This window comes from Haliotis rubra, unplaced genomic scaffold (assembly GCF_003918875.1).
Source record: "Haliotis rubra isolate DU_JTF1 unplaced genomic scaffold, ASM391887v1 Scf1699, whole genome shotgun sequence".
Classification (NCBI taxonomy): domain Eukaryota; kingdom Metazoa; phylum Mollusca; class Gastropoda; order Lepetellida; family Haliotidae; genus Haliotis; species Haliotis rubra.
This window is the reverse complement of record NW_025765668.1, coordinates 1-125,809: the sequence shown is the minus strand read 5'-3', so window position 1 is coordinate 125,809 and position 125,809 is coordinate 1. Positions and strand designations below refer to the sequence as shown.

General features: G+C 41.0%; 3 protein-coding genes across 3 annotated transcripts; 2 read left to right on the top strand and 1 right to left on the bottom strand.

Moving 5' to 3' along the window:
* The first annotated feature begins 9,174 nt into the window (after window positions 1–9,174).
* Window positions 9,175–17,038, top strand: LOC124272394. The gene is made up of 6 exons (XM_046707561.1): window positions 9,175–9,189; window positions 9,317–9,380; window positions 11,951–12,027; window positions 14,220–14,291; window positions 16,539–16,698; window positions 16,995–17,038. The coding sequence occupies exons 1-6, from the start codon at window positions 9,187–9,189 to the stop codon at window positions 17,036–17,038; spliced, it is 420 nt and encodes a 139-aa protein (XP_046563517.1). The 5' UTR covers window positions 9,175–9,186.
* Window positions 17,039–17,559: 521 nt separating this feature from the next.
* LOC124272391 lies at window positions 17,560–18,424 on the top strand. The gene is made up of 2 exons (XM_046707559.1): window positions 17,560–17,692; window positions 18,153–18,424. Exons 1-2 carry the CDS (start codon window positions 17,614–17,616, stop codon window positions 18,389–18,391), a joined length of 318 nt encoding a protein of 105 aa, XP_046563515.1. The 5' UTR covers window positions 17,560–17,613; the 3' UTR covers window positions 18,392–18,424.
* An 18,467-nt stretch (window positions 18,425–36,891) lies between these two features.
* Window positions 36,892–67,050, bottom strand: LOC124272393 (sodium-coupled monocarboxylate transporter 1-like; the record flags this gene model as incomplete). The annotated part of the gene is made up of 14 exons (XM_046707560.1): window positions 66,706–67,050; window positions 60,842–60,893; window positions 59,115–59,182; window positions 57,880–57,960; window positions 57,610–57,683; window positions 56,893–57,033; window positions 56,237–56,372; window positions 50,727–50,812; window positions 49,513–49,628; window positions 49,221–49,291; window positions 47,149–47,235; window positions 43,791–43,978; window positions 40,516–40,616; window positions 36,892–36,971 (listed from the first exon to the last, which is right to left on the bottom strand). Coding segments are annotated over exons 1-14 (1,626 nt in total), but the record flags the coding sequence as incomplete, so codon positions are not given.
* Between the last annotated feature and the right edge of the window lie 58,759 nt (window positions 67,051–125,809).

Below are 125,809 nucleotides of genomic sequence, written 5' to 3'. Positions count from 1 at the left end.
GTGCATGGATATGTGCGCTACCTAAATATCCAATAATAATAAAAAATAATAGTTGGAAAAATGAGCAGGGTAGATTGCGACTAATGTTCATGGTGAAGTATACTAGGTAAACTGAAAAGGTTCAATTAAATTCAAATGATTTAGGTTTGGCCGTTTGTCCCCCAAGCGTTTACCTTTACAGGCATATTGGGCTTTGAATTCCAAATAGAGTCTTATGCCAGAAGGCGGTGGCTCATGGACGAATCAGGTGGTGCTGACCTCCGAAAATGTATGTTTCCAATTTCTGTCATAGGGCCGAGCCAATGTGGTATTGAATTGGTAGATAAATACAGTTATTTGCGTCAGTAGAACTCTCTGGAGTAGAACACCCTTGTATCCCTGCTGTCGCATATCGGATATCCAGTGCTTATTGACACTGTCCTTGCTGACATGCCTTGGTGATGGGGACCTGGGTGCCGAATTAATCCTTCCATCATGCATCCAAAGCAATCTGGTTTATCTCTTTATGAACCATCTTCTTATTCCTGGTCACCGAAGGTAAAGATCAACTGTCTATTAAACATAATCCATTTGCCAATAGCAAAGCTTCTTTTGATGGGCATTTAAAATTTGATTTGATGAAAATGATGATGACAATTTCTATGGATATACAACTTCTTTTATTGTGAAAGGCGACGTTTCGACATAGATTCTAATGTTTCTGTCAAACAAGCCAGTTTTTCGTCACCTGAATCTTATGCATAGATCTAAACATGAAACAGTTGCGGCAGTATCACTTGTCGCCTGAATTTCTCCGGCTTTGAAGTGGCTTTGACGTCGCCTGTTACAACAAAGAGAATTTGAATATCCATAAAAATTGTCATCATTCTTCAATAGCAAAACTATTTCTGGAATTTGTGGGGAACCCGTCTTCGTAGTGGCTCGCTTCGATCGAGTGTGCACCGAATCGTCAATTTTTGAACATGTTGTCAATCAAAGCGTTTGCAAAATATTGAGGTTGGTGTGTTGTAGACAGGACATTACATTCCTGTCGCGACATCGTTCGTGACAGAGCTCGATGCCCGTCTGACATGACTGAAGAGGGCATTGCTACAGGGCTAAAAGAACATTCTGTTACAGCAGTAAAACATTTTACCATCAAGAGAGAGGGTGTCAACATTAAAACCAATACTCTTGACGTTTGCTCGTTCAATGATTCCACCGTCAATTAAAGCAGGATATTTCAACATCGGAGTGGAGGTGTATGTCCATAGTCCGGTGTTATACATTTTACAAGTGCGGGAGTAGAATTCGTTCTGGAGATACAGCAACTGGGGTACATCTATTTTGGTACGGCAGGGTATTATACATAGCAGTATCTCTTAATACCAATCTTCAAACTGTAGCTGTTCGTTTTACTTCGCACATTGTTATGACACGGAGAAGTTTGTATATCCCTCCTTCTTCAATTATTTGACAATCAGATCATCAAAATCTCTATGATCAGCTTCCGAGCCCATGTATTATCATGAGCGATGTGAACGGACACAACCCACTTTGGCGAAAGTACTAATGATAAAGGTAAAATTTTGAGGAGTCCTGGGAGATCCACAGATGTTGTTGGTGACGTGTGTGCACATGCTCATTTTGGTTGAGAAGCACGGCATATTAAAGGATTTTACATGATTTTGGTTTGAGAGATCGTTTACCCTGTTTTATCTCACACATTTTAGCAGACAGGCAATTTCAAGTCTTTGGCCAACCTTGTCTTATCATTACAATCTGGCCAGCTTTTATACTGTGTATTGTCCGTACACTGGTATTATTGTAACACAAACCATATAGCTGGAATATTGCTGAGTGTGGCCTAAATTAAATAATTTAATATCTTTACTGTTGTAGTTGTTATTACTGCCCCTTTTTACACTGTGCATTTATTCCTTATCCATCTCAAATTGGTTATCGTCTCGATATGGCTTGAATATAGCCGATATATATATATCCACTGTACCTGTCTTGTTGAGTGATATGAGTAGCAAGCTGTTGCCACAGATTGCTCGTTTTGAACACGTGGCTGCCAAGGGCACTGCCTGGCGATCAGATACTTGACACATTCAATTTTAATATATTTGCTTAGCATTATCACACATGGTACATATTACAACCACTGACATGTACCTGGAATATTGCTGGGGCGGCGTTCAACAACAAACAAGGGGGCACCTGATATGCTGCGGATCTGTGTGAACATCGTGATCACACCACGTGGCTATAGACCTAGGATCACATTCATTTTCAACTTATTAGGGCAAACATGTCTTATCTTTCCATGAATATCACTGACACGTGCCATCGTTGCCCCTCGCTGACCCTGACACAATTTGAGGACGCTAAACTTCCATGTAATCACGTGAATATCGACAGAAACGGAGACGGTAGGAGTGATGTTAACGTATTCCTGCTGATGAAGCAGCTTCCCTGGGACTACAGAATTGTGTCCACTGATATGTAAAGGCAGGTTATCCAAAGAAAGATGGGAAAAGCATTTACTTTCACTAAATTATATTTTTTTCATGGGTTTAGAATCACCAACTTTCAAAATCTACAACCCGTGAAGGTCCGGGTTAGAATGAACCTTCAGTAACCCATGCTTGTCGTAAGAGGCGACTAACGGGATCGGGTGGTCAGGCTCGCTGGCTTGGTTGACATATGTCAGCGGTTCCCGATTGCACAGATCGATGCTCATGATGTTGATCATTGGATTGTCTGGTCCAGACTCGATTATTTACAGACCGCCGCCATATAGCTAGAATATTGCTGAGTGCGTCGTAAAACTAAACTCACTCGCTCACTCAAAATCTACAAAGTGAGTGAGTTTAAATTTACGCCGCTTATTCCAGCAATATCGAGGCAGGGGACACCAGAAATTGGCTTCACACAGTGTGCCCATGTGGGAAGGCTAAAGAGGAACACTTGTTATGGATAACAACTTCTTGTTTATTGCATAGATGAGTGTTGGGTGTAGATTCTTACACCTTTTCATAATAAAATTTAAACCGAAACGCCGCTCTATGCAATCAACAAGAAGTTGTTATCAAACAATTATGAAAGTGTGCTTGACGGTGAGGTGGAATTACAATTCATCTGACCGTGGAGGGGGGGTGTTATTTTATGTTGGCAGTTGGGTGCAGTTCTGCCACTTATTGGTCTCAAACCAGAAATTGTCCGTGTTATTACTGTTGCAGTTCGGTGTCGATTCCGCAGTCTTTTTACTGTTAACTTACGTCCGGTAGCAGGTCACACTATCCACAACGTGATGATATTGTGATTAGATAAACTTTAAACTGTCTGGCAGCTTCTTCGTTTCTCCTACATAACACTGTTACACTCAGTAACAACAAAACACATTCATGATCAACATTGGGACACGCTGCTAGGTGTGCACGGCCGAGTTTATTTCCATGTCACATTCAAATTCAGTTTACACTGACAAATATTTCACCCAGACTAGGTACAATACATGTTAAACTTAGCAGTCCGTTGCTGAAGCCCGACACGTAAAACCAGAGATAAACCTTCATGAAGAAAAACTCTGGAACCGTGTTCCCTCAACGTATGCAACAGCAACCTGTACTGGAGGGTCTACAGCAGACTATGTTCACCTTTAGATATAAGGTACCTTACATGTGTTGGAATAAACCTTACAAAACATTCATATTTTGATAATGTAAATAAACAGGGCAATGTGATAACATCACCATTACTTATAAATAGAGTCCGTGTTTAATAAATACTCCTCTCTGTTACAGCAGTATAATGACTCTTCAACCAACAGTAAAACACCAATCTTTAAAGTAACTGTATTATAATGGCTCTTCAGCCTCAAAGGGATATACAAATAGAGATGAATATATCGGTCATTATATCTGACGTCAGTTATTATAAAGGCTCTTCAGCCAGCAACATATATAAAACACCATACGCTTAGATGCATGAATAGAAGTATTATAACGGCTCTTCAGCCTAACAATATATACAAACATTGTATTTGCTTCATTTCAATATATGAATAGAAGTATTACGACGGCTCTTCGGCCAACGAATAGACACATATAATGTAATTCCTCCATTTCAGTATATGAATAGAAGTATTATAACGGCTCTTCAGCCTAACATATATACAAATATATTGTAACTCCGTCATTTCAAATTATGAATAGAGGTATTATAACGGCTCCTCAGCCCAACAATTCTACACTACATCAATGTACAAATCAGTTCATTCCAATATACAAACTTGTGAGTATTATCATGGCTCTCCAGCCGGGATACAGCCATATAACATGCACACCTAATATGTCTCCTGACAGTAACCAACACCTGCAACATATGAACATAGTTTCATTATGAATACATAACTATTGGGAAAAAAAAAATAAACAAAACCTATATATATATCTTTACAGTAAGCTTTACGTTAGCGTCCATCATAAAGCGGCCGTGGTGTACTTTCAGCGAGAATGACCAATTCAAATTAAGTAACCCTTATATATCCTTAACAGCGCCACCCCACGGGCAAGTAACTCTCGTTACACACCGCTAGGAGAAAACAATTTCCTACTAATTCATCCTTCAAACGTAGGAAATATAATTTCTCCTACATAACACTGTTACACTCGGTAACAACAAAACACATTCATGATCAACATTGGGACACGCTGCTAGGTGTGCACGGCGAGATTACAAAGAAAATCAGAGACCGAGCGACAGAGACACCTTGATCCTGTTTTCCAGTTTATCTTTAACATAACCGTCCTTAGCCTTTTCACTGCGCCATCGACCATGGCGTTTGAACATACGATCTGGTATACCGTTATTAGCTGCAGCAGTAGCGCCTCCACTACGAAGACTGTGCAAACCATACCGTTTAATGTCACTAACAAACGGTGTCAAAGCCTCCAAAAATATGTCTCGCAACCTAGTATAAGACATAGGTTTGTTGCTTCTCCTCAGCTCATACTGTCCCGCATACTTTGTAACATTTCTAAAGATGTACACATCTGACTGAGGATTAATTGAAGCAGCCTGTAAATACCTCTCCAAACATTCAACCGGACAAAGTTTTGTACCTGTTCTCCCAATCACAAGCCAAGCACCATCTCGGTAAACATCAGTTTTGGACTTTTCAATAAACAATAACATATGAGAATTGTAAAACACAATATCTGAACGTGTTGTATTTAGTAGTTCCTCGGATCTCAGGAATCCTGCGTAAGCTAGTAAACACATACTTATTGTCCGTAAATTGTACAAAGATGGATCTACAATTTTGAATCGAATAAAGAATTCAAAATTTCAACAGTTACCGGCTCTTTTTCACAACTGACCTAGCTAACTTCCTCTTAGCTGCCTCCAAAACATTTTTCACTAGCATACTGTCTGTCGGACTTACCAGCCCAATAACCGTATGAGCATGCCTTAAGCTATAAAAGCATTTACAACTGGCGAAATAGATTCACTTCGCTGCACAATCGACAACAGGTATATGGCACAATGCAACGGTGCAATAGGCCATACATCAGGCATGCTACTACTCTTCGCCCACCTTTTTCCATGCAGCATAACCATAACGGTACTTGCTCACAGTTGACTGAGCTCTGGACTGACAATAACAGGTCCGGTAACCCAGCAACAAGTTCAGCCACCTCATCAGGCAAAGAGGACAGATCATTTTGGTAAGCATCATGAAATGCATCTGCAAAACACAATTATACAGAATCAACGAAAATCAATCAACTGTGCAATCATATTAAAATGCAAATCTTGTTCACCAAATAATCCTCCCTTAATCCTGCTGGGTACATATGATTCTTTCAACGTAGGTAGATACACGTAAGACTTAACCTCTGGCATGAAGACAGCCTTTTTCCAAAGTAAAGGCTAAAACAAGCCGATTTCCACTCTGGAACGACTAAAGTTCCCATTGCATGACATTCTGCCATGTGTTTCAAAACTCGAGGTATAAGACAAATCGGGGTACTATCCAACTCATGGTCTCTCTCCATGTGACTGTGAATGCATCTACAGCAGCACATCCTGGGTTACTGTAGCGGGAGTTAAACTGTTCCAGCTTAGCATTATAGTAAGATGCAAACCTATCCACATGATGTGGACCCAATAACTTGTCAATACTCCCTAACACAACGCTTGCAATACCCCAGTCATCATAGTCCACAAGTCGACTGAGGTAATCTGCCTGCAAATTACCATTACGAGGAAGCCACTGAATACTCAGATCTATATTATGCTTAAGACATACGTCAAAGATCTCCATAGCTATGGACTGCAAGTGAGATTTCATTCTGCCTTTGTCTACAATGCTGACGACATTTTGATTGTCTGTAAACCATTTAACCTTTTACGGCGATCGAGAGAAGAAACCAAACTCGCGAGCACTATATACACCGCCTTCAGTTCTCTCCACGTAGAACTCTGTATTGCTTCTTCCTGATGCCACTGCCCATGGGAAATTACACAATCAACGTCAACACTGAATCCACCAAAACCACTGTCACTGGCGTCTGAGTAAACAATCCTCTTAACCAAGCTCGTCTCAATAAGAGATCTAGACACATATATATCTATTTTGTTCAGCCAAAATTTCAGCTGGGCAACACTTCCAGGAGATAAAGAGATATTATTCTCCCAAGACCACGTTTTAGCTACATCGATACTCAACGACCTAGTCATTAGCTGAGCTACTGGTCCGATAACTGGTTTCATAGATACTACCTGACCCACCACACTCGCAACAGATCTCACAGCAATACGTCTAGGATGCAGCCTTAATATATGCAAGATAGTATGTTTCAACTTATCTATCTTCCTCCGAGGAATGCTCATAGTTAAACATGTAGTGTCCAGTCCAAACCTTAACCATTCAATGGATTGAGGTGGATGCCAGAGTGACTTCTCTACTTTGGGGACAAACCCTGAAGATACGAGATCGGTTTTAATGACTGCACCTTGTGATAAAGCTAAATCCTCTGAAGCACCGGACATAATTCCATCGTCCAAAACGTAACAATTTTGTGTCCATCAGCACGCCACTTCTTCACTAGCTGACGTGTAACCTTAGTGAATACGTAAGGAGCTGAAGTCAGACCAAACGGTAAAACTAAGAATTTGTAATAGCATATATCACCACCAGTATCACGCCATGTAAATCCAAAATAATCAGTATGAGGGTAGAATATATCGATGTGGTGGTATGCAGAATGTATGTCAAATTTAATTAACCAATCACCCTTGCTCACATATGTTAAGAATGTGGTCCAATCCTCGTACTTCACGCTAGACTTGTAAACAAACTTGTTAACCCAGGAGAGATCAAGGATCAATCGTTTCTTCCCTGAAGACTGTATGGACACAGACAGTGGACTGACTACTCTGGGGCCGTAACACACTTGCTGATGAGATTTTTCTTGAGAAGCTCGTCAATGGCCTTCGTAACAAAAGTAGAATGCGTAAGGGGCTGATTTATTGTTTTCCTAAAACATATGAGGCGGTTTGAATACAAATGGAATGTTATAACCATTTGATATAATGTCAAGAACAAATTCAGATGCACCAATATCTCTCCAAAACTGAATGTTCGTTTTGAGACGACCCCTAACTCTGATTTCAAAAAGTACCTTGCTCATATTCAAAGTAATCGTCCGTTAAGTTAGAATCAACAGAATGACATAAATACTTAACTGCCAAGTCCTTGTCTACTGCTTTACTGGGTTGTGGTTGAACTCCCAACTCCACCTCCCGACGTGGCTCCAGTTCCGCTGGCGGTGTATGGACAGTCTCTTCTAAAGTGTGTAAATTCTCCACACGCAAACATGCTCCGCTTCTCTGGCTTCTGCCACGAAAAAAGATGTGAGGGCGTGGACTGGACAGGATGCACAGAAGAAGCAGAATGAGCACTAGAAGCAGGCTGCACGGGCCGGAGAAACGTAGATGATCTCCGTAAGGACCTACTGGCCGAGTAAGGAGCTTGCCTAGCACGCTTTTGTCTGAGTTTCTTGACGGCTTTATTGTCTGCGCGCATGATTTTCTTATCATCGTCAGAATCGTCTGCCAACTCATTGCTGACGTACTGCCGGACGGTTTCCCAACCCCCGTCTGAAGAATCCGCTATCTTAATAAGTTTATTTCTTCTCGTCAACCTGTCGAGCTCTTCAGACAGTAACGTCTCAGCGTCTTCCAAACGTGATGAACTCAACGCAGTGAGCACCTTTTCAGAGAAGTAATGGATTCTTCGTTGAAGTTATACTGAATTTTTATACCCTCACGAGACCAGGCGTAGTCTTTGTCAGCTTTCAGCTTCTTAAGATCAAGTGTAGTTTGAACGAATTCATCTCTTAATGCGCCAATCCTACTATCAATGGAGGACTGTAGCGCTTCTTGTTGTTTCAAGATGGCGTCAAGTTTAGCATTAGCGTCCATCATAAAGCAGCCGTGGTGTACTTTCAGCGAGAATGACCAATTCAAAATAAGTAACCCTTATATATCCTTAACAGCGCCACCCCACGGGCAAGTAACTCTCGTTACACACCGCTAGAGAAACAATTTCCTACTAATTCATCCTTCAAACGTAGGAAATATAATTTTTTCTGTTGAAGTTCATTTTCAACAAGTTGTGTCGTTAAATACGTGTTTTATTAAACACTGACGTATAAACACGAAACATGCGCTGTCATATTAAACACAGCTGTGGCCATCATGCTCCTAACAAACATCCAAGCTCTGTTCCCTGCATGAATGAGTGAGTGGTTATAGTTTTTAAGCCGCTTTTAGCAATATTCCAGCAATATCACGGCGGGGTACACCAGAAATGGGCTTCACACATTGCATCCATGTGGGCAATCGAGGCCCGGGTCTTCGGCATGACGAGCAAACGCTTTAACCACTTTCCTAGGCTACCTCACCACCCCTCCCTGCATTAACACTGGGAAATTGTGAATCCTGACAAATACAATAGAAAATTTCAGGAAACATGTATCCGTTCTGAACATTTCAAAGATTACCTACTATTTTCCGTCAGTATATGTATATCTGTGACTATCTCTAAAGGGCCACCTGATAAGATAAGAAAAATTATAGGACGCTGTTTTATGCCAACACACGGGTAGCGAACACATGTGTATCAACAACATCATGGTAAGTGTGTACTTTCAGGTATTGTGAGGTTTAGATTTCATCAAGCCGTATATGTCCTTTTCATGCATTCATTCAGCATTTTCGCTACTGACTAACATTTTGATGACTGATTGTCCTTCTTATCAAGATGAATCAACTGATATCGTTATTGGTGATCCTGCTTCGGGCAACTTCAATTATAGAATCAAAAGGTACGTGGAATGTTGTTTCTCGTATGTTTGTTAATTGTTTGATCGGCATTCATTCATTTGTTTGTTTGTTGATCAAAGAGGAACCAATGGTTAAAGCGTTCGTTCGTCACGGCGAAGAGCTGTGTTCGATTTCACACATGGGTTCAGTGTATGAAACCCATTTCCTGGTGTCTCACCGTGATATTCTCTGAATATTGCTACACGTGGTGTAAAACATACCCACTCTCTTATTGTTCAACTTGGCCCTCATTATGCTCTACAATCTAAGCCTGTAGGTATTCTATATTACACTTATGTTACGGTTTAGAAATTGCTGTGATAAGAGACTTGTGAGTCCCCTTCGAACCAGCAAAGTATAGTATGACCAGAAATTATTGAGAATTTTAGGAATATGTTTAATTGGATTTTAGTATAAACAACCTTGACCAGCTATCAATTGATTGGTTTCATTCAAGAGAGAAACTCCGTTAATCCTGTTTCATTAGTTTGTGAAGAGTTATCCCCCTTTGTTTACTTGCTAGCAGACGGCATTTTCAGTGATCCTCAGTATGGATGATTTAGAGAAGAGGAGGTTTATTTTAGAGTATTATAACAAGGATATCAGATCGGCTAAAGTGATTTCAAGTAGAACAGGCATCCCTTTGTCCACTGTTTATCGTGTTTTGAAAAATATTGCAAATGGATATGGCATTGAGCACCAGGGAGGCGCAAGTAGGCCCAGAAAATTGACTGTCGGTGACAGGAGGCGGCTTGGTATTCTTGTTTCTAAAAACAAACGAAGGAGTTTAGAAAACTTAAGGCTGGATATGATTGATAGAGGAACTGTGGCTGTCTGTAAGGAGACAATTAGAACTGAGCTGCATGAAATGGGTTGGCAGAAAAGTCGAGGAATTCCATCACCGATCATGAAACCTGAACAAAAGGAGCGAAGGTTGAACTGGTGCTTACAGCATAGAAATTGTAACTGGGACAATGTGATTTTCTCAGATGAAAGTTCTGTGTGGCTGTTTCCTAATACACTGAAATTCTGGACAAAACAAACTGAAAACCTTTGTATCAGCGCCCAAAGTACAGTCCGAAATTTAACGTGTGGGGTGACATATCTGTGTTAGGGGCAACGCACCTCTGTGTATTTGCAGGAAATATGAACAGTGAGCGGTACACAGATATTCTCGAGAGACATTTACTTCCATCTGCTCACGTGTTCTATGGAAATGTTTGGATTTTCCAGCAGGACAACGACCCAAAACATCGTCCAAAGCATTCACAGGCCTGGTTTCGGACCCAAAATATGACATTATTAGATTGGCCAAGCTATAGCCCTGACTTAAATCCAATAGAAAATGTTTGGGGACTTATGAAGGAAAGTGTCAATAAGGAAAATCTGACAAATATTGCTGAAATGAAAGAAGAGATGGTCCGATTTTGGGACAGCATGGACCACGACTTTCTAACGTCTTTGATCAGTAGTATGCCCCCGCCGCATTGAAGCCTGCATTGCTGCCCATGGTGACTTGACAAAATACTAACTGTTCACCTGTCTTTGAATCTGGAGTTATGTTCTGCTAATATTCACATTTAATACTTGAGTAATGAGTGAAAAATTGTAAAACATTACAATCTTAAATTCTCAAAAGTTCTGGTTGTACTGTAAAACACAGGCGAGTCTATAATATTCAAATGTATATTGAATAATACTATCTTTTGGATCACAATATAAAATATGAACTCACCAAAGTATTGATATTTCCAGTAAAAAAAACAGATGTTCAATGTAGACAACCTCAACAGCCATCCCTTACATACCTATTATACAAATCGAGACCTTTCTAACCAAAACCATGCCCAAACCATGACCATCTAGAAATAACTCACAGCTGACAGCATCGTACCAAAACCGGAAGCAAAAGAAAGGGGAGGTAACTCCCGACCCCACTCTTAAATGGTGAAAATACACAGCCTAAGATCAGGGTGTGCGTTCAAATTTGAAGTCAGAGCTGTAAACTTTTGTGGCCCATAATAACTAAAAGTTAATTATGTGACAAAATTAACAAAAACACATCCTCATAAAACTTGATTACTGACTGATTGACATTATGATCATTGTAACACACTGGATCACACTGATCAGCAAGTTCTACTTACCTCGAGGGGCGGTGGGGTAGCAGAATGGTTAAAGCGTCCGCCCATGCTAAAGAACTGGGCTCGATTCCCCATATTGGTACAATGTTTAAGCCCATGTCTGGTGTCATCCGCTGTAATATTACTAAAAGCGATGTAAAAATCACTCTCACTCACTCACTCACTCACTCACTCACACACACACACACACACACACACACACACACACACACACACACACACACTCACTCACTCACTCACTCACTCACTCACCTTGTCCCACCCACCCACCTACTCACTTGTCCCACCTAGTCCATTAGTGATAATTCTGTGGCTGGGCAAATTACTGTTGTAACCCACGGGTCGATATGCTGGGCATGTCCGATGTATACTGACATGAGACACCTGAACTTACTGAAAACTTGTATGTACGTCCGTATATTCCTCAGATTTACAGTGTCATAACTGTTTTGACGTCGCATCTCCCGAAGACTGCCTACAATTTGTTACCTGCGGACAAGATGAGGTAAGTACATCAGTGAATATCACCTTGTCCGGAAACAATTTCTAAATATACCTTTATCTTTATACTGGTTAGCGTGCATGCTTCGTGTTGCAAAACTGTAACATGTATGCTGAACTATTTCATTTCATTCATCATGTGTCGTGAAGACTCAGGTTACAATTGGTCTTCATAGATCCATGCGATTACCGGTTGACAGAGTAATGTCATGGTGTTCCATTTGCGTAAATCGATGTTAAAGATGTTGATAAATAGATTGGCCGGTCCATACGCGATTTCTAACAGGGCTGCAATACTGCCGAGTGAGGCAGTAAACAGACAAAAACAGTGAGTGAATGAGTTAAAATTTATAGTCACATCGGCAATATTTCAGCCATATCGTGACTAAAGAGTTAATATGATAACAATAGATAATATAATATAAAATCTGTCGACAAAGGACAGTAAAACATCTAGGTTATCACCATTTGAGGTTATTAAAACTAGCATTTAGCTAAAACAAAATTTACTATTAAGGGCAATACAAAATAATAATGGGCTATAGATCGCCAACAACTAAAGCTAGATCACCATACTAGGGACCATGGGGACTAAAAAGTACACCTAAAACAGTTATCATGTTTCGATATCATAGCAATTACAAGTGATATGTGTCTACATGGGCTGTGTCCATGAGTAAAATGACCACATGTTGCTTTACATAACGACCCATGACTGGAATATTACTGGAGTGCGGCGTCAAACACTAAGCACCATACCTTCGTTATGCTCTCATGTGAATATTCTAAGATACTGATCGATACAATTGAACGTGGCTATCTCACGCAATAGTTGATGTTCAAGAACATATTTATCCCTGTCTAGCTTGAAGGTTCGTTTCAAATGAAAGTAGCATCAGGCTTTCCTTCAAATGCGGCCTGGGGTTGCCATTCGCACATCACGACGAAGACTCGGGTTCTATTCCCCACATGGGTACAATGTGTGAATCCCATTTCTGGTGTTTCCCGCCCTGATATTCCTGGAGTGAGTGAGTGAGTTAGTATTTAACGTCATATCGACAATATCTCAGCCATATCGTTACAAAACAATTTATACAATGAACATGAAAACATTCTGAAGAGTAAAACCTGTCGACATTGGACAGTAACGATACTAAGAGCAACACAGATATGACTATAAAACTAGCATGTAAAACTAAACATTATAATTAAAAGGGACAATACGGTATAAAACACGGGCTATAGATCGCCAGCAACTGAAGGTAGAACACTATACTACGGACTATAGTGATATTGCTTTAATGTTGCTCAAGCGGCAAAAACCTAAAGTCACTCTGTTAGTTGACGCGTATTTTGAATAAATATTCCAAATAACACTGTAGATAACTACTCCGAGTAAATGCCTTGAATAAATGTACGATGACGTGACGAGCATGCTGTGGTTTAGTTCCGATCCCTCAGTCGGCCCAGTCATTAAGTGTTTTCTTTGTTTGTTTGTTTGTATAACGCCGCACTCAGCAATATTCCAACTATGTGGCGGCGGTCTGTAAATAATCGAGTCTGGACTAGACAATCCATTGATCAACAGCATGAGCATCGATCTACGCGTTAGGGATACCATCATAACATGTGTCAGCGAGCCTGACCACACACTCACGACTGGGTTCAACATGGGTTGATGATCTTCTCGGGTCAGTCATTAAGAGGCAAATTCATTATGATATGACGTTTTAATCTGCATGTTTAATATATGTTTTAGTTGTGCTGAAACAGTCAGCACAAACTGTATATCTGCGTGGTACACGAATGGTGTTAAAGACTCTTACAATTGTGATATGCTGGGTTGGCTACAATTAGCGATAATTGGACATATAATTCGATATGAAAATTGTGATGTCGACAACATCGTACATTTACTTTTGCGATGGAAAAATGTTAATTTTCTCACATAATATACACATTTAGGTCTCTGATCATGGTCTGCTTCTAAATTATATTCACGACTGAACACTGTTTCGTTATAATCCATGCAAAATTCACCGGTGATGTGAAATATGTTTATTTCTTTCAGACAAGTTACGTCAATAATCGATTTATATTTAGCTAACGATAATTGATCCCTATGATATATATCAACAGCCAGTCCTAGTGATATGTACAATCTTTGTGTGACTCTGTTACATGTGTGTCTGGCAGCTGTGTTACACCAGAGAGTACACCGACCACAACGGCAAGACCGGATACCACCTTGGCTGTGAGAGTGCAGGGGTAAATACATCACCATCCAGTGTATCATGTAATCATCTGGACAATTAATTACCTCTTTGTCATTACTATAATCAGTCAGTGTCTTTACCTCCTTGCGGTTGGGTAGCCTAGTGGTTAAAGCGTTCGCTCGTCACGCGGAAGACTTGGATTCTGGTGTCCCTCGCCGTGATATTGCTGAAATATTGCTAAAAGCGGCGTAAAACCAAACTCACTCACTCACATTACTTCCTTGCCCACCCGGCCGGTGGGGTATCCTCATGGTTAAAGCGTTCACTCTTCACGTCGAAAACCTAGGTTCCATTTCCCACATGGGAACAATGTGTGAAGCCCATCTCTGGTGTCCCCCGCCGTGATATTGCTGGAATATTCCTAAAAGCGTCGTAAAGCCATACTCACAGACACACTCCTTGCCCTCCCCTCTGTCCAGTACCTATTCAGTGTCCATCCGTAGATTTCCTTCGACCTTCTGTTTGTCCATTGCCATCACTTTCAGCGCAAATAAATAGTGTCCACATTTGTTATCTGATCACTGTTGTTGTTTCCACACTTTGCTGAGGATCAAATCATGGATTCAACAGAAAACTATGATGTGGGGTCTAATTTGGTTTAAATATCTAAGCTTATTGTAAGCATGGATTCTAGGTTTCAGTATGTCATTGCATCTTGTGGATCCCATACCTGCTATTGACGTGTGTTGTGTACTTGTCAATGACTCGTTTCATGATTTGCGAAATGGTTGATTGGTGCCATGAAAACCATTTTTATGGTTACTCATGTATCAAGTGCATAAGGTCAGACTAAAATGGCTGTTTGGCTAAAGAGGCGTTACCTAACATTATTTATCTAGTTTTAAATGGATACAATTTCAAATTATAAATCTATGTATAAGTAAAGTTGGGAATTTCTGTGATCCTTAGCAAAGTGTGAGTAGTATATATGGCTATGTTATTCCTAGCATTTGTTCACCTGAAGAATGATTAGTACATAAACCTACTGTGTTGGAAAATCAGATGCACATAACGACATAAATAGCTCTAAATTTGATTTAACACCGAACGCGTAACCAGTCACAATCCAGTATTTACTGAAGTCATGATAGAATTAAGAATATATTTGCGAGACGTTGTGTTTCTCCTGTTAAGTTGACATCCATGCATTTCCCCCTTTTACCAGTATCCATATTGCCGAATACTAGGTCTCTCATACTAAAGGAAAGTTTCCCTTTCAACGAACATACAGAAATCTTCTCATATCACTTCTGTATTTCAACTTTGTCGTGTGTAATATTGTTTACATACAATGCTGAAGATCAAAATGTTGTTTCGTACTATATTTGGAAAAAAAGGTACGATACCTCGTACATTATGATGTGACGTTTCAGTGTAGATTCTTATACAGTGTCAAACAAGTGTGAAATAATACAGTACAGAACCGACTTATATACAGCTAACAAGGATTAAGTAAAACAACTATGCAGGTTAGAATCAGCAATCGCAGACATCATTAAGTTACTGTCCTCATCACGACGTCGAGTGGGATAATGTAGTAATATTATCAAAAAAAAACCTCCAAGACTTCACCAAAAGAAAACTGACAGAAGCAGTTCAAATCCACCGACACAAGCAAACAAATCAACAGAGATCAAGGGATGTCTCATCCTTTCTGCATACAATGAACTGATGAAAACAAAAGAGCAGAGTACTCCAGCCATCACTGCTGATTGATTCTAACTGATCTGTATATTATGATCTGTTCCGCCCCCAACATACCTCTATTGATTCACCTATATATTTATAAGATACTTGAATTGAAATGTTCCGTTACTTGTAAGAAATACTGTTCTAATAGCCTATGGTTAATGGGAACGTCAAAGTATACCACACGTCCAGACGGTAAACTCAACCACTAATTCAACTAATGTCTGGATGCTATACATTAGTGTTCCATAAGCTCTAATGTCTTCATGGCAACAACCGAGACTGTTCATATCTGACTGTACGATCATTGTTTAGTTAGCACTGGGTATTTTTAAAAAATGGTGATATTTTAAATGATGGCATCAGTTTGGCGGATTATCGCTGCTTCGTCAAAATATAAACGGTGTTTAGAAAGGGTGAATATTTTGGAGGTTTTCTATTTTTTCTTTATTTTTTTTCTGGACTCAAAGTTAATATAGGGTAAAGATACAATTGTCCAGACACATATCATTTTGTATATTAATTGTTCTTTTAATTTGTTATGTAACAGATTTGTAATATTTTGAAAAACGCACAAGATCTGCTCGGCAAGAGGTCCGTCGGAAGCATAGACTCTGAAGATCCCTCTCAAATGTGCTACAAATGTTGTGACAAGACCCTCTGTAACCTGAAGGTCTGTGACCCAGTTGGGCCGACCACTACGGGAGGCGGTGAGTACAATATTGGTCACCCACACATTCACGTGGACATTGCAGTATGTATCATGATTTCCAGTAATGTGAGTGAATATACACCAGCAGTTTCAGAAACTTCAATACACGTAAACCATAAATGTGTGCCTTGCCTGGAAATGGTAAAATGTAACACAACTTATGTTTTGAAGTTGGCCAGGGGAGGTACACAGAGTATGTGAATATGTTAAAATTGCTCCTCTTCTAATTTATGGCTCAGTGAGTTGGGTCGTTGAATACGTGCTTTCACTGAGACTGTTTGGTCCAAATCATAGGTGGACCTCCACCTCAAATGGGACTAGAATTTGCAGACCCGTGAAGGTCCGGGTTAGAATGACCCATGCCTGTCGTAAAAGGCGACTAAAGGGATTGGGTGGTCAGGCTCGCTGCCTTGGTTGACATATGTCATCGGTTCCCAATTGCGCAGATCGATGCCCATGCTGTTTGATCACTGGATTGTCTGGTCAGACTCGATTACTTACAGACCGCCACCATATAGCTGGAATATTGCTGAGTGCGTCGTAAACTAAACTCACCCACTCACTCACTAGAATTTGCAATGGACTGACGAGGTTTAATTGGACAGTTGTGCCTGTAGTGTTTGGTGATGTTGGCATACACGTCTATCTACTTCAACCAAAGGGATCTGGAGGACCATGACATTAAACTGGGGTTCTAAGTCAACAGCGACACGAGGTGTGTGTGAGTGTAGTACTGACAATATATCTTGATTCCCTTGAACCACCACCAAGTCATTCCTCCGTGTTGTGAAGCCAATTTAATCGCACGGTGGTGGCTTGTTCTGTTCTATAAGGTTGTCCCCGTAACTTTGTGAAGTCTCCACGAGATGTTACCATTTCACTGTGAAAAACCTGACGTGGCACGACGCTAGTGATGCATGCCAGAAGATGTCGGCAGAATCTTGTGTCTTTCAACACCCCTGAGGAATACCAGTTTCTTCAAAAGCACGCTCGTAAGTAGACATGGCGTTTTATACCAGTGGTGATCCTCAACCTAGCGAGTAAGCAAATTAAAGTTTGTAGGTCTATCGAAGGTATAGCAAGATGTGTTTTGAGTATTTTGGAAAGCTTGAAATCCTTAATTTTTCAAACTGACAATTTCAGTCAATATACCATTTCGGGGTATTTTATAACATTTTAAAACAGTGGCATTGTTTCATTCTCTATCATCTTGAAAAATATTGATTTTGTTTGTGGAAAACGTTATCAGACCCGTGAAGATCCAGGTTAGAAGTGATCTTCAGTAACCCACATGCTTATCGTAAGAGGCGAATTACAGACCGCCGTCATATAGCTGGAATATTGCTGAGTGCGGCGTAAAACTAAACACACACCTCATGATATCAGAGTTTTCAAACAACATGACGGGTATGTTTTGCCACTGTTGACCGCTGTCATTTTGCCCTCCTTCAGCTGCTGATACAATACCGTGGTTCTGGGCGGGCGGCTACTATCACAACACCTGGCGGTGGGTGGACGGGACTACTGCCACCAATATACAATGGTATACAGGCTTTCCGAAGCACGCTCCCAACGACACCGACTACCGCTTGGCTATTAACAACAAGACGCCGGAGAGGTTCACCTTATACGAAGCTCTCAGAACCAGCGAGAAACCGTTCATCTGTGAAAGGCCACATCTCTCTGCCTAATATGTTCACAACAATAAAAGTACATTTCATCAAGGTTGTTTCTCGTTTCTACGACACAAGAATATCGGTATCGGGTGGTCAGGCTCGCTGACTTGGTTGACCACATGTCATCGTATCCCAGTTGCCTGGATCGATGCTCATACTGTTGATCACTGGATTGTCTGGTCCAGACTGGATTATTTACAATCCGCTGCCATATAGCTGGAATATTGCTGAGCGCGGCGTAAACTCACTTACTCACTCACTTCTACGACACAATGTCTAATTAATGTTATTGTTATTCTTACCGTAACTATAGCCTCAGGTGATTGTTATTGCTGTGGACGCTCCAATGATAGAAGGAAGTCTTCTTTGGGTAAAGCAAACGTCCCGTGACACTCACTATCCACTTTTATAAACCCATACAAATGTGCACTTAAAACAAATAGTTTCTGTTTTTTCAATTCGGTTCACGAGTAGGTAATCGGATTGCGATTCCATTGTATTACATGGGATTACATTATAATCGAACTGACGTAAATCGATCTTATAGTACTAAATAAAATGCATCCCGAAGTTACATCACTTCATGAATACAACTATACATCATATTAACTTACGTTTATTTGTAGATGAACGAAATATATCTTTCATGGGATATACCAATATGTCTTTACAAAGGATGTATTTGCAATAGGGATTAAAAGCACTGTAAAATCATTGTCCTCCTGAGAGGATACGTAAGTCCCAAGACATTCAAAGTAAATTTAATCTTACCACTTTTTTAATCGTAGAACATGCCCATATGTAATGTATGGCTAGCAGCTGAAGGGATGGTTTAAATCAACTTACAGTCCATACAGGAAGCAGATGTACTGTAAGTCCCCATGGACCCTTATACTCCGTGACCCGGTCGACAAACAACACAATAAAATGTTAATTCTAACAGACTCATTCAGCGGGCTAAAAGCAATAGATAACAATAACATAAAAAATAACCTCAATTAATCATAGAAATACTAAAAAGCACCAATAATATAAACAACGTAGGCAGTAGAGTTCCAAACTGGCAAAATAAGTAGCATGATTCAAATTCTAAACTAAAAAATCTACTTAAAAAAACCTCAAATGCTACAAGTTTATCATAAATAAAAATATATATATTGACAAGGCGATAACCAAATTACAAAGAAGGCCAGGTAAAATGAAATTCCCGTCAACATGAAATAAAAAAAACCCACCACACGGGCATATGTACACGCTGCAACGAAACAGAAACATCCGAACACGCCCTACTACACTGCAGCTTACACTACCAACAACACAGAATGGTGCTCCAGAGTTCGGTGAAAACTAACGTCCACCTAACACTACAAATACCTTTAAGCCCATTAACAACCAAACATCAGCCTTAGGTATATTTCTAGTCAAAACTTACCTCCTAGATCGCATATAACCCCACATAACCTACTAGTACCAATATACAAAAAATCCAAGCTACATAACCCGAGCAGCAAAAAGAAACACACTAAAAACCATAGAAACAAATACCAACCACACCACTCTGTAGTTCAGCTCTCCTTTCCACTTCTGGCAAATTTCCAAATTGAAAAATATTCATCCGAGATCAATGGAAATCGTTGTTACTAAGTGTAACCGGGTTAGTGTTTGGATGTCATTAAGTCAAGGACACTGGTTACGGGGATGAGAACTTTATTCCTGATAATAGCAACACCCTGAAACAAAACATGATTCAATAAATGCAAAGTCATTATATGTACATAAAATTTAAACCCGTCACTACATCTTTCAGATGAAATGCTATAGTCATACACATTCTAGGTAAACAGACTACAAGGGGAGATCACTCCTTGATTTACTGCTTACACATAAATGACATAAATATTGTTAAGGTCGAGGCATATAGAATTCTATAAACAATACCCAGATAGAATATATGGATGACACAATACTACATAAACATTTATAACAAGCACAAAGGTAGTGCCTACCCGGTGTATGGCATTAGGATGCAGAGTACAGTGCCTACAAACCAACCAAGCCAGTCAAGCGTACGTATAATCTGTGTAAACAATAATCAACGTAAAGGGTACGATAACTCAAGCTCTATATATCTTCTATCGTTTCAAAACCTAGGATATAATGTAACCAGTTCAAGCTAATAGCACATTCATACTTACATTCACATATAGACTATCCTTTCTCTCATTTATAACATGAATCAATCAAACGTCCAAATATGCAACCATTCACACATAAGAAACTGCCAACACTTTAATGAACTAGATGACTTATTTGGATATTTTTATATTTTATATTATACACTAAAGCATTATTGGGTTATAATTTAGCTAAGTGACTGGTTGCATCTAACTTGTACACTGACATACATGTACAGTTGATATTTTACATAACTACATCTTATATTTACACACAAACATTAACAATATAGCATTTAAAGGTATATAAACTGATTGATTGATATAAAGATTTAACTGACATGTGGTGATTTTTATAGAGCGAATTGACCCCAACACAGGATACAGCGTCTTATGTTGGAGCAAGCAGTGACAGTGAAGTGAAGATTTAAATTATTAAAAGGGCACGAGTTTGAATAATCCAATCAGATTGAATCAATAAAGGTCACATAATAATGTAGTGACCCTACCTAACTACCCTTAAGTTCAACCTTTCTAAAAAACCATTACCTTTAGTTTTGTCGAAATTAATATCTAACCCGTACTCTATGCAAAGCCGTTCCAATGCATTGGTACGCTTTTGTAGACCTTCAAATACCATCTGAGATAAGAATAATGTCGTCAGTAAATAATAGAAGAAACAGTTGTGTGATATCTGGGGAAGTTGTACTCTTGTTCAATCTTAATAGCCAACTCACTAATGAAAATTGAGAACAACATCCACGCGGCAAGGTAACATTTCTGAGAGCATATGATTATATATGATTCCCATGCATGCACCCAGGGAACAAACACACTGACCCACGAGAACACGTGCACACTCATTGCCTCACGCGCTCGCTCCACAGCAATAACGTGTACAGCCCAGGTGGTTCGACCGTGAATGCGAACAGGCTAAAAGAACAAGTATGTTTTACTAAATAGATTCAGAAAATCAAATAACTCACTTTCCACATTGTAAACATTATCTAAGGGGCAAAGAAGTATTTTAAAAACACTTTGTGATAGAAAGAAATCAGGATTATGAAAAAGGCATTTTAAACCAGAAATTGTTCATGCTGCAAAGAAACAAGACTGTCGACATTTCTGGAAATCTATAAAGAAATAATGTTTTTGTAGGGAAAATATATCTGAAAATATATCAGTTGACGAATGGTTTAACTATTTCAAAAATCTGCTCGCTGGAGATAATGAATAACATTGATAATTCCTTTGGGGAACATGTTCTTAGCTATATAAGTAATCACAACTTTAATGACTGTGAGGAGTTGTTATTACTTCTGATGAATACCTTGGTAATCGTATAACTGATAACGAGATATTGTGTGCAGTAAAAAGTCTGAAATGTGGAAAATCACCCAGGGTAGATGGTATTCAAGTTGAAGTTTTTAAAGAATGTATTTTTTATTGCTTCCTTTTATGAATAGTCTGTTTTAATCGAGATCTAGACAGCGGCGTTTTTTTCCAGATTCCTGGAATGTAGGATTGATTGTACCTCTGCATAAATCGGGTGAAAGGGGTGATCCAAACAATTATAGAGGTATTGCATTATTGAATACACTAAACAAAAATATTTACCACTATATTAGATAATCGCATTAAGGCTTGGATTTCAACTCGTGAACTTTTATCTGAGTGCCAAGCGGGATTTCGAGAAGAGTATTCAACTACGGACCATATATTTACTCTCAACAGTATTATCCATAAATATCTGCGGGAAGAAAGGGGAAGTTTTATGGTCTTTTCGTAGAATTCAAAAAGCGTTTGATTCTGTTAATAGGTCAAAACTGTTATATGTACTTCTACAGTCAGGTATACATGGCAAACTCCAACGTCTTTTACGTAATATGTACACCAATGTGAGAGCATCTGTTAGAACCAGTAAATTTCAAATGAGTGATATATTTGATACATATGCCGGAGTGAGGCAAAGTTGCATTCTATCACCTGTACTTTTCCTGTTATATGTTGAAGAACTTGTTAAGGAAATGTTATTAAATGATACGAGAGGTGTATTTATTAACGAACACATCAGAGATCTTGCAATAATGCTATTTGCAGATGATGTCGTGATTCTTGCCGATTCTGTTGTCCAGTTACAATGCAAGATAGATACTCTAAATGAATATTGTTTGAAATGGGGTCTTCAGATAAATATTAGTAAAACTAAAGTAATGTTTTTTTAAAAATGGGGGTAAAATCTCTAAAAGTGGTTCCTTAATGGCCAAAAATTGGAGGTGGTGTCATATTACAAATATTTAGGCATTATATTTTCGTGTAGAAATATATTCTCCAGAGCCTGTGAAACATTATCTATGCAAGCTGAACGAGCCCTACATGTCATAAAGAAATTCATATGCAAATATAAAGAATTACCGATCCATGCATCATTTAAACTGTTTGATGGAAAAATTCAACCAATTTTGTTGTACGGCTCTGAAATATGGGGCATTAACATAAACAAGAATATTGAAAAGGTACACTAAAGTTCTGTAAGTTCTTGTTGCGTGTTGGCTACAGAACTGCGAACAAGGTTATTTTAGCTGAATGTGGACGTTTTCCACTGTTTATTAACGCCCGATGTCGGGTTATTTCATATTGGCTAAGATTGATGAGACAACCAATTTCACGATATTCAAGATGTAGTTATGAAATGCTTAAAACACTAGATGATACCGGAGATATTAATTGGGTTTCATTCGTTAGAACTATTCTTTTTAGTCATGGCTTTGGAAATGTATGGATCGCCCAAAATGTAAGTAATACACAATATTTCATCAAATTATTCAAGCAGAGATGCAAAGACAGTTATCAGCAGGACTGGTATAATGAAATAACGTCATCAACCTGTGTCAACTTTTTTTTCAGGATATAAATATTGTATTAATACAGAAATTTACCTTTCAAAGATTAAATCACCACCACTTAAGCGTACGCTTACTAAATTTAGATGTTACGCTTACAACTTCAAAGTCCAAGCGGCGCGATTTGCCAAAACTTCAAATGCAATAGATATCAATGTCCATTCTGCAATTTATCGCAAGAAGATGAGTACCATGTATTACTTGTATGCCCGAAATATTTAGAAATAAGAGAAACATATTTGCCTTATTTTTTCTATAACCAACCGTCGCGACATCAATTCTGTATGCTACTTCGCACAGAAAACATTGACTTGTTGTTTAAGCTAGCCCTTGTGTTGTACCACATACTTATGTTGAGAGAAAAAATGTAAATTGTGAATGGGTGTTTATGGATTTATTGATGTTACTATAACTCGCGTATTTACAGGTTGCGCATAAATGCACTGCTATTATTGTACACATGTACTATTGACCTCAGGGCCACATATACAAATAAATATGTCTGTCTGTCTGTCTGTCTATTTAACGCTAGCCGTCACCGCTGTATAGATATATTGTATGGGGCTAACCAAAACTTTGGGAGATACGTCTCTTTTTCTTTCGCACTGACCATAATTTCTGCAACAACTGGTCCCCGGAAGCAACGTCAACTTCATCCGACACCAGATAGCCAGCATCCTTACTAACGACAGACCCTAGAAACACAACCTTACCCATCAGGAAAAGAAATCCCTTCACAGCCTAGAACCTGACAAAACCATCACCCCAACCCCAGCAGACTACGGCAAGGCCAAGGGTCATCATGGACACAGTCCACTCCAACAGCCTGACCGACACCATCCTCCAAGCCCAGACAACGTACAAGCAACAAAGAAGTACCCAACACACTACAAAAGGACACAAGGCATTACTCAAGAAACTCTTCAACAACAATAAAATCGGCCCGACTCTCCACAAGCCACCATATGCCCGTGTAATTTTAACATCCACAAGGTTTCTGTGATTGTTTGGTCTGTATAAAGCTATGGTGCGGCTATCTGTGCGCTTACGTTGTACAAGCGGTAAATGCTGTGCATCACAGGGCCATTCAGCTTGTTCATGGGGCGCATTTTAAGTGTGATTTTTATTACAGAAAAATTATATTGTCCATCATATGCCAAGACAGTATAGATCGGCTTTGTCAAAGTTTCGATGTGGTGTTGCTCCGATTAGAGTACAACTGGCCACTATGAAAATAGTTTACTAGAACATAGTTAATGTTTTAATTATAATAATGATGTTGAGAGATCAATTACTTATTATGTTTCACTGTGTGTTATATGATGATCTGAGAGAGACCCTTTTAACCAGTGCATTATTTTATGTCCTGATTATTGTAGATAAATGTTATATTGATAGAATGTATTCAGCGATCCTTTTACATGTTTGAATACAGCCAAAATATCCTTCCTTATTCCAAATCGTATTATCTAAATGGGCATCATTCTCATAGTTCAGAAGAATATCAAGATCAGAAGATATATATTTTTATAAAATCTTATTAATTGATTTGCTGACATAATTCCTATTTTCTAAGTGACAGAAATATTGTGTTGGTTTGTCCCCTTCTTCATACCATACAATTCTGTTTCTGGAGCTGAATTCCTCTTATCTCTTCTCCCGTAAATTGCTGTAGTTCTGATTTAAATTTGGAAAGTTCAGATAGTAAGCCTTCATCTGCGTTTTGAAAATCTCCTCATATAGTACCTTGACAGTCTCTTATTTTAGTTTCCAATTCATTAGTTTTATACTATGTCTTCATTTTCAGATAAGATGAAAAAGATATTGATTTACCTCAGACATTCATCAGAAATGTTTCTAAGAATAAGCTGTTATCTACCGTAAATTTGATATCTGAGTCATTCACATTCTCATCGTCAGATTCAGTATCTGGGTATTCTTCAGTTGTCCCTCTAAAGATTGATCTGACTAAATCAGCATATTCAGGATGTAAGAGTAAAGAAGCATTGAGTTTCCAATAAACCCTCCTTCCTTTTTGATTAATAGTGTCTGAGAAACTAAAGCTAATAGCTAAGTGATAGCTGAGTGAGGTATAAAATGTCAGAGTCCAGTTAAAGGTTATAAATAGGTCCTCCTGATATCGATCTAATCGAAATAAATCCAGCATTGCTTGCTGTCTATGGGGTTTTCCACCAGGTTATTTTTTAGTTAAATCAGGCTTTTCTCTGAAATACATTAATTTCCTCCTGATATCAATGCGAGATCTAAGGATTGAATTTTGTCTAAAACAATATCTTTGGCCTACATGTGCCATTATATAATTATATAAGCTGGATGTCCGCCTGCTGTGAGTGAGTAACGTCTCATGTAGTTTCCACGACTTCATTCAATATCGCCTTCAACGAAACACTCAGGTGTGGTTGGTGTTGCTGGTACAACAGGGCATTTCACCCTGCCCGTGAATACCCGGTGTCCTACTTGACATTCAGTGATGCAATCGTATACTTCTTGTCACAATATCACATTTTCTTCCGTGTAGAATCCTTTTGCATATTATCGATTTCCCTACCGCAGAAGTTATGAATATGTATTACGTATGAAGATTACAGATGCAACCATAAATTATCCGCCGGCTCACAGAATGTATTAACCATGACATGAACGTGATATTCCAGTGTTTTAATGAAGCTTGAAATGTTGACTTGTGACACACGCAACCAAGTATATGTCACATGTTCGCAAATACAAAGAATTTTTTTCGATGAAGTATGTTTGAGCTTCTTGCCGAGGTTGGATTTATATTACAGTAGTTTGAATGTGTTTTGTTGTTTGTTATTCCTTCAGATCAATCATATACATATCTTTTGCATTCGTTTACCTTCATATCACATTAGTCGCAGACAAGCAAAGAGGGTAGGTCACAGTGTGGTGGAAGTTAGCGATAGTTTCGTAACAGTTTCATAGGTGAGAAAATATGAAAAATCGACACCAATAAAAAGGTAAGAAAAAGGTAATGACACATATCATCGTATCCCATTTGCGTAGATCGATGCTGATGCTGTTGATCACTGGATTGTCTGTTCCAGACTCGATATTATTTGCAGACCGCAGACATATAGCTAGAATATTGCTGAGTGCGGCGTTAACAAGAAACCAACCAACCAAATCAGACCAGGTTGGCTCGCCATGATACAATCACGATAAGAACCTACCGGTCCAGGTGGTCTTTACGCTGATCATAACTCCTATATAATAACATTATTAGTTACACAGTGTTTTGAAAGGGTGTAAGGGACTTTATTACCCTTCAGATACATTTGTTGAATTCTGATTGATTAATAGCCATGCATAGGAAACCATGTAGGCGGATTTGCCAGGGTGTACCATCCGTACACCCGTCAAATATGTCATGTGACACATTACACGGGTTGTACGAATGACCTTGACCTTACATGGAATGTGGCTGCCTCAAACGGCTGAGGGTTAAGATAGGGTTAGCCTTTGCTATGATAGAGTTACTCCGCCCACTATCGTGGTCTGCAGTGACTACAGTATGCAGCATCAGCAACATCGTGTACGGCTCACATATCCTGAAGCTGGGGTCTTCTCCTTGTCATCAGGGCCAGATCCTACAAACAGGTCGTCAAAGAATTCTTAATGATGATGAAATCATGGCAGTTTCAGAATATTTAGCTAAATATACAACTTTAATAATACCAATATTATCAAATGACTAATATTTTATCAGATCGGTTGGGGGGGGGAGGGAGTTGCATAAACTCCGTTACATCACTGTGTGGAGGAAAATAATACAGATGGCCGTTTCACTGAAATATTTCCCTTTGGTAACGAAAACAGTCGGAAGAAGTGTTAATCTGTAAGGCATGCTTCAACACTGACAACGCGGTTCAGTGAGTCTGATGCGGTGGGGTAACCTAGTGGTTAAAGCGTCCGCTCGTTATGATGAAGGCCCGGGGTCGATTCCCCACATGGATACAATGTGTGAAGTCCGTTAATATCGACCGCGTGTGCCCCGTGACACCGTGATATTGCTAGAATATTGCAAAAAGCGGCATAAAACCTCACTCACTCACTCACTCACACCTCGGTGAGTCTAATAAGTCAGTATCCCAGTGACATCACAGGTCATCTACGAAACAGAGGTCAACGCAGTACACTGTAGGTAATAATAATGAATAAAAAAATCTGACCATTACTGAAACGGCGTGGATGAACGGCGGTATTAACATTCTGTAGTGGTCGCGTCTGCCTTATCTTCAAACCAATGTATACATGAACACTGGATGATACATGTCATGGCATTGAGTAGATTGGTGCTCTTGATGTCAATCACTGGATTGGTGCGAATACACTCGATTATGATCCCTGCCAGCTGGACTATTGCTGAGTGCTGTGTAAAGCAGCACACTAAACATGCACGTCAAGTAATGTACAACTGGTAGTGGAGCCATCCTAACATAACAGCTTCCTGTAGACAGGCGTATCAGGTATTCTGAGATGCTTCGGTGAAAGATCAACCTTTAGGCGTCCACAGTACTTATCAGGCGATAATGAACACTTTTTGCATTACGTCACAATGTATTGGCGTCAGTGCGCCATTTCAGTCTGTCCACTCGTAATCGAACGTATCCTTGGTAACCGACGTCACGATGCATGTCAGTTGTCATCGCCTCGTACAGCTTCCTACAGTAAACTACTTCAAACACCCCGTTTCATGGTTTACAGTTGATTCACTCGGCTAACATCACTGGTGGAAACATTACGTTTATATTTTTTCGATGTATTTTATGTCTAAGTTCGACTCCCAATTAAACAAAGACATGGCCACATTCGCAGTGTTCTCATTCTCACATCCGTGGAAAGTTGCGTGACAAGTCAGCGTAATCTGGATGTACTGATTTTAAACTTATGTTGGTAGGACAATGTGGCGTTCATATTGCCCGATAGGGCTTACGTTAATCACAGGTGTAATTAAAACCATTATAGAAGATGTTTAAACCCGAGCGTAAACCGTTATCAAACTGTTCATCATTTGTTTTACTTGTAAAGTGCGCCTTAAAGTAGTTGGCAGACTCGTCAACAGAACAGCGAGTAGTACAGAGGATAGCGGTACGAAATCACTCTCCCCTACAGCCATATTTTTGCGAACTACTGCCCTGTCCAAGTAAATAAATATAGGTGAATGATGAGAGACCACCATTCGACGTCTGTAAAAAATATAAGTGGAAAAGTATTAGAGATAGGATATTGTTCACATGAAAATATAAGGTATACCGTAGGTACATGCAAACTGTCATGAATGACGTTTTCATTAAGGCGAGGGTCGTTCAAGCGAAAGGCTGACGATCCCATGTATAGGCGACCAGGTCTACTCCCATTTGTGAGAACTCCCAATTGTGAGACTCCCAGTTATGAGACAGTGGAGTAGGTAATTAACAAAGAAAACACGACATACTCCCTGTCTGATAGAATGGATTAACCCTAGCTAATTACTGATTTGCTATGTAACTGAATCTTTTGGAGGTAACTTAATGAAACGTTATAGATAAATTGATTAACATACTCCGGTAAATGTCCTTAAAAATTAAACACTTTGTGTAGGTAACTTCATGATCATTTTAAAGAGAAATTAATTTACCTACTCAGATTTACTCCGTCTCCGAAACTACAAGCTATAGTTTAAAAAATAACTCTGAAATACAAGGAATTTACAGTCGAACTGCCTCTTATGCCAAATCCTTTTTACCCGACACAATAAATTTATGGAACGCCCTAGCAAGAGTCATGTAGTCTCACAGAATTTAAAAACCTAATTACAAAACCGAAAACAAGATTTACTTTGACCTTAATTATGGCACTCGTTTTGCCAAATCGTTCACTGCCGCCTCAGGCTCGGATGTAGCGACCTAAACGTCGATAAGTAGAACAGACATTTAATAGACAGTGCATGTTGTTCTTGTGGACATCAGAGTGAAAACGCCCTACACTACACGTGTAAACCAGCAGAAAATTTCTCACTTGATAAGAATTAATATGTATGTTACACTACCGTTATAACCTGGGATACCATTTTGAACGGAAACAAGAATTTACTTAGCTTGTGTAAACCAGCAGAAGATAGTTGAATTCGTCCACGATTACATCATCAAGACACAACGCTTCAAGTTTTCTCAGGAAAATACTTAAAATAAACTCAACAACCTTCCCATGATTGATTTATATTCCCACAATAGCTTGCTAGACACACACAACCGTAACTCTCTAATTATAACTACTTAGAGAATAGTTGTATTTGATGTAATCTGTATATATTTTTTTTTCTTCCGTAGTTTAAATATATTTATGCAACAGTCAATATCGATGACGTCACATCATCCATTTCATTTTGTATTTTGTGTTGCATGGGGCGGTGTTTAACATAAGCAGTAAAGCTTGTTCACCAATCCCAATTCATTTTCATAAGTGATAATAAAATATGTTTAAGCCAAAATGACTTTCAAACTTCATAATAGTCAATAAAAATGTTTTATCATAATTATATATTCTTCTGAATAAATATAATATTTCTTCTTTGTAAATAAAATCTTTGATAATCTATTTCATTAATCAACTCATCAATGAACTATGCCTCCTGTGGGTACTCTTCAACAACTGGGATGATCCCACTTTCATTGTGGGGATGTGGAAACACCACCTATGTGCACTGAACCATTAATTAATGTGTCTCACAACTGGGAGTTCTCACAAATGGGAGGACACCGGCGACAACGCTTGTTAGCGAGTGTGGACATACCCTACCGTCAGGCAGTCGTTCCGTGTCAAGCTCGTTAGCAGTTGCTATTACAACTTCAGTAAAATCTAACAACATCTGTGATGATCTTTTATCAATATCTGAAAAGTATAATCTAACTACATTTGTTGACAATTATATTGCTGAAGGCATATTTCCTCAAAACGGGTATGGAGAAGAATTGTAAATGCTACTGTACATAGTTATGAAGAACAATTATGGCGATCACAAACTCTCTATCGTTCAAACATGTCATTTTACGCAACAACTCATACAACACTCACTTATCATACTTTCTGGCAACTGGCATATAAACACCCTAATTATAAATGTTCCTTGCAATTTTGTGTCAAAATATTATCAAGAGGTAAAATCTCAAAAGAGTGTGCTCTTTGTAATACACAAACATTTGACTATGATTTCCACATGCTTCTTCACTGTGAAAACCAATACAACAACGAAATGATTTCGTTGCATACTTAATTGATAAACTTGATGTTGAAACTTACGTAATATTTGAAATGCAAGGTGAACAAGATATGTTGTCATTTCTCTTCAGACGAAAACGACTTTTTATAACTCTATAGATTCAACACTATGGGAAACCATACTGTTACGCTTTTCTTTGTATGTATATGACCTGAAACCTCACCTTGTGAACTGTTATACAGAATGATTCTCTTCATGTCATAAATTTCTGTACATATATCTCTAAACATCCAATTGTTAATAATGTTGTAATAATATGATGTTTTTGTTTGCAATCTTCGGTAACTACTGGAGGAAATAAAGACTCTCTCTCTCTCTCCCTCGGTCTCCAATCAGCGACGAGCAATCCCCCTGCCTGTTCCGTCTTTGAGGTAATACACGGCCTGCTGTCTCGCTCGCCTTGACCGAACCAGGTGTATGGTAAGTGTTTCGTTGTGTGTTTGTATCACGAATCCAAATTGACATCGAGCGCCAATCTCCTCTGATATCTTTGGTTTTGGTAAGGAATGCTCCACGGGCTTGTTGTCTGCCCTGTTCTATGAGCTTTTCTTTCTCCTCTTCGCTGATGTCAGTCGTCTTAAATCTCTTGTTTCATCCTGTGGTATTTTGCGAGTTCGGACAACCCAATCCTAAACTCTTCCTCGGTTATCTTACTGTCGGAGAGGGCTGTGGAGATATGATCCTCGATAGCATTTAACTTCACCTCGGCTAAAACCCTAATCTCGGCGTGCTTTAATGGCTTACTTTGCAGCCGGCGTGAAATGAATGTAAGCACTATTCCAGATACCATGGCTGCTATTTCTAACGCGAGGACGACAGGTGAGCTATGATAGTTGACAATAAACCGACCCTGGCTGCTCCGAGTCCCTTGCTGGTTGCTATGAGCGCCGTGTGTATACCCACGACAGTATTCACTGCTCTGTGGTACTCTGTTGAGTGCAATCCCCTTTTCGAGTTGGTGTTTGATGTCGCTTATTTGTCGCAAATAAAATCCATCCATGGTTTCATTGCTGTACTTAACGCTGATAACGTTTATATTTTCGTACAAGTAAGTAGTCGAGAGTTGAATGGACTCCGTTTCAATAACACAAACCCCATAAAGGCTTGTTAATGGTCTCGACCCCGGTCTTATGAAAATATAGCAATGTTGGTGTGTGTGTTGATCGGTCCAATTTAATGCCAACCCATTCAAAAGTACTAGATCTTCCGAGGGAACGTTTACGAGATAAACTATGTATTATCTATTATGGTGTGTAATTTTATTGCAAAATTTGAATAAAAATAACATAGTTCGTAATCATGTATGTCAAAAAGCAAAGACGCATTGGTTTGTTGGAGGTAACATGTTGCCCGTGTGATGCGGTATTCTTGTATACTTGTATGGTATTATCAAATTAAGATGTGAAAGACGCCGTTTTCCTTTGTTTATTAAGCTTGGCCGCCGCCATCATAATGAGGTTCATTGCTGTTTTCCGACCAGAGTCGACAGAGTGAGACATTTTCTCGTGCAGAAGTTCATGAGATGAACCCCCGGATCGCTTTTCACGGCTATCTCTAAAAGTTCATTGCTTGTGATGTGGCCCATGAACGAAATGTCTGCATCTTTTTCAGCAGCATCATCATCAAGAAATGGGTTTCATAAATCGTTCATTTTGATGCCTTCGGCCATTATTTATTCTTTACATATTAAACTGATAAAAATTATATGTCTATAGCAATGTTGTATGGAATAAAACTAGATCCGTTCCGAAGATTGAGAGAACCGCTCGGAGTCAAAGCTGTTTGTCAAACCGTGACGATCACTGACAATCCGAGCACAATCCATTAACACTAAATGCTGCTGGTTCGATTTCCCAGGCTAGGCAAGAACGACGTCATTGTCCCCGGGACGGCTCGACTGGCTTTTCACATCACTTTGGTACAATAAAAGATAACTCATGGACGACCTGGGTCGAGCCATAGTCAACAAAACGATGATTAAAATCAGCAGCAACGAGGTGATCAACATCGAAGACAGAGACGTGTTTTTCACTTACGCAGACGCTCGAGCGAATGGAAAAATATGGTATGTCAAGGTATTTGAGATATTGTTATTGTAATTCGACTAGGTTGCGTGTCGGGCATACTTTCGATCAAGCCGAACGCAAATCCATAATGTCAACAGAAAAGCCGTAGCTGAAGTGTACGGAAACCGGTTTGCATTCCGCTCGACTTTGAGTTGCCCGAGGGGCACATGCCATGTCATCAAGCAGCGCTGGGCGACCGGCTAGAATACAAACTCACGTTCAACAATTACGACAAAGTTCTCATCATCATCATCATCGTCATCACAAAAACGTTATATAGCACAGATTCCAGTCCAACAGTACTGCTGATGTGGTGGGCCCCAAACAACGCAAAAATGAAAAGTTAGACTCTGTATGTTTTCTTAAAAAGGTATGTCTTTAGTTTAGATCAGGTTGTTAATTGTCCTTAACTCAAGTAGAAGTTGATTCCAGATAGTGGGTCCTGCCACCTGAAATGATCGATTCCCAAACCTGGTATGGGACCTAAAGTGTGGGACAACAAGAAGACCGGTTGGGCTGATATCTGGTGATCAGGTCATATAGATACGTTGGAGCTAGGTTATTGAGGCACTTGAAAACAAGAAGGTTGAGTTTGTATTGGATTCTGTCTGATATGGGAAGCCATAGTAATCTCTGCAGAACAGGAGTTATGTGAGAGTATTTCTGTGATCAGCAGACATGTCTAGGAGCAAAATTCTGTACGCGTTGAAGCTTTCTTATTGAGGATTGAGACAGGCAATAGCGTCGGCAGTTGCAGTAGTCCATCAAAGATTAAATATACCCATGGATCAATGAGGAGGTTGTCCTCTCATCAAGGTAGCGCCGGATTTGCGAGTTGTTTCGTGAGTGGTAGAAAGACTTGCTGCATACTGACTTAATATGAGCATCCAGAGATAGGTGAGAGTGAAAATTAACACCAAGGTTTCTTGCCTTAGGTCTAGGGACAATGATATGACCGTCAATGTGGAGGTCTGGTAGAGGAACATGTTCATAAACCCACTCTGAGGTAATAATGAGAACTTCTGTTTTCTCTCCATTTAGCTTCAGCCAGTGTGTTTTCATCCAATGTTCCATTGCCTGTTCACAGCTCCCAGTTGGCGCAAACGCTCTAGTGGATGACAGGTGACAAGTTGGCTTGAAGGACAGATTCAACTGTGTGACATCAGCGTAAATGTGGAAGGAAAGACTGTAATGTCTGGCTATGTCTCCTAAGGGGGCAGGTGTCAACTGTGAATAGCAAGGGGCCTAAGAAAGAGATCCTCGCAGAACTCCATAGACAAGCTGCTTGGGGTCAGATGATGGTCACCGATTACGACACGTTGGTATCTTTCTGATATGAACGAATCCGCTATAGAGCAGTCCCATTGATACCTATTCTGATACCTAAGGTCATTCAGCATTCTCACCAAGGCAGTTTTCGTACTATGGTGTGTATGGTATGCAGAGTGCAAAGGCTCCAACATTCGTGGACAGTGATGTGTTATTTCAGTCTGTGTGCTACCACACGTTGGAAATGCTTGGAGACAAAGCTTTGATTTGACACTGGCTGATAATGTTTAAAAATTTCAGGGTCGAGATTCGTTTTTTTCAGCAGTGTAGTGATAACTGCCTGCTTGAGAGACACAGGAACATGTGCCTCAGACAGAGATGAGTTGATGATGTGGGTCAGAATGGGTACAACAGCATGCATACAGTTCTTCAGGAGCCACGTCAGTTCATCGCACATGGGTCCCGGGTAGGCAGTGGGCAGCATCAACACCTTTTATTTGGACATAGCAAACTATGTGCCACTCAAAGGCGACTGATACCTAGACTTGACACTTTACTTCAAGAAAAAAACAGGCCATCGTCAACATAAAAAAAAAGGTGACGATTGTTTTAGGATATCGATTAGATCTGCTTTGTTTCCAGTCACAATTAATTTGAACAGACCTTCCAGCTATCAAGCAGACGACGGGTTTAAGTTGGACGAAAAACAAGACGATTTGGCCTTCAGCGTGTTCGGACATGAAGGTAGTGAAACCATCATAACGCTGAAAAAGATGTGAGCAGGCTCAGTTTATTCCTGATAGAAAAAGACAATAAATTTCACTACAGGTGGATAAAAAATAGACGAAAAGAAGCACTTTTGTGAACGATGCCTGCACCGTTACAAGTGCGTCACACAGAGAGGACTGCATGGGTCAGACAGCGATTAGAATCAACATGCCCAAGGAAGACGACAACATTTTAACCACAAGAAACAAATGCCCGTACCCTTCGTGATTTATGCCAATTTCGAGGCCATCACAAAAAATATCGAACATGACACGCCTACCACAGCCGAACAAAGTTTCGCTTACAAAACGCAAAAAAACCACGAGGCTTGCAGGTTCTGTTACGTGGTGGTCAGATATGGTGGGAAAACAAATCCTCCCATGATCTACCGAGGTCCAGACGCAGCCGAAAAGTTTCTCACTTACTTGCAACATAAAGAAACCAAATCATCATATTTATATAGAATCATCCCCATGCGCATGAAAAATCATCAAATTTATATAGAATCATCCCCATGCGCATGAACCCGGACAACTGGCGAGCTCATAAGAACGATGCTCATTGCCAAGTGTGTGAACAACCACTTAACGACGATTCAGTGAGAGATCACTGTCATGTCAACGGCCGTTACAGAAAATCCATCCCCAAATCATACCCATCCCCGTGGTGTTGCACAAACTTCATGGATACGATTCTCACCTCATCATGCAAGCCATCTTAAAAATCAACGTCAACATAAAATGCATCACGAACAACATGGAAAAATGTACTTGTTCTCGCTAGACAGTCTGAAATTCATAGACAGTTTCCAGTTCCTGCTGTCGTCACTAGATGAGCTAGTGAAAACGAACGGCCACCAAAGCCTACTATATGACCACTTGATACTCTGACGAGGCGACTCGGCCTCTGTTGTTGAGATAAGGCATTTGTCCGTACGACCGAAGTCAAAGACGGGCCAAGCCAATGATTCATGCGAGAGGAATTACAAGTCATACCTCACTCAAAATTATAATCTGATGGTCTTATGGTGTTAGGTAGAAAGCATCAATAGTAAGTTATTAGTCTGCCTTTGCCATTCCGGAATGTTCTAGCTTGTTCAACACAAACTTCAAAACCAGTTTTTGAATCGCCTTCGTCTCTTACAACGCACTTAATTGTCTCTTGCAAACTCTAATGTTACAGCATAGTGAGAATTCTCTTCTAACACTCTCTCCAGACTTTTATTCACCCAAATAACCCTTCCGTTTTTTAACCCAAACTCTGGTTCTTTTACCTTCTCACTCACTCCAACCAAATATACATATCGTTTCTCCTGCTATTGCTGACTATTTTCTCAATATCTGATACTCGAAAATCATTTACCGCTTCGACAACATCTTTAGGCCACTGCTCTGCTATGTCCTGATACATACATTTTTCTTTCTGATTCACTTTTTTCATTATACTTCAAACAACATCTTGTCTCTAATACTTTTTCACTTATAATTTGTACAGACGTCTAATGATGGTCCACCATCATTCACCCATATTTTTTACTTGAACTGAGGCAGTAGTTCTCCCAAAAATATGGCTGTAGAGGAGAGAAATATCGTACTGCTATCCTATATACTACTCACCACGTCAGTTAGCTCTGAATGAGGATTGTTCATTTATGTCACCGACACCGTCGCTTTTTTTGTTTGTTTTTGCCTTAGTTTTATCGTTGTTAAGTATTAAATTTAGCATCTCAGAAACTATTACAACGTTTAGTTTAGCGTCCGAGTGCTTAAAAGTTGTTATAGTTCAGGCGAAAGTGTGCTTCATTACACTTTATGTGGGTGTAGAGGGAACTGTATTTCTTAAGTATTAGTACAGACCACGGTGCTGGTCCCAGTGGTGATGCGTACACATCGACTTAGAATTCGCTCCTGAACAGGCATATGTGGACAAACATGCATAGACAGGTCTATAGGAAGTCCCTGTTTCTGTTATTGACACAATCCGTGTTTTATTACCAACCTCTTGGTGTGTGCCCTCCATGGTACCGTGGCGGGGGGGTTCTGACATAGGGGAGACAGCGGCGGTACAGGAACGGAACCAGAAACCTTGGTTCAACATCACCAACACGGTTCATGCCTGAAAGTAATGGGCCTATCAATGAACCAGATCATTCAGTGGTATAGGAAGGGTAGTGTGAGTGTTGGGTGGGTAGTGTTAATGCATATGCGCGAATGAGCACACTATGTTATGACGTCACATAATTACGTCACGTGCAATGAACTTCACTTCTGTAACTCAGCGGTTAAAGGAATGAACCAACTCTTAGTATCTTTCCTGTGCTTATTGAAATACTAGTAAGAAGTCAAGTGCACAATAGTGGCGACGAGGATAAAACTATGTATTGGAAGTGCTAAGTACATTTGCTAATGGATACTTTGTTGTCAACAGTGTAAGTTAAAGTTTGACATTAATAAATGTAGTCAACTGTTCAGTGATTTTTTAATATGGCGGGCGTCATTGGTGAAGTTGGGATTTTTTTATGAAAACATCGAAGATTGGGCATCATATGCTGTAAGAGTGCAATTATTCTTCAATGCTAAAGAAGTTCTTGTTGCTCGTCAAATGCCAGGAGTTTTGTCCATGATTGGAAGTAAGCCTTACGCAGTGCTTAAATTGTTGACCGCGCCAACAAGACCACAAGATCAGACTCTTGATCAACTGGTAACTGTATTATAGAATCATTTCACGACAGCCCTGCTCGTGATAGCTGAGAAATACAGATATCACAAGAGAATGCAAGCTGAGGGTGAGACTATTTCGCAATATTCTGTGGTTTTGAGAGGACTTACCCTGAATTGTCAGTTTGAAGAGAGATCAGTTAGTGCTTGGATTAAAATCTACTTCAATTCAAGGGAAATTACGAGGGGCGATCAAAAAGTATGTAGAAGCACCAAGAAAACGATACAAAAGCAGTTATTTTTTAATATTTATTTTTGTACATATTATCTGTCAAGCTCAAGCAATTTGGTTTTGCTATGTTCCAGTGTCACGATCCCCATTTTCTTTGACCTTATATCTTGGTACCCTCAAAAAATGCAAAACCTACAATAAATGCATCAAAAACTTCAGGAAACAAAATATGCAAGAACTATTTTGTGTGTTTGGGATAGAAGTCATAGTCAAGTTCATAAAAAAGCAATTTGAAATTACGATCGCTTGTTAAAGTGTTACACTGGACATCGAGAATAAAGTTAGGCTACATACTTTTTGATCGACCTTCGTACTTGCATAAAATCACCTGACTCTTGATCGTGCACTTGCTATCGCAAATTCTATGGAGTTAACAGCGAAGGATTGCTAGGAACTAAACAGAGGTTCTGATTGTTTGAAGGGAAGTAGTGCTTCAGATGTCTATGTTTTTTACAGCAAATCTAAAAATTAAAATGGTGTTTCCGATGTGAAAGTGCTTTTCATCTGGCTAACACTTGCAAGCCTAAAGACGCTCCAGGTAGCATTCTGGCGTTGACCCAACTTTGGCAATGTTTGTCGTCGTCGCGCTCGGAATTCAGACGTTGTTCCAACGTTGGCACAACATCGGGTGGCATAGCCGAATTTTTTTTTCAAGGGACGCTACTCCAAATTGTTAGCTTTTCCTAGAGGGCGCTCTGATTATTCGAGCAGATGACGCGACATGATCAGAAGCTGGGCCATCGGAGTAAGGTTTCCTCGAATACATAGCGGTAATGTTTCATTATGTGTTTATATACTGAGTCAAAAAAGAAACTTCACATTCTTTCTTCAGGGCACTATAAAAGAACAAGAGATGGTAAGATGGTTAAATTGTTATCATTTCATTGCTGAGATCTGTGTGATGTACTCGATACACTAACAATGCCATAATCAGTTCCATTAGGCTACACCGCTGTTCCAAAACATGGGTATACAGAATGTCAAGTCACAAGAATAAAAATGCGAAATTTCTCAGTTCAATATCGTGTATGGCCGCCCCGCGCATTCACCACTGCCAAACACCGTCTCCTCATCGACTGCCTGATGCTTGTGAACACGTGGTTGGGGATTCTGCGCCATTGCTCTTCCAAGGCAGAGCCAAGTTCCTGCAAATTCTGAGGTTGGTTCCTAAGACCACGAAGCCTTCTGCCAAGTGCATCCCAGACGTGCTCTATTGGATTAAGGTCAGGGGACCTCGATGGCCAGTCCATGACGTAGGTTCCAGCGTTTTGAAGGAAATTTCGTGTCAACATCACGGTATGCGGCCGAGCATTATCATGCTGGAACTGTAGACCTGGGCCATGAGCCGCCATGAAAGGAACGAGTACAGGGGCGAGCACCTGGTCGCGGTAAGCAGCAGCTGTGAGATTTCAACGGATGACCAGAAGTCGGGAACGGTTGTTCCCACAGAAAGCACCCCACACCATGCAACTTCCGCCCCCAAATCTGTCGACTTCCTGTACACAACATTGGGCATACCGTTCACGACGTCGTCTCGAGACTCTATGCCTGCCGTCCGCGAATCTGAGGGTAAACCTGGATTCATCGCTAAAGACGACTCGATTCCAGTCTCTCTGGGTCCATCGGAGGTGACGTTGGGCCCACAGCAGACATTGACGTTGATGAAACGGCGTCAATATTGGCCCACGATATGGACGTCGAGAATGGAGATTGGCAGCCTGCAACAGATTTCGAATGGTCTGTGAGGACAGTCGACCTCTAAACATCTCAGCCCTGGTTCGTGTAGCCGGCAGAAATCTGTCACGTATGTGACGTAGGACGATTTGACAGTCTTCTGGCGATCAGAAGTGGGGCCAGTTTTTTTTGTAGACGACCTCGCAAGTCATACACAGTACGACGGCTGCATCCCATCGCTCTTGCGACGTCAATAACTGATCTTCCCGCTTGCAACATGCCAACGGCACGTTCACGTTGCACATTTGACAATCGTGGCATTTCAAGCACCGTTAGAACTGTGGTTTAAAAGTGTTTTTTCATTTCTTGAGGCCAATGCAAACACGTGCATATGAAGAAAACTTCGATGCGAAGATCACGTGATCGACTGCACGTGCAAAACCTGATATGGCACTAACGTCATTTGCATGACGAATGGATGGGTTTGAGTGGGTTTTGCTAACGTTTTTCTAGAGTCGAATGATAGGGATCCCATTTCGGATACATAAATGTATCATCAGAAAAAAATTATTCATTATTTTTCAAATTCCATTTTGTGAAGTTTTTTTTTTGACTCAGTATATTATGTTCGACTTTATTTCTGCTCTGTGCCCATGGAAAAACAGTCTTGGTTCATTCAGACATATAGTCATATTACTGACAAACTACCTTCGACGTACATCACCTGTCATGACGCTGACAAACAACCTTAGAGGTACATTACCTGTCATGACACTGACAAACAACCTTAGAGGTACATCACCTGTCATGACGCTGACAAACAACCTTTGAGGTACATTACCTGTCATGACACTGACAACAACAATAAGAGGTACATTACCTGTCATGGCACTGACAGATAACCATAGAGGTACATTACCTGTCATGGTACTGACAAACAACCTTAGAGGTACATCACCAGTCATGACACTGACAAACAAAATTAGAGGTACATTACCTGTCATGATACTGACAAACAAAATTAGAGGTATATTACCTGTCATGGCGCTGACTAGTAGACCAACTACAACCGCTGTGGTAGCACCAATGGTTGAATACCAAAGATAGGACACTGTGTACAGGGCAGAGATACCAGTACTGAAACATGGTATAGAGGACACTATCAGACCAACACTATCAGACCCATCATGTGGAAAAGAGTTTTGGAAATTAAACAATTTTTTGTTAAAGGACCAATCATATGTAATGAACATTAAGGGCATTATGTCCCAAACAGTTCAGCAGTACAAAGTTGGGACAAACGAATATAGTATCAATGACCAACTTCTATTTGCAACTATTTTACTGATGATAAGAGGAGAAACCATAAAGTACTCTTCTTTTCTGAAATATGAAAAAATTAAGAAAGAAACACAACTTACAGATAAACCCAATGAAACAGAAGTTAAGCTAGATGAAACAAACGATGCCACAGTAAAGGCAGATCTGATTATTGAAGTTAAACAATTACAGCAGGAACTAGAAGAAATATACAGAGCTAAAACTCAAGGATCAACTTCTTTCTTTTATATTTAGAATCTAGAAACTTTCTTAATAAATCATTTTAAAGAATTGAAGATGCAAATGGAAAACTTCTAACCAACCAGGATGATATCCATAGTGAAGTAAAACTGTTCTATAGTAATCATGATGCTTCTTATATAAATCTTGACGACCTGCTGACTAATTGTAAAATTTCGAAACTTAGTCACAACGTATCATCCAGCCTCGAAGGTGAACTTAGCAAGATGAAATCTTAACTGCTCTCAAATGTCTTAAGAATGATAAGATGGGTTTACTGCTGAATTCATTAGGTTCTTCTGGCATGATCTAGGACAATACCGTCTACGTTCTTTAAACTATGGATACAGAAATTGAGAACTATCAGTTACTCAAAAGCAAGGACTTATTACTTGTATTCCCACGGGAGATAAACCTAAACAGCACATTAAAAACTGATGCCTGATAACACTACTGTCAGTATATTATTAAGTTGCCTCTATGGCTATCTCAAAATGAATCAAGTCTGTTTTTGACACTTTGATAAGTGAAGATCAAAAGGGCTTCATGTCTAGAAGATACATATGTGATACTATTAGGAAATGTATGACTTGATTGAGTACACTTATACATACCCGATTCCTGGACTTTTACTTCTTGTAGATTTTGAAAAGCCTTTGACACAGTAGATTGGTCTTTCGTTGAAAAGACACTCACCTTTTTCAATTTTGGAGATTCCATCAAAAGCTGGGTATGTGTATTTTATGAACATATAACTTCAAGTGTACTAGTTAATGGTTTTGTTTCTTCAAGCTTCAACGTCTATAGAGGCTGTTTTCAAGGAGATCCACTTTCCGTTTTACAAGATTAAAAGTAAATATAGATAAAACTAGAATTTTATGGACTGGATCTGAAAAGCGCTCAAGAATAAAGCTCTGTCGAAACTTGAATCTATATTGGGATCAAAGTAATTTTGAATTACTCGGAATAAGATTTGGTTTAGATCTCGATGAAATGGTTGATCGTAACTATAATGATATATTGAGACAGTACAAAACCCTCATTTCAATTTGGTCTGTAAGAAATCTCACTCCTTTGGGGAGAAATCATGTACTTAATTCGTTAATCATTCAAAAAAATGAAACATCTCCTCGCTTCCATCCCAAATCCTCAGGACAAAGTAATAGATGACTTTCAACGAAAATGTTTGAAATTTATATGGAGAAACAAACCCGATAAAGTTAAACGTGATCAACTTATATATAATGTTAATGATGGAGGTCTGAACGCACCAAATATAAAGGAGGTGATGCAGACTCAAAAAGTGTCGGTTATAAGACGTTTCTACATGAAGTACTCTAAAGGCAGCAGCCTATTTGCAGAAAATGTACCCAAACTTGGATTTGCAAATATTTTTTAATATAATTGTCCAAATCTAAGAAACGGTTCCACGCCATTGGTTCGCAACAAATTCTACCGTGACTTACTAAATGCTTGGTGGGACCTATATTCTAGACATGAGGAAAGAAACTCGGAACTAAACATTACCTCCCAAGTAATTTGGTATAATCACAACGTTATAATCGCTAGAAAAACGATTTTGTATACAAATTGGAAGGAAAAAGGTATACTAGTTATAAATGACCTTCTTAATAACGCTGGCAAATTTCTATCCCATGAAAAATTACAAAAAAATATAATATCTAAAACCTAACTTTCTAGATTATTGCAGAGTCATTAGTTAAAGCCTTCTTTGAAAGCAAAGCCATCAATTTAGAAAACATCAAGAACAGAGTAAACCCAATATAACCATATATCTTCACCCTTCTGAAAAGACAAAAAAAACGGGTTGTCAAGTTTATTACAGGGCCTAAGTGGAAGCAAAAACAAATCGTAATCAACACTGTATTAAATGGAACGTTATAGTAGAAAATGAAATTGCAGATGATATAGAAACTTGGCACAAATATAACCATATTCCCTTTCGTTGTACAACAGACACAGATCTCCAGTGGTTTCAATACAAACTGCTTCATCATATTTTGTCAATGAATAATAGACTTGTTAGAATGAAATATATTGACCATAACCAATGTAGCTATTGCTCAAATTCTATAGAAACAACACCCCGCCTCTTGTATGATTGTAACAATGTTACCTAAACAGCAGAAACTCCAAGATTGGCTAAATGATAAACTTGATTTAAGTTTGAAATTTACAAGACAACAAATTCCTCTTGGATTCCGTTGTAAACATAACGACCCAATTAATGTGATCCTCATCCATTTCAAAGCAATTATTTTTAATTGTAAAACATCCGGAAATATGCCTACATTACAATCATGTTGAAAAGGTTTACCCAGTATTGCAATTTAACTAAATATGCGGCTATGTTAAGCTCCAGAATCGACGCTTTATACAAATTGTGGTCGGCATGTCACCTGTTCATCGACTGATTTATTTTGTATTGTTATATCTACATGCTCTGTATCACCAAACTTCACTTTATCCCTTGGTCTCTACCCTGCATGTTGGAGCCCCTGTGCAACTGTAAAAATGGTAAGAAAAATAAAAAAGAATTTTAAAAAATTCTGTTGAGGGTAGAGTGTTGTCATCTCTGGCACACAGTTGACGATGAAACACTTTCCAGAGTGGCCGTTCTCATAATCACACATCATCAATGGGCGTCAAGAAGACTCTCTCGTGTCATGTCCTCTGTCCTTTACATTTTTCCGCGCAGTTTCACTACTTGCACTATCTCAGCATACTCACTATTCGACAGGAGCTTGAGCTGTTGTTAGGTTTGAGGACGTTGTTGTCGCCATGGATATGGTGCTGTTGGGGACGCTGCAGTTGTGCGTGGGGTACTCAAGGCTAGACGGTGTTCCTACAACGGTGTAAGCTCCTATAGAGATCCAGAGAGGGAACACCAATCCCAGCACACCGCCGACCACTGCTCCCTGTAGAACATAATACACCGTAAACAGGAACACCGCCGACCACTGCTCCCTGTAGAACATAATACACCGTAAACAGGAACACCGTCGACCACCGCTCCCTGTAGAACACAATACACCGTAAACAGGAACACCGCCGACCACTGCTCCCTGTAGAACATAATACACCGTAAACATGAACACCGTCGACCACTGCTCCCTGTAGAACACAATACACCGTAAACAGGAACACCATCGACCACTGCTCCCTGTAGAACATAACACACCGTAAACAGGAACACCGCCGACCACTGCTCCCTGTAGAACATAATACACCGTAAACAGGAACACCGTCGACCACTGCTCCCTGTAGAACATAACACACCGTAAACAGGAACACCGCCGACCACTGCTCCCTGTAGAACATAATACACCGTAAACAGGAACACCGTCGACCACCGCTCCCTGTAGAACACAATACACTGTAAACAGGAACACCGTCGACCACTGCTCCCTGTAGAACATAACACACCGTAAACAGGAACACCGCCGACCACTGCTCCCTGTATAACATAATACACCGTAAACAGGAACACCGCCGACCACTGCTCCCTGTAGAACATAACACACCGTAAACAGGAACACCGCCGACCACTGCTCCCTGTAGAACATAACACACCGTAAACAGGAACACCGCCGACCACTGCTCCCTGTAGAACATAATACACCGTAAACAGGAACACCGCCGACCACTGCTCCTGTAGAACATAATACACCGTAAACAGGAACACCGCCGACCACTGCTCCCTGTAGAACATAACACACCGTAAACAGGAACACCGTCGACCACCGCTCCTGTAGAACATAACACACCGTAAACAGGAACACCGTCGACCACCGCCTCCTGTAGAACATAACACACCGTAAACGCGACCACTGCTCCCTGTAGAGAACAATACACCGTAAACAGGAACACCGTCGACCACTGCTCCCTTCGTAGAGACATAACATTACCGTAAACAGGAACACCGCCGACCACCGCTCCCTGTATAACATAATAATAACCGTAAACAGGAACACCGCCGACCACTGCTCCTGTAGAACATAACACACCGTAAACAGGAACACCGCCGACCACTGCTCCCTGTAGAACATAACACACCGTAAACAGGAACACCGCCGACCACTGCTCCCTGTAGAACATAACACACCGTAAACAGGAACACCGCCGACCACTGCTCCCTGTAGAACATAACACACCGTAAACAGGAACACCGTCGACCACCGCTCCCTGTAGAACATAACACACCGTAAACAGGAACACCGTCGACCACCGCTCCCCTGTAGAACATAACACACCGTAAACAGGAACACCGTCGACCACCGCTCCCTGTAGAACATAACACACCGTAAACAGGAACACCGTCGACCACTGCTCCCTGTAGAACACAATACACCGTAAACAGGAACACCGTCGACCACTGCTCCCTGTAGAACATAACACACCGTAAACAGGAACACCGTCGACCACTGCTCCCTGTAGAACACAATACACCGTAAACAGGAACACCGTCGACCACTGCTCCCTGTAGAACATAACACACCGTAAACAGGAACACCGCCGACCACTGCTCCCTGTAGAACATAATACACCGTAAACAGGAACACCGTCGACCACTGCTCCCTGTAGAACATAATACACCGTAAACAGGAACACCGCCGACCACTCCTCCCTGTAGAACATAATACACCATATGCAACATTCTAAGATGATTCGGTGAAAGTTTGGCTTGGAGAAATGTTTGTTCTGCAAACTATCCGAGTAAACAATCATCACATTTTCTCACTCCCCGAGGGACTTTTGTCCTGAGGAGCTTTTGGCCGTTTATACGTCTTCTTCCCAACTAACTATGAAGAACTTGCTTGATCACGGCGTTAGAGTGAGTGAGTGAGTTTAGTTTAACGCCGAACTCAGCAATATTCCAGCTATAGGGCGGCGGCCTGTAAATAATCGAGTCTGGACCAGAAGATCCAGTGATCAACAGCATGAGCATCGATCTGCGCAATTGGGAACAATCATTTGTCAACCAAGTCAGCGAGCCTGACCCGATCCCGTTAGTCGCCTCTTACGACAAGCATGGGTTACTGAAGGCCAATTCTAACCCAGACCTTCACGGGTTGGCGCCGACAGTGCTTTATCGGACGACAATGTACACATCTAGCATTACGTCACAATGTATTGGCGCCACTACACCATTCTCGTCTGCCCCCTCGTAATCAAACACTTTTACATTACGTCACAACGTTACCGACGTCACGATGCATGTCAGTTGTCATCGCCTCGTACAGTCTCCTACAGTAAACTACACGTAGCACCCCGTTTCTTGGTTTGAAGTGTCTTCACTAGGATAACACCATTGGTGGAAACATTACGTATATATTTTTCGACGGACATAATGTCTCAGTTCGATTCACAATTAAACAGCGACACGGCATCGTTCGCAATGTTTACATTCCCACAGTGAATCCTTTGAATGTCGCGTGACTAGTCAGCTTCATATGGATCTAAACCTACGTTGGTAGTACAAATTCGACGTTCCTATTGCCCCATATAGTTTACGTTAAGCACAGATGTAATCAAAATAACTGAGATAAGATATTTAGCCCGAACATAAACCGTCATCAAACTGTTTATCATTTCTTTGTTGTTGTTTTTTCTGGTAACGTGCGCCTTAACGCAGTTGGCAGACTCGTCAATAGAACAGTTAGCCATGAACGAGAATTGTCAATTTAGATCACCGACACACCGTAGCATTTCTTTTTGTTTTCTGCCTTAGATTTATTGTCAGTAAGTATACAATTGTTCATCTTGGAAAGAAATACAGCTTGCCTTACCACCATGTATAGTTTAAGCGTCCTCCTACTTTAACTATAATATTTCACTGCGAAAGTGTGCTTTATTACACTATACATGGGGTAGAATACACCACTCCCAAATTGAAGTCCAGATGACAGAAATAAGAACAGCACAACCACCATGATTAAAACTCTCTGAACCATCGTGTATATCAATCGTTTAGATTATAAAATCTGATTGTTAACACATTGTTAATGCAACAACCGTCATCAGTCTGACTTGGTACATATGTACAGATCATATAAAGTCTGTGTACAGTTATGATGACTCAACTTACAATCCAGTTGGCCCACGGGAAGAACGCACCCAGGATGAACATGCCGAGCATCGGGCCACATACTGCACCGGTGAAGCTGAGGCACACCTGGTAACATCACAAAACATGAAGCTGAGAGACACCTGGTAACATCACACACGAAGCTGAGACACACCTGGTAACATCACAACATGTGGAGCTGAGACACACCTGGTAACATCACAACATGTGTAGCTGAGACACACCTGGTAACATCACATGTGTAGCTGAGACACATCTGGTAACATCACAACATGTGAAGCTGAGACACACCTGGTAACATCACAACATGTGTAGCTTAGACACACCTTGCAACATTTCAACATGTGTAGCTATGACACACCTGGTAAAATCACAACATGTGTAGCTGAGACACACCTGGTAACAACAAAACATGTGTAGCTAAAACACACCTGGTAACATCACAACATGCGAAGCTGAGACACATCTGGTAACATCACAACATGTGGAGCTTTGACACACCTGGTAACATCACAACATGTGTAGCTGAAACACACCTGGTAACATCATTACACATGAAGCTGACACTAACCTGGTAACATCACAACATGTGTAGCTGAGAGACACGCTGTAACATCACAACAAACGAAGCTAAGACACACCTTGTAACATTTCAACATGTGTAGCTATGACACACCTGGTAAAATCACAACATGTGCAGCTGAGACACACCTGGTAACAACACAACATGTGAAGCTAAAACACACCTGGTAACATCACAACATGCGAAGCTGAGACACATCTGGTAACATCACAACATGTGGAGCTATGACACACCTGGTAACATCACAACATGTGTAGCTGAAACACACCTGGTAACATCACTACACATGAAGCTGACACTAACCTGGTAACATCACAACATGTGTAGCTGAGAGACACGCTGTAACATCACAACAAACGAAGCTAAGACACACCTGGTAACATCAGAACATGTGAAGCTAAGACACACCTGTCAACATAATAACATGTGAAGCTGAGACACACCTGGTTACATCACAACATCTGAAGCTGAGACACACCTGGTAACAACACAACATGTGAAGCTAAGATACACCTGGTAACAACACAATATCTGAAGCTAACAAAACACCTGGTAACATCACAGTATGTGAAGCTGAGACACACCTGGTTACATAACCACATGTGTAGCTGAGAGACACGTGGTAACATCACAACATGAGTAGCTGAAACACACCTGGTAACATCACTACATATGAAGCTGAAGCACACCTGGTAACATAACAACATGTGTAGTTGAGAAACACGCGGTAACATCACAACAAACGAAGCTGAGACACACCTGGTAACATCACAACATGTGTAGCTGAAACACACCTGGTAACATCACTACATATGAAGCTGAGACACACCTGGTAACATCACAACATGTGTAGCTGAGACACACGCCTGGTAGTAACATCACAACACGCCTGGTAGCGATGCTGAGACACACCTGGTAACATCACAACATGTGTAGCTGAGAGACACGCGGTAACATCACAACAAACGAAGCTGAGACACACCTGGTAACATCACAACATGTGTAGCTGAAACACACCTGGTAACATCACTACATATGAAGCTGAGACACGCCTGGTAACATCACAACATGTGTAGCTGAGACACGCCTGGTAACATCACAACAAACGAAGCTGAGACACACCTGGTAACATCACAACATATGAAGCTGAGACATACCTGGTAACATCACAACATTTACAATGATTCTAACAAAAAGTGTAATATATTTTGTTTCATTATCATATCACCATCTGTCAAAACATAGAATAACAGTGAAAACAAAGAACAACACTTCCTACCTATTGCTGCCAACCAGGGATCATTATTATACACATCATTAACAAGATACAAGTAAGTAGATGCCGCTTACTTATGGGAGGTAACGTTTCCTGAGAGGATTTGAACTAAAAACCCGTTGTATTCTTTCATATTTTCATATGTAAGATCTTCCTACAGTTTACCAACTGTCATCACCTGAGATCTTCCTACAGTTTACCTTGTGATCTTACCTGTAAGATTGTCCCACCCAGATGCATGGTCATAAAAGACACACCAATACCCGCGGCGCCAAAAAACAGCACTGTGAAGTAAAGGAAATGTTATAAATTATGTCCTTGACTTATCACTTTGGATTGATCAGGAAGATTGTCGGGACAAATGTAAGTCAATTATGTCGTTCACACGCTTCCGTTTCACGGTCATCTGACCAACCACTCGCCCAGTACAAAAGTGGTATATAGCATCAAATACTATTGTCAGTTTGTAGTTCTTTGATGAAGGATGTCAGGTCTCACGTCTTACCGAGCAGCTTTGTGATGAGTGTCTTCTTAGTTTCTGTGAGTCTGTCTCCCAGGATTGGTTTGAGGAAATCCTCCCAACACACGGCGGACAGAGCATTGAGACACGACGACATGGTGCTGAAGTGATTCAATGGGAAGTATGACAGACGCAACATACGACAGGCAGAGCATTGAGACACGACGACATGGTGCTTAATTGATTCAATGGGAAGTATGACACACTCATCATACGACAGACAGAGCACTGACTGACTGACTGAATTTGGTTTTACGCCGCTTTTAGGAATATTCCAGCAACATCACGGCGGGGGACACCAGAAATGGGCTTCACACATTCTGCCCATGTGGGGATTCGAACCCGGGTCTTCGGCGTGACGAGCCAACGCTTTAACCATTAGGCTACCCCACCGCCCCGACAGAGCACTGAGACACGACGACATGGTGATGAAGTGATTCAATGGGAAGTATGACACACTCAACATACGACAGACAGAGCATTGAGAGACGACGACATGGTGCTGAAGTGATTCAATGGGAAACATGACACACTCAACATACGACAGACAGAGCACTGAGGCACGACGACATGGTGCTGAAGTGATTCAATGGGAAGCATGACACACTCAACATACGACAGACAGAGCATTGAGACACGACGACATAGTGCTGAAGTGATTCAGTGGGAAACATGACACACTCAACATACGGCAGACAGAGCACTTAGAGACGACGACATGGTGCTGAAGTGATTCAATGGGAAACATGACACACTCAACATACGACAGACAGAGCATTGAGACACGACGACATGGTGCTGAAGTGATTCTGGGAAACATGACACACTCAACATACGACAGACAGAGCATTGAGACACGACGACATGGTGCTGAAGTGATTCAATGGGAAACATGACAAACTCAACATACGACAGACAGAGCAGTGAGAGAGGACAACATGTTGCTTAAGTGACCCAATGGGAAGCATGTCACTCTCACCATCTTAGACCATGGACCAGACAGCAACAACGTACAGCATCTGTAATGTACAGTCTATACCTGATTGATCCACGACAATGAACAGTTTCTACCTGAGTGCTCCACGACAATGCACTGCTTCTTTGCGAGGGTTCCACTGGAGTGAACAGCCTGTACCTGAGCGCTGCATGACAATAAACAGTTTCTACCTGAGTGATCCACGACAATGGACATAACCTACCTAAGTGCACCACTGAAGAGACACGAGATGAAGAGTCCCGGGAGACCGGGATAACCAAACACCTCCATCACGAAGTAAGGCACCAGCTGGATTAAAGAGAGTGAATGAGGTCTGCATAATGGCACGTTTAGCAATATTACCGCAATATTAGATCGGGACACCAGAATTGGGCCTCCATCATTCTGCCCGATCTGACCAGTAAATATTGGATCTGTCTGGTTACACCAGTTCTCCAGAGTGAAAACAGAAGGCATCTTCATATACTCATTTATAATTATAAAAATGTCAATTGTGTCAGAGCTTTTAATTGCACAAGTGAGAGAGTTCCAAAGCACAGGTTCCGTGTTGGATTTCAGTTTGTAGGATGGGATGAACAGTAGATTTTGTGAGTTTGAGCGCAAGTTGCGTGCGGGAACATACGGATGTAGGAGCCCAGAAAAGTAGGAGGTAGCCAAACCATGGAGTAGTAGTAGTAAGGGGTGTTTTGGAACACTTCCGCTCATGACGTTATTTATGGTTAATAAAACTCCCAGCGTCCCTTACAAATGGCAGTGGATGAGTGCATGAAAGAGAAAAAGTTTTAATAATCATAATAGCTAGCGATTATTTTATGGATAATTTCTAACATAAACTGTTCGAAGTCGACTAAGGAGTAGGTTGAGTACGGGGCAGGGTGTTTGTCTCGAGGCTATAATCGAATCAGGCATCCATAAGAAGTTCTAACCGTTTGGTAGCCACCAATTATTGTACAGGGCCTCGAATTGACCTCGACTAATCACTCGGCATAGACCTGAAGAAATATTAAGCCCTTTGACGTCCACCCTGACACGATTGAACAACCGTTTCTCGATCAATCTTCACCTGATATACCTCTTTTATATTCACTATTTTATACCTAATAGTAAGTGGGGTAATATCGTGTGGTGGGGTACGATCAGCAATTCCTCTCGCACGAATCCCGTGCCTGGTCCGTCCTTCAGGTAATACAAAAAGGTTTTACCAAATACCGAGTTGTTGATGATGTTAAATAGATTCTTTTCAAAATCACTGGTGGCCCGTTTTCTTAAACTTGAGTTCAGTCTTATGTAAGTTTCCATCCAAGCACTTTGATTGGACTTAAGAACTCTTTTCTTTACCCAACGACAAGTACAGCTGCAAGTTACGATAGTGAACGATGTGTTTGGTTTCATGCATCAAATTTGGTAAGAGGTTTTCACTGTTAGCCAGTTTATTATTTCCCAACAAGTTTCGTTGATATTCGGACATCCAGTCTTTGTCAACCATTAATCGTTCGGGAGCGAGTGGATAACTGTTGTGTGACTGGGGTATTCCAGGTCAACTTCCAGCATGTAGCATTTGTTCGAGTCCGACGTGATACTATTGACGTCAATATCGGGGAAAACCCATTCAAATCCCCCAGTGAGTAAAGGGTGACTCATAGCCCAGCCGTAGAGATTATTAGCATCGAGATAAAGTATATGGTTCAATGGTTTACTCGAGTCATAGCCCAGCCGTATAGATTATTAGCATCGAGATAAAGTATATGGTTCAATGGTTTAGTCAAGTCATAGCCTTCCACGTAATTATTGTTGGCTTTTAGCACATGGCTTAGCAGCCATTGAAATTCCACCTCGCAGCCCTTTCTCGATAAACAGGTGCATATCATAGTACGTCAACAGTTTCAACTCAACACCGGTCTTTTTTAAAGATACTGGGGCTGGAGTAATACTACGCTGGGTCTAGGCATTATTGTTTCAAACATGTTTTTAAGAATATTTGGAATACATCGGCGAGCAGTAGTACGTCAGTTTTGAAGTACAGATCGTGGTAGATACCTAAATTCTTATAGACTAGTTTGTCCCATACCTCAAGGGCGTCCTGGTAATCGTCATAGGTTATTTTGATTCGGTTTAGTTACTATAAAATGATTCGATGGGAGGCAATTTCGTTTACCCGAATCTAGACCAACCATCCATGTATTCGTACGGGTACACACCCTTCCTTAGCAACAAAGGTCGAGTCGACGCGTTGGTGTATTGATTCGTTATAGCGAAGGCATCCTGGTTGTTCACGTTCACTAAACTGTCCCGAGACAAGAACAGAAATTGCAGTCTGTCTATGAAGTTAAGACCATCCAATGAGAACAAGATGTATTTCTTCATGTTATTGGTGATGCATGTTAAGCTACCGTCCACTTTTGAGATAACCTGCATGATTAACTGAGAATCATAACCACGAAGATTATGAAACACCACTGGGATTTGTATTGTTGTGGGGTTTATCCTAAGTTTTAAGTTACATGCATTGTGAGCTGCTCCTCTGTATTTACCCGTGACGTGGCAATATTCACTCACGAAATTGCCTTTCAGGGGTTGGTCGCACACGTGACAACTCTGAGCCTTCTTATGAGATCTCCAGTCATCCTTCGTCATATGCATGGGCAGAATTTCCGACAAAGTTTTCCAGATTGTTTTCTCTTCATTTTGTAAACATGCAGGAAATCTTTCCTCCACGCCGTGACCTCTGTAGATCACGGGAGCATTCGTTTTCCCAACGTATCAGACTGCGACGTTACCATAACCGCAAGCTTTGTGTTCTTGCGTTTTATACGTGAAACTTTGTTCAGTTGTGGTAGGCGTGTCGTGTTTGATAATTTTTTATGAGGGCTTTGAAGTCGGCGTAAATGATGAAGGGTATGGGCATTTGGTTTGATTGAATAATATATTTTAGCATGTTTTCAATCTCTTCAGGCATGTTGATCCTTACAGCAGTCTGTCCGCGACAGTCTTCTTTGTACCCTTCTAAAAGATCTCATCCATGCAGACATTGTTCGCAGAACTGTTTCTTTAATTATGTTTTGATTGGTCTCTTAATAGTCTGCTCAAAATTTTAATCCCTGCGTCGTGAAATTTTCCATCTTTATTGGTCAGCAATATATTGAGCCTGCGCACGTCTTTTTCCGTAATGGAGCTTAGTCTATGCATGATAGTTTCATTCCCCTCGTGCCCGAACACATTTACAGCCAACTTGGTTTGTTTTTCAACCTTAGCGATTTGGGAGATGGGGAGATGGGGGTGGGTTTGACTATGCCATCCCAGTTAAGCGTGTCGTCCGTTGGATAGCTCGAAGGTCTATCCACATGAATGCTTACCGGAAATAAGAGAGATCTAATCGACCACCTCAAACAATCATCGTCATTATTTTTTACGATAGTCATAGCATTTTTATTCTTGTAATAGGGTGTCAACTCAATGTAAGATCCGCCTTTTAAAGGCATGTAGTTTGCTATATCTAAATAGATGGTGTCGATACTACCCACCACCCTTCCGGAACCTTTATGAGTCCATTGTTCCATCGTTTCCTGTATCCGTTGTAATGACGGATCTATCGTGGAATCTATAGTATCCAATTGGATGACTTCTTGACTGCCTCGGAAATAAGGTTCTACGCTACGTACTCGGTACTGCCATCCGTGTTCGGTGTGTGTTTTGCGACATTTTGATCGTTAACTGGTATTTTATACTTTTCAAATCGTCCAACTGCTCATTGATCTTGATGGCTATGATGGGTTTAACGCTATTAACATCGATATTAGAATTCACAACCATCCGCCAGCCTCTCAGATACTTACCAACTGTGTGTTCTGTGGGTACAAATCTCAACTCTACAGGTTTGGTGTCGGCAAGCAATGTCAACAATTCTGTTTTCCTCATGCGAGAATAGCCTGTCACCCGAGCTTGACCTTTCAGCTCTTTTACGGTGGGGGTTTGACATATTTAATGTCCATCAGTGTTAGCAATTCGGCCTTTCTCATGCGAGAATAACCAGTCAGACCACGACTTTTTGCAAGAGCCTTGAGTTTTCGTACAGTACTCATGATTATAATCTAGAGTGAACAAATGTCTAATTGGTTGATATACCTTTCATTGAATACATTTTTTATTGGTTGTTTTAAACTTACGTGGTGGGCGAGCTGTCTAAAGCGCCAGGCTAGCAGTGTAATACTCTGAGATTGCTGGCATATCACCGAGTGATTACAGCTGTTTTCCCGTGACGAGATAATATTCGTGCATTGCCTCATCTACGTCCTTAAATATTCGTACTGCGAGACCTTCTCGTTTCAGTTGTTCATTGATAAAATCTATTCTATGCATTCTTTTTTTCGCATAGTCGAATTGTGCTACCTGTAATTTCTCATGCAATATCATGTCTTCGGTGTTCAGCTACGATCTCAGCTGCATTGGATGATTGTAATTTAGAAAAAAGATAATTGCTACCCGAAAATGCGAGAACATTTACTACAGCTCCACCAACCACTTAGGCAATGTTAGTCATTTATTTATAATTGTATAACATTACTTTAAAATGCTTTCTTGGATGATCACTTGCTTGTTAAACATATATATTGTGGCCATAGCCAGTTACAAATCAAGGACAAGCATACTCAAGTCATAAGCATAAAAATCGAGTTTCGGTGGAAGCGATTTGGTGACCATTTTACTTAAACGCGCATAGCCTATAGCCAAGCCACTGACCACGGTGGCGTGATACGCATTGTTGACAAACGTCTTTCCATCTGTGGTAGACATCTTTATAACATAATATGTGGGTTTGCCTTTAATTGCTCAACCACTGGCGGGGAAGGTGCCTTCTCGTTTTGTTTCACTTTATATAACCATGGTTTACATGACCACACAGCTGTGACGATAACAACGGTGGCAGCAATGGTGCCCGAGATCCATTGGTTATTTATTTGTTTATTCTTAGCTAAACCACCTTCTTTACCAGTGGTTACTTGTTTAGGATTCTTAGGTTTCTTCGTTTCAGTATCAACCACCTTCGGCGGTTTCGGTGGTAATACATGAATCGAGTTTTAAGTCTAATATAACAAAATATGAAAAATGTGAAGGGGTACTGTCAAGGTGAGAGGACGGTAACCGGCACAATCCCTAGGGAGAAGGTGCGCACCATGAATCTTTCGATCTTTCTCCCTATGGGATTGTGGCTGCCGGGGACATTTTGCTAATTTATCAACCTTTCTATCTTTCTATAATTTCTTTTCAAAACAGATTCAACCCAGGACAACAAACGATGCCCCGTACTCAACCTACTCCTTAGTCGACTTCGAACAGTTTATGTTAGACCCCATCCATAACATCATCGCTAGCTATTATTATTGTTATAAATTATTATCTTTCATATTGGGGACATCGTTGGATCATCCACCGCCATTTGTAAGGGGTCACTGGTAGCTTAATTAGCCATAAATAATGCCATGAGCGGAAGTGGTCCAAAACACCCTTTACTACTAGTAGTCATGGAGGCACTTGTATGGCAGACAGAGGATCTTAAAGTCAGTTCTGGCCCTAACCAGTAGCCAGTGCAATCCTGTCAACCCGGGTGTAATATGGGAATCCTTAGCAGTCTTGCTGCTGATGCGGCATATTTTCAGAGGCATGTGAAGAGGTGAAAACAAATGATAGACAAACAACTAGACCTGAGGACCATACTTGGTTCGGGTTGCTGACTTTGCTATCTGACAAGGGATCACATCCTTTCTGGGCGTAGTAGGCGAACATGATGATCCCCGACAGACACACAGAGGTCATCAGCAGAATGACCCCGACGATGTTTAGAATCACAGATCTGAAAAAACAACATCACACAGTTACCTCAACTCATCACACTGAATTAAACAGTCCATTTCAAATGATAACAAGAGGTTAAAGTGGAAAACAGTGTTTAAGAAACAGTTATTTTAGGCAAATGCCTCTGGAAGTATGCTGAGGAAACAAATATTTGAAAAGACGCCGCAAGCAGCTGTTTTGCGGCTATATGGCGGCGGTCTGTAAATATTGGAGACTTGACCAAAGAATCCAGTGATCAACAGTATGAGCATCTATCTATGCAACTGAGATGCGATGACGTGTGTCAACTCAGGTATGGGTTGCTGAAGACCAGTTATTACCCGGATCTTCCCAAGTGTAGATAAGCACGGGTTGTGAAGAGCAGTTGTAACCCTTATCTTCACGGGTCCATAAATTACAGGTATGTGAACGTCAGTGAAAGAACATCCAGGTAAACAAGCGGCCACCCCAATGGACACCATCTGTGCATCTTCTTGGTGGTCATTGTCGTGATGCAGATGACTCAGAATGTAACTTACAGTCTGGCCTGTCGCAGCGTGGGCAGTGCGCAGTACCGCTGGACAGTGACCTGGCTCAGCCCGTATGTGTGGGACCAGTCTATGGCTGTTCCGATGACCAGTGACCAGAAAGACTGGCGCACAGTAGGGTCGGGATTGAAGCTGAAACAAGAGCATTGTGGCAGAAATAGCTTTTTTTCTAGCAGTGCCGATATAACCCGTGAGTCCAGTGACTCATTGAAGTGTCTGCATTGTAGTGATTGAAAACACCATGTCATGTAACTAGCACTCATTTCGTCCTGGAATCTTCTGACTCAAGCTGAGTGAATTGGACAGTTTAGACAGCATCTGTCATCGTTTGACACAGTAAGGTTAATTGAAGCATGCGATTCCGCGGGCGGATTAAATAATACATTTACTGAAATAAATACGGGCTCTTGGCAATATTTATTTACTCCTCTTTTCACTGAACAGAATGTATGTCTGCATGTACTCACTACCCGAGTCCGCACACACACCCACAGACACACCCACACCCACACCCACCCACATATACAATCACAGATACACACACAGGCACAGGCACACACATACAGACCGACCCCCCCCCTAAGACCCCCCACCCACACCCTCCGCACTCACACGCGCGCACACACACACACACAAACACGCACACATAAACATACATGTGCACACATTAATCCCTGGAAAGTTTGAACAAGGAGGTGATATACTTACTCAAAGAATTTAATTCTACCCCACTCTTCGTTGATTCTCCACACCTCCCTTAACCCGCCGACTGCATACGTTCCCTGCAATATGAAGGTTCACAATCCATCAAACCTTGCCTCGTTTCTACCTGCTCTACATGTAACATTTGTACCCACTCTTAATGTAACATTCTTTATGCATCCGTATGTTCTCCTTACTTATTATCTTTCCAGATGTTTCACATGATGATTACTTACTAAATACATCATATTAATTGGAACAATATCCCTCACTGACCCTGATGATTATGGCCAGTACTCCGACAAGCATCACGACGCACTGAAACACGTCTGCCCATACAACTGCCTTCATTCCTCCCTGAAGTAAGAAAGTTGTTTCAATATTGGCAGCTGACCTGAATAATGATTCGCTTTCTGCCACGTGAGAACCTTCAGAGAAATTTCGTATTGTCAGCTGTGTGGGGTGTTGACGAGGCACTAACTTATAAACGTACCTTTATTATACAGCCCATCTATCAAACCTGACTGTTCAGTAAGCTGCATCAAACTTGTGAGAGAAGTCCATCGTGTTTTCTACCTACCACTGAGGTGAGAGTATACACTAAACGCCAAAAGAAACCCTCCTTCCTTAATGGCAGAGGTACCTATCTTCAGCTGGCGATGTGATGCGTGGACGTCCACTTCTTGGTCTATCTACGGGGACCCCAGACTGTCTGAAGCCCTGAATAAGTCTTATAACCGTGATACGATGACATTACAATGGCTCTTTCTCTCTCTTCAGCTGTTATTCGTGGCATATTTCTCGTACTTGTATCATATCATGCGTTATAGGCACTCTTTAGATCCTATAGCATCATTCTACATGTGAAATGGATGCAAATACCGCTTGAATATGTTGCGTTTTAGCGACTGATATTGCTATGTGTAAACCGAAAATTGAAAAATGTTACTTTGCAAGCAAAAATGTTAACAAAGATGATTTTAGATGTTCCTAAACATTTTTTTCACAATATCAAAGACAAGTTTTACTTCTTTTTACTAATGCAAATCAGCAGAAAATGTTTTAAAAGACTGAAATCATAGGAATAATAATTTTACAATTTTCTGAAGTCTACAACAAGCGTTTCTTGTTTTAATAGTTGCAAAATGGTTACTTTAAATGGTTTAACTTTATCTCAAACCAGAATGTTGTTTCCACCTTTTTGGGGACATCTAAATAACTGTTGCTGGTGTATTTCGGACGGAAATAGGACAATTTAACTCGTCTAAAAATGATGCATTTCACTTAAACATAAATGTATTTGAGAATTGTTTTCGTAATTTGCATAAAGCTGTGTTCTTAAGCTTTCTTGCAAACTAATACCTTCTAACATATATTGGATAGTTTTTACGTAATTCTTAAATGTAGGAGGGTAACGTTTCTTTTGGTGTTTAGTGTATATGTTATAGTTCCGATCCACCTACAATATACCTCGAGCAGATAGACATATGCTCACAGTGTGATCTACCTACCAGATACGTGTAGAAGGTGGCTACGAGACCGATCGTAATTATCGTGGCCCATGTTGGAAACCCGGTCACTGTTTGAAACATGAATAGAAAAATATCAGGTAATGCATACAATTATTATAGATATTGACTTTTGTGTATATCACCTTGTCAAGATCAGTATTCTACCTCACACTGAACAAGTTGCTTATGAACATGTAACGGATCGACCAAACGCAACCGACTGGCTGGGTGGGTATATATACGAGGGTCACGGAGTGCATGTGGAGAACAGTACACGTGGTGTCGAGTCTAGACATGACTGGTGGATGGAGTGAGCTGGAACGCGTGAGTTGTGTTTCAATCTGTTTCATAGACAGGATTAATGTTTAAACAATGTTTAAATATGTTGTATAGTTTAAGCTGTCATGGACAGGATTAATCATGTTTAAAGTTTTGATGTTGTGTATTCCGCACATACATGTAGCTGTCTGAACGCAGCCTGTGAAATGTATTATGTAGTTATGAATGCAGCCGGTGAAATGTATTTTGTAGTTATGAATGCAGCCTGTGAAATGTATTTTGTAGTTGTGAATGCAGCCGGTGAAATGTATTATGTAGTTATGAATGCAGCCTGTGAAATGTATTTTGTAGTTGTGAATGCAGCCGGTGAAATGTTTTTTGTTGCTGTGACACACAGTTCATGGTGTGGGTGTATATACACTAACTTTAAGATACACTAGACATAAAATTTGGATATCACCTTTACTGAGTCTGTTATGATAGCGATGTTAAACAAAGCTTCATTGTAAGTTATGCAATATACTTGTGTTATAGTTACTCCGCTCCTGCTATGGTGATTGCATGAACCACATGTACTGAATTGTACAGGAGGGTGGACAGTCAGATGGACTGATTGTACAGGAGAGTTGACAGTCAGATGGACTGATTGTACAGGAGAGTTGACAGTCGGATGAACTGATGGTACAACGAGGTTGAACAGTCTGATGGACTGATGGTACAACGAGGTTGAATAGTCTGATGGACTGATGGTACAACGAGGTTGAACAGTCTGATGGACTGATGGTACAACGAGGTTGAATAGTCTGATGGACTGATGGTACAACGAGGTTGAACAGTCGGATGGACTGATGGTACAACGAGGTTGAACAGTCGGAAGGACTGATGGTACAACGAGGTTGAACAGTCGGTTGGACTGATGGTACAACGAGGTTGAACAGTCGGAAGGACTGATGGTACAACGAGGTTGAACAGTCGGAAGGACGGTTAACAATACAGAGGAGGGTGAACAATCGGTTGGACTGTTGGCGGTGGTCAGTGGAATGTACTGACTAATACCACGAGGTTGAACCGCCGTATGGACTAACATGACCGTGGTGGTCAGTTAAAGGAACTGTATGAACTATCATACGAATGAACTTTAAGTTATTGGAGTACGTGTAGTAGGTATTTAGAAGAAACAGGAATCAAATAAACATTAAGTAGATGTGTGTGTGTGTGTGTGTGGTGTGATTGAGGATTCATATACATAGTGGGTTGTAAATACACTGTTGTTCTTGTAATCCTTGTTCTGTTGGTCTGGTTGTGACACTTTATATATCACATAATGTATACATCGTGAAGACGGCATCTGGCCAACATCGGTATGCAGAGCATATCGTTTACAACTACACAGCCACGTATAGTGCCCTCACGTTGCCTTGTATAATACGTTTTAATTACAAACCTACCTGCTTCCAGAGCCGTCGATGGAGCAAGTGACGCCATGCCCATATAGATAACCTGGGATAAAACATACAGCCACGTGTGTACAAAAACAACGTTCATACAACCACGTGTCTTCAAGTACAACGTCCAGAGAGCCACATGTCTAAGTAAAACGTACACACAGCCACGTCTCTACAAGTACAACGTACATAGAGCCATATGTCTACAAGTACAACGTACATACAGCAAAGGCTCTACAAGTAAAAACGTACATACAGCCACGTTTCTACAAGTACAACGTACAAACATCCACCTGTCTACAAGTACAACGTTCATAGAGCCATATGTCTACAAGTACAACGTACATACAGCAAAGGCTCTACAAGTAAAAACGTACATACAGCCACGTTTCTACAAGTACAACGTACAAACATCCACCTGTCTACAAGTACAACGTTCATAGAGCCATATGTCTAAAAGTACAATGTGCATACATCCACGCGTCTATAAGTACAACGTACGCAGAGCCACGTGTCTGCAAGTACAACTTACGCACAACCACGCGTCTACAAGTACAACGTACGCAGAGCCATTTATCTACAAGTACAACGTACACACAGCCACGTGTCCAAAAGTACAACATACACACAGCCACGTGTCTACAAGTATACAATCATAAAAAACATTTCCTATTCTTCCGGTTGATTGTCATGTTGTTTGCAATACCTACTTGCTGACAATCCTCATGCTGTTCACAGTACCTACTTGCTGACAATCATGATTCTGTTTGCAGTACCTACTTGTGTGACAAACATTATGCTGTTTACAGTACCTACTTGTTTGCTGTTTACAATACCTACTTGCTTGACAATCATTATGCCGTTTACACTTCCTACTTGCTTGACAATCATTATGCTGTTTACAGTACCTACATGCTAACAGTTGTTTACAGTACATACTTGCCGACAATCAGTATGCTGTTTACAGTACCTACCTAATCAAAAAACTTATTTCCGATTCTTCCGGTTGATTGTCATGTTGTTTGCAATACTTACTTGCTGACAATCCTCATGCTGTTTACAGTACCTACTTGCTGACAATCATGATTCTGTTTGCTGTACCTACTTGTGTGACAAACATTATGCTGTTTACAGTACCTACTTGTTTGAGAATCATCATGTTGTTTACACTTCCTACTTGTTTGACAATCATTATGCTGTTTAAACTACCTACTTGTTTAACAACCATTATGCTGTTTACAGTACCTACATGTTAACCGTTGTTTACAGTACCTACTTGCTGACAATCATTATGTTGTTAACAGTACCTACTTACTAACACTCATCATGTTGTTTACAGTACCTACTTGTTTGACAAGCATCATGCTGTTTACAGTACCTACTTGTTTAACAGTCATCATGGTGTTTGCAATACCTATTTGCTGACAATCATGATGCTGTTTACACTTGTTATTTGCTGCCAATCATCATGCCTTTTACACAACCTACATGTTGACAATCATTATGCTGTGAACATTACATTCATGCTAACAGCTGTTTACAATACCTAATTGCTGACAATCATGATGTTGTTTACAATACCTACTTGCTGACAATCATCATGTTGTTTACAATACCTAATTGCTGACAATCATGATGTTGTTTACAATACCTACTTGCTGACAATCATGATGTTGTTTATAATACCTACTTGGTCATAATCATGATATTGATTACCCTACCTACTGGATGACAATCACCATGGTGTTTACAGTACCTGCTCGTTTGACAATCATCATGCTTTTTACAGTACCTGCTTGTGTGACAGTCATAATGCTGTTGACAATATCTACTTGTTTGACAGTCATAATGCTGTTTACAGTACCTACTTGATTGACAATCATCATGCTTTTTAAAGTACCTGCTTGTTTGACAATCATCATGCTGTTTACAATATCTACTTGTTTGACAGTCATAATGCTTTTTGCAGTACCTACTTGTGTGACAAACATTATGCTGTTTACAGTACCTACTTGTTTGCTGTTTACAATACCTACTTGCTTGACAATCATTATGCCGTTTACACTTCCTACTTGCTTGACAATCATTATGCTGTTTACAGTACCTACATGCTAACAGTTGTATACAGTACATACTTGCTACTTGCTGACAATCAGTATGCTGTTTACAGTACCTACCTAATCAAAAAACTTATTTCCGATTCTTCCGGTTGATTGTCATGTTGTTTGCAATACTTACTTGCTGATAATCCTCATGCTGTTCACAGTACCTACTTGCTGACAATCATGATTCTGTTTGCTGTACCTACTTGTGTGACAAACATTATGCTGTTTACAGTACCTACTTGTTTGAGAATCATCATGTTGTTTACACTTCCATACTTGTTTGACAATCATTATGCTGTTTAAACTACCTACTTGTTTAACAACCATTATGCTGTTTACAGTACCTACATGTTAACCGTTGTTTACAGTACCTACTTGCTGACAATCATTATGTTGTTAACAGTACCTACTTACTAACACTCATCATGTTTACAGTACCTACTTGTTTGACAAGCATCATGCTGTTTACAGTACCTGCTTGTTTAACAGTCATCATGGTGTTTGCAATACCTATTTGCTGACAATCATGATGCTGTTTACACTTGTTACTTGCTGCCAATCATCATGCCTTTTACACAACCTACATGTTGACAATCATTATGCTGTTTACACTACATACATGCTAACAGCTGTTTACAATACCTAATTGCTGACAATCATGATGTTGTTTACAATACCTACTTGCTGACAATCATCATGCTGTTTACAGTACGTACTTGATTGACAATCATGATGTTGTTTACAGTAACTACTTGCTGACGATCATGATGTTGTTTATAATACCTACTTGGTCATAATCATGATATTGATTACACTACCCACTGGATGACAATCACCATGGTGTTTACAGTACCTGCTTGTTTGACAATCATCATGCTGTTTACAATATCTACTTGTTTGACAGTCATAATGCTGTTTACAGTACCTACTTGATTGACAATCATCATGCTGTTTACAGGACCTACTTGATTGACAATCATCATGCTGTTTACAGTACCTACTTGATTGACAATCATCATGCTGTTTACAGTGCCTACTTGATTGAAAATCATCATGCTGTTTACAATGCCTACTTGTTTTACAATCACCATGGTGTTTACAGTTCCTGCTTGTTTGACAATCATCATGCTTTTTACAGTACCTACTTGTTTGACAATCATCATGCTGTTTACAATACCTACTTGTTTGACAGTCATAATGCTGTTTACACTACCTTCCCGTTTGACAACCACCATGCTGTTTACAGTACCTACTTGATTGACAATCATCATGCTTGTCCCCGTCAGCCTGGCAGCGCGGGAGTTGAACCGTTTCTCGAGATACTAAAACGATGAAATCTCGATGAAATAATGATAGATAGATATTTCCGAGAACGCTGGCAATCGTCATATTATCGTTTCATGACAGGTGTAAATATACACGTCCAAAACAGACAATGATGTGATAGCTATTATGAACAACAAGTACCGGTTTGGGATACATGTATACTTGGATGTCTTTACGAGGGACTGGCGAGAGCACAGTCTACGAATGAACATGAGAGAGAAAACACGTTAAAGGGGAAGAAAAAGGAGAATGTTGGAATAAAAGACAATGGGAAAGGAAATAACGCACGTGAAGGGAAAGCGAGTGAGTGAGTTTAGTTTTACGCCGCACTCAGCAATATTCCAGCTATATGGCGACGGTCTGTAAAGAATCGAGTCTCGTGGGAATTAGAGAGGGTGGTAATGGGATAGGGAGATCATGGGAATTAGAGAGTGAGGTCATGGGAAGGGGAGGTCATTGGAAAGGGAAGTCGTGGGAAATGGAGATCATGGGAATTAGAGAGGGAGGTAACGGGAGAGGGAGATCATGGGAAAGAGAAATCGTGGGAACGGACATGACAAAAGACAACATGGGGAATGGAGGTCCTGGGAAAAAGACATCAGGGGAATTAGATAGGGAGGACATGGGAAAATGACATCATAGGAATTAGAGAGGAAGGTCATGGGAAAGGGACATGATGGGGATTATAGAGGTAGGTCATGGTAAAGGGACATCAAGGGAATAAGAGAGGGAGGTCATTTGAAAGGGACATCAAGGGAATTATAGAGGGAGGTCCTCGAAAAGGGAGATCATGGGAATTAGAGAGGGAGGTCATGGGAAAAAGACATCAGGGGAATTAGAGAGGTAGGTCATGGGAATTAGAGAGGTAGGTCATGGGAAAGGGACATCATGGGAAAGGCAGATTATGTGAAAGGGAGATCATGGGAATTAGAAAGGATGGTCATGAGAAACGGAGGGATTATAATTATTAGAGAGGGACGTCATTTGAAATGGAGATCATCGGAATTAGAGAGGGAGGCAAATTGAAAAGCGAGATCATGGAAAGGGAGATCATGGAGAAAGGAGGTCATTGGAAGGGAGATCATAGGAATTAGAGAGCTAGGTCATGGGAAATGAAGATCATGGGAAAGGAAGATCGTGGAAAAGGGAGGTCGTTGGAATAAGAGAGGGAGTTCATGGGGATAGGAGATAAACATGGATTGCTGAAACCCTGTTTGTAATCCGGAAAGTCGCGTGTTGATAAAAAATTAACAAACGAAACGTGACTTGGAGTGCAAATATTCTACAGGGTCTTAACATCACGAATATCACTTGAATGTTGAATACTCGAATGTCCAATTGTGAAAACCACTCCTTCTTTCTAATCAAAGTCAGGAGATTAGTGAAAATGCATCATCCTTCAAATAAGCATTAGAACAGTCGACCTTAAGGAATGTTCAGAGTACATAGAGTTACAATATGTATCAATGACAAAATACAAGATTTTACGGTGTGATAGCCTTCTGGTAAAAGCGTTCGTTCGTCACGCCCGGGTTCGATTTCCCACATGGGTACAATGTGTAAAGCCCATTTCCGGTGTCATCCGCCTTGATATTGATAGAATATCGGTACAAGCGGCGTAAAACCATGCTCACTCACTCACTCATTCCTACACAACAAAGAACCAGCCTCGATTCTCCAACCAGACAAAACTCCCCAGAGGCACAGAGAGGGGAGAACCATCCTTGAATCTCCAACCAGACAGAACCCCTGGGAGGTACAGAGAGGATGAACTAGCCTCGATTCTCCAACCAGACAGAACTCCTGGGAGGTACAGAGAGGGGAGAACTAGCCTCGATTCTCGAACCAGACAGAGCAGAGAATGTATTCAGCCTTCCAATGTTTCCCCATCATCGCGTCAAGAATGAAGGCTAAATTGGAAATATCTCAAAAACTTTATATTTACGCTGTATAAACTTTTGATTCGACTGACGAGTTTTCCAGCTACAGAACAACCGAATCACTGTCACAGTGTTAGGGATAGCCCACACTACGCCAAGACGGACTTTCTCTAGACTCGCAGAATGCAAGCAAAACAGTTGGAATTAATTCACACAAACTCTGGAAAGACGTTAGGTTAATATTTATATTAAACTCCTCAACCACCAACCTCCTAGTAACTCCTGCTTATTCGTCTATTACAACTGCTACTACTACTACTACTACTACTACTACTACTACTACTACTACTACTACTACCGTTGCTATTGCCACAACTGCTGTTGTTACTACTGCTCCTACTGCTACAGCTACCACTGCTGCTACTGCTGCTGCTGCTGCTGCTACTAATCCTGCTGTTGCTTCAGAAACTGTTATATCGATTGACCTGCAAACGTCCGTATAAGCGAATGCGTGATTAGCGGCGCTCTGCAACAAACGTAACTACGAGTACTTTACCTCAAATGAGCTTGTATACTTCAGTGGATAGAGAAGGGGAACGTACAACAATGTAGACACAACAATGGCTACAGTTAAGCCGAACGTGTACAGGTAGTACTGCGTCCCTTCTCGGTACATCTCGGCTGGAGTTCCCAGGATCAAGATGGCGGACATGAAGGACACTAGGATGGAAATGGCGAGGGGCACAGTCTTCATTTGTCTTCCACCCATGAGAAATTCCCCCGTTGTGTTTTGCTTGTTTCCGGAAAATGCATGGAAAATTCCAATTCCTGCGGGCACGAGCAACACCAGAGCAAATACCACGTAATCACCAGCACCAAACACCATGTCCTGAGATTCCATGGTGACTGTCGATGTTATGGTGGATGCGAGGAGGATTCACGTGTCTGCACGTATACGTGACACTCCCACATGCACTTTTCGTTGTTTTAATTTATTTGCTTGTTGATGAGCACATCCATCCCATGCTTCACACGTATATTCGAAATGGGTTTTTATGAACATGAGATAAATTATATGCAATACAGAGCGCGATAATGAAAATGCATTATTCCACGATCTTGGAAAATTTCCATTTTTGATAGACTATTTCTGAAAAGATCGCGTGACATGAATCAGGCAAATGCTTCAAGTGTTGATAGTGAATATTATCAGCACCTGCTGCTGTATCACAATCTTGTTCGTGTAACGAAAATAATTCGTTGTAGTCTTCATCATTGTCCGAGTTTAAATTTATTCTTTTCTTGTCCTGTTGTTTCTGATATTTTTTAAACTCGGCGTAGTTGACTTAAAGTCACAATTCTTTAATTAGCGGTATGTGGAGCAACATTATTCACATATTATGGCTAGTTATTTATAGCTTATAAGCAGGGACTATTTTCTGTAGCCGTATAACATGCAACGGCGTATGAATATTTTTGCTTCCTATACCATGATCAAATATTCTATTATTTCACCGTTTTTAATCGCAGTATACCTGTGTATTTTAGATATATGGCTAACATTGCGTGCAATCGCTATGTTCAGTGTTCAGAAACCAGTTATACAAATATGTATGAATCTAGTTGTTTAACTGTCCTTCGATGACAGGTTTTTATAAAGTATTCTTGGGTCTATTCTTTATTTATGAATTTCTGTCGTCACGGTATGAAATATTGCCGATGTGACGTAAAATATTAACTCACTCTCTCCATAAAGACAGAAACTGGTGTGACCTCAAACACAACACCAATAATAATTAGCCACAAAAACGACAATCAACAGATGTTCATGCTCGATATTTCAATATGTCGGCTTGTGTTTGTTTGTCTACATATTATTTTATGTGCGCTCCACACACTGTTAAACAGGAGTGAGTGAGTTTAGCTTTACGCCGCACTCAGCAATATTCCGGCTATATGGCGGCGGTCAGTAAATAATCGAGTCTGGACCAGACAATCCAGTGATCAACAGCATGTGCCTGACTGACCCTACGGTTATCAAACTAAGATGGAGAAAATCAGTAAAACACAACACAGTAAATTCGTTTGACCAAATTATTTCATCTCGCTACCTGCTGAGATACTTTGTCATTTGTCAAGACGGTAAAGACTTATAGACAAATGAATAATCCCTAATATAGCACCCCTACCGTAAAATGTTCAACATGGACGGTAGGAAAGGAAGGTGGTTAAAGCGCTTGCTCATCACGTCGAAGACCACAATGTCTACATGGCTATAATGTGTGAAGCCCATTTCTGGTGTCCCCCGCCGTGATTTTGCTGGAATATTGCTAAAAGCGGCGTAAAACCATACTCACTCTCTCCACATTAAAATATAAGGTGACAACTTTCGCTGTGGATAGGTTTTTATGTACGGTTGTCTTTTCTTTGTGCACTTTACACCTTTATGCTTTATATGTGTCCCATTTCGCAAATAAATGGGCGTTTGTCTGTTTTTAAGAGGTAAAACCATTCATAATTTGGAAAAAGATTAATGCGGTAATCATATTCCGTCGCAATGGTTTGCGGGTAACCAATATGCCATGCAGTGTAATATACCTTTGTGCCGTCCAGCCACTCCCATCCACCTGTAGCAGGGGCGTAATACCCACCAGTCCAGGAATGTACACCAGGATCTGCGTGGTAGAATATGCATTTTACATTTTCTACAAAATCATGATACTTTTGCAAACCAGTGGAGAAGATTTAGGAACACAGCTTAAAGTACAGATGCTTACCACTTCGAGAACGGTTATAGATGCTAACGGCCTACTAACTGAGAGCAAATCTGGGCCGAGAATCCATTATCTTTAGTTTCTGTCACTCACAGCGAACTGCGAGCAGTTACCCCAATAGAGAACAAGTAATATCCTTGCTTAGTGCTATACAAGTGCAGAATGATTACTGGAAGAATACATTTAAAATCTTGGCAGGAGCCTACCCAGTTTACTAAATTCTACTGAGCTATCCATTCTTTGAGCAGCTGGAGGATGTAATAAAGTTCACGATCTCATAATTCACGATTACGCTCCAATCGTTCAAAGGAATGAGTACACACATGCACGCAAGCACGCACGCACGCACGCACAAGTACTCACACACACGCACATGCACACACACACATGCTAATTTCCATTTGTCTCCCCATGCCTTCATCTATGTCGTTGTTGCCAGCATAATAAATCCAGTTTTCAATGTACTTGTGTTATCTTGAATGAAGTCATGTTCCTCTAGAGTGTTGATGGCCTCCTCTGACAATCCAACCTTGCCTCGTCCCATGTGGGGCCCCAGTGGGCCACGTAGTAGCATCTGCTAGGCGACTTCACAAAGGTAGGTAGCATCCTACAGATATAGCAGCGGTTGTAGTGGTCTTCCATTGTCTACCTTGACTGTAGTTCACAATAATCACCGCTGTGTTTTCGAGTTATTTACACGCATCAGATATTTCGCAGGGATATTGTCGAGTGTGGTGAAACAACTTAAAATCCTCAACCATCTTTGAGATTTGTTTCTGACATATAATTCCGTGACACTGAAAGAGCCATACAACATGTCCATTACTTTGTATCGGAAGTACTTACAGCCTTCCTTTAAGGTAGCTGGAGGTAAAGCGTTCTGTTTTCTGCATTCGGCAGAAACTCTGTCGTCTGTGGATAGAGCATGGTATTACATGGGTCTGACACTATGGAAACGATATATGTCTGCAGTTGTCACTGCATACTTTTGGATGCGACTTCAAACGAGATGTTCTATTTCACTGTTATTAACATTTCTCTTGAGATATAGTGCTCCCTCACCTCCGCATTTAGTGGAGGACACCGACCCGTTACAGGCCTTCTGATTACAGAAGTTGCTGTCGCAGCACCGGTAACACTTGTGTACATCACGGGAAGATCTGGCCAGAGACGCATCTGCGGAATCCATGGTCCCGACTGACCTTTTTCCGAACAGTGTTACTACATTTTGCAGAATACTACAAGTCTGACAAAAAAAGAACAAGTTAGATATCATTCTCACCAACAATGTCTTTGTCGGATGTACATGAACTGTTGTTCTTGTAATGTTCTTGATATTTGTGGTTATCTTTGATTGAAAATTGAGCAACCGTTAATAAGTTTAATTATTGTTTAATCATCTTGTCAGTATTTGATACTTCATAATATCTAAAAGAACTGTGTTTATTTAGTCCAACAGTTTGAATATATGCAGAAAAAAGCAATTTAAACAATAAATGATTGGTCAAAAAAATATGTTGACACAAGTGTAAGCAGCCAACTGCCAATCGAAACGCAATTCTGTGTTGGCGTGATATTAGTCAGCATCGATAGTTTATAGAAGTGCCCAGTTGCATAGCACACGCAATACAAAGTGAACACTGAAACATCCATATCAACTGTCTGTCCAATTAAGGGGATGCGTGGTTTGTTTGCGGACGTCTGTCGCACTGCAGGAATACAGTTTACAGATTTTAGAACCAACTGTGCCAGTACCTAGACACAGACCCATGTGGTCGAGTCCCTGTTACCTGTGGTAAAGTATCTTGCTGACGTCACAATATTCAGGATTATAGTAAAGAAATAACATAATAATGGCCAGTTTGCATTCCGTGTTTCCATGATCAATATCATGCTCAAGGAACCGATAGGGAAGAAAAGTTCAGTCGTGAGCTCGATTGAAACAATAGGTATTTAGCAGTTCTAAAGGTGGAATAGTTTAAAGAAGCGCTGAGTTTAAGAGGACGACCGTTCCATTGTCAAGTTGCTGCAAAGAACCATCTCTGTCCATAGCTAATAAATTTTACAGAAACACATGCAGGGACTCTCAACAAACCAATCTGGTTCGTAGGTACGATTGGAGTGCAGTTGTTTGTGAATGGCAATAGTCGGAATAGCACAAGAGTTTTAATCGGATCCGTCGCTATAGAGGAAGTCGGTGAAGCTTCTTCAGGGTGGGAGTGATGTGCTTGGGTATATGGGTTAGACGGAACAAGGCAAACTGCTTTGTTCTGAGCGGTTGCAGTCTGCTTACTATTTGAGAGTGATTTGGGAGAACCAGAAACATTATTTAGTAAAGTATCAACAAGTTTGAAAAGATAATGTTAACAAGTTTAGCATAATGGAAGCATAAATTTGGGATTATACTTTCTTAGTAAACCACTTGATTTGACAACTTGCTAAATGGCATTGTGTATTCTTATTCTTATAACCTGTTTTCCCGGCGTGGTTAGTGAACTCTCTGGTGAAACACATCTGCCAGAAGACACGAGAAGCGGTATATTACATAGTTTGAGTATACACGTTAATCATGAACATTACACTTGTTGACACGATTAGCTAAACCACGTGATATAAGCTGCAATTGTTTCATGATTATGAAAAGATAATTGTACTAGGGCTGGGACGGGTCCAAATTGTCTACCCGGATACCCCACCCACTATTATCCTACCCTACCCGGATACCCGTTATGTTTATTCCTGTCAACCAATTCGTAAGAAATGGCAATGTATTCTTCAGCTCGGTGGCTAAAATTTCGAGTCTTTCAATATCTTAACCATGTATCATATTCAAAAGATCTGCATGTAAATTATGTCTAAATCTTCAAAGACAATACAACTTTTTAATCATGAAAGAATATCATATTACATTGTTTAATCTATAAGTCATATGATCATAACGGGTCCGGATATTGAGACGGGTACCCGGGTCTAACCCATTACCCACCCGTCGCGGGTATCCGGCTTAACCTTCCCAGCCCTCAGCTGTACCCAATGCAGAAACGTACAAATATGAAAACAGCTGTTCATTGGATAATGAGTGAGTGAATTTAGTTTTACGCCGCTTTTAGCAATATTCCAGCAACATCACGGCTGGGAACACCAAAAATGGGCTTCACACGTTCATTGAACAAGAATTCTTATCATAATACAAATACCAAAATTGAACTAATAAGATAAAACTAACGAGACTGGGTGGCTTGGTTGATACAACCTTTCCTTGTTGTGTAGATCGATGCTAACGATTTGCAGACTCGATCATTTACATACCAAATACCACCTTGAGAGTGAGTGAATGATTCGGTTGAGTTTTACGCCGTTGTTAGCAATATTTCAGTAATATCACGACTTGATATACCAGAAATGAGTTCCACACATTGTACCTATCTGGGGAATCGAACCTGAGTCTTCAGCGTGACGAGCGAAGACTTTTACCACCAGGTTACCCCAAAAATTTCGCTCCGCGTAGAACAGTGTAAAACAAAAAACAAAAGAAATACATCACGAAAATGTGAGAAGAACTGTACTCACCTCACCTTCACCACAGGTAACATATTCCCGACAGTCAGCAGGGGATGCAACAGCAAAGAACCGATGACAGAACAAATTTGAGGATGGATCATATTCACGATTGTAAATGTTTTCATATTTTCTTCACAATATATATTTTTTTCAACATTTCTAAAGGTCGGCTAAGATGCTGCTGCTCAGGATGATGAAAGATTTGAAATATTACAAGCGGTAGTGAGGTGAGGTGAGGTGAGGTGAGGCGAGGCGAGGCGAGGCGAGGCGAGGCGTCGCCTGTAGCAATACTCCAGCAATATCATTTACGCCGGAAATGGACTTTAACATGGTGAAATCTAACTTTGTATCCGCCGTAGCAGGACCAGTCCGTAGACGTTTCAGGCTGTCTACTACTATGTTGTTGTAGGTGTTGTTTGTTGTTGAGTGTTGGCGGATATTCCTCAAAGTGACAACACAAGTCCATCTGCGGGTCCACAGCGTTTTATTGTGAGCTGTGTTTAACTAGGAGCTTAGTGCTCAGCTCCCAGTTCCCAAACTCACTAACCAACGCTCATTAATTCGACTATATCTCAGATCTGATAATCTGTCTTCCTAAAATGGTATTATGGCAAGGCCATGTGGAACCTCGTCCACAACCCACATGCCTCTCGTGCAGTGGTCATCAGGATCATCCTACTCTTGACCTAATAAGACCATAGCAGAAAAATATGGATGTAATTCGGTAAGTTTAATCAAGTTGTGAACATTGGCCAAAGATTTAACGAAGTCACTGGTGTAGCTTCTTTTGAATATATATATTCTTCTTCTAAAGTTTATAGACCGCCCGTCTAAGTCCTCCCTTGTCAAAGTTGTCAAGGATGGTTGTACGTCCCGGTTTTGCTTTTGAGACGGTCCCTGCCTTGTCTGATTTGTTTACAATATTGTTAACTTGTTGGTAAGACAAACTAGCTCTACAAGTTCTGTAATAAACCCTTTCTAGACTAATGAAAGGTTTACCTCTGTCTTTTTCAAGCACAGTAAAACTTATAAACCTTTGCAACAATCGACTACAAATAGTTGGCCAAAGTGGACGCTGTGATAAAGATGTGCATGCATGACAGGAAACTTATTTATCAAGACTTAACATTTATATTATTTTTTCTCCAATAAAGAAACGATAAATAAGTAAAGTAACACAAACATTCAACATTTATTTGTTTAAGAAAAACGTTAATTCATATTTTTACACCACCTGTATTATTAGCATAAATTTAGAGAATATTTCAGATTTCTATTGTTGAACTCTGAAAAAATCTTAAGTTGCTGTTTTGGTACCAAATTCTCTCCTGTAAACTGCCCTTTAAATGCATGGGAATGTTAAATCGATTGAAATAAAAATTAGGTACACTATAGGCGAGTTGATATATTGACAACATAGTACATTTATCACCTTTATAAAGATATATGGGCAAAAAAGCATTTTCCTAGCATTTCCGACAGTACTTTAGTCACAACCATATGCCGCCACCAGGAACAGGTCGACCCTCAGCTTGGTGTACCGCTAAGTATTGTTACGCGAATGCTCGATTCTCTTCATATAAATTCACGTAAGATTTTGTTTCTTTTTTGGAGTAATTTTAAGAATGACATATGATAACGAGATTATTAACCTCGTGTGTTGACGTATCATTAATATCATATATTAGGAATAAACATTATGTATTATGCTTGCCAAAGATTTGCAGATGAATTGCACGAGCATCATGCATCAAATTGCTGAAAAGCATGTTCAGAGACCGTGCATGTGAACCACTGCTTTTTGGTGTAAAGTTTTGTTTAGAATTCGCCAATTTTCACTGCTTGTTATCATTTATTGAACTCATGACAATAATCTTTTCAACGTTACGAATTAGGTTATCAGTTCATGTGTAAATAGTGCCGTTAAACAGGATGGAATATTTTGCAAAATTTAGTTTAGAACAGTTGCCTAAAGTAAGTGGCTATATTTACACTAGTGAGACTAAACGTTTGAAAGGAAGTATATATATGACGTGTGAATTCGAGTTACGTGTCATGGAAATTTTCGGCCAGCTGATGAGAGCGGGAAGCGTATTTCTTCAAACTGTCGTAACCTACTTACCTACTAATTATAGCTTTCGGCTCACTTGGTCCGTCTAAGGGTGCTTCGTCCATGTATTAGGGGTCGGGCGACTTTGACTCTTAACTGACCACATTACATTCATGTACTGACACAAGTACATTCAAAGACAGACGAAACACCAGGTACTATACTCACATAGGTTTACTCTGTCTCAGTCCTTGTTTCTTGCTACAACACAAGACAGGGTATCCAGAGTGAAATGGATTAGCTTCCGTAAATGTAGAGCTCTCGCTGCTCACTACTGCTCTCCTATGATTAAACATGTTTGAGTCTGGCCTGATCTTGGTCACATTTTCCAACAAATAATTTCTGTTCGTTAAAACTGTCTCTGACCTTGATCTCACGTGTGGAATGTAAGCTTAATCTGCTCTATCCGAATGTATTCGGTCTCTGCCTTCCGCCATTCTCTCTATTGATTTCCGGGTAACTCGAAACATTTTGTTTCCATACTGTGCCTCCCGTTATCACTCATGAGAATAACCGAATATCCGAGTACGGAATCTGATATATGTAATATTCTCCAATGGTTCAGGGTGCATTTTTTGCCATATAACACTAGTCAGGCAAGGCACGGATCCGTCGATAATATTCCTCTGACGGTTAAGGGTAACTACTTACGTAATATAGGTACAAAGTGTATCTAATAAGTTCATAGTTTTGGTGGATTAAATTACATATTGACAGTATTTATTGCGTTTTAATCGGAAAAATCCTTTTTTCTATTCGATCTGACACCATATCCTTACAGGGTATAACACTAATTAACAACATATTGCATATCAAGGAAAAACACCATATCCCTGTAGGGTATATAAGACTCACAAGATATTACATATCAAGTAAAAACGCCATATCCCTGTATGGTATAAAACTACAGGGGACATTATATGATAAAAAGGTTATGAACCTCGAGTGTTTCGGTATCATTAATGTCATATATTAGGAATAAACGTTATATATTATGCTTGCCAAAGGTTTGCAGATGAATTGCACGAGCATCATGCATCAAATTGCTGAAAAGCATGTGCAGAGACCGCGCATGTGAACCACTGCGTCTTGGTGTAAAGTTTTGTTTAGAGTTCGCCAATTTTCACTGCTTCTTATCATTTATTGAAGTCTTGACAATAATGTTTTCAACGTTACGAATTTGGTTACGATACATCAGTTCACGTGTAAACAGTGCCGTACATATCTAGGAAAAACACCATATCCCTATAAGGTATATTAGAATAACAAGATATTACATATCCAGGAAAAACACCATATCCCTGTAGGGTATTTAAGACTCACAAGATATTACATATCAAGTAAAAACGCCATATCCCTGTATGGTATAAAACTAATTAACAATATTTTACATATCAATGAAAAACACCATATCTCTGTGGGGTAAAAGACTAATTAACAAGATTTTACATATCAAGGAAAAACACCTTATCCCTGTAGGGTATATTAAAATAATTAACAAGCCATTATATATCAAGCAAAAACACCATATCCCTGTAGGGTATATTAGACTAATTAACAAGATTTAACATATCAAGGAAAAACACCTTATCCCTGTAGGGTATATTAAAATAATTAACAAGCCATTATATATCAAGGGAAAACACCATATCCCTGTAGGGTATAAGACGAAGTAACAAGTTATTACATATCAAGCAAAAACACCATATCCCTGTTGGGTATAAGACTAATTAACAAGATTTAACATATCAACGAAAAACACCATATCCCTGTAGGGTATATAAGACTAATTAACAAGTTATTACATATCAAGCAAAAACACCATATCCCTGTTGAGTATAAGACTAATTAACAAGATTTTACATATCAAGGAAAAACACCATATCCCTGTAGGGTATATAAGACTAATTAACAAGTTATTATATATCAAGCAAAAACACCATATCCCTGTTGGGTATATAAGACTAATTAACAAGACATTACATATCAAGCAAAAACACCATATCCCTGTTGGGTATATAAGACTAATTAACAAGATTTTTCATATCAACGAAAAACACCATATCCCTGTAGGGTATATAAGACTAATTAACAAGATTTTACATATCAAGGAAAAACACCATATCCCTGTTGGGTATATAAGACTAATTAATAAGACATTACATATCAAGCAAAAACACCATATCCCTGTTGGGTATATAAGACTAATTAACAAGTTATTACATATCAAGCAAAAACACCATATCCCTGTTGGGTATAAGACTAATTAACAAGATTTTTCATATCAACGAAAAACACCATATCCCTGTAGGGTATATAAGACTAATTAACAAGTTATTACATATCAAGCAAAAACACCATATCCCTGTTGGGTATATAAGACTAATTAACAAGATTTATCATATCAACGAAAAACACCATATCCCTGTAGGGTATAAGACTAATTAACAAGATTTTACATATCAAGCAAAAACACCATATCCCTGTTGGGTATATAAAACTAATTAACAAGTTATTACATATCAAGCAAAAACACCATGTCCGTGTTGGGTATATAAGACTAATTAACAAGTTATTACATATCAACGAAAAACACCATATCCCTGTAGGGTATATAAGACTAATTAACAAGATTTTTCATATCAACGAAAAACACCATATCCCTGTAGGGTATATAAGACTAATTAACAAGATTTTACATATCAAGGAAAAACACCATATCCCTGTTGGGTATATAAGACTAATTAATAAGACATTACATATCAAGCAAAAACACCATATCCCTGTTGGGTATATAAGACTAATTAACAAGTTATTACATATCAAGCAAAAACACCATATCCCTGTTGGGTATAAGACTAATTAACAAGATTTTTCATATCAACGAAAAACACCATATCCCTGTAGGGTATATAAGACTAATTAACAAGTTATTACATATCAAGCAAAAACACCATATCCCTGTTGGGTATATAAGACTAATTAACAAGATTTATCATATCAACGAAAAACACCATATCCCTGTAGGGTATAAGACTAATTAACAAGATTTTACATATCAAGCAAAAACACCATATCCCTGTTGGGTATATAAAACTAATTAACAAGTTATTACATATCAAGCAAAAACACCATGTCCGTGTTGGGTATATAAGACTAATTAACAAGTTATTACATATCAACGAAAAACACCATATCCCTGTAGGGTATATAAGACTAATTAACAAGTTATTACATATCAAGCAAAAACACCATATCCTTGTTGGGTATAAGACTAATTAACACGATTTTTCATATCAACGAAAAACACCATATCCCTGTTGGGTATATAAGACTAATTAACAAGTTATTACATATCAAGCAAAAACACCATATCCCTGTTGGGTATATAAGACTAATTAACAAGTTATTACATATCAAGCAAAAACACCATATCCCTGTTGGGTATAAGACTAATTAACAAGATTTTTCATATCAACGAAAAACACCATATCCCTGTAGGGTATATAAGACTAATTAACAAGTTATTACATATCAAGCAAAACACCATATCCCTGTTGGGTATATAAGACTAATTAACAAGATTTTATCATATCAACGAAAACACCATATCCCTGTAGGGTATAAGACTAATTAACAAGATTTTACATATCAAGCAAAAAACACCATATCCCTGTTGGGTATATAAAACTAATTAACAAGTTATTACATATCAAGCAAAAACACCATGTCCGTGTTGGGTATATAAGACTAATTAACAAGTTATTACATATCAACGAAAACACCATATCCCTGTAGGGTATATAAGACTAATTAACAAGATTTTACATATCAACGAAAACACCATATCCTGTAGGGTATATAAGACTAATTAACAAGATTTTACATATCAACGAAAAACACCATATCCCTGTTGGGTATATAAGACTAATTAATAAGACATTACATATCAAGCAAAACACCATATCCCTGTTGGGTATATAAGACTAATTAACAAGTTATTACATATCAAGCAAAACACCATATCCCTGTTGGGTATAAGACTAATTAACAAGATTTTTCATATCAACGAAAACACCATATCCCTGTAGGGTATATAAGACTAATTAACAAGTTATTACATATCAAGCAAAACACCATATCCCTGTTGGGTATATAAGACTAATTAACAAGATTTATCATATCAACGAAAAACACCATATCCCTGTAGGGTATAAGACTAATTAACAAGATTTTACATATCAAGCAAAAACACCATATCCCTGTTGGGTATATAAAACTAATTAACAAGTTATTACATATCAAACAAAAACACCATGTCCGTGTTGGGTATATAAGACTAATTAACAAGTTATTACATATCAACGAAAAACACCATATCCCTGTAGGGTATATAAGACTAATTAACAAGTTATTACATATCAAGCAAAAACACCATATCCTTGTTGGGTATAAGACTAATTAACACGATTTTTCATATCAACGAAAAACACCATATCCCTGTTGGGTATATAAGACTAATTAACAAGTTATTACATATCAAGCAAAAACACCATATCCCTGTTGGGTATATAAGACTAATTAACAAGTTATTACATATCAAGCAAAAACACCATATCCCTGTTGGGTATAAGACTAATTAACAAGATTTTTCATATCAACGAAAAACACCATATCCCTGTAGGGTATATAAGACTAATTAACAAGTTATTACATATCAAGCAAAAACACCATATCCCTGTTGGGTATATAAGACTAATTAACAAGATTTATCATATCAACGAAAAACACCATATCCCTGTAGGGTATAAGACTAATTAACAAGATTTTACATATCAAGCAAAAACACCATATCCCTGTTGGGTATATAAAACTAATTAACAAGTTATTACATATCAAGCAAAAACACCATGTCCGTGTTGGGTATATAAGACTAATTAACAAGTTATTACATATCAACGAAAAACACCATATCCCTGTAGGGTATATAAGACTAATTAACAAGTTATTACATATCAAGCAAAAACACCATATCCCTGTTGGGTATAAAACTAATTAACAAGATTTTACATATCAACAAAAAACACCATATCCCTGTAGGGTATATAAGACTAATTAACAAGACATTACATATCAAGCAAAAACACCATATCCCTGTTGGGTATATAGAACTAATTAACAAGTTATTACATATCAAGCATAAACACCATGTCCGTGTTGGGTATAAGACTAATTAACAAGATTTTACATATCAAGCAAAAATACCATATCCCTGTAGGGTATATAAGACTAATTAACAAGATTTTACATATCAAGGAAAAACACACCACTAGTGTTGTAACACTTATACATAAATTGACATATGAGAAGCAGCTCATTCAGTTGATATATACATATACATTACAATTTGACTCGATAAATACTGCTGCATAAATAATACAATTTCTGAAAATATACAAAGATATTCACACAACAGTTTGTTTTTGAGATTGACATATTTCTATGATACTTATTGATCATCATCTAAACTGCATTGAAATTGTTCGGCTGATTTCTAAGAATCAGGGCCAGATGGTAAGGCAAACAAGCTACTGGTTTTGTTGTGAGGAACAGCTGACACACTACGAGGCAAAAATGATGCATATCTAATTGTCGCTTTAACGGGATCGATAATGGATGGACAGAAATATAAGTGTTCTCAATGCAACTATAGGATTCGTCGCGCACAAGCTCAATTGGAACAGGACGTAAGTAAACTGTTTATATACGGGACACACATACGTCTACCATGCGTGTAATACGATAAGTGTCAATCTTGTTTTAACGCTGATGGATATTAATATGGCATCCTAATGGAAGGCTTACACCTGATATTATGGTGTGCCATTTTTTCTGTTTACAATGTGAAATATTACGACTTTGGTTTTCTTGATTTATTTTACACCGGCAATCATTAATGCATTGTTAAAGATATGACACACTGATCAGTAGGGCGTTACGGTATCTAACCACCAAATATACACAGCCCTCATCTACCTCTGAAATACACAGTATTTCCAATACATTCCTTTTGATTGTAATAGGTGATGTACTTTCCGACTCTTCTCTAAGCTTACTTGGTTTCGAAATATACTCATGCCAATAATGGTTGCACCCCCCCTCACCCCCAAACCCCACACACACATCACACCCCTACCCCACACACCCTCTCCTATTAAACAACTTGAAGGGGCTGACAACCATTGTTGGCATGAGGATATGAATATGTCTTTAGGTGGGGAAACATTTGTAAATTTGTAAATTTTCAAATGTTTTCATGACTTAAGCCTTGTGCATCATTCCGGATATCAAGGGTATGCATTTGAACACTCTTTGTATGCTCATGTTACCAGTACTAAAACGAAATGGTCACAGAAAAACTGGGTTCACATTGTGTTATTCACATATGCTGAAACCTTTCAAATCAGGTTGGGGCTAATCGCGCGAAACTCTATCATCACTGAACTATGAAGTTTCCAGTCTATTCCTGATGCTCGGGTGCCGAGGAATGTGTATTGTCAATCAATAAATCGATCTTTATGCACTCAAGAAACACTCTTAAGGGGATTTGTAAAGTATTTTTGAATTTAGACAAGCATATCAGTTCTTTTATGCATGTAGGTGTCACAAGTTTACAAAAGTTATATACATTTGGTTAATGATAATACGAATTGTTCAAACAGTATTGATTTTTTTTTAAATGTATGTTTATATTGTTGGTATAGTTTTGGTTAAGTGACTATCTGTGGTAGTAGTTTGCGTTTCATGTTGCTCATCTGGGACGAGGTTATATGTACTTGAACTCAATGCAAATAAGATAGGCCAGTGCACCTTGCAGGTCAGGGGTGAGAAATCCAAACATTGAAATCAACAAACAATGGTAAACACTTGGGGGGGTGCAATTACATAATTAATTACACTTTTATCCATACAGGCAGCCTTTCCCAGATTTTCATCTTGGCCTAGTCTACCATTAGCAATAAGAAAATTTAAGCTTTTACATATGTCTAATAATCTATGTCCAAAGATTTTTGGTTTTTCCTTTGTCTTCTGAACCCCTTATAAAGTTTTATTGTAGCTAGCTAAGGACTATGAGCTACATCCCACCAGCGTTGTCATGTATATTCCGGCAATAAATGATCATGACCGCCAGTATATTGGACCACATCGAAAGTAGCCTTTTTATTTGCTATGCACATTTCCTAAAAACAAAGGTGCTTGATTGTCTCAGTAGTTCATGATAAATTGGATATTTTATGAACGGACAATGCTCTTTTAGAAGTTACATGCAACAAGAAATAACCATATGTTGACACCATCCTGATTATCGTGTACGTCTGTTACATGCATGGTTGGTGGCAACATCAAAGCCACCTACCATATTGTTGTTGAAGAACAGACGTCAACAGTGAGTGAGTTAATATTTAACGTCACATCGGCAATGTTTCCGCCATATCGTGACGAGAACCATTTTGACGTTGATAAAGATCATGTGTATAATATAAAACCTGTCATCAAAGGACAGTAAAACAATTGAACTCTAACAGTTCGAATTTAAAACTAGCATGTGAAGTTAAAACTAATAACTCAATTTGGACAATACGTAATATAAAAGCGGGTTATAGATCGCCAACAACTGAAGGTGGATCACCATACTAGGGACCATGGGGACTAAACATAGTCTGGGTCAAGTAATCGACGCGCCAATAACCGATTTCTACAAAAGAGTTCACATGATATCAAACGATTTTCTCACCGGACTATAATTGTCACCCTTTGAGGGTATGTAAGTCCCTTTTCATTCAAAATATTTTTCTTTCTCTGAATTTTAATAGTAGCATACTTGTTCTTTTAATGTATGGCTATTTTGCCTAACAATCACCAACACCTGAAGGGATGGTGTAAATCCAGCTAGAGTGCATGCAGGTAGCAAAAGTAATGTTAGTCCCCATTGTCCCTGGTATGGTGATCTACCTTCAGTTGATGGTGATCTATGACTATAATAATATCGTTTGATGATTACATGCTTGCTTTACCTTCTCTGTGATACGCTAGTATTTTTACTGTGGTAGTAGATACAATGATTGTCCGGGACCAAGTCCAACAAAAGCCTCTGCAAAGCCTTATTTCCCAAATAAGGCTTTGGTCGGACCCTTAGCTCTTGCTACCATTGTATCTACTACTTTTGAGCCCCCGTTGATTTCCCGCCCACACGTGGCATTACTGTACCTATAGAAAGATAGAAAGGTTCTAAAAAGTAGTAAAATGTCCCCGGCAGCCACAATTCCCCAAGGGTGAAATCGAAAGATAATGTTGCGCTTCTCCCAAGGGGAATTGCGTCGGCTGCCTTTCTCTCGCTATGAGAGTGCCCCGCTCAGCTAAGCCTTTTCAGCGACCCAACTGATATGATCTTGATTCCTTACCGAAACACCTCACATCACACAAAGTTGCAAGGAATCTCCTGAGGCACGGCGGGATACGAACCCACATGTATAGCTCGCGCAAACTATGCATAATGGGCCGCACCACTCCTCAACCGATTGAGCTACCGGGGACTTAGCTGGAGTATCTCGGTTTAACGGGTCTATCCTGAGATAGTGAACTAGCACTTTCCTGATCACGTGATATGTTGTGTTGACCTTGAGGAAACAGTTTAATGTGATACTGGGATTATTTTGTTTACTTCCCCGCCACACGTGACACTATGCCGTGTTGACAGGAGGTAACATTGTGCCGTACGGTACGATCAATAATTCCTGTCTAACGAGCCCTCTACCTGGCCCATCCCTCAAGTAGTACAAGTTAGGCTCGTCTGCTTTCATGTCCACTTTATCTATGTTGTAAGTTTTGACTGACCATATAGGATCGGTGGCTCGCTTACGGCTATCACCCTCATGTTCCCCCGGCTGGTATAGATACCTCACTAGGGCCCTATCTGGTATCTGTTTCTCTTTCCCACGCAATGGAGCAGCCGACTCTGCCACTATTGATTTTAGTTTGATAGCGTCTGCCGGTTTCTTGCCGGTGAGACGGGTGACTTCATGGTTGATTGCCGACACCACCTTAGGTAACCTCGCGACCCATTCAGTCGATCGCTTCCCCGGGTTGGCCATCTCCCTAGCATACTGATGTCCGAATAAGCGCTCAGCCAAAGTCCTATTAAATCTCTCAACTATGGCTTGGCTGCGATGGGCTCCGGCCGTGCCACGCCTGACCTTTGTATCGTGTTTGGCTAGCAGTTGTGACACGACACCCATGAACTCCTGCCTGGGGTCAACTTGCAGCTCTGTTGGCCACGTCAGCAGACTGCGTTTGTATATGCGTTCGAATCCTCCGCTACCTGGACAGAATCTTTCGCGGTCAAGGGTTCGGCTTCCTTGTAGCGACTGGCTACGTCCACTACGGTTAAGGCATACTTGTACCTCTTGTCGTGGGGTAGGAACAGTAGGTCTGCCTGGTAAACGCTATTAGGTATGTTAATACCAAACTTCCTTCTAGGCACGTAGCGTGGTGGCGGCAAATAGATCTGCCACAGGGCTTGTTTTTCAAGCCACGCTTTGGCCTCCTCCGGGGGTACTCGCGCCATTTTAGCCAGCTTATCTACAGCGCTAGCTCCTTTCCAGTATCCACGCGGGCTATAGTAAATAGCCTCAAACTTTCTCTGGTTCCGTGACATGTCGTCCCGACAGGGTATTTATACATCTGTTTCTTGGTTTAATTTTCTCATGCCCGTACGCGTAAGTGTTTATCCCATCAATAGCTATCCAACGTTTAGTGTCCATCGGCGACAGGGACGTCTTGTTTATAGTAAGTCCGTATATCCTATGCCCATCACTTCTAAGTGTGTTCATTTTATGTCTAAAGTATCTGGGTCTTGAACAGGGCTTCCTTGAATCTGGCGTGTTTGATGTGTTGTTTAACCATGTACTTCTTAACACCCTTAGCCTTCCGGATCTCACTATTGTCGGCCTTCAGGATGGAGTACATCTTAGGTCTCAAACCTATGTACTCGGCTATGGGCGTGCCAGCACACTCGTCCTTCATCTTACCTAGGACCTTTTTATTTACCGTGCTGTGTATGGCATGGTCCTTGGGGTAGTCGCTGGTGTCGTACAAATCGAGGTGTTTCTTCATGTCCTCGTACACGTCCTCGGTTCGAATCTCCATCAGCAGGGAATCCGTGTCAGTGTACAGCACTTCACATCTGTCATCGTCCTGTTTCTTAAGCTCGTTGTAGTAAAAGTCGTACATCAGGTGTTTGGATAAATCGAGGATGCTCATCCGCACGTAAACAGGCCGGTTGAATTTTATGTGGCTTTTCTTCATGTGTAGGGCAACTAGGTCGTTGGTGAATATCTTGCTACGGTTGAATGCCGGACTGGCTATCAGTCTCCTGAGCTTGTCTTCCTCATTCGACTGAACCAGCTTCACGGTCACGCATTTCCTCAGGTTCTCCATAGTCTTACCAAACACCGAGTTGTTCATGAGCTTATAGAGATTTTTCTCAAAGTCACTGGTGGCAAGCTTTCGGAGGTCTGTGTTCATTCTGATGTAAGGCTCCATCCATGGGCTCTGGTGAGCACCCTGTGTATTTTGGTCAGCCTCATACCCAACGACAGGTACAGCTGTAGGTTGCGATAGTGAAAGATGTACTTGGTCTTATTCATTAAGTTGGGCATGAGTTTTTCAACGTCTGCCACCCGCCCACCTAACAAGTTATGTTGGTACTCAGACATCCAGTCTGGGTTAACCCTCATACGTTCGGGGGCCAGGGGGTAACTGTTGTGTGATGTGTGTAATGCCTTGGGGTACTCCAAGTCAACCTCGAGGATATAACCTTTGTTCGAATCTGGTGCGATGCTCATAACATCGACCTCATGTGACACCCATTCGAATCCCCCTGTGGGTAGATACTGGCTCATGGCCCAGCCGTACAGGTTGTTGGCGTTGAGGTAGAGAATGTGATTGGTTAGCTTGCTCGGGTCGTAGCCTTTCACGTATTGATTATTTGCTTTCGCGTATCGTTTGGTTGCCATGGAGATCCCGCCTCGCAAGCCTTTCTCAATGAATAGGTGCATGTCATAATCTGTAAGCAATTCCAACTTAACTCCGGTCTTTTTAAGCAAGGCATCCCACGACAGACCTGGGCTGGTGTAATACCATGCGGGGTCGAGTTTATACTGCTTGAAACATGTCCGCCTAAACGTCTCAAACACGTCGGCTAACAGCAGTACATCTGTCCTCAAGTACAGGTCGTGGTAGTCACCCAGATTCTTACAACCCAGTTTATTCCATACATTAATAGCGTGTGAGTAATCGTCTTGAGATATTGCCGAGTCGGTCAGGTTGCTGTAAAATTCTATGATGGGGGGTAGTCTGGTCTCGGCGAACTTGGCCCAACCATCCATGTACTCATAGGGGTACACACCCTTCCTCATCAGTAGGGGTCTAGTCTCGGCCTCTGTGTATCGATCGGTAATAGGGAAGGTATCGTTGGCCTTGACCAGACTGTCGAGTGACGACAGGAGGAACCGAACCGAGTCGATGAACCTCAGGCCGTTTAAGCTGAAGGAGATGTATCTCTCCATGTTGTTGGGGATGCACGTTATATTGCCATCGATTTTCGCGATGGCCTGCATGATCAAATGAGAGTCGTACCCTCTCAAGTTGTGAAAGACCACGGGGATGTTTATTATCTTGGGGTTGATTCTAAGCTTGAGGTTACACGCGCTGTGAGCGGCGCCTCTATACTTACCGGTTACGTGACAGTGATCTCTCACCGAATCACCATTAAGTGGTGAGTCACACACGTGACAATTAGTGCTACAGGCGTGAGCTAGTCGGTCGGCTCGGGTCATACGCATGGGAGCGATTGTGTACAGTGTATTCCTAATAATTTTTTCTTCCTCCTGCAAACACTTTAAAAACCTTTCAGCCGCGTCGGGACCCCTGTACACTACTGGAGCTTTCGTTTCCCCATCACAACGGACGACAACGTATCCAAACCCACAGGCTTCATGCTCCTGTGTTTTGAGTGTGGTGGGAGTACCCCCAACAGCCTCAACGGGTTTGACCAAGGCTTCAAAGTCGGCGTAGATGATATAAGGCACAGACATTTGGTTCTTGTGGTTGCTGAATTTTAGGATATTGTCACCTTCCTTAGGCATGTCGACTCGTATGGCCGTCTGCCCCACACCTTGGCAATCCTCCCGGTGGGATTCTGATAAATCAGCTCGACTGAAACCGTGCAGGCATCGCACACAAAAGTGTTTTTTCCCAACGTGTTTCGACTGGTCGTGCAACAACCGACTGAGATGTTTTATCCATGTGTAGTGATACTTTTCACCTCGTTGGATCATGAATATATTGGTAACTTGGCGACCCTCCTCCCCCAACACTGGGCTGACCCTGTGTACTATTGTTGTGTTGCCTTCATGCCCAAAGACGTTATAAGCTAGATTATTCTGTTTTTCTACTTTAGTGATCTGGGATATGGGGGTTGGTTCATCTATACCATCCCAGTTGAGCCCATCATCTTGGGGATAGCTAGAAAGCCTGTCTGAATGAGTGTCAGCTGGAAACAAGGCTGACCTGGTAGCTACCCTCAGGCAATCGTCTCCTCTATTCTTGACGTTTACCATGGCCTGTTTTTTCTTATAGTAGGGGGGCAAGTCTAGGTATGACCCGCCTCTGAACGGCACGTAGTTAGCTATGTCTAGATAGACATTATCGATTTTATCTACAGCCCACCCGGACCCCAAGTGTGTGTAGCGTTCTAGGTATTCTCGTATCTGCTGAAAACTGGTATCGATTGATGCGTCTATGGTCTCTGTATGCGTGACGATTTCTTGCCTACCTCTGAAGTAAGGCTGAACGTACTCAGTGACCCCATTCCCAACGTTCTTATCGAGTGACATTTTCACTGTGATCTGAAATTTGATACTTCCCAGATCATGTAGTTCATGGTTGACCTTATCAGCTATCAGAGGCTTGATATCTGTGATGTCTATATTCCTATCAACATGCATGCGCCAGCCTCTCAAATAGTTGCCCTACAGCGCGCTCAGTGCGCACGAACTGTAGGTCAATAGCTCTATTCTGCCGTAATAGTTCTACAAGCTGTGGTTTCCTCATATGGGAATATCCCCCTAACCCCAAATTACGTACCTCGGCTTTTAATTGTTTTACAGTGGGAGGTTTTGCTACGGGGTCATGTGATAACAACGCAACTAACCCGGCTCTCCCCAGGTTTGAATAACCCATGAGCCCAAGCTGTTTTGCCTGGATTTTTAATTGTTTTACCGTGGGAGGGGCTTCTAAACCTAGTAATTTCAACAAGGCTGGCTTCCTCATTCGAGAATACCCGATCACACCACGGCGTCTGGCGATTTGTTTGAGCTCACGTATAGTAGTCATAGTTGCGTACACACCTAAGAGAATCAATGTCTAATTGGACCACAGTAAAGGGAGGTAACTGATAAAAAATATAGTGAGGCGCTCATAAAATCACTAGATGGGCCGTTTCAATCCAGTACTTACACTGTTGGATATAGTATTCCTTGAAGTTGTACAGGTATTCCTGTATACTTGTAAAACAATTTATTTGGTATTGAGTCGTGATGTCCCCGCCCGCATGTGAAGGGGTGAGTATACTTAACACCCTCTTTAATCCATGCCACTTCCCAATATGACCTGAAATCTGAAGCGTCCCCATAAGTTCAGTTCATCTTTGAGTATGTTTTTAACCAGAGATTCGATGACGGGTATACTTTCCCTGGGGTCAATTTCCACAAACATAGCTATACCTAAGTGTGCACAGGCTCTAATTGGGGGTCTATCTTGAGAAGTCGCCTACGTTCTTTTATGTAGGCCTTTTTATTCTCGTAGATGAGATGATGTCTGACTACGTTCGCCCTGTGAGCTTTACATAGGCAGTAGTGCCCTTTAACCCCTATACCACACACAGAACACGTGTAGTTAGGACTTCCCATGTGGAAACAACAGTACCCCTCGGTCCTGCATCTCCTATCACAGGCTTCTTTCTTCCCCATAAGTATGTATTCGCATCGGTATGGAGCAGGTCTCATGTTTAGCATACTTATATGAGTACTTAGTCTAATTGTTTTGCAACCAACGCAGTAGCTGCTATACCCAGCGCGCTATGAAGACCAGTTCACGGTCCATTTGCCCCTTGGATGGTGTGTAGTACTGAGCGAGTGTGGGTTTATTGAGCGGTCCCAGCTGTTTACCTGTTAATAAGTAGTATTCTCTCGCTGCCTCGTCGACATCGTGGAATGTTTGAATGCATGGTTTTCACGCCTGAGCTGTTCGTTAATGTAATCGATCCTCTGGAGGCGTTTTTTAGCGTACTCGGATTGTGCGGCCTGTAATTTCTCAATAGCGAGGTTATGTCGCTTCCTTTCTTCCTGTATTTCAGCCGCGTGTGACTCTCGTAGTTTCGAGAAGAGGAAATTACTCCCGGAAAATGCTAGGGCATTTACTAATGCACCACCGACCATCATGGCAATCGTAGCCATCCTATATTTACTTCATAATATTTTCAGGTAGTATCCCTTGTTTTACTAGGATGTCCTTTGTGGCCATCGCCATACCAAGGTTCATTATGAGCATACCCATATCCTGCAGGTTGAAATCTAGCTTGATAGTCGGTTGTTTAAGCACCATTTTGGTCAACCGAGCGTATCCTACAGCTAGACTGGCGACCACGGTGTCGTGGTATGCGTCGTTGACGAACGTTTTCCCCTCAGACATTATGTATATGATATAAAATATTAAATTATAACATGATATGTGGGTTGACCTCTAATTGTGGGACCGGATCCCCAGGATCCTTGGGATCCCTGTGTCGTGTATATAACCATGAGATAACCACGGCAGCAGTTACGCCTACAGCCAACAAGAGTCGGGTCGGGTGAGTCACCGTGATAATTTTATGTTGGTTACACCACCTTTTTTTTTACCGGCAGCTACTCTCTTGGGATTCTTCTGCCTGGTGACTGTAGGGGGTTGGGGTTCCCCCCTCTCCTCCCTGGGGGTCTGGGTCTCCTCTGAAGGGGCCTCCCCCATCTCCTCCTGTGCAGCATCCATCTATACTATTATTATTATTTTTCCCCTCAAATTGGCAATACTTTGCCGTGATAATCGCCGCCGTTACCGGGGCTAACAACATACCGTATTTGTGGTACAGCACACAGCTGATAGAGCTCAAGGCATGTTCGAGAAAAGGGTCTTTCTCGAGGTCTTCCCACAGGTAAAGTCGGCGCTCCGGGGGGATGGGAAGGAAGTACGACGCAATACCAGTGTATATCTGGGTCATAGCCGATCCCCATTGTCTTTGTCATTTCTGCCCCGAGTCTAGACTCGTATCTAGCGTGCAGCTTATCGATTTCTTCGGCTGACATTTTGTAAATTTTATCGGGAGTGTACTCCCCAAAGTAATGTTTGGCTTTGCCGCCAACAGCCAACGCCACCAGTTTCTCTCGCTTATCATCGTCCCCTCGCTTATCATCACTCACTGGCACCAACAGTTGTTCGAGTAGTTCATCACACTCCATCTTATAATGTAACAAGTAAGTTTTAGTTTTAACAATATAATACCCTATGCAGACAAAACACAGAGAAATGAAGGTTAAGTTGCACACGACGAACACTTCAAATACCATAGCTATAACTAAATGCTGAGCAATTGCTAAGCATTGCTAAGCATTTGCTAAGCTTTGCTAAGCTTTTGCTAAGCTAAAACACCCTATAGGCCACGGGTTGGTCGGTCTTGAGCACTAGCTTAGCTTAGTTACAGCGAGCTGTTTGTTCACCCGTTCCCGTTCTAATTTGCTCACCACATCGTTCTCTCTCAAACACTCCTCGAGCGAATCCCTGTCCTTGCAGTGAAATAAGGCCACCCATCGCGTCTGCTACCTGAGGTCTTTCAACACCGAGTTGAACTTCTGCGTTAGCACCCAGACGCTGTGATTTGCGTGTCGGCCGGAGAAGGCCAGGTACGATAGCATGTCTCTCTTTTTTGTTATCTCATGATTAGCGCTGCAGTCATCCAGTATGAACAACGTCGACTCCCCTTTAAATTTCATATGGTAAGCTTTCAACCAGTCCTGCAGACGTGGTCCCGGGTCGACTCTGTGTACGTCCTGGTCCGTCATCACCCAAGGTCTTTCCGTGTAAGTTTTATTCATGCTCAGAGTAGGGCACATGATAACGATGTTGTCGAACACATCCCTGTAGTACCCCCTCCAACATATCCAACACGAAAACGGTCTTCCCACAACCAGTCTGCCCGCACACTATGGCGCAGTGTGGGTCGCGGGGCAAATCAGTAGGCAAATCAGTAGATGGCTTGCACGAATCTCCCATTGTCTATATTAAGTTGCGCGTCCATAATAACGTACAGATATAATTTCAACTTGCCAGCGGGTTGAGCCTTCTTGGTAATCTGGATTGTTATCCCCTCGCTGCCGTTATCGATGCGGCGACCGCTACTGTGCAGTTTATCGTCATCCGTGGATCGCATGTCCAACCACAGCGCGTACCTGGTGGTCATGTATTCGCCGATCTGCACGGAGGATAGGTCCAGGTCTTTGGTTATGTATGGGTGTTGTTTGATGGCCGGTAGCTTTTTTTATCTCATCCCACTGCTGGTATGTCCTCATACCATGACTGAACAGCTGGTTGGGCACGCCCTCGATGGTCACTTCCACCTTTTCAATCTCGGGGTTGAAAAACTTCTCGCTGTCCCTCTGGAATGGCTCGTAATCCTCCACTGGGACGACCAGGATGCCTTTCACTGATTGCGCCGGCACGTTCAGGTTGATATTCCACACAGTGTCGCTCTTATCCCGCACGACTGATCTATGCGTCAGTATGCGATCGTACAGGATGGCCACCTTCCCCAAGTACTGGCTTGGAACCTGCCTGGCCAGCTCCGGGCTAGTGACCATGTCGAACCATAGAGAGATGTTGTCTATGACGTAACTGGCCTCATCGCCGTTCGGCGTACGCACTACTTTGCTGTAGTCGTTAAACGTTAGCTCGTATTCAAGCCTATCACCCAGCGCGGCCTGGTAAAACCGCGCGTGTGACGTGAGCAACTCGAAGTCGAGTGGCACGCAGAACCTGTTCCCGTACACTTGGGCGATGGCCTTGTCACCGTCCGAGATCTTGTCTAGCTGGTCTTGTGTGAAGCTGTATCCCATACGCAACCGAGTCGATTTGCTGATACCCTGGTACACGTCATTGACGCGTTTTCCCTCGGTTTTCCAGAGGTCCCCGTAGCAGTGAAAGACGTCGCTGTCGTCGATGCTCAGCACCTCGTTACCGCTGATCTTGATGGTGGTTTTCTTGATGATGGCTCGACCAGGTTCCGCACTAGCTCGCGTTTGTCGTTGTCGGAGGTCAACGTGAGGTTGAACGCCAGTCGAACCGTGCCTGGTACAATGAGGTCATCCTCACCAAGGTTTGGGAATCTAACCAGCAGCGTTTGATTCTGGTCTATCTTGCTGGGATTGTTGGTGATGGTCACCGACTGGCGCACGGCTCTGACGCCTAGGGGCTCTCTTGATCTTCTCAAAGGATCTAGTTTTCTACCATACATTGTTATATAAATGAAATATATAAGTTTTAATACTAAATAATAGCTGAATACATACCTATGGCTGATATGTGGGATGAAAGTGCCCAGGCGTTCGAGGATGACACCACATTCACGAACAACCCCTTAAGTGCTCAACTTGTACAGCAGGCCGTCGACGATTATTACGGCGCAGTTGTAAAAAGAGACAACATCAAGCCGTTGGTACGAGACTATGCCAAGTTTACCGTCGATAAGAAGGGCACGCTGCGATTGAAGGCTCACCCGGGGGTCGATATCATGAAAAAAGACGGGAAGCCATATGCTTTGTCAACACTCACCAGTCGCCCTGGTGGGAGCCAACTGATCCGTGATGAACTAGGCTTCATAGATTACGCTGGCGCACGACCTAAGTTTCCCCCGAAGGTCGTCCAAGATCTGCAAGCAGCCAGGCCTGAACTCAGCGGTGAAGGGGATATACCCCAACGTGCTAAAGAAACATCGGACAGTATCGGAAAAATATTGGCCACGTACCATAACAAACCCTTGCCGGGGCTCGAATTTCCCCTGAGGGAACTGCGAGGCCTAGACGAAGCCTGAAACATGTGCGGAGAACTTCGTTAACAACATGGGGAAACTGAACGAAAGTCGACGAAGCGCGTATCGCTCGCGAGAAAATAAAACTCACCGAAACTGAAGACGATGATATGAAACGCCGTATCGAGGAGAGAATAAAAAACTTGGAAGATGAGAGACGGACTCGGTTGGAATCCGCTTCCTCGAACCGGGAAGCCCTCCGATCCCAGATCAGTCGTGTACGGGAAACCATCGATCGAGTCCTAAATGAGGACACCACGCTAGCTGACAGGATCCGAATCCTCTTCCGAGAGCAAGGCATAACCATCGCCAGCATTCTGACTGCATTGGGCTTCATCATATCAACCCTGGTGGTGTCATTGAGTGGGGGTACCCCCACGCCTGCCGGCAGCACACCACCAGGTGGTGGGGGTGTCAAAGACTGGATAAAAAAACACCTGAAATCCCTAGGGGAGGCCCTGGCTAAACTGGCTGGTAAGGCCACCGAAGCCCTGCCCGGCATCCTGGGTAGCATCGTCTCGTGGCTGCTGAGCGCTCTGGCTAAAACTGCCACATGGCTCAGTCAAAACCTGTGGGCAGCCATCGTCGCCGTGGCGGGTTTTGTGTACGTAGCGGCCAAGGAATTTTTAACCAAATGAGCCCCAACCCGACCGCGACCCCACCAACCACCAGGGCTGTTTTACGATCGATGTGCTGCTGAACGTGTGCAGGTGTGTGTGACCCCACAGGGGGTGTGGGTTGAACCCTAGGCTCTGGGGGTGGCGCCACTATACCCGTTTCACGGGGGACGTTGACATTTAAATTGACTCCCAACTTTTGGTCCGCCGTGGCTATGACTATTTCATTGTTGTAGCCCACCACTTTTTTTACTCTCAGTTGCATATCGCTCGGAGCCATGTACAGCCCCACGTCGAAGACGTAGTCGACTTTCGACCTGGCATATTCCAACACGTCTTGGTAGCGTTTGATGGCACTCGGGAGATCAACTGGAGCATTGATAGCATCCTCAACGTTGGCAACGAACTGTTTCTGAGCGTCGTAAGCAGTCCCCTTACCGAGGATGTTGGAACGCGTTTGCGTCTGCGCACCCAACAGCGCCCACACGTACGTTCGAATCGAGTCGTTTAACCTGATTACCCCAGCATGAGTGAACCCTTTCGACGTGTCCAGCATGAACATTTTCCAGTCATCCGCTGCCCCCTGCTCGAACCTCCAGACTCGGTAATCCTTGCTGTTGTCGAAAGCCATGTAACGGTCATCCCACTCGTTGGTTGTGAGGTGATGATACGACTTGTATCCCCATTCTTTCATCTTCTCGCTGGCATCCATGAGGGGCATGTTGTGAACGATGGGGATACCCAACCCGTGGTTCGGGCCCGGCAAACGCCAATCCGTCTTCGGGTCTAGTTCGAATTCGTTACAAATACGTTCGTAGGCCCGTCTATCGTACTGGCTGTTTACTGGGTTCCACGCCTTTTCCTGTGTGAGCGGGGCGCTGATCTCTTTGAGGATACGCCTGACCTGGTAGTACACGTGAAACGTGAACACAGACTGACTCAGCGGTCCACGCCGAGTGTCGGTCAATGTCACACCACACCCCGTTGTAGCGCACCACATGGCGAAGTTGAGTTGATTCTGCCAGAACTGCATCGGTTTGTTGAACCAAGCATGAACTACCTTAGCGTTAGTCACCGAAAACTTATACTGGCCGAACACATCTATGAACTGAGCGTAGAAATACAACACAGCAGCGACCACGATCTTCATGTGGGGGAAATCTACGTCCAGTTTAGGATAAAACACACCAGGGGAGTACATTTTTAAACTATTATATAATGAGTATATATACTCTAACATGTACATAACACTTCCAGGAATAACGAGCGGTGAGGCCGTTCAGCTGACGCACGCGATCGATAACACGTCGGGTCAACTCGAAGTCGCATTCTGCAATATCACCTACCTACCGCGATGGACTAACATCAACGCCAACAACAATAAGCTGATCATCGGTGGCGATCGCAACCAGATAACTCATGGCTACTACAGCGTGTGCTCGCTAAGCGACGAGGTCTTCAAGCCCCTGGGAGCCGAACTCAAGATTAACGACTCAAACGGCACAGTGGTGTTAATCAACAATGGAAGAAACTCCTTGAGGCTCAGCCGACCATTGGCGAGGACACTCGGTATGCCGCCGGACGAGATAAAACCAACGACTACCGCCACAGGTGTGAAGTTACCCGACCTAGTACCGTACCGAGAGCTGTGCATTCATCTCAACCAGGTGAGCACAACGGACAACATTCAAGGGGGTCACCCTTCCACTATACTGAGAGCCGTACCGTTGAAAACGGAGAAATACAACGACGGTAGAACTGAGTCGTTTTCACCGCAGCAGTATAAGAGGTTGGCTCAGGGCAACCTACCTGAGCTGATAATATCGGTGTTAGATATAAATCACAATCCCGTGAATATAGGATACCTCAGCATAACACTGCACATAAAATGACCAGGGCACAAGGCCCTGTAATGAAGTTGAAAAAATGCATCAATGTGGGGATCTCCGACCTCGGGGACACATGCGGATTCGATGACCCCGGAGTACATGGTAAATTGTACGCCTTGCAACTGAAAAACAGCATTTGCAAACGCGTTGAAGTCCCCTCCATCGGTGGTACTAGCAACCTAAGTGATATAGTAGATACCACAAGAGCGGTAGTCAACACTAAGTACACCCTAGTCACCACCGGGGATGATAAATGGATAATATACCCATCGTTCGGGGGCAAACTGTTCGACTTAACCGATGTTGAGAGCACTACCGTCGCCCGAAACAAGCCATATACGCTCGTCTTCACCGAAGATGACAAGTGGGTGTTATTACCCGATAAAGCCAACTGGTTTCTCAATATTAGGCTCGGCTCCCCCTACGTGTTCACGGATAACAAAGACAACCACCTAAACAAAGTCGTGAACAACGGAACCCTGCTAGTGGCTTACGTCCCGACTCAGAGACGTAGCGTAGTCATCAGCCCACTCGCCAGTATGGCAGCCCATATGCTATCGGGTAAACCGGGTATGCAAAACGTTGTATTGCAGTTGGTGTCTGAATTCGAAGGCGTGGTCAAGATCCTGGAGAGTCTACCGGCGAACTCAACACTGGTCATCCAAGTCTACCTAGGGGTACCATCGGCGGGATGATGTCGAGATCGTGAAGGGGTCAAACTCGATTGGAAACAACACCAGTATCACGTTTGCAACGTTTACGTGCGGGTGGGTGTCGACTCCAAAACCAGTCTGCAGAAGCGTCACCGTGATCGTAGAAGACCGCGATATCACTAACCAAGATATTCCTACCCGACAACATACACTTCATGGGGTTGAAGTGCACCCCTGAACTATTATCAGAAAACCAGTTGGAAATTATATCGTAATAGTATTATAGTAATGTCTTGGCTTCGCCCCAACACTACTCTTAACGACCTAGGGGACACGGAGGGATTCGATCAGCCTGGTGAGGAAGACACCTTATACATCCTGCACTTCAAAGACAACGTGTATAGACGGGTGCCGTTAACAGATTTTAAAGATCCTGAATGGTTAGCCAACTTAACCCTCACCTCACCTTATATCTCCTTGAAAAAAAATAATACTATCTCCGAGATTAAGAACAACAGCATATTTCTAGGATTGTTTGTTCCGGAATCTAGTGTACGAGTCCTACCAATACCAGACTTCTCGGGTAACATGTTAGTTTCCAGTGAGAAGGTAAAGACAGAGATCAAATTTCTCAGTTACCAATTAAATAGAAGTGTCGCGGAAACCTACACATTAATCATAGACGTCTATCTCGGAGATAGCCCGTCGCCTGGGGTGTATATTTACATTACAGAGGATATGGTGATAAATTGGGAAGACAGGTGTAATAACCAACGTTGTTGTATTACTAAGGTATCGGGAAACGACCCTTTAGCAAGCCTTGATGGAGTTCGTCTCTTTAATGGCCTTCATTTTAAGACCCTGCTTTTTTACACGCACATTAATCTAAGCATTATCAGCTTTAAGTACATTAATCTAAGGTTAAATGAAACCCAATTAAAATATCTTTAAGTAATATATATTATAGGATGGGGCTGTACCCAGTCGTAGAGGAAATGCGAAGACCCTGGAAACCGTGAGACGGGTTCGCTTGAGAACAGTTATGTGATGTAAAACGTCAACTAGAACAAGACCGACACGCGGACAGCACTATATAAGAAGTACCATAGAGCTTTCAATGCGTGGACGGGACTGATACTGCCCTTATGGCAACCAGCATGGGGCTAGGGGCGGCAGGTGTTGGGTTGTTAGCTACCATCGTGGCTGCACCTATAGTGCTAGGCATTGAAATAACAGCTGGGGTGACAGGGGTGTTAGGGTTGGTGCTTAAGTTTGCATCCCGCAGACTGCATCGTAAGGCGTTGAAACACGACGAGATCAGGGTTCTGGCCGAAGCAAAGCTGAACATGAGAAGTGAGCGTATTTCCACGGCACTCACTGACAGTAAGATCTCGGAGGAGGAGTTTCGTTCAATCCTCTCTGAACTCACAAAATATGACAAAATGAAACAAGAGATTCGGTCCAAGTCTCGTAAGTCTTCTATCAGCGAGGACGAGAAAAAAAAGTACATAGAACAGGGGATACAAAAAGCCCGGCAAGACTTTATTACGAACACCAAAGAGATCATAGGCGATTCACATTAAACTGTTTCATCGATGTCAACGTGACATAGTGCCACGTGTGGGCGGGAAATCAACGGGGGCTCAAAAGTAGTAGATACAATGGTAGCAAGAGCTAAGGGTCCGACCAAAGCCTTATTTGGGAAATAAGGCTTTGCAGAGGCGTTTGTTGGACTTGGTCCCGGACAATCATTGTATCTACTACTACTGTTCATCGTCAACAGGTTTTTAATTTCTAAATTTACTGATGCTTACTATGATAATTGATTGTTCTCGTCACGGTATGGCTGAAATATAGCCGATGTGATGTTTAAACGGACTGATGTATAAACGTGTGTTTTTTTTATGAGTTCTTTCGTTTGTCAACAGAATTTGGATATTAATAAGTAATAATGCAACAAATCAGCTTATTGAAAGATTCACTGCCTGCAACATTCCTCATAAAGACAAAACATTGAAATACTAATAAAATCAACATAAACAGTAAAGGCATTGGGGCCAGATTAGCATATTCCAGAGGTTAGTCCCATGAAGCAGAATTATAAAAACACAGGAGTGAGCTTGGGGGGATTACCTTCAAGACCTGGCGATCTCGAACAAAGGCCATTTTATGGTTTTACAGGTACAAGGTTGATACGAAAAGTTGAAGTGGTAAAGAAATGAAATATGTCTAAACTGATATTTAACATGAATTTTCATGACATAATTTATTTGGTGTTGCCACAATGAATCACAAGATGAAACATATCACATGAAATATATCAAACATTGAACCAAACAGTACAAATATATATTATATTATATGTACAGTTCGATTCTGACATGGCTAATTAATTATTTTATCAATATCACTATAGAGTCACAATTCATATTACACATATATCATTACTTCAAGCTAGTTTCATTCCATGAGATAGTCTATGGTCCAGAAGCCAGACCTCCAAAATGGTGAAAATGGTCTAAACATGATATAGCTGAATCAGAAAAACATAATTTGGGAAAATTACCTTTAATAAAGTTTTGTAAAGTTCAACTCATATTTTCTCATCAAATGCCCTTTCTATTAACATTGACCTTTGACCTTACCAAAATATTCTTGCATTGAGCATATATGTAATATTATTGTCCACAATTTTAAATCATGGTCTGAGCATTCCAAAACTATGTTTTGATAAAGTCAGTCAAACCAAACCAGAGTTATTAAATTAAACCATCCAGTTATCGGTTAAAATATTGCCATAACTGACATGACATGTTGCACCTCAAAGGGCCCCTGCATGGTAGTCACGCGCGGTAGCTGATGACAACCGGCTTCAAATCAAGGCTAACTCATTCCTGATTGTGGAAAATCACATCCCGTTTGTTCGCCAGAACTGCACCACATTTTCACCATTTTGGGGTCTGGCTTCTAGACCACTATCTAAAGTAAATATACTAAAGGCAGACCAGCAGAGCGTCGGATGAAATTGGTGACATCATGGTCGTTCTCTGGAGGCAAGCGTTCTGTGTTTTCCTCCAAACACTGGGCAAAATGAAAGTAGCATCCTTTCCAGGCGAAAGGCACGTTGGTTGCCAATCTTCGCATGGATGGTATACAGTCGAAGGAAGAGATTTGGCGAGACGTAGAATGTACCATCCCCATTAAATGAACACATTAATCAGTATCATTATAATCTCAGTGAGCTAAACTCAGTAAATTCAAATCATATTCAACAACATAGATCAGAAATTTACAGCACCCAGTCACCTAATCCCTTATAACAACACCAGCACAACACCAAGGAGATAATGCTGTAAAAACAAAATTCTACTTCACGGGAATACCCCATTCCAAAACACTCACGCTGTGTATATAGATCTCGGCTTCATCTACCCGCTTCTCCAAGCTGGCAGTCAGTATTATGTAACTCGCCTGTAAGAGGTTAATAAAGGATCTTTCTTCATTTTGCGTTTACAACATCACGCACTAAACCGCCCACTTTATTATACACAATTAAGTCGTGCATCAGCGGCGTTCATTCAGAGCGACTCATGTTGCGCGCCAACAATATGGCATTTAGAAGTTGGATCAACAAGGAAGGATGACAATTATGGATGAACAACTTCTGTATGACAGTGTAAGCAACGTTATCAAGCAAGAGATGAATAGAACGAGAACAGAGAAGCTTATATACAAACATGAGGAGATGTTTGTCCAGTACAATTGGGGATTAGGACTCCAACCATAACCAGTAACCATAACAACACATTGCCTATGTAGATGGAAGCGTACGAAGCCTGCAGTATAACCAGAGGGATTATCAGTGATGGGGCTCTTTGGTGAATTGGTATATGCAGGAGGTATAGCCTTGGTCACGGTTGATTGTGGTTGGAGACTTTGGTTTCGCTAGCTTCTTGGAAGTTCTTTATTTTAAAGTCTTTGAGTTTGGTTGTTAAGGCTTTGACTCTGTCCCACTGGAAGCTGATGGGGTTGTCTTGGATGTGGTCTAATAGTACTGATTTGGAGTTTTTAGCTGAAGTTCGTTGTTCTTTGATTCTGTTTGTGAGGGGTGTTGATGTTTCGCCTACATTAGCCTGTCAACAGTCAAATGGGACGTGGTTTCTCTTAAAAACCACATCTATGTTGGTCTGTTTTTTTTTCAAGAATCTCTGGACTTTGTGGCAGAAAATTTCGTAAAAGGGGAGGCTGATGATAACAAAGCAAGCAAGTGATGAACAGCATGAGTGAGTGAGTTAACATTTTACATCGCTTCGGCAATATTAAAGCCATATTGCGATGAAAACAAGGTAATGAATTTACAATATATGACGACAAAGGACAGTAAAACCAACTAGACTATCACAGATATTTATTTAAAACTAGTAATTAAATCTAAAATACTTTAACTATAGAGGACGATACCATAGAAACAGGCTCGCCATAAACTGAAGGTAGATCACCATACTAGGGACTATGGGGACTTACAATACGAACAGCATGAGGATAGAGAAGCATATATACAAGATAGAGGAGATGTTAGTACAGTACAACAGGGGCGTAGGAAGCCAGCCATCTTTGTCAGTGATTAAGTGAGTGAGTTAATATGTATCGTCACATCGGCACTATTTCAGCCATACCGTGACGAGAACAATTTATTATCATTGAAGATCAACATGATTAGGTATAAACTGTTTACAATGATAAAAACTACAAGTGCATCACAGATAGAGATATTAATCTAGCATATAACTTTAAAATTAAACCCCTGTTATGGACAACACAATATATAGATCACCAGCAACTGAAGGAAGAGTGCACCACATGCTGTCAGTTGTTGGGCGAATTTCTGGGAATGGGTGGATTTCGCCTGTGAGGTTTCTGATGATTTCAGTGGCCTCGTCACACGGTACATTCGTGAACAGGTCAACGACATCATGGCTGATTAATTTACTGGGTTGGTTGATGTCGTGGATCGTCTTACATAATGCGGCTGAATCTGGAATGAAGGAGTCAGCAGTCAGTGGTGAGAGGAGGCGGGCTAGTTACAAGGCTGTATTGTAGTGTATGACAATAGTTTATTAACGTCTCACTTCTGTACAAAGCTAAAATATACAAACATTTGTACATACAATTCATATTTAAAAATGTTCAGAACCACCATTCAAAACAGAATTATGAGAGACATAAAAAAGTTAAAGGCAAGTTTTAACCATATAATAATTATCTTCTACGTTTTAGAATAAGGAAGGGTATTTTGGCTGTATTAGAACATATAAAAGTATCGCTGAATGCATTCTATCAAAATAACATTTATCTACAAACATTTGGACATAAAGTAATGCACTGGTTAATAAGGGTCTCTCTCAGATCATCATATAACACACAGTGAAACATAATAAGTAATTGATCTTCAACATCATTATTATAATTAAACCATTTTCTATGTTCTAGTAAACTATTTTCATAGTGGCCAGTTTCTACTCTAATCGGACAACACCACATCGAAACTTTGACAAAGCCGATCTATACTGTCTTGGCATATGATGGACAATATAATTTTCTGTAATAAAATCACACTTACAATGCGTTTATTCTACGTCTACGTTTATTGATCCAGTTCTGCCTTCCTATGTGTTTAACAATAAATTCCACGAGGTAACAAACCCATTCATAACCTTATCCTCAATAAGTGTACACAAAACAGATTTGTTAATTTTAATAGGTGCATCTGAAAAGTAATGTCAAAGCAAAGGGACGTAGACTTCTTCCTTAATCTAAAATTACAATTCTTAACACCAATTAACACACATCTATCCGCCCATACAAACACCACTTTATCTAATCTGCTTTTCATTTATTAAAAACACTACTGCAGAAAATACAAGAACATTGTCTAACAATATTTGGGACCCATCCCATATCCCCATTAATTGCAACGTTAGGGGCGTATTTGCCATGTCCCATGTAAAGCGAATTGCCCTGTGATGCACAGCATTTACCGCTGGTACAACGTAAGCGCCCAGATAGCCGCGCCATAGCTTAATACAGACCAAACAATCACAGAAACCTTGTGGATGTTAAAATTACAGGGGCATATGGTGGCTTGTGGAAAGTCGGGCCGATTTTATTGTTGTTGAGTTTCTTGAGTAATGCCTTGTGTTCTCTTTGTAGTGTGTTGGGGTACTTCTTTTGTTGCTTGTACGTTGTCTGGTCTTTGAGGATGGTGTCGGTTGGGCTGTTGAAGTGGACTGTGTCGATGATGACCCATGCCTTGCTGGGGTTGGGCTGATGGTTTTGTCAGCTTCTTGGCTGTGGAAGGATTTCTTTTGCTGATGGGTGAGGTTGTGTTTCTGGGGTCTGTCTTTAGTAAGGATGCTGGCTATCTGGTGTTGGATGAAGTTGACGTTGCTCCCGGGGACCAGTTGTTACAGAACTTTCTCAATGTTTGCGTTGAGCTCATCGTTGTTGGCCGGGGCGTTGGTAGGTGAGAAATTTAAGCCTTTGGCCAGAACTGCAACGTGTTGCTGGTTGAGGTTCTTGCTGATTAGGTTGATGACAGTTTTTCTGTGGTAGTCCGCAATGGAGGAGGTTCTTGATTGGTGTCCTCCTTTAATTTGTTGAACTTGGCGATGTGGGTCTTTTTCGTGGCACAGTGTATGTAGCAGTTACTGGAGGTCTGCATGTTCCTGAGTGAGGAGTAGGTATCTTCTGTGTCAAGTTGATGATGATGTGTTTTGTTTACGGACACAGAGAATGGACAGCTGTCTACCTTGGCAGAATTCATTCAACTTAAGCAATGGGGCAATAAGAATGGTGAGCCCATCAAATGCCATTATTTGAAAATACCCCCTATAGTTCTAGTCTGACTGTAATACAATATTCCAGCAGTGGTAGCTTTTTCTGATTTTCTGAGGCTTGGATGGTATGATGCCCGATCCAACTTGATCCTATTTCTGTGATTTTTATCTCGATTTTTAATCCTATCAAGTAACAATAAGGGCTGTCTACAGACCTGTTATATACACAGATAACTTAATTCAGCACCCCTGCATTTTTGCAAGGATATGTTTGCAACACGTACATAAAACTTCTCGTGATGACCACGATGTAAAAAACATGAGTTTGTCTCACCCGTATGATACTTTGACATAGAAAAACCCGACAAAATGATTGGAATCCATGTTGATTTTATGATGATAAATACTCATTTTAAAACAAGACTGATTTTCATACAAAACCATGTCTGTACAAGAATGGCCCTGAAATGTTTAATGTTGGTGAATGTGAACATTCAAAATGTCGTTTTGCGTGTCTTACACGATTCAAGGTCAATACCGAGTGTAACCTCCATGTGACTGTATGACAGCCAGCACTCTCCACCTCATACCCCATGATCCTCTGAAGGGGCAGTCTAAGCCATTCCTCGTATAAAGCAGCTTCCACTTTGGCCATGTTCTGTACAGTAGGATCCCTGTGATGTACACGACGACCAATCATGTCCCAGATATGCTCCAAAGGGTTAAGACCGGGCTTATTCAATCGTGAGATATATCAGGGGTTCTTAAACTAAGTTCTTTGTGTATATCAAAACTCACATTTGACTTATTTGAATCCGTAAACTAAATCAACCCCATTTTCTAGAAAAATCTAAACATTTACTAAGGTGAATAGGTATATACTATTTTTAACTTTTAGTACACAGCAAATGCTGTATTTCTTATGCATGCAATACAGCGATTACTACTCCCTTGCTGTAACCCGTGTTTGGTGATATCAACCTACACTTGTTTGTTTTGTCATTAGTCACTTGATGGTCAGTTAATGAATTATATTACCCACGTAGATTACCCGAAATACGGTTTTACGAGATGTTATACACATTTGGGTATTGATAATATAGTTTGGGAATATACAATAATCTGGTTTCACATCTAAAAGATGTAATGAAACTCATCTCCCATTACATTTTGGTTGCAAAGTTTACATACACGAACTTCCCCCGCAATGCCCTGCCACCGGCCAGTCCATATGGGTAAGTTACGATTTGAAGTGGGAAATCTTGGAATAGGGATAGAGACAGGGTTAGGTAATAGTAAGTATTGTTAAAAACGTATTTGATTTTGTTTTTTAAGTGTTATAAAAGATGTCCTTGGAGAGAGATTCAATGTTTTCTCTCCACTTTTGGTAGAACTGGTCTGGCAGAATCTGTCCCTCTGTAGCGACTAGCCAGGGAGTAGAAGCCAGGGATCGACAAATATTTCACTTAGTCAGACATTGTGACATTTTAAATGAAGATTTTCAATCATGTTCAAATTTTCGTATCCCAGGGTTTCTGAACCATACGTAAAAATTGGTAGAATCATCATGTCGAAAGCAGATAGGAGACAGTCAAGTGGTAAATTTATATTAGCATGATCGCATAAGTAAGCTGAACATAGCCTTTGTTGCGACCGCCTCCGTGTGGTGTAGTGGTTAGAGCATCCACCCGGAGCGGAAGGTCGGGGGTCGATCCCCGACCACGTCATACCAAAATACGTTAAAATATGGTACTTGTTGGTCCTGCCTGGCACTCGGCATTAATGGGTACAGCACAAGGACTGGTCGGCTCGGAGTCAGTATAATGTGTCTGAGTGGGGTATTCATGCTTCACTGCGACATGGTATCTCAGTGGGCTAGCACTATAAATCCAGCATCTGTCTGGGCTAGTACAAGCAGCCGCACGTACACATACACGCATGCACGTCGTCATATGAGCTGAAATATTCTCAGGACGACGTAAAAACAATTTTCACCTCCACCTCACCTCACCTCACCTTTGTTGCGTTTTCAACAATGGATTTAATACATGTAACCATCCTTATATTTCGATGAAGTTTTATGTCTAGATAAATATATGCATCAAATATTTCAACATTATTATCTCCATAGTAAAACGTAAATTTGGTTTTATCACGGCTGGACCTCCACCAAATATCACAATATCGTAATTCAAGTGGGGTCTCGGCGAACAAAACTGTATTATGTGCATAAAGGAGTATAAGTAACCTTAACTCACGCCAGTACTTCTTGATCACGTGAGGAATCAACACTGATAATTTTGCATCAATTTTCTAACAGATAATTTTCGAGGTCATTCAAGTAAATTGAAAAGAGAATGGGTGATTAATTCTCCCCCTGTCTCGCATCTGTATTGCCACAGAAGCAATCGGACTTTTTGTGGCTAATTTCAACAACTGATTTTATATTAGTGTACACGTTTTTAACAAATTCATGAAATCTTCCAAAGATGCCAGATTTGAGTAATTTTGTCCACAAAACAGTTCTGCAGACTGTGTCATAGGCTTTGTGAAATCTACAAAGTGTGCGCAATATAATTTTCTGTTCTCATCTGTATTGCCACAGGAAACAATCGGACTTTTGTGGCTAATTTCAGCAACTGATTTTATATTAGTGTACACGTTTTAACACATTCATAGAAATCTTCCAAATTGCCAGATTTGAGTAATTTTGTCCACAAAAACAGTTCTGCAGACTGTGTCATAGGCTTTGTGAAATCTACAAAGCGCAATATAATTTTCTGTTCATAAGGGTCAAACGTTTCCACTGTAGATGCTAACGCCGTTAGCAAGTGTTCATCATTAGTTATAACGATTTACACATTTTTTGGCATGCTAGACTCTTAAAGACCCATGGCATGGAACAGGTTTTCTTTGTTAGCTGTAGATGAATGGCATATCGTTCATTTGTCTGGATAGTGATGGAAACATTCCTTGGACAAGGTAATGGCCTGATTCTATTGTTATAGCTTTGGCTGGTTTTAATCTTAATATTTGTATTTTGTTTTATTCATTTTGTTGTTGCATCAACAGAATCCTTTCATTTCATGTTTTTTGCTGCCATTTTCGATGAGACAGACAACATATAAAGATCGCACTTAGTGCGTGTGTGTGATATATGATACACGTAGGCAACCTATAAAGTGTCTAGATATTACAGTCATGTTATCAATTCACTAGAAACAGATTGTGTACATATTATGAAGCTCAAAATGCATAAAATATAATAATCAATTTATAAAATATAAGACAAAATATAGAGACGTATACATTGACTTCGTTTTTTTCAGCCCTAACATATTTTACTACTGGCAGATGAAGTTGAAATTAAAAATGGTGTCATAATAATCAAGATGAAAATATCAATGTTAAGATATACATGTCAATGTATACCACCAATGGAGGTGGCACCTTGAGATCGAGATGCTGCCCAATCAGGAACAAGTCCAACAACCAGTCCGTGGAATGGCTCTGGATCAGTCTCCCTTTAATCTATGTAACGTAGGTGTATGCAATTTGTATTTATAGGAACATTGACTGGGAAAACTTAAGCATATGTGGGCTTTTATGGATAACAGCTAAAACATGTGAAGACAACTTTAACTAGTACTTTGAAAGAACTAGCTCCACAAGCAGCAAACTTCGTTCTTGTCATTACAGTCAATATCAATAATTTTGACAAATGAAGAAAAGAATGCAGATATAGTGAAGTTATACTAATATATAATTGGTTCTAGGTTAATCACAGCGAATGGCGAATAGAAAAAACTTACTTTAAACATTATTCCAACGTATGCAAATGAATGCAAGTTATTTGTAATAATAATAATAATAATGGAGATCAGGCCTCCACCTATCTTGGAATGCAAGTTCGAGACAAGCTCCAGAATGCACAAATTCAAGACAAACTACTGGGCTGAGTACAAATCTCGCTTAAAAGAAAATCTGGTGCTCAGAGCTAACTGCTCGAAATAAGGTCAAAGCCACCAATACTTTTGCTGTGCAGTCCTTTCCTATTCCTTTGCAGTAGTTGATTGGACAAAACAAAGATATCCAGAGTCTTGATCGCCTGACTAGACGGATCATGTCTGATTACAGAGCTCACCACCCTCATTTCCTCTCTTAATCGTTTTATATATGCCAATCAGTTCTAGAGGTCGGGGTTTTAATTAATGTGGGGGCTCTTCATGATAGAATTTTATAGTGTACTTTTTGCAAATATTTATTTATTGGATGACCCTCTAGTGATGCATGTCAAGACTCATGATGAAAAGCAAAGAATTCCACAGCTATCTTAAGCGTGCCAAAGGTTGTTTGACAAAATCTGAAATTTGATGTTGATTTTGTTGATGGCGATGTACTGCTGCACGGCACAGCGATGGGAATAAACTAGGTGAAGTCATTCACCAAGTCTGCCCAGAGTCGGTCATTTGTGCAGAGACTTTCTGAGAAACCACTGCATCGCGTGTACATGCAGTGTGTGGAACAGAATAGCAATCAACCGACTCCTTCACCTTGATGAAGTCGGTCTCATATGTGAAACCAAGGGCTTCCGTTTTGCTGCTCAGGACCAGTCACTTCTCCTTTGTAATCGCCTAAACGTGATTCTTAAAGAAAATATTAACATGAAATGCCAGAGACTGTCCACCACCTTGTCAGTGCATGGCCTTCCTTGGCACAAACAGCATATCTTAAACGACATGATGGCATTGGCCTGTTGCTTTACTATCGTCTTCGCCATGCCTGTGGCTTTGACTCGAGGTCCATCCATGGTACGACCATGAACATGTCCAGAGCGTCATGGAAAATGATGCTTTTAAACTTTTGTGGAATAGGCCTATATACAGCCTGGGACGAATTCCTGCCAACAAACCTGATCTTGTCCTTTTTTGATCAAACCAAGGAATATATTTATATCATTGAATTTTCTGTCCCTTTTCACAGCAGTGTCATTGGCAAGTTTCAGGAAAAACATGATAAATATGGGACCACGCCTTTGAAATGTCTCGCTTGGATCCCAAGTACACTGTCGTCAGGCTGCCCATCGATGCCCTTGGTTTGGTACCTCCTGATCTCTTGGCTTAGATCAGGAGGTGCCGGAGTTCTCCCACCGGGAGTACAGCCCTTCTGACACACTGGGTAATGCAGGAGGCTGCAGTGTTGAGGGACCCTTCACCTTCTCAGGAGGTTCTTGCTGGGTTCGACTAGGCAGTGTTTCCTGGGAGAAGTCCCATTCGCTGTCTGGGCTGCGTGTGGGGGACGAGGGCCCTGAGCTGAAAATGAGCCTTACCAGCCTGAATGGGCAAGGATCACCCGAACCCTCTCTGCTGCATTTTTCATCTTTAATCTGTAAAATATAACAATAATAATATGGATTCCTATGTGCGCTAAACTCCCCACCAAAGTGTGCTCCAAAGTGCTAACAGAGTTCGTAGATATCACTTGTGTGTTTACAGTCCATTTCTATTGAACAGGTAGGTCTTAAGATGTTTCTTGAAAAGAGCTAGAGTTGGAGTTGATTTCAGATCAAATGGGAGAAGCGTTCCATTCAACAGCAGCACTATATACCAAATGATCTTCCGCCAAAAATGACTTGAGCCTGATGTTGGGGACCTTTGTAGCATTTGATCACTGAAACTGAGTTCTTGTAGGGACATAAGTCTTCTACTAGATCATACAGATAACCAGAAGCTGTATCATTGATACTCTGATAGGTGAGCGTAAAGGGTCTTATGATGTATCCGTTCTTTGACCGGCGCAGTGGAGATACCTGAGTGCTGTATTGATGTGACAAGGACTTTTTGACAGTGTTACAATTCTAGTCGTGGGTTCTGGATGTTTTGCAGCCTTCTGATTTGTTGCGCTGGGGCCCCTACAAACAGACTATTACAATTGTCAATCCTGGCTGGGATCATTGAACGTGCAAAGTGCTGCAGCTGTTTTTCCTCTGTGAGAAGGTGGCGTATGTTACACCCTATGTTTCGGGAGGTGAAAGTAGCATTTTGACGAGGTCATTGATGTGGCTTGTCCATGTTGAGTGATGAGTCTAGCTTCACACCCAAGTTTCTAGCATCTGTCCAGAAACGTTGATTTCATCCACTGTCCACTGTGATATGAGTTGCGTTGATATTTTGCAGCCTTTGTCAGGTCCTATGAGAGAAAAGCCTCTGTCTTATCGCTGTTTAACTTCAGCATGTTGGCGTTCATCCATGTGCTAATTTTTGGATGTACACAGTCTTCCACATCGCACTCAGTCCTGACCTGTGTGACTGGTAATCAAAAGCAAAACTATTGTACAATTGCGTGTCATCAGCATACAAATGATCATTAATGGCACAGTTTCTAATGACTTGAGAGCCAGGCTTGCTATGAAAGCGTAAATAATACTGGGCCCAGTCACGGGAACCTCGGGAGTTACACCACAAGTCAAAGACTGTTGTCAGATGATGTAGCATCAATGCTAACTCTCTGGTATCTGTCTCTCAGATACAGGCGGAACCAGTCAAAAACAACGCCGTCTCAACCATATTCAGTATGAAGTCGGGTTTATTAGCAAGATGAGGTCAACAGTATCAAAATGCCGCTGAAAATCTAACAGGAACAAAGAGCAACATTTCCGTCATCCACATTGGTCCTCAAATCCTTTCATACATTATTGAGAGCTGTCTCTGCTTACTGAATCCACTTCACCAAGCCGACCCCATTTTATCAAAGCGGGGCCCGGAGCAAGGTGATCCGGGAATCTTCTTTTATCTGCTTTCTTTAAGATCCTGTATAAAAATGTCAGATTTGATACCGGCCGGTAGCTTTGCAGTTTGTTCGCGATCAAAGATTAGATTTCTTAATCAGCGGTTTAATGACGGCGGATTTTCATACATTTTTGGGACTTGCTCCTGAAGAGTCAAGCTTGGATTTACAATAGCTGTAATAACAGGTAGGAGACAGTCAGAACTTCCAGTAACAACTTGGCTGTAGGTATGGGATCAAGAAGCTGACAGGGATGTTGGGTTTGAACTTTGGATCAACTTCAGTATTCCTGGAGTGAAATAGGAGTGAATACTTCCCATGGTTAGCTGGGTTACTGTCTGGCCATGAGGCAAAGGTTTGGATCACTCGCACCAAAGAGAAACGTATCTTGCAGATCTTTTCCTTCTAAAATACTGGATGAACATTTGTGGGGTTTCACCACCCGTTTTAGAATCTGGAAAGAGATTTGCATCTACAGATTTACTCATCAAAAAGAAGACATGGTGAGAAAAGCGCTTTTGGATTCTGCAATTGGGAGACAATGGGTTGGTTGAAATAATCGAACTTCGATCTTTTTCAAAATTGTGTTCACTTCAAGGTTTGCTACTGAACTGAAAATCTGTCTGTCAATCCTCAATCTTTCGCCACCGCCTTTCAGCCTTGCGCTTCTTGATTTTGGCTGATAAACTTCACGCACGGATACCAGGGGTTCTGATGTTTTTCACCCACATTACTTGTTTGGGTTGATGCTAGATGTATCAATGGAATGACAGTGTAGGAATTGAACAAATCAATTGAGTTCGTTGAAGCATCTGTACGGTGGATTTGAGAAAGAGCTCCGAGATCTTATGTCATCATTTTATTTTTTTCATGGAAATTCCCGCTTTATGTGCGACAGGCTTTTTCTTCTAACTTTGGTTTAGGTTTAGGAAAAGGAAAACACATATCCATATAAGATCCAAAAATGAATCTCACATCAAGTAAAAGTCCGGCACACGACTTCTGTATATCGCATGTGCATCCATTTCTGGTAATGACTAGGTCAATGATAGCTGACCACGTTTGTGACTTCGCACAATTATAATTCTCTCACAACTCTGATCACTTGCACTTTGTCTTAGCAGAGCGTTAACGTAACTCACTGAGCCGCTGTGCTGACAAACTGCGACTGTCTATTAATCCCTGAATTGTAATGCCAAGATGACCTAACCGGTGTTCCACATGGCCCAAGAGTTTCCAGTGTGGATGATAAGGATTTACGTATGTTTCCAGATGTTTCATAATTGAAGTAGTTATGCTAATATATAGAATTGGTTCTAGTTTTAATCCACAGAGGGACGGCGAGATAGAAAAACAGCAACGCACACTTACACTAAACATTATCCCAACACTTAAAATGTGTTGAAGACAAATATACATGCTATCTCTACACGTCAGAGAGAAAGCATAAATGGATAGTGATAAAATGCGGCTTGTTCCTGCAGTTCTCATGTATAAATATGTCATATGTAAGGCGAGTGAGTGCAGTGGGGTTAAATGTTATTTCAACCACGTCGTCACTAGATTGAGACATAGTGCAATAATGAGTAAAGAGGTAAATTATAAAAACCTATCAACGAAGGACGACAGTGAAGCAACTAGAAAATCCCGCAATTATAAATTACAAAACTAGTCATTAAATCTAAAACAGTTTAACTATAGATGACAGTACAAGATAAAAGGCTATAGATTGCCAAGAGCCGAAGGTGAATCCACCGTACTTACTGGGACCAAGGGGACTCATCACATGTAAGACTTAGGCCCCTGAGCTAGATTTGGTTTACGCCGCTTTTAGAAGCAATATTCCAACAACATCACGGCGGGGGACACCAGGAATGAGCTACACAAATTGTACCCATGTGGGCATTCCGAACCTGGATCTTCAGCGTGACAGGAATTAACGCTTTAACCACTAGGCTACCCCACCCCCTCACATGTAAAATTTATTATATATATCCAACAATATGAACTCAAATGGGAGCATTAGAAATAGTTAGTTATATACACTCCTCCACGGCACTAACATTTGCAGGGGGCATTACTGAAACCAGGGGATTCTTGGGAAAAGGGGAAACTGAGAGAGTGTAGTGGTAAAATCCTTCCTAAATTTACCCCCAAAATGCAAGAAGCACTGTACGTTTCATCTTTACATATTTTTGGGTAAATATGAACTTTACAAGTAGTTAATTTTTGTAAATCCTGCATTATTTGTTTTCTTTCTTCTTACATGCTACCTGTGGTATTGGTTCCCTCCCTCATGTGTTTCCCTCCTGATGTGACCGACTCCTCAGTAATAAAATACTTATAGCCCCAGCCTCACGGCCCATGGGACTGACACAAAATTACCGTCATCATAAAGTAGTGGAGAAAACAACATGCCGTCGAGACCTCCATACATAAAACTGGCTGGAAGTCATGGTGCAGTTGTTTAATGTGAATTTAGAGCAAACCTTTTAATGAAACCACAAGAACACCGTGTCAAAACACATAGGAAACCGAAGATCCATATATATATACTCTCCGCAAGAGGAAACGCATATAAGAATTTCAACTGTATTTTTATGTGTTTATTTTGGAAACATCTTGTAGGCGTTATGAGTCAATGAAATATATATGCGAAATTGTACACTGGGAATGCGAGGGCTTATCCGTCTTTGGCACCAACTCGAGGAAAGTCCGTTTTGGAGTGTAACATGGAGACCTGTGGTGGCGCTGAAGTGAATACCTCGTCTGACAACCGTGGGCATCCTAGAGAACTGAACGGCATCGCCTCGGCATCGAACGAATAAGATCTCAGAATATTATGTGTTGTCCAATCGCAGCCAACTCTGCCTGTAGTGCCTGTTCGAGACACTGCTAAAGTGTCTGGGGCTGAGGGTTACGGCATCACGCACCGTCTGTCCAGGGCATCCCACAGATGTTCGATCGGGTTTAAATCCGGTGATCTTGAGGGCCAGGGAGCTACGTGATGTTGTGGTTCTGGAGGAAGTCTCTTGTGTGACGTGCGCTTATGGGGGCCTGGCATTGTCCTGTTGAAACAACTCTCTCTGGCGATAAAATGATGATTTGGAAGGAGGTGTGGGCGTAGGGTTTCGTCACAGTACCGTTAACGGGCTACATCAGGTTTTGCTGGATCTTCGCCGCAGATCGCTTCCCCTACAGCGGGTGATCAACCACCACATCAAAATACTGCCCAGCCGGGTTCTGCGTACCTGGGGCTTTAAGCGTCGGCAGAAACGTTCACGTCGACGTCTGTACACCCTCATTCTTCCATTAACGCCATTCCGGCGGGAATCAACGTTTATGCTGCTGAACCAGATTCACTTGAATTCAGTAGGTTCCAGGACTGAACGTTGGTTGCACCATTGAACTCCGATGTCGACGATGTTGTTGTCGAAGCGCAGGGCCAAAATAAGATTATCTGGTAGGCAAAAACGTGGCTATCTCAAACTGTTGCTGACGGTCTGTTGCAGAAAGCCTCCCTCAATCCGGGTATTTGTCAAACGGTACTTCCAGTGCGTGGCTTTGTTCGGTAACGCGGGTGATGTATTTGGATGCATGAAGTGATCCTGCGCCGGTAGTGGTCGCTCGAGATTACGCCTTCTACGATTGCCATCCACTACCGAATTCTGCCGGCGTCATCTCTCCCAGAACCGTGAAATGGTGGCACATTTGAACATTCATGCGTCGAACGGCTGCGTGAGACGGACCGTGGCTTCAGAAGCAAACTAGTGGCGTGCAGGATTTGCGGCTTCCCGCAGACGATGGCATTTTGCCGTTCGTCAACCAATATTCAAAATACAGTGAATAATCAGACAGACCAGCGATCGACGGTTTTATGCCATCATTCAGGACTATCTGATCCCCAACTTTCACGCATTGATGCATTGTCCTGTGAATTGCGAATTCTGTGACACTGCACGCCGAAATCTTGCTGTTTGTCAGGTGTTTCACGGATGGTTGGTTTTGTTATCGATGTTTCGAGCCATAAAGCACCCACAGGAGGGCTCATAAACCGGAATACCAAAGGCCTTTGTAAAATGAATCGGGGTACGAATTCATTTGCTACATAGAAATTATTATTTTCGTTGATGGGTTTTGCTTTTTGGGAAGTATATACAGTTGGTCACGATTGATCCACACATCCTCTTATCTTCACATGTAAAGACTTCATGAGATAATTCAAAGTTGATCTATCTGTTACGACCTACTACAAATGTAAGGTTAGCATATGAGTCCTCCTTTTCGGTAAAGATGAACCCTCCGTAACAGCATGTCCTCGCGGCAAACTCGCCGTTGACGCGAGCGTATTCATTTACGGATTCCATTCGGTCATGAATATTCTGGTTTTATCGAGGGGAATGAACTTTGGTATTTGGTCGTTTTAAGTTATATTGGCTATGTTTGTCTAGAATATCCATCTCATGGGCGTTACCGAATTGGTAGCTGTTGGTGCCACCTTCAGTTGTTGGCGATCTATGGCCGAACGCATTAATATTGTCAAAAGAAATAGTTTTGTTTGAATATGCTGCTGGCTAGTTTTAATGATATAACGACCTTCGGTGGTTTTGCTGTTCTTTGCTGACAGGGGTTTATATGTGCCTTAATATTATTATGAATTTAGAACCTGAACAGTCGCATTATGGCTGAAATATTGCCGATGTGACTTTCGATGTAACTCACTCACTCCGCCACTCGTTGTCAAATGTGAACCTCAAGAATAATATACTCACTGAAGCTGTTCCTGCGGTATTTGAATCCCATCACTTAAACATGAGATTGGTAAACTCCTTAAGCTCACTACCACAGTTTGTAAATCATCGAATTCTTATCAACAGTCAATTATTGTTTTCGATAACATTCAAATAATATCTGAAGATGGGAAATATCAAATGAAAATGCAATATTTGGACCGATCCACACCAAAAGTGAAGGATATCGTTATACTATCACATGTCATTGAACAGATAGCGGTACTGTGTGGGAATATGTATACTGATCTCATAAAGGGTGTTATGGTCAATGCAAACAATAGTATCGATGATGATAGTTCTTTTTGCTCATTCTGTTTCAATGTTATGATAGGGATTCAGTGCCGTTAGGAATATCCATCTGATATGTGATGCTATGAGTAATAGCTATCAATACTCCAACGGTATACAGTTGCGGAAAACTGTTGAAATGAACATTTACAGAACTAACTTTCCGGACAGAAAAGTTGGGCTATAATATTGCTACAATGATGTTTTATGATGATACATGTCAAATGGGAACTATTGTTTTCCTTGTCCCGAATCGTGTGTTTCAGATAGTGTAATGCGAGACTACGTTCTACGTAATTCTACCTTTCCTTATCACCATATCTTCATCGGATCGGGTGCTGCTTCAAATTTTCTCCATTCATACCACAGGTAATTTATGATATGTTCCTACTGATACCAAAGAATATATGTCAACATCATTTATGGTTTTAGATATTTGGGCCGCACAAGATTTGGGTGCATATGTATGTGAAGTATATACTTCCAGCGAGGGCGTGGATATTTACTTTTCTAAGTTGTGGCGAGGGCATTTGTTTGAATCTGATACAAAGCTGGATTCTGCCTCGAATTTCCTAGTTTACATGATGAGTGTATGCAAGTCCTCGACTCTACATTATAGCAAAATCATGGTTTAATACAGATTGTAAGGAATAAGCGAAATACGAGGAAAAGACTGAGCATTATTTTCGTCATCATCCAACTGTCCATAACTTATTGAAAATACTCAATTCAAAGGCGTCGTACCTTCAAAACCAAAACAAACGGAAATCTTGGAGAATTATGTCTCCAAAATAAATTCACGCACGCCTATGTCTGCAGTTGTGGAACGGCAGTTCAGAGGAATAAAAAGGCAAAAGGTTCAAAATCGGCTTCACCATCTTAAAGATGGTGACGGTATCACAATAAATCAAGGTGCAAATGAGATTAGCGAACTCTTGCCAAAGAATCATCGGCAATTATGTCCTGAGATTTCAAGGATATCAGGGAAAGAGAGACAAACCTTAATTTCAGATCAAATAACGGGTGAAGATTATAATGTTTTCATTACATGAGCTACATACTGCCCTTGAACAAGAGCTCAACGCTGCAGCGGGTGAGTGACAATATACATTACCAGCTATTGACACATTACCTGAACCATGTCTGATGACACTTTAGATATATTTGACCAAATATATGGACGTCTGCGATTTGCCTCCTTCTTCGTAATGGAACGTATCGAACAATCCAATACCAAAACCTGGTCGAGGATCATACAGATCCATGGAATTTCAGAATACCTACCTCTAAACAGCTATTGTATGTAAAACCATGGAGAGAATGGTGGTGGTGAGTGTCTTTGAAATATCTCCTCCAAGCGTTGTGAAGAGAGAGTTCCGGATTAAGTGTTACAGACAAGTGGAGTCCACTGGAGAGGAAGAATAGTCCCACAGGGTAGCAGTTTAAGATCCTCTCAATATCGAAGGAATTGTCCCCAAGCGGGGAGTTCTTGTTTGTTCCATTAGTTCCATTTGGGTTAACATGACATACGCGTCTACTTAAACAGTGTCCAAGATGGAGGCACAGAGTCTCTCGGTTGTCATAAACGCTAGTCAGGAGCATTCGCTAAACAGGTGACGGGGCAGGCACTTATAGTCTGCCGAGCATAGCTAGCAATTACCTGGTCTAACTAGTTAGTAGCAATCATATACACAACACCTTTAAGTGCACGCTGTAGATGAGGGATCATCGTCCCAGGTCAGAGCTTGGAAGGTTTATAGATTGATGCAGATAATGGAACAAGGGAGGGATTCTACTATCAGCGGGGTCCTGCCAGCAAAGCAGTGTTGTTTCAAGCTCAGTAACTTTGCTTTCACAATTGTTTCAAATTCTGGTTGACCAGGCAGTATGGTTAAGCTGACGTTGTTGATATAGTCAATGCAATCATAAAACACCAAGCAGAGGGCTTTCAAGAGATGTAACCAAGGAAAGGTTTACATGGCTATAGAGGAAGAATCTGTGTAGTCACAGGGGAGGACGAATCTTACTGTGCAGTTTTGTGTACAGTTGATTATTCTTCCTAGCAAACTCATCTTTCTGATGGCGATCAAAGGAGGAGGAGATGGGTGGGATTCAAATCATGGACAAAACAACATCAGTCCTTGACACTGGCAAGCCTTGAATCAGCTTCAGACAAAATCTGGTATTAGCTCGTTCAGCTGGAGGATTGTGTGTTACCGGGAGATTGTAGAGTCTCAGATCGTAGAGGGCCCTTCGGAGAACAACAGATTTATACACAATAGCAGGGTTAAAGGATGCATTTTACCATCAAAGGCTCAATGTTTGTTGTGCTAAGAATACGTTGCTTTAAGAAGTTTTCTGCAGATAGCGTTGATTTATGTGAGGGTGTCGGATGTCTTGTTGACCTTGATTCCCAAAGTAGGTGTAGCTGCTGTCTTCCTTGACATCCACCGACTTGAGAACATATGTCCTGAGCGTTCGTATGTATTTCTCGTTGAAGGCGACGACGGTACTCTGCTGACCTTAAACTTGAATCTCCACTTGCAGCTGTATGCGTAGCAGATATCCATGAGAGCCTGTAAACCATTCCTGGTTACTGATAGTGATAATAATGTCGTCAGCCTGTGTTTGAAAGAACTGTAGGAATATACCATGTAGTGATGAGCCATGTCCCGAATCTTTAGGCTGGGTAGGCAGTCGTTGATGTGGGCTATTGCTAGAGCCATGGAGATAGTACGCCTCCTTGTCGCGTGCCTTGATAGATGGGGAACCAATTGCTGAAATTGTATGATATGAAACACAGCTCTCCATTCCGCTGCTGCATTGATGAGATCGTCTGTAGATAAGAGTCATTGATGCCAGAGTTTCTATGAATTTGTAGAATGGGCTGGTCTGGTGCAATCAAAGGCTTTCTCTGCATCAAGAGCAAAACAAACAGTTTACCATTTCTGCTTCCTTAGCATAACAGATACACTCTTTGAAGGACGTCATGGTTGGTCTATACCTTTCTGGAAATAACCATGTTGTAGGGGTAGGGGAGTAGATAATCTGCTGGAGTCTATATAGTATTACCGTTCCGAGGTTTGTGATCGATGAGAGAAGAGTAATTTGCTCTTTCCTGTAGCTGTTTGGGTCAGACCGTTTTCTTATTACCTCCTTGAACAGGAGTTACGCAACTAACCCGTTTGAGAGTCTGGGTACATGTTTCCAGTTCGGTAAGAAGAAATTGAAGGAGTCTGACCTAAACAGAAACTAATGTATCCTTGCTGCAGAGGATGTGTTCATTGCAGACATGGTCGGTAGGCCTTTCCCTGTTTGAGGAGTTGTCATTGCCGTTGATATTTCTCTGTGCAGGAAATACTTGGGATATCCCGTTGGTGTACCGTGGCTTGTAACTTAAGCGAATGCGCCATGATTATAGTTAGTTGTCGAATCTATTATCGGAGAGTTAAAGAGGCCAAGATTTGCAGTAATTGCCCCCATCCTAAATATGTCAGCGCATTTCTCAGGTTTTACCCCATCACCAAAGTCAATTTCGACTTTCCAAACTAGACATGATTTTTTTCTTTGAATAAATCAGACATGAAGGAGGTTTGATCAGTTTCTGCGGCAATGTCGATCTCCTGTGACATTTTCCTGTGATGTTCCTCAATAAGTTGTCTCTGGGAACGTCTGAACAGTCATGGGAGTCCTTGTAGTGAACATAGCTACTGTGTTCCTCCTCACCTCCGGGGTTTGCCATCAGTTACCCACAGCGCACGAGCGTCTCATCTGGTCATTAGTAGTAGCTGATTCTTTGCTCAATGCAGCTGGATGTTTTTGAAGGTACGTTGGAATGTAAGGTTTAAGGAGTTGTAACAGACACGTGTTAGAATCATTACAGAATGCCTCCACATCAGAGGTTAGTAGAGGAATGTAAGGAAGTCTCTTAGGTCACGTGATGGCTGTCTTGTAACGTTCTCTAGCCACCGCATCGGATTTTCAGTTTAGTCCCATTCTGGAGAGTCCTTTGGTATGGATTCAGTAGTGAAATATTAACGACGAATTCAAACGCAACAGGACGATGTCTACTCCACGTGGAGAATTGGTCCTCAATATTTCCGCAATGAAACGCAGAGCTGTACGGGAAGACAGGTCTTACATGATCAATGAGCGAGAGTACATGTATCATCATATGAAGGACATAGGAGTAGTTAGCACCAGTGGTTTGCTCGAACGAGAGTTAAACACAAGAAGGTCCGTTTCAACGACAGAGTCAGTGCTTCTTTCGCGATACTGCGGAAGATGATGTCAAACTGGCAATTGATCCCCCCATGAGATAACAGTTCCTTGTTCATTGTACTGAAAGACTGAATTCCAAGAGCTTTAATATACTCAATGAAACTGTCACACTGTAGTTTTCCTGCAAGAAGGAAGGGTAGACCTGGAACACGTACATATGATTTTCCACGCACAGATATATGTATGCCAACAATTCACCATCATCTTGGACATCGGTAACACTGACTAGTTGTCCGGGGAGCGTTTGTGCCACAGAAAGGCTACTCCACCTTTTGCCACCTTCCCTGAACAGGTGGAGGTTTCAGATCTTTATCATAGACACCATGAGCAGTGTAGTGTTTGCTTGCCCGTCATGCCAGGAAACTGAGATCGCAAAGAGCCGGTGCTCACTTAGTCCCACATATGGATATTTCTGTCATGCAAAGGTTTCTGGTGTAGGTATACTTGGGACTATTCCTGTTGCATTCCAGCGTATCATGTTTGGATGTCAGATTCATTGAGCTTCTGTAAGTTTTGGGTCTTAGTAGCTGCAGCGACATAAACTTGCGATTTCCTACTAAACCATGGTGAGCCCTTCACACACCACAGGGAATTGGAAGTGATGCTGCTGCAACTATAACATCATCCAGGAATACATTAAGACGAGGCTGACACGGTACCTTTCCTTCTGCTGGAGAACAGTCTGATAACTGATACTCGAACACCTCTATCAGCAGATGGCCATGGGTCCTCATGCTGTATCCAGTAGATCCCACTGATGAAGAATCTTTAACATTAGCGTGTCTGTACTCCACAGAACTCGCCGTCCTCAGTCCCATTGTCCTGGTGTGGGTCAAGTCAGCTGCATGGACCGTTTGTTCCATCACTGTTTGAGGTTCTGCTGGCGCGGGTTCGTACTGCCCTTGAGCAAATCATACTTACTACGTGAGTGATGACAATATACATTTACAGAAGCTAATGAAACGTACCTAGACCATGTGCGGCGCCTTTTAAGATATATTTAGAGCCAAATATGGACGTCATGGAATTTTCCTCTTCATGGTGTAATGATAATGTTGTAATCCCATTGAAACCTGGTCAGGATCGCCTGGATCCGTAGTTACAGACCTATGCATACAACCAGCTGTATGTAAACCATGCCTGGAGAATGGTGAATAATAGATTAACTCATTAAACCAAAGGCCGCACCACTACTCGAAGCACCTGGAACCCTTGCCCCAGCCACTCCTTTGTTCGAGACTAATCAGTTTAATCACACCTGATTTCCCTGGCGGGTTTCGGGGATGACAGAGCTGTCACAATTCAGTACAAACAAGTCCTGGGCCTTATTCTCAAGAAACGTTCGTAGCCCTAAAATTCGTAACTTTTGATCTTAGCCAACGCGTGTTAAGGAGATGGGCTTAAGAAGTTCGTGGGGCTACGAACGTTTCGAGAATAGCTAGCCTGATTGTTTAATTGTGTCGTAAAGATATGTGTTGGAAGCGGGGTGCGAACTATTGTATTGCTAAGTTTATATTTTGTTGCAAGCTTCTCTTGTAGACGGCGGCTTATTGCATTTTATACTTTATGCCATTTGCATGTATTCCTTGTATGTATGGGATGAAACCGCATAAATAAATTCTCCTCTCGCCTTAGTATCATTGTGTGAGTTAATTTACAGAACATCTATGAAAGGAAAATGGCATGAAGAATTTACTTTCATACTTTATCATGATTTGACGAAAATACCGTTATTGCCGATACGTTTCTAGTGTACCCAGATTATTTTAATGAGAATTACTATTACGCTAGTCTGTGACTAACATAGAGGCACATTCATGGCTTGGCACTTTTGTTTCATCTAGATTTAGTGCAGAAAACATAGAGGTGACCATACAAACCTTATACATAAAAATGTATACTACATATTCCGATGCATAGAATAAAAGAGAGGTCGCGTGATGGTCATCGATTTCCCGAATGGATTTCGGTATCTCAACTGTTCAATACCGGTGGCTGATTGCCATGTTATCTGGCGGTAATCGTATCGCAGGATACCTGTCACGGGAAGGACAGATGATGGGGCGTGGGCCGGGGAATTTCTAAAAGGCACGTTTAGCCATAAACAACCCCGGATAGAGACGGTTATTATTTCATATCGTTACAGCCAGAGATCGATATGCTGGGTTTGGCATCCAACTCAAGAGCTATCATGTAACAGTTTGTGTCTTTGCCGACATTTTTACGCTGATAACGATGTATGAAATATACTATAAAGGGCAATAGAATTGAATGAACTGCTTTGGCGAGTTTATTTGTCCTCATTTCAGTGTTTTCGATGCGTAAAACAGAGCAGTTGAAATCCAACCATTGATGGGAATGCGGTAATAAACCCATTTACATATCGTTTACGCACACACAACTTCACTACATAAAACATAATGGTTTGCTGTACATTATAAATATAATCTTCCTGCCATTACAAAATGAATATCAAACTAAAGAACACATGCAGATTCACGGAAATGACTCTATACTGAAATATTATAGTGCTTATAGGCTGGGGTTATTACACATGCATGCATGACATTCTGAGAGGGCATCCATGCGTAAGGATTGTCAATGTTATAACAGCGCATCTGTTTAGTTTACACTTGTCACAGGACAAACCATTCAACAAGGACGTAACTACGTAATAAGACCTAGGAGCTGTTTCAAAGAGTCCAGAAAGAAGGGTGAATTCAGTTAATATAATTCCACCCTTGAAATGGATTTGAATGGTGCCGGTGTATGTCGATATTGCATTCGATCATATCCCGAAGCTTTTGTGACGTGGATCGATAGAGACTAAAGTTCAGTTGATACACGTGATGTTACTAGGGTTGAAAATTTAAGTCAGATGAATGTTTCAGTGTTCGTATAAATTACATGAAAGCATACAGTCAATCGGCTTTCAGCGGCAGACGAAAGTAAAGCGAAATACGCTGTATGGTTTTGCATATAATAATATGAAATGTTACTGCGCTGTCTTCATTTGAGAACCGATTATAACTTTCTTATGTAGGTTCTTAAAAGAGCAGAGCAAAGGGTTTTGATGGTTGTTACTCAGCACTTTGAAGCTCGTATATATATATATTTATTCTGGGCGCGATATTGTTAGGTCGGGTGTATTAAGCTTGGTGCATGAAATAACTACAGTTACTCGAAACTTCAATTTTGGTAAATTAAAGTACGTATTATTTGTCTATTCGACTTGAATTAGCGTAATTGTTGTGTTTACGAACTGTGAACTTTGCCAACATATGGCAAAATTATATAAGGAAACGACAACATCAATAATACCTAAATATGTATTAGACAGACTCATTGTGTTGAATTCTTTTTATCATCAGTAGCCCATTTCAATATGTGTTTCTGTCTTGAGGGAGTTGAAAATATAAATCTTCGGTAAACATACAAGCCACTTCCTTCATTAAATTGATGGCGCAAATTATTTTAAGTATGAAGAATACCGAGACGCGCCTCACCAGCAAAAGCATCATAATCCACGCCAGCGAAGCCATGTGTTGGGCACCTTAAACGCTTCAAACTATGATAATGATTCGCCAGTTTGCTTTATTCAAAACGCTTCCCGTACTTCATTTATGGTTACACCGGTGCGGCATCTCTCGCGAAGAAGCTAATGTACGCCGTACTACTGAAGTTAGGACACGAAATAAGCGGGTTTCGTTGCAGTTACTGTATTCAACCCGCACGGCCGTCATATGCCAGACGGGGTGCTGGCTGACGAATCATATAAATATCAGCTGCTGAAGAGCGCCAGAAATTGCCATCAGCGTCCATCGCTGCGGCGAGGGAGCCGATTCCATTTTATATATTGCAAAAATTATATAAAATGACCAGTTTCAGCGATGCTGAAACCAATAACAACATGTCGAATATCCGAAGTATGGTTTCGATATCGTCGCTATCGATGAATGCATTAAAGTAAACATCAATACCAATCTCGTCGATAAATTTTAATTCGTCGTCGATATCGATCAATAATTCATCAATCAATATTGGATAAATTTATTACAGCCGGATGATTTTGTATCGCCGATAGGGTAAGTATGCGTACGGGCGGCGCGGTGCGTTATTCAAAATAAAATATATAATTGATTATTTGAAGAGGTTTTCGGTATAGGTCCGAAACTGATACCTTTTGTAGAAATATAAGCCGCATAAACACTTCCAGACTATTTAACACGGCCTCATCAGAAGATGCAAATTTAGGCTGAGAATCTAATTACACCGTTCATTTAACCTTCGCTTACGTATTCAGAAATCTCTTGAAGCCGTCGCATGACGCTCGTTGAGTAAGGTTGTTTCGTTCGAAACAGGAGGGATCGAGCTTCCTCATAATATGCAGATGTTGGTGAGGATCAAACTGATTACGCTGACCGTAAGTATGCCGGTGGAATCTCGCAAAAACGACGCCAAAACTGCCGGATCATACCGCACCGGGGCTACGGGCATCGCTTTGATTCGCTTTACGGGCTTTATACCGGTCTCACGCCGGAAGCAGCAGACGCTTATGCCACCACCGCCAATGCAAAAGTACAATCTTTTAATATATTTACTTAAGAACTCGCCGTTCTAAACGGTCGCTACCGGATTTAACTGGAAAAACTTCAGCCTTTTTGCGGGTTTCTGGAATTGCTGCGGGTTGGCACGATGAAAAATGACATATGGAACAGCAAAAGGGCTATAGTTTTTTTAAAGGGACATAAACAGGTTGGGCTGGGCGTTATCCCGCGTCGCTGCGCAATTCTGAATTAATGACCATATGACTGGAACCATTTCATGCGTACGATATGGCATCAAATTATGGGTTTAATTATCGCCTCGTACGGTATCTCTGATAAAACTGCTGATTGCATCCCACGGCCGTATTTGAGTTTCAGTTGGATTCACGCGGCTTCAGCATCGATGGTAAGGTATCACGTTGTGTTTGACGGCGGGGCAAAATGGCGTCGTTCCGAAACAAAACTCGGCTACGGTAACTTACGATTCTACGTCGTTTGAACTTCCCGCAAATACAATCATGGAATGTAAAACTTGACTACTCGGCTTTGTGGATGTACTGATCTGAGCTTACGGTGGAATTAGAATGAAAGTTCATGTTACATATGGACACGTTAACGACGGATTATGATTAACGCCGTTCCGGAAGATGAAACTGAAATCCGAACAATAACCCGTCATCCCGATTGCTTATGTTTGTTGGGTACTACTGGTGACGTTCATGCCAGCATGAGAGGACAGACAAAATCCGTGAAGCAGCCTTCGGTTCGGCTACCGTAAAGATTTAGCAATTTGGAGTCTACTGAGCACTTGCCGGTTTGTTTCTGCCAAAATTCGTCGTGGGTATTGCTCAGAAGTATTATATTTAGCGTTTGAAGAAAAGTGCGGGACCAACTACCTATAATAGTTAGCCGACAAAACTTACCCACTAACCAAATCCTCTAAATGCTTTAACTATAATAGTTCGGGAAGGTGTGGCTTTATTACTCCTCTACTCGGTGAATGGAGCGAGCTGCGTATCAACAAAGTCGCCTCGCTTCGTTTCACGCTATTGGACAAAAAAGAATTAAGCATTCATTTCGCCGCTGACGCTTTGGGCTCGGGAAGGAATACATATTTTCCTCAGTTTCTTTTCCTCCTCCTCGCGAAGTTTGATGAGTTCAACAACATTAACCACGTTAAAATGTCGAACTGGCGGTTACCGGTATTAACGGAATTTGATCAATTGAAATGTATATAATCAATATGATACCATTTTAGATGAATTCTGGGTGGTGGCTTGTGCCGCCATGGTGGATCGAAGAACAGCCATCTTCTCGATTACTTGTTGGCTCAATTCACCGGCGAAGCTATGCGTGGCTACCGTATCGCCGTAAGCCTCAAATGAAACGTATGATATAGAGGTTCTCTTCAATTCAGTAAATCTTTCTTGTTATCCGCTTTGGATGAAATTAGCGAAATTCTCTCGTGATCTTTACTTTGTTATTAAATAGCGACGAAGCCGATCTTACTGCCAAAGACAGCTTTCAACAAATCGTACCGGGTTCTTATTCATCCTCTGACGGATTCCTAAAGAAACTAGCGTGGGCTTGCCGTCAAAAGTGGTTTGAGTACGAGAAGAGTGGACCGCCGAAGTGACCTCATCAGGCTTCGAGGCTAAAGGCCCTATACGCGGTTTGCCTCGCCGGTTGTCAGATTCAGTTTGAAGAAGGTTCATCATACGGTGATGTCAAATGTTACCCTAAGATATATAATGGACCCACCCTATTCAGAAGGAAGATTCTCCGTTTTGTCCATGATGAGAGTCACGGTCAAACCGTGTCTTTCGCCCGTTTATTATCCGTCAGAGGATAACTATTTCAAATCACCGTTCGAAAAAGGATGTTTATAATGGCATCTGGCTCATAATTTTAAATTCATTACGTTTTAAAGGTCGGATCATTGAAATAGTTTGTAAACCAGATAAAATCTTTTAGCGAATGGGATTCAAATTCGTAACTAGATGATGGTATCCTCAAATTAGGGGTTAATTTAATTTATTAAAATTAACCATTATCGAGGGAATTTTGTCAAATTCTAAAACAAAGAATATTGTTTAAACTTACCGGCTTTTAAAACGTAGTATTTTGTTATTTAGTTTGCATTGTTGTCTCGTCTGGCTACTGAAGGGATCGGTGCCGTCTACTAAGGTTACATGCCAGCGGAGTACTGTAATTCCGTGATTACAGTGTGATCATTCCCTCAGTTCTTTTCGTGTGATCAGCCCTATTTCTCATTCTTATTCCCGTTTGT

Bases quoted from the DNA above. Each gene is read 5' to 3' on its own strand.
- LOC124272391 (XM_046707559.1), top strand. From the start codon at position 17,614: ATGCATGCCAGAAGATGTCGGCAGAATCTTGTGTCTTTCAACACCCCT. The intron at 17,693-18,152 runs GTAAGTAGACAT...GCCCTCCTTCAG, and splicing joins GTTTCTTCAAAAGCACGCTC to CTGCTGATACAATACCGTGG.
- LOC124272394 (XM_046707561.1), top strand. The intron at 12,028-14,219 runs GTAAGTACATCA...TGTGTCTGGCAG, and splicing joins TTACCTGCGGACAAGATGAG to CTGTGTTACACCAGAGAGTA. The intron at 14,292-16,538 runs GTAAATACATCA...GTTATGTAACAG, and splicing joins TTGGCTGTGAGAGTGCAGGG to ATTTGTAATATTTTGAAAAA.